This window comes from Cryptomeria japonica, chromosome 1 (assembly GCF_030272615.1).
Source record: "Cryptomeria japonica chromosome 1, Sugi_1.0, whole genome shotgun sequence".
In the NCBI taxonomy this organism is placed as follows: Eukaryota; Viridiplantae; Streptophyta; class Pinopsida; order Cupressales; family Cupressaceae; genus Cryptomeria; species Cryptomeria japonica.
The window spans coordinates 612,048,355-612,192,533 of record NC_081405.1 but is presented as its reverse complement, the minus strand read 5'-3'; the positions used below and the strand labels follow the sequence as shown (position 1 = coordinate 612,192,533).

At 38.2% G+C, this 144,179-nt stretch overlaps 1 protein-coding gene across 5 annotated transcripts; it reads right to left on the bottom strand.

The window, feature by feature from the left end:
* Nucleotides 1-38,075: 38,075 nt before the first annotated feature.
* On the bottom strand, nt 38,076-133,225 carry LOC131049405 (uncharacterized). 5 transcript variants are annotated; one of them, XM_057983451.2, is made up of 7 exons: nt 132,366-133,223; nt 130,378-130,457; nt 129,882-129,942; nt 63,545-63,602; nt 59,211-59,268; nt 41,121-41,193; nt 40,016-40,972 (listed from the first exon to the last, which is right to left on the bottom strand). In XM_057983451.2, exons 1-7 carry the CDS (start codon nt 132,930-132,932, stop codon nt 40,898-40,900), a joined length of 972 nt encoding a protein of 323 aa, XP_057839434.2. In that variant the 5' UTR covers nt 132,933-133,223; the 3' UTR covers nt 40,016-40,897. The 5 variants fall into 5 exon arrangements, with proteins under 5 accessions (XP_059076171.1, XP_057839434.2, XP_057839433.2 ...); XM_057983450.2 differs by having other exon boundaries at nt 40,016-40,994; nt 132,366-133,222; XM_059220188.1 differs by lacking the exons at nt 40,016-40,972; nt 41,121-41,193 and adding an exon at nt 38,076-38,193 and having other exon boundaries at nt 132,366-133,225.
* Between the last annotated feature and the right edge of the window lie 10,954 nt (nt 133,226-144,179).

Below are 144,179 nucleotides of genomic sequence, written 5' to 3'. Positions count from 1 at the left end.
GTAGGACCTCTTCCTTAATGTTGGAAGTTTATAATCATTCATCAAATTCTTTGCTTCATTGAGTTGTATCTTTTATAATGAACCCTTCTATGTTGTGGAGGTGCTTATTCCTAATGAGGATCTCTTTCCTTCTTTTAGAATAGTGTTTTTATAAATGATCCCTCTTTGATGTCTTTGCCTCTATGCTTGGGGGGGCAAGGGTGATATTTCTATCTTCTATCTCTTTTTCCAATAATTCACCTTTCCTTTGTTGAGTTGCATTTTTCATTTGATGTCATTTCTTGCGTAGAATATGTGTTCCTTGTTAGGAACTATTCTTTGTTTGAAATAATACATCTTTCATGAATAATCCCTCCTTAGTGAAAGTGTGCAATCCTTCATTAAGAATCCCCTTTTCCTAGATATTGGAGAAGGCGTGCATTCTTCTTTTCCTTCTCCTCTTACTAAAGATATTATCTTTATCAAAGATTCCTTCTATTCTCAAAGGTGGATGTTATCTTTGATCTTGTGTTAGAGAGCTCCAATTCTCACACTCTTGGTTGTGTTGGAATTGTGGCTTAGTTCTCTTTCTTACCAAATGATTCTCCATTGGTTTTGATCTTGTATCAAACCTTGTTGTGAGCATTTGTCATCAATTTTACTTCACAATTTGATGCGGTAAACATGATACCTTGTTTCAACTCACTACTTAGCAAGCCGAAATAGAGGGGGCATATAGCTACCCACAAATTTCATAATTTCCTTAGTAAGAATTTAGGTGACTTTGTGATTTCATCTAACAATGTGGTTTTGTAGGATGCGGTTCCTAATAGTGTATTGCAAATATCACTGGGGGCTTCGTTTGACACCTTATGGATATATCTTTTTTCATGAAATGTTTACTTTTCTATACTTTAACCTGCATATGCACGTAGTGTCATATGACCGCTAAAGTGGGGGCTCAATGTAGCGTCGTAAATTGTACACCCTTAATTGAGTGGTACAATTCCACGCTTAGGTTAGCACTCGCCTTAGTGTGTTGCATTTTGCATTTTAATCCCTTTAAGCATTTAATTAATTAATTTAATTAAATCTAAAGTCCTTTTTCATCCCTCTACATATCATAAAAATGGGCCCTTAATCCTAAGTGTGCTACTTTTTATTTTATTCTTTCAATTAATTAGTTCATCAAAAGCCCTAATTATGTCCTATTTGGACCTTCAAGGCCCGATTTCGCATATCTAAACATCTTAAATCATCACATCCACTTGGGGATCACCTTATAATCATGACACCTTGCATCCCTAAAAAATTGGAAAAAATTTGGTCGAATCGATGTGATTCACATCGGTCCCTACATTTTATCCCCGAATTTTGAGATCATGTTTTGGAGGTATTATAATGTTTAAACCCGACTTGGTGTGAAATTATATCATTTCTAGGTCGGCCTATAATCAAAAACAATGTTAGGGTTTCATACATATAGCCTTTTCTTTCCTCATTTGAAGGATCCATCTACAAGCAATTGAAGGAGCCTCTTATGAAGTGAAAGTGCAGGTTATGTGGAGTCTTCAATCAACAAATCAAGCATTTTATCAAGCCTTCATCAACCATTTTCATCATCAATTGAAGCTTTGGATATATTGAAGAATAATAGGAGATCACCAATTGTTGATTGGCTTGTACCTCTCCCTTAGGGTTTGGTATGGTTTCATGTTATTTTCATGTCTCTATGTCAGTTTCCCAACACTTGGTTTCAAAATTATATTCATGCTTTAGATCCATTATTGCATTTGTGATTTGAAGCATTTACATTTACATTTACATTCATTTAGGGTTTACCCTCCAAGCATAGGGTAGATCTCTAGATTTACATTTAGGATCTTGCATACACACAAGGTTCTAGCACACACACATTTCAACTTTACATTGGCTATTTGTGGAGGTGGAAATCACCAAAACAAGGAGTTTGACTAAGGCAAAACCCTATATAGCCACCCAGACACCATTTTTCAAGTTGCAGGTGTAGGTACAGAAATCCGACAGACGCACAATCTTCAGAACCAACTAAACACATGGGTGCAAACTCAAGGCTAGAGGTAGGTCTCAGTTTTCTGGGACCAAGGCATGGTGCCTTGGTCGTCTAGGTTTTTCTACTTCTTGTGGTAGTTTAGCAGTGTAGGATCACAAATTTGTAGATTCCAAACTTGCAACTCAATTCAATCTCAAGGACAAAGGCACCCAGCGCCCTGGTCTAGTCCAGTTAGGCTCAAATTGTAGTGACAGGTGCACATTAGAATTTCCCCTTCAGTTCTGTACTTTGTGTCTTAGTTTCAAATCTACATTTTTCAGTTCATATTAGCACTTTTAGTTGTCCCCTTAACCTAGCTGATCATATCATCATATTTTGCACACTTACTCTTATTGCAACAAAGGAATAGAAACCCTAAAGATATTCCTTGACTCTCTTTCACGAGAAGTAGTCAAAGTGAATTATCTACTTAGGCTCTTTCATATTCCAATGTGTGCATGAGTGGGATTAGGTCTTAGTTTACTTGATTCATTTTCCATCCTACACACAAGTATTTTTTAAAATAATATTTCTTTTTAAATGGACAATTATAGTTCATGGTGTAGACACATAAATCTGTCCACTAATTAAATAAATATTTAATATTTATTTGATGCATTAATATTCCTCTATTAATTAAATTTACATTTCATTCATTCATTCAACCCCTATTCTACTATTTTAATTAAATAAATTTCATAAATTTATTTATATTAAAATTGCTAACTATAGTCCAACTATTAAATAAATTTATCAATTTATTTAATCTCACCCTTTCCTCTCATATTAAATAAATTAAACATTTATTTAAAAACCCTCTTTCACATTTAATTAAATATCCTTCTCACATTTAAATAAATCAATATCTATTTAAATATCTATCCAAATGTAAGTTGCACACACATTTAAATAAATTTATATTTATTTAAAAATCCTATTTACCCTCACCTACTTGTATTCTCCTACAAAGCCCACTTGCTCACTAACCTTTCTTTAAGAACCTTCCAACCTCTTCTAATTAGTCTAAACCCACTTCTAATCATTTGCACACTCCTAAACTAAGGATTAGGAAGGGGTCGCTTCTCAAAAACATTTAAAGCCATTTTCTCTCCAACAAGTTAACCCTCAAAGTCTCCCAAAAACATTTAAGGCTCTTACAAAGCCTTAAAGGCCTTCCCTTCTTCAACACACTAACCCACATGGGTTTTGTCCCTTTGGTCAAAGCCTAACCATGGGTAAACCTTGCACAAGAGTTTACTTGTTGGACAATAACTTTACCATTGGATAATAGTTTTATCCAATAAACCCAACCACATAAGGTTACCCTCATGTCCTCTCAAGCATTTAATGCTTCTTCCATCTCCTCTCAAGCCCTCTCATATTGACACTTGTCAACATGGGATTGGTTTGAAAACTATCACATGGATTGAAGATCATGCAATCCTAGCCCCCCACAAGCCAAATCAATCTTGACCATTCATTCGACCATTTTGCCTATAAAAGGGACCCTCATCCTCAAGCAAGAGAGGAAGTATTTTAGCATTGTTATTATACTTGCATTCACACTTAAGATTTCTCATAGTAATTTTACTCTTTGCATTAGCATAGCAATAGGAGTTCATCATTTTCAACCATTTCAACACTTCATTTAACATCCATGGCTTCATGCTAAACCGAGAGCTACACTCAAGCAAGTAGTTGGATCTTGGAGAGGAGAAAAACAAGGGAGAGCTAACAAAGGGCATCAGTGGAGCATCTAAGGGAGTCTTTTCTCTCATCTTTTCTTGTGTTGCGCTTCATTCACATGCTTTTTAATCTCTTTTGGTATGCATTTGGAGGTTTTGGTTCATTTGGATTGTGTTTGTTTTGGTTGAAGCTAACATTCAAACATTTGAGCTCTTGGTTTTGATTGTCCCCTTTCATGTGCATCACATGGTATAACCCTTATTTATAATTTCAATAACTTGAAATCTACACTCTTTATATCATACATTTGATTTTAGTTATATTCTATTGGAAAGGAAAATAAAAATTCCTTATGTTTAGTTAGAGTAAATCTAGTAAAATGCATGCACAAGCATGATTAACCTATAGTAATTAATAATATAATTGAATTAACTTGAATATTGGGCTTGACCTAATTGAAATGTGTAGGAATGTAAACAAAAAAGTAGTGTACTTAGCTTAGTAATTGATTAATGAATTAATAGAGATCTAAATTTGATAAACCTCAAGATCAAGAACAATGAGTCATAGACTAGTAATCGCTTTGGAATCAAAATATCCTATTGTGACTATGTAAAAACAAATGTGGATGTCACAAAAAAACATGCAATTGCAAGCTTGTCATGTACCCACAATTTTTTTATGTGCAATATGTAGATTGTTCTTCATTGCTTTGTATGATGTATGCCAATCTACTCTACTCGAATATTCAAGGGCTTCGTGATATTTAAAATACATTATATGATTGCTAATGAGTCACAAAAAGCTTTCACCTAGATTGATCCCATAAAATTGAGCAATGTTCAAATACAACAATCATTAACCATGCAAATGCAACTATAATGAATATGCAAAAAAATATCTTTGAAGTGCACCTATTTTAGTGTGAAATGCAAATAATATCATAATGTAGCTCTCGGGTCATCAAATGATAAGAATGAATGCATTTAATGCCTTTAAATGCAAGGGTAAAGCAACATATCATACAACCATATGTTTAGTAAGCTCTTGACGTGACAGTTAAATGTTAGAAATTCATCATATTTCAATTTAAAATTTAAATCGAGGTGGGATGAGTCTATGTCCATGAACTAGTCCCAAGACAAAAAAGGAGGGCGCTAGGTCTCAATGAATGTCATGTGCATGAGATTAAGTATGTGCATAAGAGTGATAAATTAGTGGATTGGGAAAATATGTAGGGATTTGTGAACATGGTAAAGACCATAAGTGATAGGTGCATACAAAGATGTGTAATAGGTAAGGTGTATAGCAAAGAAGGGACCCAAGTTTTCACAAGATTATACCAATTACCAATATGTCTATGTATTAAAGCACCCCCCTCAGAATATGCACAAACCTAAATAGGAAATGTCATGGGCATGGAAATTTCACCATTGCACATTAAGAAAACCAAGTCAACTACACTGCCATTTTCACTAAAGAAATTAATCAATTTTTAATTGTCTACAAAGTGTCATGTTGTGCCTTGCACACATGCCCTATGTTTCTTGGGCAAAATGGGGAAACCATATTTTGATCTGAGTGACTGAAATAGGTTCCTAACCCTTCTTGGTCTTTCAACTTATCTACTAAGCATGGGTCATGGTTGGTCAATTTGACTTGGCTATGAGAAGTGTTGATTGCATTGTATACTTTGAATGCATTTGTTTGTCATGGCATATCCTTCTAAGTCAAATTGATTTACTTGTCCTTTTGATGGTAGGTTTCTTTGGTAGTTTTCACTAGATTGGTGTGATGTGACCCTCATCTTTTCTTGGTGTATTGGTGTAATCACCATGATAGTCATATAGGCCTCTCAAATGATGATTTTTAGACTTATGATTTCACTATTGCAACTTTGTGTTATTTCAAGAATCCTAGTTAATTGTACCTCTCTATGCTAGTATGTTAGTTTCTTAGGTTATGCTTTGTGATTGCAAGATGGGTGCATGCATATAATTGTTGGTATTACATGTTCATGGTGTCGTATGCTTCATAGTAAAACTATACACCTTAATTGCTTTATAATGGTAAGTGTTTAAATTGTATCAAATACCATGAATATGTGTGGGTATATATATCTTATTAGGAGAATTGTTCAAAGTCAAAATTTAGGTTGTAAGTTGTAGAACTTGAACTATTTCTTCTTAGATTTCAAACCCACCTTCTAAAACCCTACAAGTCCTTTGCGCAAGCAATAAACCCTTTAGAATGAGTTTCGACACCAAATTTTCAAATGCTTAATGGAGGGGAAGGGGATTTAAGAATAATTTTTCATTATTTTCCAGCCTAAAATTGATAGCCTAGCCTTAAAAGCAAGTCCTTATTTAGCTATCATAGGCATTGCCAGTTGTCCTCATTCTTTATACCTTTTAAAAGTTGCAATGAGGAAATTTAGGCACATAACACCTTATGTCAAGGCCCCATACATGTGAATGTACAGCCATACCCTTTCTATTTCTTCTCTTAGCATTTCAAGTTTAACTTTTATCTCATCTTGCTGGAAAAAGGGTGAGGGTTTCTGACCTTGAGGCCTTTTTCAGCCTTGGGCCAAGAAATCCTTGATTTTCCATCGCCTAGGACATGGGATAAGGTCATATTTTCCTATTTGTATATAATTTCAAACCATTTATGAATTAAATTTTTGGTTTTATGCTAGGTTTCTCCTCCAAAATGAGGGTTTAAGATATGGATTTGATTGGCTTTGAATGAATAGTCTTGGATTTTATTGTTCATGAAATTAATGTTGCATCATCTTTGTGATTGCAAGGTTAAATATATAGGAGATCTTCATTCTAAACCTTGAAGTTGATGTGAGATGAATGCGTGAGGATTTCTAATGTTTGATGGTCAATGGTCACTCATCAAATCTATCAAGGGTTTCCTTGAGCAAACAAGTTATAAACCTTCTATTGGTCCAAACAGTTATATTGAGAGGGCCGAGGGGGTGTCAGTATAACACACTTTTTCAGAATTCAATTTCAACAATATAAGGCCAAATAACACAAATACACAAAACTGATATAAAAAACTTTAAATATATTATTATGTATATAAAGATATATGATTATTACAATTGGTAGATGCACCAACCCCTCATTCACTTTGTGAGCACCAACTCACTAGAGGCACCAACCTCTCATTCACTTATCAATCTGATATATTTTTCGTACCAATCTGCCAAAGGTCTAATCATCAATTTGTCTTCATGTATGTTACAGGCCTGATCATGAATCTGCCTTCATGTATGCTACAATATGATCAGACTACATGTATGCTATAGGTCTGATCATAAATCGGACAAGACAAATTTCTTTTTACATGCAAGATTTTTCCTTATTTCATATATTCCACATTTTTCTTCAACACTTGAAGAATGATTTCTAATTTCCTTATATAACTCTCCATAACTTTTCATACAAAGGTTGTATCCTTTCATCCACCGGTTGTGACCATAATCATTTTAATAACACCCCTTTTAATACAAAAGGATATATTTTATTTATTAATTACCATTTTATGAATAATCGACTTTGTTCAAGTGTGTTTGTTTTGACAAATCGTTAAGGCTTGCTTATAAACAAATTTTATTGTGTTGCTTTATTACAAAAGATGCATTCATTTATTGTATGATTGCGTTGCTTTGGTTGTGGGAATGAGTATGTTATTTCTCTCGATGTAGAAGTACTTGAAGGCTTTAAATATTGTTTAGTCATTCTCCCCGAGAAACGACTCCATAGAAAAAATGTTGCCATGTGTATTCATGCTGACTTCAAATAGTCTTTAGAAACTCATCCTTAATGATGAATTTATAGTATCGCTGTATAAAATAGACTTTTATTTTGTTGTGTGTTTTTGAAGTTAGGATCGGGGACAATGCACTTCTTAGAGTCGACATGTATTTGTTTTCAACATGTGTCTTTGAATTGAATTGTATCTTCATCATATAGATTGCAATTACAATCAACTACACATTGCCACCTTACTTGATGTGTTGTTATTATGGCTGCATAATAACTTGGTCTTCTAATTGTTGATATGGTCATAGGAATCTTCTCAAATCAATGTCATCAATGACATTAATGATAAAAATCTCAATTTTGCTATTGACATCAATGACAACATTCAACAATCTTCCCCTTTGTCATTAATGGCAACCTCAACTTGTAAATGATTGCTCCCCCTTAGTTCAATGCTTCTTCTTATTACTTCAATCCACCCTCTTACTAATCTCCCCCCTCTTTGACACCAATGACAAAGGGTATGAAGAAAGAAAAAACTCCCCCCTACTCATTAGGAGGATAGGGTAGTACTGCCAATGTTTGTCTAAGAAACTCAAAAGTTTCTCTTAGTAGAGGTTATGTAAATATTATCAACTATTTGTTCTTTGGTCGGCACACATTCCATCTTCACTTGTTGTTCAACAACTTGTTCTCTCAAGAAATGATATTTGATGGGAATGTGTTTTGTCCGTGAGTGCATCACCGGATTTTTGGGAGTGTTGGTGACACTTATGTTATCACACAATATAGATATTGGATGATCATATTCCACTTTGAGATCCTTAAAAGTTTGACGCATCCAAAGTACTTGAGTACAACATGAGGTTGTTGCTATGTACTCAACTTCATCAGTAGATAGGGATATATAAGCTTGTTTCTTACTCAACCATGAAACAAGACTATTGCCTATAAAGAAGGCATTGCCACTAGTACTCTTCTTGTCATCCACGTTGCTTGCCCAATCAACATCTATAATTCTCTTGGGGTGAAGTCTTTACTCTTTGGATACCATAAGCCATAGTCCAAAGTCCCTTTCAAGTATTTGAAGATTCTTTTCATTGTCTAAACATGTGTTTCCTTGGGGGTTGCTTGAAATCTTGCCACAATTCCAACTTCTTGCATAATATCTGGCCTTGGGGCTGTTAAATAGAGTAAAATTCCTATCATTGATTGGTAGAGAGTTTGATTTGCTTCAGGAGAGTCATAATTGTTACTTAATCTACACCTTGTAACCATGGGTGTACTTACCGGATTGCATTCTTCCATCCTAAACCTTTTCAACATTTCCTTAGCATATTTTGTTTGTGAAATAAAAATTCCATTTTTAAATTGATAAACTTGCAGCCCTAAGAAAAAAGATAATTCACCCAACAACGACATCTCAAACTCTTGTTGCATTCTTTGAGCAAAGTCTTGACACATTTCCTTTTTGCTCCCTCCAAAGATGATATCATCTACATATACCACTACAATTAATTGGCATTAATCTTCAATCTTGAAATAAAGATTGCTATTTGCTATGCCTCGCTTAAAACCTTGGTCTTGCAAATATTTGTCCAATATAGAGTACCAAGCTCTAGGGGCTTGTTTTAACCCGTAAAGAGCCTTCTTTACTTTACATACATAGTCTTTGTTTTTTGATAGATTGTATCCTTCTGACTGTTCAATATAAACCTCTTCTTCTAGGTGCCCATTCAGAAAAGTTGATTTAACATCCATTTGGTACACTTTGGAATTTTTGTAGCAAGCATATGCTAGAAACATCCTAATAGCCTCTAGTCATGCAACTCGGGCAAATGTTTCTTCAAAATCAACTCCTTCCACTTGTGCATATCCTTTACACACCAACCTTGCTTTATTTCTCATTACTTGACCATCTTCATTCAATTTGTTTTTTAAAATCCATTTGGTGCCTATCACGATCTTATCCTTGGGTTTTGGTACAAGTTCCCAAGTTTCTTTCTTCTCTATTTGGTTTAGTTCTTCTTCCATGGCATCTACCCAATGTGTGTCTTGGCTAGTTTCCTTAAAATCTTTAGGTTCAATCATGGAAAGTAAGGCCATGTGATTTGGTGTGGTTGCCAATCTTCTCCTTGTTTGAATCTCTATATTCATGTCACCAATAACTAACTAATTTGGATGGTTTCTTTGAAAAACTTTGAAGGGGTTTTGGGTGACTTCATTGGTGTAGAAGTCTTCCCACTTTCATCTTCCTCTTTGTTGCTTTCTTCCTCCTCATGATCAACTTCTTGGTCTAATTCAATATGATGGAAATTATCATCAACACGGACACTTCTGCTTCCAATTATCTTGTGTAGTCATCATCATGCTTTGATGTGCTAATTCAGTATGGAAGTTTTCTTCACATCATCATGCTTTGATGTGCTTGTGAAGATGGTTCAACAAAATCGTGTTGTGTCCAAAATTGTTACATCTATAACATTCAATATTATAAAGGAGAAAAAGAATTGTAATTTCTATCAACCTTCTTGGTGATGTACCTATTCTTGTTCCAATTGGAATTCAAGCTATTTACAAGTTTCTTCCTTTTCCTTCAATTTTGACCTCATCTCTTCTTCCATTTTCTTTACCTCATCAATTTGAATTTTCGATTTGCTGATCTCTTCTCTTGCTTCTTCAGAAGATTTGGTCTTCTTACACTCTTCTTGAAACAAACATTTATATTTTAGAACTTTCTTCCTTAGCCTTTCTATTTCATCTATATCTTGATAGAGCTCTTCTTCAAAGCTATCCTCACCATCACAATCTGAATCTGGTTTGATATTTTCTTCTTCATGAGAGGAATTCTCATTGTTATTAAGTTGTGGAGCTCCTTCTTCAATTTCAAAGGCCATGAACAACATTTCTTCCTTATAATTATCCCAATCACTCTCTTCGGATGAGCTATTGTCCCTATATGCATAAAGACTCTTTTTGTATCCTTTATTCCTTCTCTTGTTCTTATCAAGCTTGAACTTACCTTCTCTTTTTGGATGCAAGTCTTCTTTATAATTATTGTCACTTTCTTTTAGGTGTGGACAATTTTTCATTAAGTGTCCAACTTTTTGCTTGATGAAGGTTCCTCGTTTTTCGATTTCTTTGTTGCTTTGAATGTTGATTCCCCTATTGATGAATCTCCTTTTCTAGTTCTCATTTCATAGGCTGTAAGAGTTCCATGTAGCTCATCCAAAGATAGTTGATCCAAGTCCTTCATGTCTTCTATTGTTGATACTTTACTTTAGGATCAAATCTATCAGGGAGTGATCTTAGTATTTTTTGAATTACTACTTCATCTTCTATTTCCTCTCCTGGAGCTCGTATTGTATTGACTATTTCGTCAACCCGAAGAAAGAATGTTGCAATGTTCTCTTCATCCATTATTTTGAGACTTTCAAATTCTCTTCTATGACTTTGAAGTTTTGCCTTTTCCACCTTAATGTCTCCCTCATAGATGTTTTCCAATTTATCCCAAACATCCTTTGTTGATTGACAGTTCATTACTTTTACAAGTTTTGGTTCACTTAGTGCACACAAAATTGCATTTTTTTGCTTTTGCATTGTTCTCATATGCTTTCTTCCCTATTGCATCTAATGGGGGATTCGAAGCTTTATATCCATTCACCATTGCTTGCCAAACATCATACCCCAAGGAGCTTATAAAAGTTTCCATTCTCAAACTCCAAAATGCATAATTAGTTGCATCAAACAATGGAGCTTTACTTGAAAAAAGTCCATTAGATTTAGTCATGATCTTCCTTTAGATGGTTAGACTAGTTTGAAAAACCTAACTTTGATACCAATTGTTGGTCCCACAATTATACTAAGTGGGAGAGAGGTTGAATCAGTATAACACACTTTTTCAGAATTCGATTTCAATAATATAAGACCAAATAACACAAATACACAAAGCTGATATAAAAGTTTTAAATATATTATTATGTATATAAAGATATATATGATTATTATAATTGGTAGAGCCACCAACCTCTCATTCACTTCCTTATCAATCTGATATATTTTCTACACCAATCTTCCAAAGGTCTAATCATCAATCTACCTTCATGTATGCTACAGGTCTGATCATGAATCTGCGTTCATGTATGCTACTTGTCTAATCATAAATCTGACAAAACAAATTTCCTTTTATATGCAGCCTTTTTCCTTATTTAATTTATTCCACATATTTTCTCAACACTCAAAGAATGATTTCTAATTTCCTTATATAACTCTCCATAACTTTTCATAGAGGTTGTAACCCTTCATTCACCGGTTGTGACCATAATCATTTTAATAACACCCCTTTTAATACAAAAAGATAAATAAAATACCACTAGATGAATAATCGACCTTCTCTTATTAATCGCGCCCCTTGCTGACTTTGGTCAAGCGTGTTTGTTTTGACAAATCGTTAAGGTTTGCTTATAAACAAATTTTATTGCGTTGGTTTAATACAAAAGGTACATTCACTTGCTGTATGATTGCGTTGCTTTGGCCGTGGGGATGAGCATGTTATTTCTCCCGATGTAGAAGTGCTCAAAGGCTTTAGATAGTGTTTAGTCATTCTCCGTGAGCAACAACGACTCCATAAAAAAAAAGTTGCCATGTGTATTCATGCTGACTTCAAATAGTCTTTAGAAACTCATCCTCAATGAGTTTTCTGTCGTGAGGATTTATAATATCGCTGCATAGCATAGACTTTCATTTTGCTGTTGTGTTTCTGAAGTTAGGACCAAGGACAGTGCACTTCTTAGAGTCGACATATATTTGTTTTCAACATGTGTCTTTGAACTGAATTGTATCTTCATCATATAGATTGCAATTACAATCAACTGCACATTGCACCTTACTTCTGTGTTGTTATTATGGCTGCATAATAACCTGGTCTTCTAATTGCTGATATGGTCATAGGAATCTTCTCAAATCAATGTCATCAATGACATTAATGATAGGAGTCTAAATTTTGCTGTTGACATCAATGACAACATTCAACACCTTCAATCTTAACATCATATTTATGGGATCTGAACATGTAATCTTGTTAAGATTAAGACTGAGATGCCTAATTCTAAAACCCTAGGGTGTTAAACTTTATTGATTTTGTATTGATTGTGAGCAAGGGTTTCAATATTTATGGTTGTCTTAGTTATTAGGTTTGTTTCTTAGGACTGTTATGGGTTGATAATGAGGACTAGAGAGATGTCAAAATCACCTAAAAAGACTCTAAAGCGATGTCATTAATCATGTAGCAATAGGAAGGATTGTCAAGGTTTGGGAATGCTGTCAGTGGTTTAAGGATTGTCATATCGGCCTATTAGCTCATAGGATTGTCGTGCAACTAGAGTGTCTTGTTTTCCATATTAAGCCTTTGCCATACATTACAATGAGTTTCCTGGATGGTAATCATATTTTTGGAAGGTTGTATTCATGCCTTGAATGTCATTATTGGACTCCTTAAGATTGTTGTGAACCAGAAAGAGTCATGCAGAAAATACTGTTATGACAGTCATATTAGGGACTGTTGCACTGCATTGTAGGCATGGATCTTATTAAATGCCTTTGCAACATCATCAAACCTTAAGAAGGTATTGAAAGGTCATTGTTATAAGGTAGACTCCATATAGAAGCTATCATACTTCATGTAGCCTGTCACCAAATTGAAACGCAATCATGACAGTCATAAAGGATTGTCATATTCCTAAGGGACTGTCATGCAAAGACATGCCAGTGTACGACTGATATTATTCAGTCCTTCCACTCACATAAAAAATCTTTAGTATAAACAGAGTGTAGGGAAAGGATTAAGTCCAAGTATGAGAAAAATAGGACACCATAATACTGTCATAACTCTCCCTTTATGCCATGTTGGTATGGTTGTCCTCTAGAAAGAGAAATGCCTCACTTTGACAAAAAGAAGTACAATAATGAGATGAGAAAGACTATCATGCATAATATGCCTGTCAGGGTTTTGCAAATGTCATAAAGATAAGATGTCTACAAAACTTTTATGACAATTATGACAGTCCTAAACAGCCACAACTGTTGTCCTATGACTCCTATCATTTGGACTACAATTGCCCAATCTCCCTGAAACCTCTTAAGATCCATCGACCTCTCCAAACAGGGATATAGTCATAAGGGATCAAGGACTGTTATGAAATACAAGGATTTTTCTGCATGTTTGACGCAACATTATCACCTCATAAACAATCATGTTGTATATAATCCTACTGACCGCTATAGACCTTGCCCCATGATCATGAAGGTATGACAATGCTAGATGCATGGTTGTTCAAGACTCGAGACATACCGGACCTTAAGGGTAGTCAAGGGTTTGCGATTAGTCTTTCATGAAATGACCAGGGTATGTGGTGTTGTCTCAACAAGATAGTTATGGTAGTTACTGTAATGTCCGCTTTTCCGCTCTAGTTTGTTTTGGGGACCGTTAGCCTATTCTGGAGACCTATAGGCTAATCGGAAGCATAAATTAGGGTTTCCTACCTCTGGGAGGATGTTTCTGCATTTTCGAAGGTTTGCATGTTGGCATTTGTCAATTTGGGTTCTGGATTCCTTTTGGGTTTTCAGAAAGCTTCGCAATGAGGGTATATGCATAGCAAGTTATGGAGTTTGTTTGACTTACTATTTTTAGTAAGTGGAGGCAGAAATAGTTGAGTTCTTTGGGTTTTCTGTGAGCTCTGTGATGGTATAACATGCAAACCAATCTGAGGACCTTTTAGGGACTTACTATTTTTAGTAAGTTTGGTAGCTGCTCAGAATGTGGTAAAAATCACTTTGGAAACACTTAATATTTTTAGCAGTATGCTATTTATAGTAAGTACAATTTTTGACAAGGGTTCTGTAGCTCAGTTCAATGGCTATTTCTCGCAGTATTATTTTGCCAAGATCTTGTGTTCACTTAGATGACTATTTTTAGCAGTTCAATTCAAAGCTCCAACTCAGTTCAGTTTTGGTGATTTCCAACATTTCAGTCCCCGACTCAATTTGGCAATAATTAGTATTTGAGAAGGTATTTTTTATATACTAATACCTTAGGCATAAGGTTTTAATATTTGGTTATTTTATGGATGGACGACTTAGGAAAAAGGAGAAAATAATATTTTTATCCTAAGTCTATTTGGTGAAATATTTTACCTTTATAATGGGGTGCCAAAATGCAATTTAATTTTATAACTTATGGTTGGGCGCCTTTGGAGGAAATTCTCATTAAAAAAAGGTTTATACTTAGTGTTATTTTAGCATTGGCTAAAGTTGGCGTCCACTTGAGGGAATAATGTATTTGTTGCCAAATAAAATATTACTATTCCTTGGGCGATTTGTTGTTGAGGAAAAATATTTTATAAAGTGAAATATTAATAAGACAAGATGGATGCCTTATGGAGAAATAAGTTAATTTTATAATATATTTCACTTATCTACCTTGGATGCCACATTATGATTTTATTGTCATTTTTATAAAGTATATTTGCTCCTATGAAAAGGTCGATTTGGAGAAAGGAGAAATGAAATGTAATTTCAAAATAATGTGAAGCGAATGTGCATTTGGGTTTGACGTTCATTTGGAGGGAATGCTAATTTGAATTTGGAGACACAAAGTTTATAAATAAGAGTGTTGGGCTCTTGTTTTTGGTATTCATGAATATTTGTAACGAAGTGCTACCAAATTGGTGCCAGAGTTAAACTTCAATGTTGAGAGGTTCCTAGCAACCATCAGTTTTGTACTTGAAAGACAATGCTTAGTTGATTATTTGTGACTATCTTTTATCCAGAGAGATAGATTGTGCTAATTGAAATGATTGGGAGATTTTCAGTTTTTAGTGTGTTGGGTGTGTTTCCAGTTGCTGGTTTTTCGAGTGTGTTGAAGGTGTTTTTTGCTCGTGGCTCCTTGTGTGCTTGACGTGTGGTTCTGGGTACCAGCTCTTTTTCTTCCTATACCTTGGGCGATAAAGTTCACCATTTTGCGGATCTTGAAAAGCTGATTTGGATTTTATGTAACAAGTTGAACTTCCCAACAAGGTCGTCCCCTTTCCTTGGCTGCCTCGGGTCGCGTGCAGATTGTTTGTGGTGTTTGCGGTGTAGGTTTGAGGTTCTATTTGTGTTGTCAATGCTATATCTCTCATTTGCTTTTGTTTTTGTGTGATTCGGGGTTGATTTGGAGAAGTTATGAGCATTTTGGGGTGTCCGTAGCTTGCTAGTCTGTGTGTTTTCTGTGCATGTTATTGATTTTCAGTATTTCATAGTTGTTTGTTAGAAAAACTTTTTGGTGTGAGCAATCTAAGTTGGTTGGAGATTGATTATCTATTATTACTGCAACTGTTGAACTTGTTATCAACACTTGAATCTTCATTCTATATGATTTGTAATGCTGGTTAGTAGTACTAACAACAAAGTTTTGTTATTTCTTAGTCTCACTGCATAAGTGGAAGAGGCTGGCTATGCTGCCTATCTTTGGGATAGGGATATTTCATGTATTGATAATCTATAATGTGCATTGTAAAGCTAGTTAGTAGTACTAACAACAATCTTTTGGATTATTACTTGTAGTCCCACTACCTAAGTAGAAGAGGCTGACTTAGCCGCCTATTTTGAATATTTTGTAACATTGTCCTCCTGCTGCATAAGCGGTAGAGTGATTGTTCTTTAGTTTCTTGTATTATCCTTGGCTGGTTTACTACCAAGTGATCTCCAATATTCTCCATATCTCGCTGAAAAGTGGAAGGGGTTGGCTTGCCACCCAGATATTGTAAGCAGTTTTCAGTTATTGGCATCTAACGATCCTCTCAACATTGTATGCTCTCACACTCTCAGATTGGGCTCTCAGTGATCAAAAAGTGAAAGGGTTACTTTCAGCAGTATTGTGATTATCTTTCCTAACCTTAACAGGTGCATTGTAGTGTTTGATGTGTTTAAACAATCAAAAAAATTAAGGGGAATATTATAGTGGTATCAAAGTTGGTTTTCCTGTCAGCCTGTGCATTCAGTTGATCAAAGATCTCCATGACTGATAAAGAAGTCTGTTACTGCATCAGAGAATCAGTAGTTGACACTATGGCAGAGAGAATGACAGAACAAAATGAGTTCACATAAGCAAGAGTAGAAAGAAAATTTGACACCATGATGGACATGATGTCCCAATCAAAGATGGACTACTCGCCGAAAACTCAGCGAGTAGCAAAAACTCGCCGAGTTTTTGCCAGTTAAAACTCGCCCATCTACTTCCATGAAGCTGAAAACGGCAGAAAGAGAAATCATTTTTTGTTTTTTGATTGGGTTTTTGGCTGAGAAGGGGGAAGTTGACTTGGAGTGACTTGCAAGGTGATTTGGAGTGATTTTTGAGTGATTCCAAGTGGATTTGAAGGGAAAATCAGATTCCCGGGTTAGTTTTTTTATTTTTTTTCTATGTTTTTTTAAAACAATTTGTTTATTTTTTGTTGCATTTAGATGGATTAGAAATGATTCCTAGGTAGTCTAAATCCTTTCTAAGTTATTTGCACAAGATTTGACAAGTTTTGTTGAATTTTCACAATTTTTTTGAAGAATCTAGTTTTCAAAAAAAAATTTAAACCCTACTATTTTTTTTTTTTTAAAACTTTGAATGATGTCTAAATTTATTTAAACTAATGTAAATAGTTTGCTAAATTGTTTAACTAAAATGTTAATTTTTTTTTTCACTTTGTATGTGTAGGTTAAGTAAGCATTAATCATGGCAAGGGAGCAATGGCCACTAGATTCATGCCCACAAGGCAGTTACTAATTTCTAAAACCGTCATTGGCATAAATTGCTAAAGTTAATCATGAATATGCCTAGGGAAGCTTGGAAAACACCTATATCATAGTCACATTATTTGGAAAGAATTTTATATTGTTCAAATCACAGAAGCCTAGCACTGCTATAGCCAAAGGTAAAGGACTATCCAGTTTTTATGACTCTCTCCATAACAAATAGAGTTTATCCAGGCTATGTTACTTGCGTGAGGCCCCAACAAATCAAATGGGAGATCATATCTACGGAGACTCCGCATAGGGACCTAAAATTTGGTAAAGTTGCCCATTACCATCAATTGCTCTATCAGGACCTAAGACAACTGTCACTAGTGCAATCACTATCATATGGCTGAAACGCTATAATTGTCACGAACAAGGCAGTTACTAATTTCTAAAACTATCATTGGCATAAATTGCTAAAATTAATCATGAATATGCCTAGGGAAGCTTGGAAAACACCTATATCATAGTCACATTATTTGGAAAGAATTTTATATTGTTCAAATCACAGAAGCCTAGCACTATTATAGTCAAAGGTAAAGGACTATCCAGTTTTTATGACTGTCTCCATAACAAATAGAGTTTATCTAGGCTATGTTACTTTCGTGAGGCCCCAACAAATCAAATGGGAGATCATATCTACAAAGACTCCGCGTAGGGACCTAAAATTTGGTAAAGTTGCCCATTGCAACCAGATTTAACACCAATGTAGATAGATGCTGTCAATCGCAAATGACTGATTTGAATAAAAATTGTTGTTCTGATAATTTATTACTGAAAATGATATGCTTTTGAAAAGTTTAATGCTTGGTCTCTTGTATGCAGGTTATTTGTTGATGGAAACAAGTTGAAACATCATGACCTTGAAGATTCTTTGGCTGTACCTGCAAGACTGAAGCAAGAAATGGTCAACAAAGAAGGAAACAAAGTCCTGGAACTAAACGAGGATCAAAATGATGTTTCCATACCTGACTTTGGAGACTTGCTTGTTCTTATTATGCACTCTAGAGGTCCTGATTCGCTGGTCTAGGTTGGAAATCTCATAAAAAAATGCATCGATGAAAGTTGAATCATGACCGAAATGATGAGGAGGTGGAAAGTAGGAGGCTATTTATACAAGTTCCAGTTATGGAATCAGCTGCATCATGGTTGCATGTTGCTTGTTTGTGCCTGAAACTTTGAATAGGAGGCTCCAGATGATGGCTTACTTGCCTTATGACATAAATATTTCACAACTGAAATGTGAAAGAGGCTTACCCTAGGCGACTTGAAGGCTTTTTATCATAGCATATGTCTTCTACACATAACTTTGTTGCATTGAAATTTGTCATGAAAGAACTAGGTGTCGGAGAAGGGAGTTCTACAAAGAAGTTGGATTTGAGAAAGTGAAATTTGCTTGAGAAATAAACTTGCCACCATCAATTAATATCATGTAGACATGTGAACATGTCACAAGGTGTTCTTGTTGGATTTTGCCAAGATCAAGAGCTCAATGAAATGTACAAAATAGAGACACAATATAGGACAAGAATAAACTGTATTCTCATCAATAGAAAATGATCAATAACATCGCTACATACAATGTAGATGAGCCTACTTATATAGGCAAGGCTAGGGATATGTGAGCACACAAACATGACATGTGGCTCAATAAGAAACAAGGGTAGGTAGGAAATAGGTGTGGGTAGGTAGGAGAAATAATATAATATTCCACATGAGGTGGATCACCCACCGAAGGTGGAATTATCACTCCACAATAAGTGGATATGATAGTGTAATAACAAGATCAACACCATAAAAGGTGGAATTTCTCCTACACACACTATCCCAATGTGGCACAAACACCCAAGTGTCTCATATCCAAACTACTATGAAATGCATTATCCTAAGTAAACTTAAGTAAGTGTAATAATATCCATGATGAATAATTATTTACACCAACACCCCCCCTTAAGTGCAACTTAGGGGAATGCACTTAAGTCTACAATGCAACTAAGCAATGCAAGATGGGTCCCGGCTACGAGGCCATGTTAGGTACCCATGTACAAATGCAAATGCATGCAAACCAATGCAATGAAATCTCTCACAAAGTGGGGAAAGAGAGAAAAACCCAATGGGAAAAAACCCTCCCCCAAAAGAGAGATGAAAACATACAAAGAACTCTCATAGAAGAATGTGAGGAACAAAACCCCATGTGAGGAAAAAGTCCCCCCCATATGAGAGAAGAAGAGAAGTCAAACTGTGACCCCCCCTCAATGGAGAATCTGCACCAATGATATAAGCTCGATGTATGAAGAAACTGCTCCACGAACGTCGAACAACATTCCTCCCCTTAGGAAGAAACAAAACCAAAGGTGTATCCATGAAGTCTCCCCAATCATGAAGGGAACATGTATGAAGAAAACTCATGATGAAAGGAATCTCTGAAAACTGCTCAAGTGTCCCCATGTCGATGCTGAAAGATACCCCCTCCAAAGGTGGTAAACTGTGCCACACTGCTGAAAAAGGCACTCCAAGATCTAGTGGAGATGGATGTAGAACATGTTCCAAAGACTCACATGTCTCCTCAAAAAATAAAGAGACCTCCTCCAACTGCTGTACATAAGTATCCACAATCATGTCAACCTCGAAAGAATGATCATGTAGAGAATGAACAAGAGGGTCAGAGTGTGCCCTCGCAACAATCGAAGAAGGATCACCTTCATCAAAGAGAAGATGAATATCATCAATGATGTCTCCCAAATCTACAATGTAGGATTCCACAAACAAACCTGCAATATCTGTCAAGTAATCATCCCATGAATCTGAAGCTGGAAGACAATGAATATCCTGCTGCATTGAATCACATGATGGCAAAACTGTCGCACTATCTGCATCATCAGGTGCAATAGGTGATGTGATATCAATATGAGAAGATGAAATACAAGACTCAAGAATGGGGTCACATGTGAGAATCCCCATGTTCAAGTGTCCAAAGTTCTCAAAATTTGAACCATCACAAGAAATGTGATCATCATGTGTAGAATCATCAAATGTGAAATCATCATCATCAATAAAATCTGAAAAGGAGTATAACCGAGATGCATGATCAACCACCCCAGTTGCAATGATAGCTCTAGTCTCCATGTCTCTAATGAAAACTGAGTCAGGTGTGAACTCCACAACTCTCTTAGTTGCGCCATGTGTGATTTGATAGATAGAAAGGAGATTGTTTGTCAAGTGGGGTACACACAACACATCATTGAAGGAGTTATCCCCAATGTCCATAGATCCTTTCCCAATCACATCCATGTATGTATGATTGCCCATCAAAATCTGTGGCATGGTGCAAGGCTCAAATGTAAAGAACATAGACTGCGAAGATGCCATATGATGAGAAGCCCCTGAATCTAGAAGCCATCTCTCTGAATCATGACTGATAGTAGCACATAGAGCTTTTCCTTTTCTTGTTTCAAAAGAGTGAGTCTTTCCACTTGTAGAAGCCATGAGTGCTTGCCCTTTTCCTTTTGAATGTGAGGAAGTGGAAGTTGATGAATCATCCTTCTTGTAGACTTTAGGCAAATCAATGTTATGCTTTTTGATGATATGTGTGAGCTCATCAATCTTCTTAGAATAGAAACGATGCTCCTCATGACCAATCTTTTTACAATAAGCACAAGTAGGTCTCTCCCTCTTTGGTGAATTTTCTCTCTTAGAAGAGGATGAATCTCCTTGTTGTGGAGAAGATGGTGCTTTTTCTTTAGGCTTTGATTGCCATTTCTTCTTGTTTGAGTTGTCCTTTCCTTGATTTCCTTTGTTCCCTTGATTTGCCACTAATGCTTGAGACTTAGAAGCCTTAAGAATGCCCATGCTTATCAACTTAGTTTGTTCCATCATCAACATTTCATTGAAAGCATCAAAGGTAGGCATTGTGTAGCTTGAACCCATTGTCATCCTATGGGTTTGGAAACTAGAAACAAATGCTGCATATTTTTGTGGAAGCTTGCCTATCAAATTGAATATCAATTGAGTATCCTTTTTATCAATGCCACAATCTTTGAGTTGTGCCCTCAACTCATTTGCCTTAGTGACATAATCTTGTATAGTATCAAAGTTCTTGGGATCTAACATGGTGAGATCACTATCAATTTGATATCCCCTAATCTCATCAACTTGACCATACAAGTCTTGAAACTTTTGCCAAGCATCCTTGATTAGAGTACACTTCTCAATATAAAAAATGAGATCCTTTGATACATACTTTCTTAAGGTACCAATTGCCATGATATTTTTAGTGAGCCAATCTAAGTGACCAATTGGATCAGCCTTAGGATCAGCTGGAGCAACAATAGTTCCATCAATGTAATGAGTGAGTCCTTTTTCCATAAGTTTACTCCTTGCATCAATTTTCCAAGTAGCATAGTTATGTGGAGTTAAGAGAGGAAACTTAGAAGAACCCATAGCAGCAAAAAGGAAGGAACACAAGAACACAAAAGCACAAGAGACACCCCCCAAATTCACTCAATCAAAGTACCCCCCCTAAAGTGATGATTTTGGCACTTTATACTTAGTGTGATTACAATGAGCCACTTGCAAAACAAGGCAAAGTGGACTTATGATGCAAATTTTACAACTTCTCAAATGAGATACAAGAGACTTCAATCAATAGTGCAATGAATCTAACTGAGATTCAAGCAAATATACAAGTACCAAGAGAGCCAAAAATGGCCAAGATCTGAAAGTACAATTTCTACTTACAATGGAATCAATCTGATAGCATCATGTGAAATTAGACGAAAAAATACGCACTTTAAAAAAAAACGGCACCTAAAAAGGAGGTCGTATGACCCCAAACGAAGCCTCTGAAGTTGCAAAAACTGGGATTACTCAAGTACAATCACCAAAAACTGCATTTTCTGAAAAATCTGTGCATCAAAATCAAAAAATTTCTTCACCACTGCGGAGAGCATGAAATTTTAGCCCATTTCAAAAAAAATTGCACCAAAAAAGGAGCAAAAATGAGCAAGTTATGGCCATTTGAAGTTGAACTGCAAAATCAAAAAAGCCAATGAGAGGGGGTCAAAAAATTTTCAAACCCTGCTGATGTGGCACTGACGTCAGCAATTCACTGGGTTAAATTTGACGGTCGTATGACCGTCGCAAAACTTCGCCCCTGCTGACTGGACGTCCGTACTGTACAGGCGGATGACGTGGCCAGGTGACTGTGTATTCCGTACCGTACGGATTCGCTGACTGGATAAAACATGTGGCATATGACTGTGTACGGATCGCCTGCGTGTCACTGTACGGAAGGTACCTGCGGGCCAGTGGCCGCCTGCCACGTGGTGGACGTGGGTTCGCTGGTTTGGTTGACCTGTGTCCGCGTGGCCGGGTTCGCTGATGGTGGTCGGCGTTGCTGGAGGCGGGTGAAGCGGGTGCTGAAGGTGGTGTCGTGCAGAACGAACAGTGCCGGAGCGGGGCGGAGGGCGCCGGAGGCCGCGGTGCTGGCAGAACGAGGCGCGGGCTGCCGGCGGCGGACTGTGCGGTCGGCGACGACGGAAGATGGCGCCGGAGAGGAGGAGCAGGCTGAGGGACTTGTGGGAGGCGGCGGGAGGTGACGCGGCGGGCTGGCGTACAGGTACATGCAGCGGCGCGTGGACGCGGGCTGTCGGCTCGGACGACAGCGGGAGGTGACGCAGACCAGGTACGTGGCTGTCGGAGCTGTCAGGTGCGCCTGCAGACCTGCAGTACGACGGGTCACAGGGGGGGGGGTCTGCAGACCCCCCAAAAAGTTTGATTTTTTTTTTATTTTTCCCCCTTTTTTTTTTGATTCGCTTTTCAATTTTTTTGATTTTTTCGTATTTTTTTGATTTTTTCAATTTTTGAAAAATATTTTTCAAAAAATAATTTTTATTTGTTTTCGAAAAATATAATAATATTCCGAAAATCCGTACGATTATAGCAAAATTGGGGAAAAAAATTTTCTCACCAAAATAGGCCGAATTTATAACCAAAATTCATGGAAACGGCCTTCTGGACGCAATGGCGGGGTCGGATCTGGTCTAGGACGCCTCCAAAAGATGCTGCTTCTCAGATCTGCCTCTTGATGTTGCAATAATGCCTCTTCAAGACGAATCAATGAAGCCCCAATGGCTCTGATACCATGTTGGATTTTGCCAAGATCAAAAGCTCAATGAAATGTACAAAATAGAGACAATATAGGACAAAAATAAACTGTATTCTCATCAATAGAAAATGATCAATAACATCGCTACATACAATGTAGATGAGCCTGCTTATATAGGCAAGGCTAGGGATATGTGAGCACACAAACATGACATGTGGCTCAATAAGAAACAAGGGTAGGTAGGAAATAGGTGTGGGTAGGTAGGAGAAATAATATAATATTCCACATGAGGTGGATCACCCACCGAAGGTGGAATTATCACTCCACAATAAGTGGATATGATAATGTAATAACAAGATCAACACCATAAAAGGTGGAATTTCTCCTACACACACTATCCCAATGTGGCACAAACACCCAAGTGTCTCATATCCAAACTACTATGAAATGTATTATCCTAAGTAAACTTAAGTGTAATAATATCCATGATGAATAATTATTTACACCAACAGTTCTTTTGCCAAAAAGAAAACTTGTTACCAAAATCAAATGTGAAGGTAAGGATGAAAAGTTACCTTTAATTACAAAGGGAACTCTGTTGAGGAAACTACAAGGATAAGGACAATTTGTCTTGGAAATTGTGTCTGCCACCAAGTTGGAGCATTGATTTTGAGCCATTGGATCTTTTTGATCTTGGGCATTGATTGTACAAGTGAAAACTTAATACGTTAATGCATAGCTGAAATTCATCACAAGTGTTGACAAAATTCATTGGGAACTTATTTTGTACTTGAACTTGAGAACAATGAAGTATATTTTCAGAAGTTATTCTATTTTATCATGATTTTCTCCAACCCCAAGTTCTTTTGCATTTCCAGCACATAATTGATGGATATCTGATGAGGTTGTGGTATGTTTAATGTTTATTGATTGTAGACTGTGTGGGCAACCTGAACACACAAACCAATTGTGTGAGCTCTCTCAATTGATGCTGAAGATCAAGTCTTTGTTGTGGCAGCTTACATGGATGGTACCCTCACAAGATTGCACTTCTTGAAGCTTGATTGCTGATTTTCATGATCATATCAAGAATGGCCACATTTGCAGACCTGTCTGTTCATTGTTGATGTTCAAATGTGGATAAAAGCTTGGATTTTTCAGTTCGTTCTCTTTCTTCACTACCTTTTGCATTTTATTTTCAGATCTGCATAGTTTAGGATTTCCAAATGTAAATATTTTGTTGTAAGGTTAAAATTTCAAGAATGCAAGTTCATATACTGCTGGTTCTAAGCTGAAAAGTTACATGTTAATGACAATATATGCTTGGATGATTTTGTATATGCATTGTTAAATCTAAATAATTAATTTTTTATGTGCAATTTAACCCTTGAATGTTGAAAATTTTGGCAAGTACTGCAAATCCTTGATTGGAACAACAATACATGGGTCACTGAGTTATCATGCAAATGGCCATGACTTGGGTTACAAAGACCTTGGGGATAGTCAATTTCCATCTGGGAATTGATTCCTTTCGGAAGAGGTGGAGGTTCATCTTGGATTTTCACCTGATTTGAAAAGTGTGTCAAAACACACCCATAAACATGTCAATGCTATTAAGCGAGTAATTGGTAAAAAATTGAATGTATATTAAGAATGAGCAAACGCTCAATAAATAGGATTACAAAGAATTACAAGAGGGCAAGTTTCTAAAAAGAAACTGCCAATAAGATCGAGCAAGATCTTATTAAGATATTTACACTAAGTTTACAATATTGAGCATTAATAATAAAATAATAAAGTATTATTCTACTACCCTCCCTTAATGCTCAATCTATTAACTATAACAATAGACCCCCTGAATTTTACAAACTTATCTGGATTGAGGGGTTTGGTGAAAATATTTGCTGACTGCTCCGAGGTAGGAACATACAGCAACTGAATGGATCCGTCTTCAACCAACTGCCAAATGTAGTGACAATGAAATTCTATATGTTTGGTTCTCTCATGGAAGACTGGATTCTTGGCAAGTTTGAGAACTCCTTGATTGTTCGAAAACAAGGGAGTCAAACCTGCTTGAGATATTTGCATATCTCCAAGCATTCGGCAAAGCCAAACTGCCTCACAAGCTGCCTTAACAGCTCCTCTATACTCTGCTTCTGTCGAAGAGAGAGCCATTGCCTGCTGCTTCTTACTAGTCCAGGTGACTGCACCAGATCCCAAACTGAACACATATCCAGAGGTTGATTTCCTGTCATCAACTGAGCCTGCCCAATCTGAATCTGTGAACCCACTGAGTCTAGGATCATCAATCCTAGTGTAAAGAAGTCCATAATCCGAGGTGCCTTTCACATAGCGCAGGACACGCTTCGCTGCTACCCAATGATCAGCCCTGGGGGCCGTCATGAAGCGTGAGATGTAGCTCACTGCAAAATTGAGGTCAGGTCTAGTAGCAGTGAGATAGATGAGACTGCCCACTAGTTGCCTGAATTGTGTTTCATCTACAAGAGGAGAATCAGACTTGGCTGACAATTTCAGACCAAGCTCCATAGGTGTGGAAGCAAGTTTGCAATCTTGCATTTGAAACCTGTCAAGCAAGCTTCTGGCATACTTAGACTGAGAAAGGAAGAAGATGCTATCAGTCTGCCAAACCTCAACACCCAAACAATAATGAAGAAGTCCTAAATCTGTCATATCAAAAGTGCTGCACAAATCCTGTTTGATTTCTGAAATCAAATGTGTTGAATTCCCAGTAATGATCAAGTCATCCACATAGACAACAAGAAAGAGAATATCATTACCACAGTGTTTGATATATATATTACTGTCTGAAGGACTATGCTGAAAGCCATGAGCAACCAAGTACTGATCATTTTTATGTACCATGCTTGAGGAGCCTATTTAAGTCCATAGAGTGTTTTCCGAAGTCTACACACTTGCGGTTCTGAACCGGCAACCTTGAAACCAAGAGGTTGCGTCATGTAGACTTCTTCCTGCAATTGACCATTGAGGAAGGCACTCTTCACGTCCATCTGATGGACTGTCCAACCATACTGAGTTGCAATGGCAAGAAGAAGACGAATAGTACTCATCTTGGCAGTAGGAGCAAAAGTCTCCTCATAGTCAATGCCTTCTCGCTATGTGAATCCTCGAGCAACTAATCTGGCCTTATATTTATCTAAGGTACCATATGCATGATACTTGACTTTATATACCCATTTACAGCTAATGGGTTTCTTCCCTGGAGGAAGATCTAAAAGAACCCAGATGTGATTCTTCTGAAGACTTTGTAACTCAGCATCCATTGCCTGTTCCCACTTTGGAATCCCTTTGGCCTTTGCATATGTTTGAGGCTCATAGATACTGTGGATGTTAGCCATAAGAGCAAAATTAACTGTGTTTTGTTGTTTGTCCTTATTTCTAGAAGCTCTACCCTCAATGAGCTCATCAGGACGAAGATCGCTTATGGTCTTAGCCCACCATTTAGGCCGAAGAGTAGATGTGCCAACATCAGGAGTAGGAGGAATAACTAGAAGAGGAAGCAGATCAGGAGGAGGAGGAAGATGAGCATCTTCCGGAGGAAACTCAGGTAGTGCATCATCAAATATAGAATCTGCATCATCCCTCCCATCAGGTGAACTGAATGGAAGACAGATACCTAAGTCAAAAGCCTTCAAAGGTTGATCCTCAGAATGCTGCTGAGACGAGGAAAGCTGAAATGGTCCTCGTTCTTCATCAAAGACAACATCACGACTAAAGATAAGACGATCATAATCTACATCAATCAGTCGGTAAGCCTTATGGTTGTCACTGTACCCTGTAAACATGAGCTTCTGACTCTTGGAATCTAACTTAGTGCGCTTGGCATTAGGAATCCACACATAAGCTAAAGAGCCAAAAACTTTCAAATGGTTGATCCTAGATTTGCGACCAGACCATGCTTCCTCAAGATTCTTATTTTTAACAGCATGAGTGGGTGACCTATTAAGAAGATAGACTGTTGTGAACACTGCTTCTGCCCAATACTTCTTAGGAACATTTCTATGTTCCATCATAGACCTAGCCATTTCTGTAATGGTGCGGTTATGACGTTCTACAACGTCGTTTTGCTGAGGGGTGTATGGTGTGGTTAACTAACGTTTTATGCCATGTGTATCACAGAAAGTAGAGAGAGCAGAAGAACAAAACTCCCCCCCCATTATCAGACCTAAGAGTAATAATAGAAGAACTAGACTCTTTTTCTACTAAGGCCTTAAATTTTTGAAATACAGTAAACACATCTGATTTTTGCTTAAGGAAATACACCCACATTTTACGACTGAAATCATCAACAAAAAGCAAGAAATACTTGCACCTAGTAACAGAAGTAGTATTCATAGGACCACATACATCAGCGTGGACTAGCTGCAGTACCTTAGAGGCTCGCCATGAGTCACCATCCTTGAATGGTGTCCGGTGCTGCTTCCCAGCCGGCAAGCTTCACAAATACGATGATTCTAAGTCTGAATATCAGGTAGACCATGTACTAAGTCTTCCTGAACAAGCTGTGCAAGATAATGAATGTTTAGGTGACCATATTGCCGATGCCAGAGACTGCTAATAGATGAAGATTTAGCTGCGAAGGCATGTTCAAGAGAATCGCCTGTATCCACAAGTCTATATAGACCATGATCCTTAATGCCCACAGCTACAGTAGTGCTAGAAGCATGATCAACAATCGAGCACTTGTGTACTGAAAATGACATCCAGTTGAGGAGAATGTCGCATAATCTGACTGACAGAAAGGATGTTAAGTTCCATACCAGGAACATAGTACACATTGAGGAATATGAGATTCCTCCCTCCAGACTGTATCTGAACACTGCCCTTGCCGACAACAATGTACTCTTCACCACCTCCAAAAATAACTGAATCAGTGTAGGGGGAGAACTCAACAAACCAGTCACGCCTGTGAGTGAAATGACGAGAAGCACCAGAATCAATGTACCAGGCAGAAGACTTCACATGATTTGCAAGTCTTTTGGCCATGAAGGCATAAAAGGCAGATTCTTTCTGCTCTGTGTGCTCAACAACATTGGCTTTAGGCTGAGATCCTCCCTGCTTCCATTGCTTGGAAGCCAATCTGGTACGACAATCTTTGATCATATGACCAAATTTATGACAGTAATTGCATTGCACCTTCTTTTTCTTGAAACCATCCTGAGACTAAGAAGAGCCCTTCTGCTGAAAGGATTGGGATGACTGGGATTTGCCTTTATCCTTGTAAAAGGATTTGGCAGCAAAGACATGTTCCGAGGAGGCTGAAGTAGCACCGCTACCAAACTGTTGTTTCCAACGATCCTGCTGCAGAAGTTTGGTGCATAACTCTGGAAATTTCAGATCAACATTAGTAGAAGTAATGTTGAGAGTCTCTATAAAGTGCTCATACGGTTTTGGTAGACTTTTCAGAGTAATGACTACCATATCCTCTTCCTCCATGTGCCGACCAATAGCTTTGAGCTGATCTCGAATGTCCTTAATCTTTGTAAGATGCTCCTGTAAGGACATGCGTTCATCCATCATAATGAAGAACAACTGATTCTTCAGAAAAAAGGCTCGACTCTTGTCGGATGTCTCATGCAACTTCTTCAGATGCTTCCAAATTTCTGCAGCTGACTTGCCGGAAGGAATCTGAGGTAGCTGGTCATCTATAACAAAGAGCTTGAGAAGCATAACAGCTTCTCGATTGTGGTCATCAAACTTGTCCTGGTTAGCTCCAGGTGTTTAAGGACGAGACTCCGTGCTCAAAACAAGATTATCCAGGTGGCGATATTCAAAAATAGTCAACATGCGCTCCTTCCAGGTGTTATAAATTTTCCCATTAAATCGCTGACTGCCTTCCAACATCAAGTTGGTCAATGACGCCATCTTGCACATTTCCCAATGCACGGAAAACGAAAAAAATTGAGAAGAGACGTTGGCACAAAATTCAAAAAATTTGAATCCCAATGCAGAAACGGAGGCAAATGCAGGTACAGAGGCAAATGCAGGTACAAACTTCAAAAAATAAAGTACGGTGACACAAATTTCAAGAAAAAAATTCCGGCTAACCCAAAAAAATCTGAAGACAACCCAGAAATCCTTGCGAAAAACCCAGAAAGAATCTGCTGTCGGAATCTGGATCCATTGGCTCAAAAATCGAGGCACCCAAAAAATTCTGACGACAACCCAGTTGAGATCTTGAAAAACCCACCAACAATTTGCAATCGGAAAAAAATTTCGACTTGATCTGAAGGGTAAAAACTGTTAATGCATTAGTAGCTTATGCAAGATAAGACTCTCCTAACCTATTAATCTCCTTTGTTCTGTTTTGATTATGCTATCTGATTTATGCTTTCCGAACTGAATATGTTTATCAGATTACAACATTGATCATGATTATGACATTGACATTGATAAAAGGAGGATTAGATCGACGACTTGCTTAACATAGTTAAGCATCAATCTAATGCTATCGGGCTAGTAACCCGATAGCACATTAATGTCGATCCATAAATGGATCGGCATTAATATGCTATCGGGGTATTAACCCGATAGCATATAGAATGCTGTTGTTATCGAGTTTAGTTCATAAACCTGTTCGGGCCATTAACAAAGCATCTTAACTAGACACCGGTTCAAACAAGAGTTTAATTATTAATGTTAGTTACCAAACATAACATAGATCGGGATGTGCACTATGAAGAGGCACCGATCAATGAGTGCCTTGATCGGTCATGTCTAAATGACATGACCGGTCAAGACATCCATTGACCGGTCCTCTAAACATATAAAGCCCGATATGAATCATTTGGAGAAGACATAGAAAACGTAAATGATCTCTCTCCTTCAACGTGCAAACGAAACAATAAAATATTAGACAATATTATCACATATATATAATAATTCTTTTATTACAATTGAATATAACTTTACATGGTATCAGAGCCAAGTTGATCGAACTTGAGGCTATTCAATTTTGTGAATAATTTAAGATCAAGGTTATATACTACATCACATTCTCCAATGGCCAGCGCAATCAGATTCGAAGACAGACTCGGAGGTGGCAATGATTTTTCAGCCTGGAAGTTTAGAATCCAAATGATCTTAAAGGAGAACAAAGTGGATTCATTTGTTCAAACTAAAAATGATCAACCTGAAAATGAACCTGACAAAACTGCATGGATTGAAGGAAATGAAAAAGCAATCAAAATAATAGTTGATGGGGTGAGAAACAACATAATGCCCATCATAAGAAAACATCAGACAGCCTATAAAATGTTCAAAGCACTTGAAAGCACATTTGAGATATCAAATGCAAGTCGAACTCTGACATTAAAACGAGAAATAAATCATATCACCATGAACAAGAGGGAGACAATCAACGCCTACTTTATGCGGATATCAATTCTAGGAGATGAACTAGCAACTCTGGATTACGAGATCCAAAGAAAAAGAGTTAACACTCATTGCTCTAGATGGGTTGCCTAGTGGATGGAGTACATTCGTCCAAGGCATCAGTGCGAGGTCCAAGTATCCTAAGTTTGAAAGATTAAGGGACGATTGTCTTCAAGAAGAATCAAGATTGAACAAGATGGGAATAAAACAAAAGAACATAGATGAAGACCTTCAAGTACTAAATACTAGTACAAATAAGACAACCAAGAAGAAGCAATTTAGGAAAAGGAAGGGTCATCAAGGCAAGAACACTTCAAAGAAAGACCTATCACATATTCAATGCTATAGGTGTGATAAGTTCGGACACTTTGTTGCAAAATGTCCAGAGAGAGCCAAACAAGCCACATTTGCCAGAGCAGGAAAATCTAAAAGAGAAGATGACTCCCAAAACTATGTCCTCTACTCAGCACTTACAAGCCATGCATCAAATAAATCTAACTCCTGGGTGATCGACAGTGGTTCATCCAGACACATTACAGGGTTTAGAGAAGTGCTAGACTCCATGACAGAGGATAATGAAGAGGAAGTAACCATTGGAGATGATTCCTCACATCCAGTTAGAGGAATTAGTTCCTGCACCTTCAAACTGAAGACAGGCATATCATTGCAACTCGAAGGAGTACTGTATGTCCCCGGCATCAAGAGAAATCTAGTCTCCATATCAGCCCTAGAAGATAACAGATACAGAGTAACCTTCATGGAGAACAAGGTGTTGGCTTGGCCGAGAAACTCTTCTATCAAGAAAGCTAAAGTCATTGGTCAAAGACGAGGCTATTTGTATAAGCTATGCAAAGAGCCCAACCTAGCCCTAATTCATGAAGCAACAAATGCAAATGAGGTCTGACATAGAAGACTAGGCCACTTGAATTATAGAGCTTTGTCATCTATGGGAAACCTTGTCACAGGTTTACCTAAGTTGCAGCAATATCATTCAGAGACATGCAAGGGATGTGCCCTAGGTAAAAAATATCAAGGGTGCCTTCCATAATAGTACTAGGAAAACAAGCAAAGTATTAGAGTTAGTTCATTATGATGTATGTGGACCCATGTCCACTCCCTCTCTAGGAGAATGTTTATATTATGTAATTTTTGTTGATGACTACTCTAGGAAAACTTGGATCTACTTTCTGAAGTGTAAAGAATCAGAAGAGATCCTTAGTAGGTTTAAAGAGTTTAAATCACTGACAGAGAACTACATAGGTTACAAAATCAAAACCCTAAGGACTGATAATGGGGGGGAATACACATCAGAATTATTTAGAGATTTTTGTAAAAACTTAGGGATTAAGAGGGAGTTAACAATACCTTATAATCCTCAACAAAATGGGGTAGCTGAGAGGAAAAATAGGAAAATTGTAGAAGTTGCCAAAGCCATGATTCTTGATCAAAATCTAAATATCAATCTTTGGGCAGAAGCAACTAACACTGTTGTGTATATACAAAACAGATGTCCTCACTATCATCTTGAAGATAAAACTCTTGAGGAAGTATTTACCAAACTAAAACCAGATATCAGCCACCTTAGGATATTTGGGTGTCCTGTTTATATACATGTACCTAAAGAGAAAAGACTAAAACTAGAACCTTCTGGAAAAAGGGGAATACTTGTAGGATATAGTGAAACATCCAAGGCCTATAGAATATATATACATGGTTAGAAAAATATTGAACTTAGTAGGGATGTAATCTTCGAAGAAGACTTAGCCTTCAAAAGAGCCTTAAGTACAATAGAGCCTGAAATCTATATCCCCACTCCTAACATAGAAGAAGACCCTACTCCTGAGCTTCAGAGGGAGAATCTTGAGGAAACTATAGGTGAAATTCCAATCTCACCTAGAGAAAACCTCAAGAAAAGACCTCTATGGGCCACCAAGACTGTAGCAGAACCTCAGAAGTTTGCTGCTCCTTCAGGAACCTTCAGGGAAAGCAAAAAACCTAATAAATTCACTAGCTATGTTGCTCTCATGAATGATCTCTCTAAAAATGAACCAAACAATGTATCAGATGCACTTAAACATCAAGTATGGAAGGATGCCATCTCTGAAGAGTATCAATCCATTATGAAAAATGATGTTTGGGAAATTGTTCCTAGGCCAACCAAGAAATTTGTGGTTTCATCTAAATGGTTATTTAAAATCAAACATGCTGCAGACGGTAGTATTGAGAAACACAAGGCCAGATTTGTGGCCAGAGGCTTCTCACAAAGGGAGGGAATAGACTATGAAGAAACTTTTGCACCTGTTGCCAAATATACATCAGTAAGAGCTGTATTAGCCATTGCAGCAGCAAAAGGATGGAAGGTACACCAAATGGATGTTAAGACAACATTTCTAAATGGTGAAATCTCAGAAGAAGTCTACCTAGAGCAACTTGAAGGGTTTGAAATTTATGATGTAGAGTCTCATGTGTGCAGACTCAAAAAAGCTCTCAATGGGCTTAAACAGGCCCCCAGGGCCTGGTATGAAAGAATTGACACCTATCTCTTAAGACTAGGTTTCTATAAAAATGATGCAGATCCTAATCTCTACTACAAAAGAAATAAAGGTGATATGCTAATGTTGATTTTATATGTTGATGACTTATTAATCACAGGAAATGATCATCTTATAGATCAATGCAAGAATAATCTATCCAAAGAATTTGATATGAAGGACTTAGGACTCCTTCATTATTTCCTAGGATTGGAAGTATGGCAAAATTCTAACAATATTGTACTAAACCAAGGAAAGTATACCTTGGACATCTTGAAGAGATTCGGAATGCATAATTGCAGACCTATGACCTCTCCCATGGAAACAAATTTACATAAACTTAGAGAAGCAGCAACAGAGTCACAATCCACTGATCCTACACTCTACAGACAAATGATTGGGTCCCTGATGTATCTGGTAAATACAAGGCCAGATATCTATTATGTTGTCAATGCCTTAAGTCAGTTTATGTGTGAGCCTAAGGAAATTCACTTGATTGCAGTGAAACACATTATGAGATACTTACAAGGTACTCTAAACCTTGGTCTCAAATATGAGAAAGTCAATTTAGACCTACACGGATTTACAGACTCAGATTGGGCTAGGAGTGTGACTGACAGGAAAAGCACTTCAGGGTGTTGCTTCAGTTTGGGATCAGCCATGATATCTTGCATCAGCAGAAAACAATCTTTTGTAGCTCAGAGTTCCACCGAGGCCGAGTACATTGCAGCTTCCATGGCTACTTGAGAAGCAGTATGGCTTAGGAAGTTGCTTGTGGGACTATTTGGTGAACCTATGAAACCCACTGTCATCCATTGTGACAACCAGAGTTGCATAAAGCTTTCTATAAATCCAGTATTTCATGACAGATCCAAGCATATTGAGATTCCATACCATTATGTGCGAGACATGGTAGACAAAAATGTGATCAAATTGGAATATGTTAGCACAGGAGATCAGACTGCAGATATTCTGACCAAACCACTTTCCAGAGTGAAGGTTGATTACTTCAGAAAAGGTTTAAGTATGATAGAAAGGTAATTTGCTTTGTAAATAAGATGTTTAATGTGTAAACTTCTTTTGTCATGTTGAGACATTCTGGGTTTCACCCCCTGTGTTCATATCTAAGAGGTGATGATCTCTTAGATAATGAACACTTGTATATAGAAATCATAAGGTGACGATCTTATGATTCTTTAACCAGTTATCATATTGGATCTCTGGTATGTCATGGATGTGCCATGATGGTGTTGTGATAAAACATTTGTATAAAATGCTTGTGCACATATCACAACCTGGATAAGATGAGAATTTAATCATCCTCATATATTTATCCTTAGTATTGCGTGTTTAGGCAATACTGATATCACATGTTCGGGTAATATCTTGTCATAATGAAGTAATGAATCTTTTATATCACATGGTTAGAGTGATGTTTTATATTTGTATCTTGTGTCTTGATTATACTTCATATCAGGTGTTTTGATGATATATATTTTGGAGACTGACATTATGAAAAAGAAATGTGATGCAGGTTACTTTATCTATCTTCCAAAGCTAAGAGGGAGTGTTAATGCATTAGTAGCTTCTGCAAGATAAGACTCTCCTAACCTATTAATCTCCTTTGTTCTGTTTTGATTATGCTATCTGATTTATGCTTTCCGAACTGAATATGTTTATCGGATTACAACATTGATCATGATTATGATATTGACAGTGATAAAAGAAGGATTAGATCGACGACTTGCTTAACATAGTTAAGCGTCAATCTAATGCTATCGGGCTAGTAACCCGATAGCACATTAATGTCGATCCATAAATGGATCGGCATTAATATGCTATCGGGGTATTAACCCGATAGCATATAGAATGTTGTTATCGAGTTTAGTTCATAAACATGTTCGGGCCATTAACAAAGCATCTTAACTAAACACCGCTTTGAACAAGAGTTTAATTATTAATGTTAGTTACCAAACATAACATAGATCGGGATGTGCACTATGAAGAGGCACCGATCAATGAGTGCCTTGATCGGTCATGTCTAAATGACATGACCGGTCAAGACATCCATTGACCGGTCCTTTAAACATATAAAGCTCGATGTCATAACCCCTCTTTGGACATTGGATTATTGTGATTAAATAAATACGATAATTAAAACATTTATTAATTAGCATTTAATAATATTGGAAAATCGTCTCATTTATGAGACTTCACGATTTTCCTCTAAAGTGAGAGGGTTGTCATAACGCCACATCCTAATGATGTAATTAATAATAGCTTTTGTGATTCTTCATCACAATAATAAATTATCATTTATTATGTAATTAAAAATTAATAAATATTTATTAAATCACCAAAACAAAGTATTTATTAATTAATTGATAACAATAAGTATTTATTAATTAAAAATTAATAAATGCGTAAATGATATATAAATCAAAAATAGGATTAATTATTTAGTATGGTAAGATAGCTAGTACTTGATAGACTAAAGAAAAGGTAGAACATCCTAGGTTGGATTCATGTTAAGATAGTTTTGTCTATTAATCGATTTAGTTAAGTTATAAATATATTGGAAATCGATTAATTACGGTTAAAACTGTCCTGAACCAAGTAGGGGACATTACAAATGGTATCAGAGCCATGATCTTGCCATCCTGTAGGGTAAGATTCAATCAACGACTTATTCTAGTCAATAAACAGAGGCAAATACCATGACGGATAAGCAACGAGGGTTCCATCTCGTAAGATGAATTTAAAATATATTATTATCAGCCAAATAGATATTGAATTGGTATGACTTCAGAGTAATTCAAATTAGAATAGTGGATAACTAGGCATATCCATGTGGCATTTAAAATACTCTATATATATATATATATATATATATATATATATATATATATATAATAATGACAAAAAAATAACAAATAACAAATAAGCTGGCATTTAAATTGAGAATAAATTAATCATAAATTCCATATGAACCATTAGTGAGGAAATGGGGTAGAGCAATGAGGTCAGCAGATGTTAGGCCTCTGTCAGGTACATCACCCGCTATGGCGACTGTAGGTCTGCCATTAGTGAGGCCAAGGGGGAGTAAACCACTCTTGGGCTTGATAAGTGCTATGGGCGTCTCATTGCGTATAAATCCTTTTGATCTCACTGAGGAAGTGAATACGAAGAAGGCTAATGCATACACAAATATTTATTGAAATTACAAGTCAATATTGAATTGCATTATTAATGTGATTTTAAGATCACAAGGATTAGTCCCATAAAGAAACCATGGATTAATTATTAAGTAATGATGAATGGATAAATTGCATACCCAAACCCAGTAAGATACAAGGGAATAGGGCCATGGGATAGCAGGAACTAGGCATCTGTCAAGTAGGCAACCCACTTTGGATGACCGAACATTTGCCACAAGTTGGGCCAAGGGGGAGTGTACCGCTCTTGGGCATGATAAGCGCTACGGGCATCCTATTGCACCTACTTCTCCTTGGTCTCACTAGGGAATGAGTATGGAATTATCTCATTGATAACAGCATAATCTTAAACAAATTGACTAATAATAGATGTATACTTCACATTCACCACTAGTGTGGGAGAGAGATAGAGCAATGAGGTCAGCAGAAACTAGGCCGAGGTCAGGTAGGCAACCCGATGTGGATGACTAAAAGTCTGCCATCAGTTGGGCCAAGGGGGAGTGTACCGCTCTTGGGCCTGATAAGCGCTACGGGCGTCTCGTTGTGTCTAAATCTTTTCTCTTTCATTAATGGCGAATAGGGGGTTAAGCACAATCCATTTAATTAATACTTGAGGCAAGTATCCAAACATTGTGCTACCTATCCTCTTTGTCGATATGGCTAATCAGACTCATTATATTTACTCCATTTGAAATTCTAAGTACTCTACCTGAGATCACAAACTAGATTGAGTGTTTATGTTTTTGCATCAAGCTGGTGTTGATTTGTGTTTCTACTCATAACAAGAAAGAAATTTCACAATGTGTGTATTCACATGTATGCTTTGTGTTTTCCATGTGTATGCTCTGTGTCTTCCATGTGTATGCTCTGTGTCTTCCATGTGTATGCTTCATGTTTCCCATGTATATGCTTTGTGTTGTTTAACTCATGTTGGTAGATGACTTAGTTGAGGAAATTAAAATAAACATTTGCTTGAGGACAAGCAAATTCGAGAAGGGCAGACTGTCATAACCCCTCTTTGGACATTGGATTATTGTGATTAAATAAATATGATAATTAAAACATTTATTAATTAACATTTAATAATATTGGAAAACCGTCTCATTTATGAGACTTAACGATTTTCCTCTAAAGTGAGAGGGTTGTCATAACCCCACATCCTGATGATATAATTAATAATAGATTTTGTGATTCTTCATCATAATAATAAATTATCATTTATTATGTAATTAAAAATTAATAAATATTTATTAAATCACCAAAACAAAGTATTTATTAATTAATTGATAACAATAAGTATTTATTAATTAAAAATTAATAAATGCGTAAATGATTTATAAATCAAAAATAGGATTAATTATTTAGTATGGTAAGATAGCTAGTACTTGATAGACTAAAGAAAAGATAGAACATCCTAGGTTGGATTCATGTTAAGATAGTTTTGTCTATTAATCGATTTAGTTAAGTTATAAATATATTGGAAATCGATTAATTACGGTTAAAACTGTCCTGAACCAAGTAGGGGGCATTACACCCGATATGAATCATTTGGAGAAGACATAGAAAACGTAAATGATCTCTCTCCTTCAGCCTACAAACGAAACAATAAAATATTAGACAATATTATCACATATATATAATAGTTCTTTTATTGCAATTGAATATAACTTTACAAAAACCCTAATCAAAAATGCAGATTTCCGTCCAAAAATGGCAGAAAAAAATTTGCACGAGGAAAAAATCATGTCAGAGAAAAAAAGCGGGCTGCTGAAGATGGCGACCAGAGGAAAAGTCGTCACGCAGAGGTTTGAAGACGCGAAATACGAGAATAAAGACCGCAGAAGGAGGGAAAGAACACCACGAAATTCGTCACAACACAGCAGGTTGTACAGACAGAAAAGAATATCGCGATTTTTCAAACACCCTCAATATTCCACAGATAAAAACTGATTTCTAGAAATCTAAAAAAAAATTCTTTCGAAATTCTTTACTGGAAACAAATCCCCCATAAAATTTTAAAATCCCGCTCTAATACCATATTACACAATTGGTAAAAAATTGAATGTATGTTAAGAATGAGCAAACGCTCAATAAATAGGATTACAAAGAATTACAAGAGGGCAAGTTTCTAAAAAGAAACTACCAATAAGATCGAGCAAGATCTTATTAAGATATTTACACTAAGTTTACAATATTGAGCATTAATAATAAAATAATAAAGTATCATTCTAATAAATGCATCAACACAAAGATCTTTCTAAGTGAGATATTTTGGAGTCGAATACTTCAGAATAGCATAGATATCACAATAAGAATTTCTATCATCTTTAATCAAGTTGGCATGTCACCTTATATATATTGCTTTATAAGTTAATGTGTTTTAAGTACAATTTTTTTCATCCACTTGTATCTTGTCAAGCTTTGCTACCAATTTGATCTAAAAATAAATGAATTGCCTACAAAAATAATTTTGCAACATACATCAGTTGGTATGAGTGCTTTACCTTTCCTTGTTGTTCCACCAATCTCATCAATTCATACAAGAACCTGATTCATTCCTCTATGGGTCTATGTCTTTGCACCTAGGCCTTAATGATCATTTATATACCTTGTAATCTGGTTCATTTTTCCTGACTGAAGAGTAGTCATTTTAGATGGTTTTCAACTATGAAAGTTCATTCTCTAATTCTTTTGCCCCAACAAACATGTCTATTCTTATCTCTATTCTTTATAACTCGAAACCATTAAGAGTGACATTGTGAATTTGTGATTCAGCTCTTAGATCTGGATGACATGCTTGGTTTCCATGATTCCTAAGTCTCAATTTCTCATCCAACTATGTCTCCTTTTCCTTGTTTACCATCGCCGATGCCATATCATAGCAACTTAAACAAAGCATTGCATATGGTCCTTTTGAAACTGATGTAGTGGAATGTTTGGTCAATTCATTGTAATAGTTAACCCTGGTCGCTACTTTATATCTCTTATCAATAAGAAGAAAGTTGCTGCATGTATTGTCAGCATGTTGAGCACTGTCATTGGTCTTATGCAAACAATTTACAAGTCGTCTTGTAGAATATTACCACAATAAATTTACAGGCAGTGATATCACAATTTGACATTCCTATAATTGCCATTGGCCCTAGCTATTTATTTAAACATTATGGTATATGCAATTCTCATATGATATTGATACATTAGATCCATCAAGTTATATGATGGCAGAGGGTCACACATATAATGATAACCCTATGTAACTTTATTTCTTTGTGAATTTATAAGGCTGACAATCTGTCTTGACAGAACCATCATATAATTTGACATATCCATCCAACAGAAACTTGATAGAAATGAACATATTTTAATACTGTTTAATCCTTCATCCAGATTACTTGTAACTGTACCAGAGTATATAATAGCATTTCAATAAGCTCTCTCGTTACAGCCTTTCAAGTTAATTTTTAATACAATATGAATGAAGTATGTGCATCTTTGGCATACGGAATGAATATAAAATTAGTGACTAAAGCTATGGGCTAACCCAGAATTATCCTATAACAAGCTTTTTGCAAGCAAATATGTTGAATGAGTTGCAATGCATTCATTAAAATTTTACAACGCTTCAATCTCTTTCTCTATTAGGTCACACTGCCAATAATTAATTCTACCTCATGGATTTTGTCATTTAAGTGACAAGTCTATGAGCAAACCACAGGCACTTGCCATACCAGAATATGGAGGCCTCCTGCAGCCTTCACATAAAATATATCCCTAATGTAGGTTCACAATAGCAAGTCTGCCTCAACCAAACGAATCTTCAGTACTCCATGGAATTCCTCAGAATCACAGGGTAGCCAAATAATAGAGAACATTATAAACAAATGTAGTAACTTTTCTCTTGGTTTGGTATTTCAACGTTATTCATGTCTGCACATGTACTGCAAACATTCAAATGACAACAAGGAGCTTTCCTTCACAAAATAATCTAGTGTGAAACTTTTGTTCTTCTCAAAGGGTATAGTTTCATTACTTGTTCGTAAATCAAATATTCTCCAAGCCTTCACTTCTAGTTACAGGGAAATTCACATCTGGAAAGACGGTACTTTACTAATCTCAACAGCCATATATCTCTCAAGTATATCACAATTTTACCTTGACAAGGAAGGGATTGAGACAGTATTCTGCCCAACAGAAATGACAAGGTCATACCTCTTGATGTTTTACAGTATACCTTCTCTCCTTGCTTTGTAGTTTCTGTAATGGAATGTATGGCATACCATGCAATGACCCAAAAGCTAGTTATACAAGGGTAAATGATACTGTAGCTGAACGCAGCTTATCACCAGCATCCTCCCACTGAGATCGAGGGGCTGTTGCTCCTACAACAAATACCTGTTAAGTGTAGAGATCAATAAATTGTAGCCAAGTAAATTAAAAACTTGCTCCTTGATAATGACCAGTATTTTTGGAGTTTGGACAACTCAATAAAAAAGTTAAACAATGAAAATGCAAGCTCACCTTCCCCTGAGAAACAGCAGCTTCTAACGTAACATGTCTATCTTGTGCAGAAAATTCATAAAAATAGTATGTCCTACATCCAGGAGTGCATATTGATAAGAATAACAAGTCAAAAGCCTCCAGTCCATACAATATAGTCTTAAAAAACTTGAAGAAGCTATACTGTGAATTCATTTCAACTTTGCTTTCAATTGTCACTGATTTTTTCTTGACTAAAATAAATCTTATCGTCATCAGGCTTCTACATGTTGACATTTTTGTTGTAGAGATTTTGTGAATACCTGTGTCTAGTCTATCAATAGTCCTGGCTTTCAAATTTTAATTTCTCAACCCATTAGCAGAGGTATGTAGAAAAGGTATGAATTTGCTCTGATAAATTGGCAAGTTTAAGAATAGTTACTTATTTATGTTGGTGGAGTCTTTATCAGAGAAAATTTACTTATAGTGGATCAAGAGGGTGCTTTATGGAAAGTTTATTTCCAAGAGTTCATAGGGAACTGGGAAGCGAAGACTGTTGTTACAATATATAAATCATAGGAAGTAAATACAGCCTATCCTCCAAAAATACAAATGGAATGGAAACACATTAACAATTACTGTTATTTTATTTATGGTGCCTTTGAAATAGAGAACTTGGCAGAGTGTTTCATAGTAGAAGTAGAGGTATTCTTCGAATTTAGGTTTTTTTTCTTAAAAGTTTCCTTAATTTACTTAACAGAATACACACTATTTTAGAAGACTTTTAGTAGATGGGGCTTCTCAGCTTCCAGATGTCCTTTGGCAATAATGCTTAAGGTCCTGGTCATTAGGGTGTTTAAGATTCCTTTTGAGAGGTCTTTTGATAGCTGTGTGAAAGGAATCCATCAAGATTCTTGATGCCAAGGAAATCTAACAAGGGAAGGCAATTGGACTCCTCGGTTTCCAGGGTCAATTTCATAAAATCAGATTGGTCCTTAAGATAATGCAGGAGTCCATTTCAGACTCCTTTATGAGAGAGAAGATGGTGGGAAAGAACAGGGAGATACTTATATGTATGTATTTTCTTTTGGTAAACTGTGTGGACGGAATCCATCAAGACACTAATGACAAGGAAAGCTAGAATGGGAAGGCAACTGGATTCCTCACTTTCCGTATTCAACCTTATACAGTCAGATTGGTTCTTTAAGATGAAACTGGAACCCATTTTACTCTTTGTAACACATACAAAGTCATCTCCAACTTTTTGGCAAATTGGGTTAAATCTGTTATGCTAAGATCATTTCCCAAGAACAAGGAAGTTTTGTTTGTGGAAGTCAGATCCTAGACAAGATAGTCATTCATGACTTCCTTCACTCATTCTCTGCTACTGGAATTAACAGTTAATTATGGAAATTGGATAGAGCAAAGGCCTTCAACAAAGTCAATTGTGATTCTTTGGACTGGTTTGGATTCTCCTAGGCCCACAGTATTCATAAATGGCTCTCCCCAAGGGATTTACCACTCCTCGAGGGACCTCCACCAAAGGGGACTCTCTCTCCCCCTACCTATATACTTCATTATGGTAGAGACCTTGGACTGTACCTTCTAGAAAGAAAACAAAATAAGTGTTTAGGAGATTGCCTCAACTTTGAGAGTCATTCTTAGTTTGTGGATGAAATGAAGCTAGTAGTTGAACCTTCTATAAGGGAATTTAATAAGATCAAGGAAATTTTGAGAAATTACGAGACTGCCTCAGGGTAGAGTATAAATAGAAGAAAATAAGAAACCTTCCTTTTATCAGCATCTCAGAATGGGAATAAACTTATTTGGCCAGATTACTTGACAATGAGAAGAACTCTCTATCTGATACTTCACCTTGGCAATCTAATAAGATCAAAGAAATTTTGAAAAGTATGAGACTACCCCTCAGGGTAGAGAATAAATAGAAGAAAATAAAAAACTTTTCTTTCATCAGTGTCTCAGTATGGAACAAACATCGCCAGATTACTCAACTGCGAGAGAAACCCTCTCGCTGATACTTCACCTTGGGATTCCCTTGGTTGATGGATAGTAAAAAGCTGTTTTGTGTGAAGGAATGATTGGTAAAATCCAGAACAAAATTGCTAGATGGAAAGTCAAAAGGCTCTCTTTGGTTAAGTGCCTTACTCTCATTCAATCTGTTCTCTAGTCGGTCCCTGTGTTCATATTCTCTATTCTACTGGTTCCTAAACAGATTACTAAGGAGATAGATGATATCATATGGGATTTTTTTAAGCAAAGATGGAAAGTCAAAAGGCTCTCTTTGGTTAAGTGCCTTACTCTCATTCAATCTGTTCTCTAGTCGGTCCCTGTGTTCATATTCTCTATTCTACTGGTTCCTAAACAGATTACTAAGGAGATAGATGATATCATATGGGATTTTTTTAAGCAAAGAAAGGATGACAAAAAGAAGCATCCACTGGCAACCTGGCAGAAGGCTTGCTTACCTAAAGATCTTGATAGAAATCCAGAACAAAATTGCTAGATGGAAAGTCAAAAGGCTCTCTTTGGTTAAGTGCCTTACTCTCATTCAATCTGTTCTCTAGTCGGTCCCTGTGTTCATATTCTCTATTCTACTGGTTCCTAAACAGATTACTAAGGAGATAGATGATATCATATGGGATTTTTTTAAGCAAAGAAAGGGTGACAAAAAGAAGCATCCACTGGCAACCTGGCAGAAGGCTTGCTTACCCAAAGATCTTGATAGAACAAGAGTAGAAAATAATTTGGCACAGCATTGCTTTAATTACAAAGCTGGCATGGAAGATGTACACCAACACTTTGTTGTTTGGAGAAAATAGTCTTCACGGAAAGTATTTGGATGACAAAGATTCTAAGCACATCATTACCATTCCCAGCCCTCTGAAAGGTTTGGTTTGTTGGGATAGCATGTGCCACTCTCATTCTTTTTTGCACAGTGCTTTGTTTTGACAAATTAGAAAGGGGGAAAAGACTCATTTTGGTATGAAGCTTGGTTAAGGAAATGGAGATGGAAGATTTCCTCGACACAACAATTAAGAACTAAGAATCATAGATAGGATGCCTGTTGTCAATGGGACTCTAAAATCAAAATCTATTGCGTGGAAAAAGAAAATGATGAAAACAAAATTAGAGAATGGAAAGAGTTTGGCTTTCTCCAGCATTCAGAGGGTTCGAAGGAAAGTAGGTTGATCAATGAGGTCAACAATTTCAGAAAAAATTGCTCCTCTGGATAGGAAAAACTTCTATAAAACTACTTAGGATTTGGTGAGCATTTTCATTCAACCAAGGTAAAGCTGTGGAAAAGGATCCAAAAGCTAAAGTCTTCTTGTGGATTGTCATGAAAGGAAAAAAATTTACAGGGGAAATTCTTAAATAAAAAGGCTTTCAAGGCTCCTCGAGAAGTAATCTATGTCAGGACAGCAGCAAAGAGTTCAATCATCTTCTAATAAATAGTCTCAATTCTTATGAAATATGAATAGGAGTGATCAAGACTTTGGCACTCAGTTGAGTCTTCCCTAATGGTACAGATAACGCTCTTACATTAAGATATCAGAAGCAATTCTAAATCCTTGAGAACTCTTTGGAATATGGTTCCAAAGACGATCTGTTAGGCCCTCTAAAAAGAAAGAAATAAAAGTTTTTTCATAATGTGAATTGGCTCACCAAAAAAGTCATGCAAGGCTTAAGCCAGATGCCAAACCATTTGGAAACTAAGAGAACTGACCTCAAGAGGTCACATGGCTCTCACAAGTTGGGAAGTGATTCAAAAACATACTCGTTTTCCATAATTTACGAAGTAAATATGTTTGCTTCCTATGGTGTCAGTTTGAATTACAAGCAACAGAGTGGAAATACACAGATAACATTTATAAGTAACTAACAGAACATACAAAATTCACATTGGCCAGAATGATATATCTTTTATTTCAACAGCAAAATGGATGTACAATTAACATTACTGCCCGGGCTCCTTACAACAATATATATACTACTTGGCGGTTGGCGGAGATCCCAATCGCCGCAACTACCAACTACCCCTACAGGAACCCCACATGGCCAGTTCATTACATGACAAAGTATTATTTTAACCATAACAAAAAGTATTATTCTATTTTATGCCTAACATCAGCACCCCCCCAAAAGTACTAATCTTCCAGACAACTGAAACAAAATGTGGCGGAACTGAAGACTAGGAAGTCCCGTGCGCTGCTGGAAGTGCTGGAGACACTAAGTGGCTGCCAATTCCTGTTCTCTCGCCATCTTGACCATGTGGGCAGCTTTAACCACTTTGGCGCGAGCTTTCTGAAGCTCCTCCCCGTGTCCCCACAACTGCTCCTCCCTTCGTGCCAAGTTAGCCTCTAACTCCGCCACCTTGGCTGTCGGCTCGGCCTTCTGCTTGCCGCTGTCATCCAACTCTTGAACATGTTTGGCCATCGTCTCCTCCAATGATGTCACTCGTGAATGCTCCTGGGTCAGTTGCTCCAGACTTTTTTGGATGTGGTTGGCCAATGTCTTCCTGGCAGCCTCGGCCTCCCATAAGGCTTGATCTCGCTATACGATCATGGATTCCACCTTGACCACTGTCATTCTGCGGTACTTCAAGACCAGATCCCGAAATGCAGTCTCAATCCCGTGCAAGAAGCAACACACACCATATCCTTCAGTCACTACCAGGTTGGCCCTCCATGTGTCAATCATCTCTGGAGTCTCAGACTTCGGCCATCCCTTGGCTGTGAAGCAACAAAAGAACTTTCCCTCATAGCCTTCATGAAGGATAAGAGTTGTTCTGCTACTTTGGCAACTCTGGGATCCTATACAACTTCAATATCCTTGACAATGTTCCCCACATCACTGAGAAATTTGGCCATTCCTTCCAGCTGGGATGCACACTGTTGCATTGGGCCGACCGGATCCTTCAGATTGGCTTCCCCAACCGAAGCACAAATTACTCTTCTTGAGGAGAGGAGGATTCCTCCCCACTTGCCTGCTCGCCCGGTACCTACAATGCCCCCTCTTCAAGCTGTTGAGGATCCCCTCCTGCAAACTCCATTCCGCCCGATGGCGGTTCCAACCTATCACTGCTGACTCCACCAGTACTACCAGGTGGAGATGGGAGCTCTAGCAAGTTCTCCACCCGTACACCCAGTGTCTCCAAAAGCCATGAGTCAATGGTTTCCTTATGGCGGTCCGTACCTTGGGTAGGGCTCAACTATGCAAATGTTGTGTCTGGGCAAGGGGTCACTTTAGGTGGCGATGATGCCTCCACATTGACCACATCAATTACCTACTGGGGAAATCTCCTCCGTAAACCCTCCCCTTACTGCACGTTGGATCTCGTCCATAGGTGGGCTGCCTTGGCCTCCGCCTGGTGATGTGGGAATGGTAGCCTCTGTTATTGCTTCCTAAGCGCTTTCCCCTACACCTTCTGCCAATGGTGTTTCTCCAATTACCTCAACTTCATCTTCTCCACGCACCGCGGTTGCGACCACACGAAAAGTTTCTTCTTTTGCATTCTCCCCCTTGGATGAGGACACCTCCAGAGCCTCCTCCTCACTCGCCTCGCTTTCCACGCTAGGAGACTACGCTACATCCTACCGCCTTTTATTTCTCTGAGGCTCCCCGCCAGCCGCCATGGTGTCCAAGTGAGCCTAGTAGAAAATAGGTGGATGACAAGGCTCCACTCTGGGAAGTGGTTGCAGATTGCCCCTCTTATCTGCCAGCATGCTTGTACGTATGGCTTCCAAGAACATGGCGATGGCATGATGGGACATTTAAAAGGCCTTGTGTTGTAACTTGTACCCCAAGCATTTTCAAATTCCCTCAACAAGAAAGACGCCCAATTATACGTTGTACCATTCTGCAGTCCATTCATCAAGTACAACATCCAACCCTCTACTTGCCCTTGCCAGCCTGCTCTTAATGATGTCCATAATGCAGCACCATTCTGAATTGGCCAAGAACGTCCTCTTCACCCCGCGACTGCTTCCTGACTTCCAAATGTTGTCACGTTCCTCTCGTGTTAAATCCCCACGACACATTAGACGGACCAATTGCTGTTTTTGCTCCAAAGACATCTTCCTTTTGGCCACTGGACTCCCCTGGTTGGGAATCCCAAACACCTTAGTGAACTCCATGGTGGAGAAGGAGATGGTAATGCAGCAACCGCCGTACTTCACCATGGTCCTGTGCGTGTGTCTATCATACCTTGCCACCATCGCCTTCAACATGGGCTCAAATTCCTTCATGTTGAACACATGCATGACTAGAATTTTGTTGACTCTCGCTTTCTTCAGGTTCATCTTGATAACATTGGAGTTGTTCGTTTCTTCCCACCATGTCTTGCAACCTACTCCATTCAATCCTTCCCATGCTAAGGAATGTACGATCACTGGTTCATCCCTCTATACTCATGCGTGAACTTTCTTGCCTTTGCTACTATTGGGTGTGGCCATGGTTCTTGCTTGTATCGACTTTGCTTTGCTCTCGTCCTAAGGGTTTCCAAAACTGATTTTTGGCATACTTATAAGTGACAGGGATTCTCCTCTGCAGTTGCACGGTTATCTTGCCAATTGTACAATTCCTTGGACAAAACCGTTACGGCAACCATTTCCCCAATCACCTGAATTCTGCCACCTATCCTCTTCGTACGAAAATCCCTCCACCTTTCGAGAGTGAAACCATGTCCCTTGGTTGTATGGTATTGCTTCCTCGTCCCAACCTGTTCGACTGTATGGAATCAATTATGTGATCTGGTCATTGTATGAACTTCGTCTTTGCTCGTCTTCTGATTGCTTGTTCGTACGCATTCCATACGGGTATCTACCTTTGTTTATCTTTGTACGGATTTCCTCCAATTGCGTACGGATTTTCCCAAACTTCCTCGCGCCTTGTACGGATTCCTTCACGTAACCCTGCACACCCCGTACGGACTTCTTCAGCCAATTCCATACAGATATTGTACGGATTTCCTTCTTCCGTCCTGAATCCTGCACACCCCATATGAACTTCTTCTTCAACCAATTCTGTATTGATATTGTATAGATTTCCTTCTTCCATCTTGAATCCTGCACCCTTTACCGTACAAACATATACAGGTGCCGCCTGCATACAGGATAGTGATTTTCTTGTATGTACGGGTTCGTACGATTGATTTCTCTCTATGCACGATCTAGCTCGTACGGATATGTACAGTTGCTGAAGCTAGTCATGTATGGATATGTACGGCCCACTTCTTTCCTACCATGTAGACGTGTACGAACTACCTTTTGTTGCTAGTGCATCTCTGTATGGACTACCTTCTCTCCTTCAATCGCCTTCTTTGCTTTGATTCTTTCCTACTTGGCTGTGTAATTTGCTTGGAATGGCCAAGTGAGGGCATTTATAAACTTTTCTCAATCTTAGGGTTAGGGCATATTTTATCAATTTTTTATTAAACATTCTCTTTTTAGCTAAGTATAATTTCTCTTTTCTTGATTTTATTATTTCCCCTATTTCTTTTAATTTTTTCATAACCTTTGACCCCCTTCTTTAATTATTACATCTTGTCTTAATTTTTCCAAAATCAGTATTCTCTTTTGTAATTACTTCAATTTTTTACCTTTGCAAGGAAGTTTAAATTTTATTCTCTATACCTTTAATGTCCGATGGTATTTTCCCACCTTTGGCTTCTCCTGCTTGCTTTTTGGGGTCCATTCTATCAGTTTTGGGTGTGTCACTTCTTTGCTACAGACACTTGATTTCCTCCTTGCTACGCGCAATTTGATCATTCTTGCTCTCCCTTTTTCCTTCTTCCCTTTCGCCTAGTAGTCAATTTCCATCTTTTGTTTCTTTGTCAGTATTTCCACATCGCCCTTGTCAGTATCTCCCATTCGCAATTTTACCCCTATAGGGTCTCCCTTACGTCTCATTTTGATCTCAGAGTCGTGTAACCATGAGCACATGTACAGTGGCCTTCTATAACATTCCTCTGAGCAACAAGTACCTACATATTCCCAATCAAAAAATTTGTCAAGTAGCGATGTCGGTGCCACTCCCTTATATCATCTGTCTATATACCTTCTTTCGTACTGTTGGTACCAGGTTACCTTTTCGCTGTCGACTTGAGGTGGGCCTGCAGGATTGGGAATTACCCGATAAAGCAAGTTGGGGCCTGCCTCCCACTCACTAGGATATACTGCTACTACGAAATAATCCTCGACCTTCAAAACCATCTTCAAGCATGGTCTGAGAGTTGCACCATACTCTTCTAGGTCTATCTCTTCCTCTAGGTCGAATGGCTCTTCCTCCTTTCCAACCAGTTCCTCCTTTCTTCGTGCCTCAGCTTCCTCATCAATGTTATGGGCAATGTATCCCTCACGAGGCCCTTCATACAAAGTCTTTTTCCTCCAGTGTCCGCCAATCTTTATCCACACAGTTGGGTCACCAAAGTATGCGTTAGTAAGGTGTTCATGGATCTGAGGCACTGCAATGCCTTCGACCTGCTTTGGCACCAATCTTTCTTCTATGAAGGTGATTGGTTTGGCCCAATCCTCATCTGGTCTGTAGGTTCTGCAACGACCACCAAATCTTCTACTTCCTTGCCCTTGTCGATGGTCCAATCTCCCTTAATTGCATAAACCAACATGTTGATTGCTATTACTAGTTTATCACGTTCTTGATAGATCTTCAATTTAGAGCTGTTTACAGGGTCACATATAGGGTTGTCATCCAAGGTAGAAAGTTTTATTGCTCCATTCTTCCCAACCTCCCTGATTTTATAGGGTCCCAACCAACGAACTTTGAACTTCCCAGGTCAAAGTTTGTTGCGACCGTTATACTTCAAAACCAACTGGTGGGGACGGAAGTTCATCCATTGAAGATGTTTGTCATGCCAATACTTTCGTCGCCCACTGTGCCATCATCCGTCGTTCATCCAACCGCATGAAGTTCATAAGACTGGTATTTAGGCTCTCCTCATCCCCGAGTTGATTGTCGACTACAATTCGTAGGCTTGGTACGGTGTATTCTGCCGACACCACGGCCTCTTGGCAGTACATAAGCCGGAATGGTGTGTGACCTGTCATCACCTTGTATGTAGTACGGTACGCCCACAGTCCCGCCGGAAGACGTTCCTCCCAATCCTCCTATTCAACTCCACGACTTATAAATGATGGATACCAGTACTTTATTCGTTGCTTTCGCCTGACCATTTGCTCGAGGGTAGTACGGTCTTGATTAATTGTGGAAAATTTTTAATTCTACTGTCATCGTACAGATGACCTGGTTGACAAAGTAGACCCCACGGTCACTCGTGATCTGGATGGGAATTCCAAACTTGGTTACAATCTGCTCGTACAGGAACCTTGCCATACTCACGACAATATTGTCCGAGCGAGCTCTAGCTTTCGCCCACTTCGTCAAGTACTCCGTGGCTACGACAACATACCAACATCTATGCATGTTGCTGGCTTTCAGAGGTCCCACAAAATCCGAACCCCATCTCTCGAATAATTCCTGCAACTAAGAAGAAAACAGAGGCATAAAATCCCGCTTAAGTGGTTTTCCCATACGTTGACATGTATCACACCCGACAACCTACTCACATGCATTGGTGTGCAGTGTCGGCCACCATAGTCTTGCCATTAGTACCTTCTGTGCAGTGGCGTTAGGTCCCATGTGGCCTCCGACAAGCCCATCATGTGCTTCTTTCAGTACACTCGGGATTTCCTCCTGCATCACACATCTCTGAAGGATTTGGTCGGGTCCCATTTTGTACAACAGGTCGTTGATCAGCTGGAATGTCTTTTGCTCTTCAGTGCCAACTTACATCGTTCCCCTGGTGGCATGTCTCGTGGGAATGTTGAAGTGGACAAATACTCGCCAATGTTCTTGTACTAGGGGAGTAATGCTGCTATTTGGGAAAAGTGGGCATCTAGGAAGTCTTCATTCATCCCTTTCAGGGGTTCTTTGGACTTGATCCTTGACAACTGGTTGGCGATTACATAGCTCTTCCCTGGCCGTATTATGATCGTGAAGGTGAACTCCTGGAGTAATAGCAACCATCGGTTTACTCGGCCTTGAATTATTGGCTTATTCACCAAGTACATTAAGGTCAGGTAATCCACATAAAAGGTGAGCGGTGTCGTGAGGTAATGGCAAAACTTCTGTATGGAGTACACCATTCCAAGTGCCTCCCTCTCCATCATGTTGTAGTTTCGTTCGGCCTTGGAGAGCAATCGACTTGCAAAGAAGATGGGATGATCCAATCCCTATATGCCTACCTGTGCCAGGGTGACACCGATGGCATAGTTGGAGGCGTCCACGTGAACGTGGAATTCTGTCCTAGTTAGGGTATGCTAGGATTGGTGCACTCACCAGTCGAGATTTTAGCTCCTTGAAGGCTTCTTGTTTCGTTCCTCACTGGAAGGGTTCACCTTTTCTCGTCAGCTTGTTTAGAGGGCAGGACACTTGTGCGAAACTTTTGATAAACCTTCGATAATAGCCTACATGTCTGAGAAAGGATTTCACCCCCATGACATCCACCAGACTTTCCATGTTCACGATAACCCCTACCTTGTCGGGATCCGTTTTCAACCCTTCCTTACACACATTGTGGCCCAGTAGCTTACCTTGTGGTACCATGAATTGACACTTCTTGGGATTGAGGGCTAGTTGGGCCCGCCGACACCTCTCCATGCACTCTCCAAGTGCCTTCAAGTGGTTTTCATGTTCACTGAAGACAGACCAATCATTGAGGAATGCTCTGAAGCTTCCGACAGACATTCTATCAAAAATGTGCAATATGATTCGCTGGAAGGTGGTTGGAGCATTACATAGGCCGAAGGGCATCCGATTGTATGCATATACTCCATCCTCCACTATGAATGTTGTTTTCATCTTATCCTCATCTGCAATGCTGATCTGATTATATCCGGAAAACCCGTCCAAAAACGAGTACATCTTGTGGCCCACCACCTCCTCCAAAATGCTATTTGTGAACAAGATTGGGAAGGGATCCTTGATGGTTACGGAATTTAGGCATCGAAAGTCCACACATTCCGATCTGATTTGCTTCTTTTTATAGGGAGATGACGATCGGTGAGACCCAATCGCTAGTTTCGACCTTAAAGATAATGCCAGCCTCCAACATTTTCTCAATTCCTTCATTTACCCTCATGGCATAATTCTTGTTCATTCTGTACAGCCTTCTCCATATGGACTGGGCACCGAGTACGAGGGGTATTCAAAGTGTGCACAACTCTAGGGGTGTTCCCTTCGAGTCCTTGTACGTCCATGCAAAGACGTCTTTGTATTCTAAGAATATTCTGAAGGTTGTTGCTTTTAATACAGGGTTGTAGTCATCCCCTACAAGTATCACCCTTAGATTGTCCTCATTTCCCAGGTTGACTTTCTTCACATTGGATTCCTCGTACTTTATGGTCTTCTCTCGTTCAAACCGGTGCGCAAGTGTATCATCCACCCGAGCTACGCCTTCACAATACTCCCCATACTCTGGAGGAAAGGTTGTACTCTTCGTCCCTTTGTCTAACTCCTCAATCTCACAAATCTGCAACATATGACAATTGGAATGAAACACTTCATAGTCTTCCATCTGCCATGGAAGAGCCCGTTGAGAGAGCTAGTTTCATCCTCCGAGCATCGCTCCAACTCTAATACCCCTTCGTCGTTGGGTTCCATCTTTTCCCTTCCATCTTGTGAACCCCATTCCCAATTATGCGAGTCATTCGAGCCAAAGTCAGATGATACCAATTCCTCGCTTACCGCTTGATTCCGCAGGTCAATCACATACTTGCGACCTTCACTCTCAATGGAGAGTGTATTTCTCTTCCAATTATGATTTGCCTTGGCCATGATCAACCAATCCCTCCCAAGGAGAGCGTCGTAGGCCTTTTTCTCCAGTGGGATGACGACGAAGTCAAGGAAAAAATGTTGGGTGCTGATAACAACCCTTTGTGCCATGAGTGTTCCCAAGGGCTTGATACCATGCTGGTCGGCACCGACAAGGTGGAATATTGGTGGCCAGAGAGTTGGTTTGCCCAGACCCCTCCATGTCTCCTCCGGCAATAAGTTCACACCAAAGCCGCCATCGACGATGGTGTTCGTCAACTTCTGTCCCATTATCTCCATTTCTACTACGGTCAGCTTCCGATCGATACTCACGGTGAGAAGCATGGGGTTTGTGACAGACGTGCCAGGTAGTTCTGTTGTCGTCATGGAGTCCATGCCAGATGGTTTTGTTGCCATCTGATGATGTTCCTGGTTGATGGTGTTGTCACCAACTACATTTGTAAGAGCCATTTTCAATTGTGGCATTGTCTGTAGAAGGTCAAATACCCGCACGGGTATAGTGGCTTGCAACATCTATTTGATTATAGTTTTTTCGGACTCTAACTGAAGTGGGGTACTGGCGACGTTATGTGAGGCCCTCCGTTCTTCCGCCATCGCCTGTTCAACATCAACTTTTGCTTCACGAAGTCTTTCCTTCTCCATATGGGGATCGGAATGCACTGCCTTTTTGCTCTGCAATCTTGTAATTGCCAGTACCTCCTCATCTGGCTTCTTGATATCCAACATATTTGCCCCTTTTTGCTTTGGGCAGTCAGTGTCCTCATGGTTCCCAAGACCACACCATTTACACAACAAACTTCCATTGTTGTTTCCACTCTGACACTCTTGAGCGAAGTGGTCCCACTCGTTACATTTACGGCATTGAATCATGGGTTGCCTCTTCGCATTGTATTGGATTTTACTTCTAGGCGTACTATTATTGCACCGATTGTTCCCCCGCCGATTATTGCGGTATCCCCCTGGTGAAGCATTAGAGTTTGCTGGTGGTTTAAGTGGTGTGGTTGGTGGGGTAGCTTGTTCCCCTTGTGCAAAGAGCACTTGTGTGCTCTGCATTTTTAGATTGTAGGGTCCCAATACCTAGCAAATGTCACAAAAAGATTTTCTTGGGCATGTTCCCTTTGTATGGCCTTCTGCCTTGCAGTCAGTGCACCAGAGTTCTTGACCCTCTTTGCCATTCTCCTTGTCAGCCTTCAATTCCTTCATCATCCGCATCATGTCCTTGCGAAGGGCTTGTACGGTATTGGACTCTCCATCGCTACTTCCATCCATACTGTCATCATCAATCGCCCTCCTCTTCCCTTTTGATGTTTTATTCTCGCTCTCAATATCCATCGCTCTGTTATAAGCTTCATCATATGATGGCGGAGAGACCACCTTCATCTTCCTTTTGAGGGAAAGTACAAGTCCTTCCACGAACCATCGTTTCTTCAACCCATCAGTTGGTTGGTTTTCCATCTTGTTAACAATTCCTTCAGTCGACAATTGTAAGCCTGCACACTTTCACTTTTGCCTTGCTTGGTATTGTAGATTTCAGCCACAATCTTGTTGTCATCCCTCAGGAATTTGAATTCTTCCTCGAAGGCCTTCTTCAGATTATTCCATCTTGTTTTGTACTGGGCGTCGAGGTCGGTATACCAATCAATTGCCATCCCCTGAAGGGTGGCCGGAAATGCCTTCAACCAATAATCCTGGTCGTCTTGGCCATTTGCCTCCCAAATGGTTTACATGTTTCGCAATGTCGTATGGGATCCTCCAACTCGTCCCCTGTGAATCTTGGAAGCTTTTGTTTGTTCAGGGTGTACTGATTGTGTACCATTGTTCTCGTCTGGAAGGTACCGTGTGCCTGGAAGGCATTGTGTGCAGCCGGGAGGGTACTAAGTGCATTCGACTAGATTGGACCATTCTGCTCTACGTGTTTCGGTGTTGCACCCTCGGCCACACGCGGGCTCTCTACATGTCCACCTTTTGCGTCTTTTGCACCTTGGTCTCCATTGTTTCTATATTCTCTCCTTCCTCGAGTCTTCGGCTTTGACCCTCCTATTTTTTATGGCTCCGCCAAAGACATATTCCCAATTCTATACAGGTTGGTTTCAAAAATTTCAACCTCACCCTCAAGATCTTGTACTACCTCTTCGTCACGTTCGGAGTGTTCCAACGGGCTATTCTAAGACTCGGTTTCGTACTCTTCACTCGATGCCAAGTGTGTGGCCTGGTCAACGAGATGCTCCTCCGCTACATCTGGAAGTGAAAGGTCCCTCACAACCTCTACCAACTGCTTCCACGTACACGGTTTCTGCCTCTCTCGACTATGGCTCCGACTTCGACTCACACTCCGACTCTTACTTTGCCTTTCCGGACTTGCTGAGCCTTCAACAATCTCCCTTAGCTGCCGCCTTTGTTCACTTTGTTCTCTGATACATAAGGATCTTTGTACCAATCCTTCCCCTACCTCTCGGGTGGTACTAGAATGCCATTGGTCCTTATTTGGCCGTAGGGGCATTAATTGCCAAGGGTACGACGTCTGCTCGTATCCCTCTTCCTCTTCCCTACGGTTTCGTTCTTCGTACCTCTGCAGTATTTGCTACCGACGACATTTGCGATCAGTTTCTTCCCTTCGATCTTGAAGTTCAATTGGGTTTCGTGCCAACAGTCTCGGAAGACTCTTGAGAAGATCAAATACAGCTGGGGTGATTGTGAGTTCACCACATAATGTGCCTTCAGGGACCGCTCTATCCTGAGCTTCCCTCTGCACGTACTGGGTGACCCAAACTTCCCACAAGTCCACCAAATCCTCCGTCAACTGATCCTCCTGCGCTTCCGCCTGCATGAGCTCCTTGTGTGTATCACTTTCAGTAACTATTAACTGCTGCTCGAATGGTCGGCCCATTAGTGTTTACCGCCTGCCACCATATTGATCTCCGGAATTTGAATCAACAACGATTCCAAAATGTTTGCTTCCTATGGTGTCAATTTGAATTACAAGCAATAGAGTGGAAATACACAAATAACATTTATAAGTAACTCACAGAACATACAGAATTCACATAGGCCAGAATGATATATCTTTTATTTCAACAGCAAAATGGATGTAAAAATCAACACTACTGTCGGGGTTCATTAAAACAATATATATACTACTTGGTGGTTGGCGGAGATCCCAACCACCCAACTGCCAACTACCCCTACGGGAAACCCACATGGCCAGTTTATTACATGACAAAGTATTATTTTAACCATAACAAAAAGTATTATTCTATTTTACGCCTAACAAAATACATGGAAAAGCACTCAACTTTGGTAGTGCTTCTAAGGGTAATACAAGCCTTGGCAAAGTTGGTGTGATATTAAGGAACTTGAAGCACAACATTTTTTTTGTGAAGCATGCAATGTTGTTTTGCAAGCTAATAATGTCATGGAGGAGAAAGGGTTAGTTACCAGTTTAAAACTTGCCATCGAATCTGGGGATTTAAGTCTTGCAATTGAAGGAGACTCTTAATTGATTGTCAACAAAACGAAAAAGGAGAGTGCCAAAAATGGAAACTCAAAAATTATATCAAGGAATACTTAGAATCTAAGGTATAATTGCAACACACAATCTTTTCTTCTTGTTGCTGAGAAGGTACCAAAGTTGCCAACTTAGCAGTTTTTATTTGGATCTGTAGTTTAACTGAATCTCAATCAATCAAGGAAGTTGAGTTGTTGAAAGCTCTTGAGAAAATAATCCATGATAAGATGGAAGAGTTGTAGAAAAGATGAAAAAGACTAGTCATTTTCAGTTGGTTGGGGAGGTGTCTAAATATAAATTCTCTTTCACCAGTAGTTTAATATTAGGAAGTTAACTTTATTTTCTCAAGTTTTTCCTTTTCCTTTCATCTCCTATCTTATCAGAGCCTAGCTCTCTCATATCCTCATCCTCCTCTTCTCCTACTGTCATCTTGCTTTGTCCTTTTCCAGCTTGACTTGTTTAACATTATCCTTGTTGCTTGTATTATCTTCAATTTGCCTTTTCCTTCTACCTCTTGGATGTTTCTATTACATGGTTGGCAGCTTTAGCAACTAACATCCTTTTCTCCTCCATTTCTGTTCCTTTTTGTCAATTCTTACAGCTGGCAAACATCTCCTCATCTTTCTTCTCTTGTGTCAATCATTTATATATTGTTCTTCTCTCTTCTTTTTACCTAATTTACCTCATTCTATTCTATTGTTATCTCCTAGTATGCACCTGACTTTCTTTTTTTGTCTCAATTGTGGTATCATAAGAACTTTTCTTTTCATTTTTGTTTGGCTCATAGTGCTCATTTTCAATAGAGCACAGGAACACATATCCTTCACTTTCTTAAGTGGAAACACATCAACAGCCACCAATTCAACTACCCACCCGATATAGTTGCCAACCACTAATACCTGTAATGGGTATGATAGCAGCATGGGTTTGATCATCATGAGAACTCTTCAATTGGCACTTCTCCATTTTTTATCTACAAAAGCTGTCATCCAATGTCAAGCATCTAAGGAGATTGTGTTACTATTGCTACCAGCAGACTTGCCAATCTCCCACATCTCTCCCTTGAGAATACTTAAAAGTCAAGCAACTTTAATAATCAAATCCCTCTCCATGATTATTATTGTCTCAAGTTAAAAACTCATCAAGGCAGTGATCTTGCTCCTCACAGCCAAATGCCACTAGAAGCAAAAGCTTCCATCTGAGTATGCTTTGTTGATAAAAAAATAGAGGTCTGGAAAATGGTTCACTATTGAGAATACTACTAAGAATGACAAGACCTCTTCTTTCAAATTTTAAAAGGCCTCATGAAAATGATCTCAATGGTAGCCAATCCCACAAGACAAGTCTTCTTTCATTTATCATAACTGTCATTATGGCAATGATGATGAGGACATTTGATCAACGATCCCCTCAGCATTATAAATTGTTGCTATAATTATCTAATATTTAAAGGGATAATTGATAATTTCATGAACATGAATAAGGATTTGTAAGTGATCTGAAACATTGATGCAAAAGATGTACATAATTATTTTTAGAAAAATGCTAACTCATCTGCATGGACTGTGGGAATATCATGTCTACTAAGGAATTCTACCTAAAGTTGTATGGGCACAGATATAGCTTTTCTTCAAGGCCCCCAACTATGGATATAGCTGGATTCAACAAGGGTACCTTGAACAATAGTTGCATTAACACTGGTGCGTGTGCATGTGCGTGTGTGTGCGTGTCTCAATAGGCAACACAAATACCTCATAATGGATCGGGATTGGGTATCCAGGGTGGAGGGGTCACCAAATATATTAAGAATAAATCATTTTTTAATGCATATGATAGCTTTTTCTTACAAGTGATAGGACAAGTGAGGGAATGGGCTTGCACAAGAGGGTGTGACTGAAAAGTGGCAGAGGTTGATGATGCAGGAGCATCTCAAGGTTTGAACAATAACATCAACCAAAAATAATATTGATTTGGTTTAGTATTTTGAAAAGTCTCACGTAAATGTAATTCAGATATCAAACTTGGACTTGAAAAAGGAATCTTGAATTTCTCTCCACTTGTAACTACTTGTAAGGGCTTCATTGACCACACAATAATGCTCCATGAAGAAAGGTGCATTGATTAAGCTATTTTTAGCTATTGTAAGAGAATATCTTACACAAAGATTCCATTTTTACCTGTGAGGTGTAAACATTGATTTCATGTTTTTTATTTGTAGTTAGTTTTGAAAATATAACTCTCTAATTTATTGGGAAAAGACAACAGTTATTGCCACATGTTTCCAAAGCTAGCAGAGGCTAAATTTCTTGACCTACTGGCATCAGAGCCAAACTTGTGAATATGAATTAAATCACTGTTTGTTATGAAACTATCTCTGACATTTGTAGACAAGTCCTGCCCACTAACAACTCAGTCAAACTCGGTTCATGTTACTTCTCGTAGTATGTATATGATACAGTAATCTTGTTTCGTTTTTTCCCTTGGATGAATAAGATCCTAAATTTTTATTCCATTCTATATCTGCCTATACAGAATCCCGTTTTTAGTAACTGTAAATATTTTTATCTTCATCCGCCATCTCTATTTCCTAAGTTTGCAACCATATTTTTCATTTTCATTGAAGGTACACATCAATAAAGAACTATTACACTTTCTGACAAATATTCCATTAAATAATCTGCTTCTCCTTCAACTATTGTAAAATTCCAAGTTCCTTCAAAGTAAAACAGCTTGCAAACAAATGCATTTAAATAGAGTACCTTGGAACATCAGATTCCTTAAATTTTATTGTGCGTGCAGCATACAATGTTGCTCCGCCTGCAGACATTCCATCAAAACAATTAACATAATTACAAACCATAATTGCAAATCCTAAACAGGGATATTCTGACATAGTAAACTCGAAAGGAGGAAAAGGACTATGCTTTAAACTTATTTCATACTTGACCTAAGTTATTCAGAATTCTGGAAATATAACAAACACTACAAATTCCTCATAAAGTATGCTTTTATTCACAAACCACATGGATTCTGCAATGTGATGTGGTGCCTTACCTACCACAGTGCCTTTTCCAAGTATAAGCAAATTTGCGAAAAAATATAAGCAGAAGAATTCATATTATTTAATTGAGAGATTTTTATTCAACATTCAGGATCTCATGAGTCACATGCATACAAGAGATAACCATAAACATCTATTGTGTGTACCCAAATAAAAATGCATGATTACTATCAAGATCAATCTTCAAAAACCCCAAACTGCAGCACAACAAAGTACCCATTACATGTAATGTTAGTGTTCAAATGCATCCCTGAAAATGACTGACTACTGATTGTTTATTGTCAAAGGCCGATTGAAGAAAATGAGATTTCTATCAAGGGGTGATTTTCACAAGGAAGTGCATGTGTACTGAGCATTTTGAAATCCTTTGCAATTGTTAAAAACATACAAATTGTATACTATTTTTTTGTGAAAAGTCTTGCCTTTGTCTAAATTTTTTTGGTATAGAAATTTTCTATAAACCCTAGGTTGCATTGTTATGGTCAATATATGAAATCTTGTTTTACCCAAATTCCAAAAATCAATGGACCAAAACTTCAATGTCTAGAGTCACAAAATACTCACCTTTGCTTAGTATGGGAATGGTGATAGGATCATCCTTAAAAAGAAAATCCAGAACAACTTTAAATCTTGGATATTTTGATAACCATCATAAAGAAACCTTTTTATTAAAGTTGCATGTTTCCGATGACTGGATGCTAGAAGTTTGAAATGCCACTTCCACTAGTGATCTTTAAAAGAGTTTGCAAAAGAATATCAAACTTCTGAAAAAGCTGGTCTTGTAATTGAAATATCTATTGTTTTGTAATGTCCCCCAAATTGGGATAGACATGTTTTTGCCCAAAATTAGCAATTCCAACAATATAGTTCATTTTTACCAATAGCATTCTAAAGTTAACTCATTTAAAGCAATTAAATTTGAGAGTTAATGAACAATTAACATTATATGAAATGATAAATAAATTTGCTACTATATCTTACACCATAGATTATTCCCTGGAGCCAATCATAGTAAGGGTTTGAGTGAAAATATGAAGGGACGCCTTGTGAATGTTCTGCCCAATTAAGCCCAAGAGCGCAGAGCATCCAACTAAGATAGCTCAAGCCCTTGGCCCACAAGTGATAGGAACATCCAACTAAGACAATTCCATCACTTGGGGTGACCTACTTAATTCAAGGAATCCGGGTAACTAAGGGGAAAGTATGAAAGGGCGCCTGAAGAATGTTCAACCCAATTAAGCCCAAGAGCACAAAGCATTCAACTAAGACAACTCAACCCATTGGCCCACAAGTGGCAAGAACATCCAACTAAGACAATTCCATCACTTGGGGTCGCCTACTTAATTCGAGAGAACCGGTGTACTGCCTCTCCCTAACATATTTCCTTCCATTCCACGTATGATTGTTGATTTAATACATTGATGCTTGATTGCTGAGTTGTTTTCTTCCTTGATCCCAAGATGAAGTGATGATTGATGTGGATTTGATAATTGTATGCTTGATCTTGTTGATTGATAGTTTGCTTGATTTCTCAAGGGATTGATGATTGATGGATGAAAGAAGGATTTTTTTTATGGGTTCATGAGTGATTATTCATAAATGATCCTTCAATGTTTGGAATGAATTCTCCTTTATACTTTCTTGGTGAAAGGGTCACCACCTTTCATAAGATTTGAGTCACCACTTTTCATTGTTGCCTTTGAGAATAATAAATTGTTCTCCAAATTAATCGCCCTTGTATGTCTATTCTTGTTTGCCCTTTGCAATGGTCACAACCTTTCACAATTACCACATTTCGAAAGAGAGTAGACGGCAAATATGTCATCGGGAATAAACAGAATGAAGTATACATATAACAAGAATATAAATTGCATAGCATATAAAACACAAAAACATGTGGCAGAAAGATCGGCTTTTATTTCCAACATGTAATAACAACAATACATCATGTCTTCCCTGGATACAATATATAGATAGATATTACCCAACGGATGGTTAAGGCCACCAACCATCAACAACTGCCAATTGACTCTCGGGAGGAAAAAGGTTATTACATTTGCCATTTATTGAACCTTATATCAAGTTTTATTTATTTAATTACAGATGATATATTTGTTGTCTACGAGAATTACAACCCTTCATCACTTCTGCCTTTTGCGAAAGTCACAACCTTTCATTATTTCCACCCTTTGAAAGAGTCACAACCCTTCATCAATTCTGCCCTCTAAAAGAGCCACAACCTTTCATAATTACCACCATTTGAAAGAGTCACAACCCTTCATCACTTATGCCCTTTGAAAGAGTCGCTTCCTTATTTTCTTCTTCCATTAATCCTTCCTTAATTCCTATGTTCCCATCTTTCTTCCTTCCTCCATTCCATATCCTTTTATACTTTCATATTTTGTTAAGGAGACGCATCTTTTTGGAAAGAGACATCCATTTAAAGGGTCATGTCTCCTCATTGTTGTCTTATTATTCAAATCAAATCTGCACTTCTTATTATAGATTAAAAATGCCCCTTCAAATGAAGTTCTCTTATCCCTTTTATACCTCATGTTTGAGGGAGTCACAACTTTTCATTTCATGCATTTGACCATTCATTAAACTTAACTAAATTTTAATTATTTTAATTTTATTCTTTTATATTTTTATTTTTATTCTTTTATATTTTTATTTTCTTATTAGTATTTATTAAATCCTATTTCAAAATGGGGACATTACATGTTTGCCACAAAATTGGGTGAGGGTGTATCATTGTAAGAACATCTACTTAGGATAAAAGACCTCAAGGATCAACTCTTTGTTGTTAATAATCTAGTAGCTGAAGATTATATGGTTGTCCTAACTATCAATAGCTTGCCAGTCATTTGAAACTTTATGTAATCTTCACATCTCCTGGCAGAGATTTATAACCTAAACTTTGAAATAATTAGTTCTTGTTTGTTGCAAAAAGAATTGACATGCAAATGGGCAAGTCCAGTTTTGGACAATTTGAAAGTGCAATTGTTGCACAATATAAAAGCAAAGCAAAGAAACCCTTGATTTCTGATCTGAAATCCTAACACAAAGTAAAGTGTTATTAGTGTCATAAGTTTGGGCATATTAAAAAAATGTCGAAACAACAATATAATATATCTTGAGAGGAGCACTCTCTCTCCATTAATCCTTGGTCAACCTCCTTTAACCCTCCCGAGCCACTAAATGTGCGTTTGGTGTGGGCAAGACTTCCAAACCTCCCCCTGCAATTTTGGGTGGTTTCAAGTTATGAGACCATAGGCAACTGTATTTGTCGCTTTTTGAAAGTTGACAATTCCACTTCCCACTTGGGGCACTCTACTTATGCTCACATTTTGGAGGATATTGACATCTTTAAGCCTCTTCATGAGGATGCAGTTTTGATGGTTGGGGATAGGCCTTGGACTCAACCTCTTCCTCTTGATTATGAGGGCCTCTCCTTTAGATGTCGTTGATGCTTCTCCATTGGTCACCTAGCTACGGATTGTCCTATCTCACGTTGTAAGGGCTTTGCTACATGGTGGAAGTATGCTAACAAAGATCACTTAACTACCTGGTGCAATTTAGGTATATATATTCTGAGAAAACTACCCAAGCTAATACTTACTCTCAGCAGATAGATGCTAATTGACTCCTCTATTCTCTTATGGTTTGAATATTTTTAAGGGAATCAATCACATTTGATTGATTAGCATCAATCTTGATCTGCAAAAATCACAAAAGGTTACAATCTTATAAATTTGATGTATGCAGTTGTCCTGCATCATGTGCATTTCTAGTCATGTATACAAAAATTTCATTGGTAATAAAGATTAATCATACAACAGATTACTACAAAAATCATTATGCGCATTTCTAGTCAGGCAGAAAATTTTTTTATTGACAAATAAAGATTAATCATGCAACAGATTAAGAAACAGATCATTGCAAATATGAACAAGCCTTTGCACACACCGATATGAATCATAAATTATAATCTTACATTTAGCCATATATTTGCATGAGAATTAGAAGTACCTGGAATAAACAGACCAGCAGCCTCTCTCAAAGAACCAAAATCTGAGATATCCTGAGCCTGTTTGAATTAAAAAAGTTCATGAGAAACCAGGAAGAGACTAATCTTTCTAATAATTTCCCAGTGTACTTATTGCTTCTTTGATACCAATGCGTGTTCTAAAGCAATCTTGTCCCTACAAATCGTCAACCAAGTACAACCCACAGATATTCTTTTCCACCTTTTCAGCTTTCTCTGTTTCTTCTTAGAGTTGTTTTGTTATATCTGTGATTTGGATATAAGGGTGAACTTGAACAACAAATAGTGGCAATGATGTACCTTGCACCTACCAAACATTAAATCAAAACTCTATTTTTTGGTCTCCATGAAAAATCATATTGAAGATTAAGGCCAAAATATGCAAAAACAGCATTAGTTCAATAAAGAAAAGTAAATATGCAAGGAATATATAAAATTGAACTATTAGGAAACTGTACGTCTATGAAATAGATTAGACAAAATATCATGTAAATTGTATGGCACAGTGGGTAAGTTTTAAGAATGAGGTACAAATTTCAAGTAGATACATGTTTGTGTACAAACGTCGTTCTTCATTAATGTATGGTAAGAAGATTGCCTATGATAGTCTTGAATATTGGCAGAAGGAACCTCTCTTTGAACCCTCTTCTTATGGAACATTGGACGTAAGGTTGAAAGAGAGTTTGGACTTAAGGAAAGGAGAACCCCACAAAGCAAGCCTATTAACACAAAGGAAGCTACCCAAAGACAAAACTTCCAAGAGCCCCTAAATAGACCCAATTAGGTTTAAGGGAATTAATTTGAAAATCAATTAGACAATGAAAGGGCCATGGAATAGGACATAGTGTATTTGACCAATCCTGAAAGTATGTTAAAGGATAACAGGTACACTCATGCATTATAAGCAATGTTATCAGATTTGTAGCTTATGCAGCCTAATCCAAATCCAGTTTGAACAGGATTTGGGATACAATTTGCTGCGGCAGGGAGCCACAAATTCTAATAGTAACTATTTATATATTATTGTATCTACATTATATAATTTATATTACAAAATTATGTTTATATATTTTAATATGTTAATATTTAATATAGTATCCTGGAGTGGTTAAGGTGAGAGCATACAGTACTTTGACAACACCATTGTCCGATTCTACAATATGAAATGCATGCAAATGATAACCCTTCGATAGTATTACCATCCAAAGTTTACAAAGTAGTTAGGAAATGCATTACAATATGACAAAGATAAAAAACTGCTGTAATCAACTATAACATTAGATCTGATCCAAAATAAACACTGCTGCAACACAATGAATTAGTTCATAAAACCATATAACAAAAGTATATTAGCTCACAATGGTCAAGGAACTCTGAAATGCCAAACAAGATGACGATGTGCTGATCTGAACACTCTTGTCAAAAAATTCAACTGATACACTGCTGATGACACACTAGAAACACCACCCACACAACTATAGCCACTACCAGATGCATATTAACACAACCAAACTAAATTAGTATTGAAAACATTCTCATTTCTCCTTAAAATTGATATAGATCAGACTAATAAGGCATAATATACTGTTGCAAGTCTGAAAACAAAGCGTACTGGTGGTTGGTACAATTTCATAGGAATCGTAGGCAAATCATCAAAGTTTGCCTTGAAGTGGAGTAGTCTAGTTTTTCAAGGCCTAAGCACCTCCAAATAGTCTGAGTTAAGCCCCCAAAGTGGAGCACTTTACTACCTAGCTCCCATGCCCCTTGTCACTTGGTACGGCCCCTAAATGGTACGGCTCACATGGAAGCCCCAATTCCTTTAAAAAAACTTGTTCAACCCTACGAGAGCTGCCAACAATAACAATGAACAATAGAATATTGAATGTTAAACCCTTAAAATAAATGAAACTCAAGCTGTACGGCTAGAAAGAAAGATCTGGCCAACAGAGTGGGCTATGGCGGCCTCTCCAGCACTCACAACTCTCCAAAATTCACTAAAAACTCGAACAAACTCAAAAAAATTTAGCATATCAAAATAAATCAAAAGTATCCATCTTCAGCACCAAACTGGAAAATCTTGTACCAACCCTTGTGGGTTATCTTAGGATTTTTACCTATTATTGGATAAGTTACGTTGTCAACTTGTTTGTATAAAGGGACCAATTGTGATTATTGTGTTAAGGCCTTGATTGGAACGATATAAGAGAATGAATGATATAATCTCTATGTAATATAAAAAATCACACCTTGTACAATTCAGCGCAACAAATGGTACCTTCCTCCACATCATCAGAGGTCGAGTACTGCCACCTTTGTCTTTTTGTCCACCTGGATCGCTTCGTCAGCTCCAAGCTCAAACTTTACCTACTCTGTCATCTTGTCATCTTCAGGACCCTAGCATGGCGCAAAGACGTCCGCGTAGTGTGCTAGCGTCCCGTGAATCTGATAGTCCGCAGGTGGTCATTTGAGCATTACGCTTGCACTTGGAAGGAATTGTAACGCCCCTACATGCACCCACCGATGTCAGTTTCTCTTCTAGAGCCTATATCTCTCTTGTTTGAAGGCATTTTGAGGATATTTTGGCATTTTTGATCAATTCTTGCAAGTTGAAGCTTTCGGTAATCTTCTAGAACGATATTGACAGGTTTTCAAAACACCACCATTGTTGCACTCTCTCGAACAAACTCACGATGTTATCTTCACAAGTCTTGGAAGGGGAGTTCACTTACCTTTCCTTGATATATTTGCATATTCATAATCTTTTGCTCTAATCAATCTATTATTCCAATTGCGTTTCTCTCATTTTTATCATTTTATTTTAGCGTTGCCATTATCTAGGTTGTCAATGGAGGTGGAAACACCAAAACGGGGGTCTGACTCAAGCAAACTCCAAAATACAACCCCCAACATTTTCCTTTCTCATTTGTGTGCAGGTTTGTAGTGGTGAGAAAGTTATCGTCTAGCATGAGGCTTCAATCGTGGACCGGTTGTGAGTTTCTCTTACTCTTTCCTTTTACTTAGTGCTAGCATTTCGTACTTCGTGCCACTAGATTAGTTTTTGCCATTTTCCGAACTTATTTGATAATATAGTTGCGTCTATGACTTTTCGTATGGTCTTTGTACCTTGTTCGTATAGGATGACAACGTGTTGCGCTGGTGTCCCAGATCTACGCACTTGTCCTCGGGACAAAGGCTTAGCAGAGTTGTCCAGGAGTCTCAATTGTAGTCTATTAGTTTAGTTTCACATTTTCATCCCCTGGATCATCACCCTTAGCGCTAGTTTAAGTGAGGTAGCGGTGGATAAATTTGTTCTCTAGGATTTGTCATCCTAGAGGTAACAAATTTCCTCCTCTACACTCTATAATTCTTTTAGGTAGCCCCGAGTAACTTTAATTAGATTAGCAATAATACTTGTTAGGGAGCAATCTTAGATGAAAGTATCAATAACCTCCATGCACTCTTGCTTTGCATTATCATACACTGACTTTCGCATGGCCAAAGAACAATACCAACCATGGAAACCATAAACATTGCCTTCCTAAACAACTCCCTCCTAGATCAATGTGGACATAGGAATTCGCTTCAACACATTGAGGCAAGGAATAATCTTTTCTTGCACTGGTTGGAAATCTTCCCAAACTCCTTCCAAGTACTGCATCCTGAATATGAGCATCATTGTCTTATCAAATGCTTGGACAAACTAAGCTAGGAAATCATCCGCTTGTTTCAAAACATCCTCTATCCATTTTCCAACTTCCTAATATGTATTCCTCATTGCCTCATGATCAAAGTGGGATTTATGAGCAATAGCAATGGGTGAGACAAAGGTAGGATCCTCACGCCTTAGGGAATTCATCCCTTCAATATACTCCTTGAGTCTCCTATTCTCACTCTCAAGCATCTCTTTCTTCTCAATAGTCTTGTCTAATCGCGCCTCAATTGCCCTGACCATATCATCAAGCTCTTGGAATTCTTACTTCTTTGTAGTAAGTCCAAGGTCAACTGTGTAACCTGATAATCCATAGGAGTGACCACATCTCTGGTCTTATCACTTGTCGGGACAGCCACTTGTGCAATATGTGCTCCTATATCATTTCTAGTAATCCTAGAGAACATCTAAACCTTCTTCTTTTCCTTTTCCTTGCCAACCCTAGCTAGGAAATCATCAATATTTTTTGCGGGTTGCCCCTCTATCACTTTCTTCTTTTCCATGTTGCTTAGCAACCAATCGAGAATAGTAGAGAATTCCATGCCATCTTCAGGGTGTAGATCTTGATCAAGTCCTCTCAAGGCTGAAATAACATCATCATTTGTTCCTTTATCCTTAGTCAAATCTACCACATTGTTGCCCAAATAAACCTCCAATTGAATTGTGGAAGATCCTGGCTGCTCTTCATGTGGTGTTGATTGTGCTGTAGCATGTAAATTTGGATCATTCTCTAGTAGGATTTCCGTATCGAAACCTTGTTCAAACTCATTGTCCTTCTCTGCCATATCATTTTCCTTCACGGATGAGGAACTCACGGTAGATTGAGGAGTGTTAGACTTATGTTTTTTGTGCCTTGACTCCTGGCTAACAATCTCCTTGTCTTTTGCTTGTGATCCTCCAAGCATACCTTTCCTTCTTTTGGGAGCCTGACTCTCCTCATCATTGTGTTCTAATATTGCTTATTGTCCTTTCATCATCATTGAGAGAGGAATCCTCATTTCTCATCTTCTCATAGGTGAAGGTGACCTTTAGCTTTCTCAACTCATTGATGTACTTGTCTACCCATTCCTTGGAATAATCATTCACCTCTCATCAAAACATTTAAATCTACCAACTCAAGTTGCATCCAGCTAGGCAACGGGATAGGCTTGTCTTTCTCCTTTGCATACTGCAGATGGATGTGATCCCCATCATCTTGCACCTGATCTGGAATGGACAAGTTACACCTCCTCATGATGTCCACTGACATACAAGACCACATCTTCCTTCTAACTCCAAACTCATCCATGTGTGTAAACTTCCCTCCCTTAATCGTCACAATTCTCTGAAATGGATCAATTGATCCCTACTTCTATAGATTCCAAGATGATAGAATTCCAATTCCTCATTAACTGTCTCTGTTGCGGTTGCGGTGTGGCATACCTCCATCATCTTCCCAAGCTTGATGAGAAAAGTTATCTACGTTCGCCTTTTGGATGAAATCATACTCTAAAAGTTGTCTCACTACCTCAAGTAAAACCATCTTATCTGTCGGATACCTAGGAAGCTTGTATGGTTCTAAAGTGAATCCCTAAATCCTTAGGTACGTGAAGGTAGGAAACTGGATATACCACGATCAATACTTCTCAATAAGTGTCGTTGCCTCCTTAGACAACCATTTATGTATTCCGCCTTGCAGCAACCTTGTGATATACATGGTGAAAGCATCGTGCACCCTTCTGTAATGTTCAATTTCATGTAGGTGGAGTTGCAGATAGCACTCATAAACTCTATATTGTCCAAACCTGTTCCCAACTTTGCCTTTGCATATCAATCCTTTGTACACAATATGTTTGGCAAGCATGTAGACTAGGTAGGAGGTCATATTGAATATCCTTGTTTTCTCCATACTTCTCAACTAGATGTCACGGTTGTCACTTATTATCTTTGTCTAGTACATCCATGTCTCAAATAGCGCCCCTTGAGGTGCTCCCATGACTCTGTTGAGTAGAAATATCAAATCATTGTACTCCTCCTTGAAGTCTAAGCATAAGAGTCTCTTGGGTAACCTAGAGTGGTGACACCTTGTCTCAAGAACCCACTCGTTGTTGATAACTGTAATACATGACTCAGATCTTCTTTCACATTTTGCTTGCGCTTCTTCCTTGGTTCTCTCTTGCATGTTTGTACACCTAGGGATTCTGAATACCTCCCCAATTGACTCCTCAGCCAAGTCTGCAAGCACTATCCCCTTAGGTGATTTGATCATTCGGGTTTGTGGATCATAATGCTTCACACACTCAACTACTAGCTAGTTGCACTGAATGGATAGTGGAAAACCAACTGAGTGGTAGATTCCACTCTTCATGATATTAGCCGCCAAAGTGGATGGAAAATAATTCTTCATTCCAAACATTCTTCGCCTCATCCTCTTCATGTCCAAGTACTCCATGTTGGTATTTCTGACCAGTTGTGACGTTTTCACACATCGCCCCATTGCAAATGGGGACCCCCTACTTTTTTAGACCCTCCCAGTCTTTTGGCTTTGTTTTTGGGTCTTTTTGAACCAATCTCTCCAGTCCCTCTTCTTTGCAAGTGTTTGGAGGTCATTTTGATCAGGTCTACTTTTTGTTTGAGCGAATTTGGTTAAGTCTAGTGCTCGTTTTGCCAATTTTAGGGTTTATGTCTTTAGTCCTAGATTTTAGGGGTTTTTGTTAGAATTTTGGAAAAACTGAATGCAGAACTGGAGTCAGGACCCTTTGAGGAACCTCCCAGTAAAATTTGAGCGAAAACGGAGCATTTTTAGAAAGTTCCTATTTTTTCGGGATTTTACTGCCTCTTGGAATGTCTTCATTTTGCCGAAAATCAGACTTACTATTTTTAGTAAGTTTCTATTTATAGTAAGTCATCCTGCGTCCTATTTTGGGCTCTAACTCTGACATTTTGAAAAGTTTCTATTTTTGGAAAGTTCATTTGTGACAAGTCCCCACAGGCAGACGATGAAGACTGAACGTTCCTGAAGAATCTGTCTAAATCTAGAAGGTCAGAAAGCAGACAAGATCAATCAAAGATGGCTAAGTGTGGGAATCAGTCCAGGAATGGAAAGCTTGAAAATAGTCTAAGTCTGGAAATCCGCCTTTATCCCTATAATGGCATCCTGAGTCGGAAAGTATTTAAAATTGGTAAGTTCGAGGTGAAAAGGTCATGAAATTCCTTGACACATGCGAAATTCCGCCCAAGGATGGAGTAGGGCGCTAAAATGCCCATGTCATGGAAAATGTGAAAGAGTCAAATTCCTTGCTCAGTGTAACATTCCACCCAAGCATGAGTTAGGACGCTAAAAGGGAGGTGTCTTGGAAAACTTCAAATAAGGTAAATTCCCCCTCCGAGTCAAAATTTTGCCCATGCTAGAAGAAGGTTTCCAAAATCAAATGGGCATGGAAAATGAATAAAATGAAGAATTCCATCACCAAGTGAAACCACGCCCAACTCAAGAATGAAGAAAATTTTCCAAGGCAAAGGGGAAATTGAGGGCTAGGAATGGAATGAAAAAGCAGGAATTCCCCTAGGTAAAAATTTTTTAAAATTCCATTTTTAGACACCAAATCTCGTCATAATTTGAAAATTTTACAAATTTCAACACGTGAGAGAATTCTCTCTCTCCTGGACCTGGGTCCTAAATTTTAAGAAAGTTCCTTAAAAATAGGAAATGTGAAAAATTGGTTGAAAAGCTCCCTGCGAACATGATGAATTCAAAGAGCACAAAAATTTCCTTCCTCAAGGAACAAATTTCCAAAATTTCTTCTCATGTTCCAAAATGTGCCCAAGGTTGGAAGCAAGACGTAAAAATCAAGGTTTAGGAAGAAAGGTTCAAAATTCAAAAAATTCCTTCCTCAGGGAATAATTGCGCCCAAGAAGAAGAAATTCCAAGAAGATGATAATTTGGCTAAGTGTTGGAAATTCCTTCCTTCAAGACAAAATTCCAAGAAAGCTAAAAATTGACAAGTGTTGGAAATTCCTTCCGTTGAGACAAAATTATTGGAAAAGGTGAAAATTTGGCTAAGTGATGGGAATTCCTTCCTTCAAGCCAAAATTCCAATAAAGCTAAAAATTGACAAGTGTTGGAAATTCCTTCCGTTAAGACAAAATTCTTGGAAAAGGTGAAAATTTGGCTAAGTGATGGGAATTCCTTCCTTCCAGACGAAATTCCAATAGAGCTAAAAATTGACAAGTGTTGGAAATTCCTTCCGTTAAGACAAAATTCTTAGAAAAGGTGAAAATTTGGCTAAGTGATGGGAATTCCTTCCTTCAGGGTAGAATTCTTGGAAAAAGTGAAAAATTGACTGAGTGTTGGAAATTCCTTCCTTCAGAAAAGAATTCTTGGAAAAAGTAAAAAATTGACTAAGTGTTGGAAATTCCTTCCTTCAGGAGTAAAGTAGAATCAAGGTCAAGAATGGGCACCAAATGAAGGGTATGGAGGATTTTTCTTCGTCAAGCAAAATTCCTTCACCATGTGTTTTTAGCACCCGAGTTGGAGATGAAGTGTCGGACAGGGGTAAGGAAGAAATTTCTTTACAAAAGAGAATTCCTCCACAACGTGAATTCTATGCCAGGACGAATTGAAGGTAAAACAAATAAAATTCTAAGGCAAGGAAGGAATCAAGGATGAACTAAACAAGAAAATTCCCCCCCCCCCGGGAAAATTTTGAAAAATCCATTTTCGGGCATAAAAAATCATCCAAGTTTCTAAATGATGATATATTTGGAATTGTGAGAAGATTTTCTCTCCCCTGAACCCCGGAACTCAAATTTGAAAAAAATTCCTAACAAATAGGAGTTGTGAAAAATCAATGGAAAAGCTTCCCTGGATCAAGGAAAAGTCAAAGTTTCAAGAAAATTCTTCATGAATCAAAAAGTCTCTCCTGAAGTTTTCTCTCTCCAAGGGTTTCTCGCCAAGTGGCAGCCAGGCCGTCGCATTTATGGCATTGTGGCAGAATCCTTTTTTCATGTAGCCGTCACACTTAAGGCATTATAGCAGATTCCTTTTGCATGCAGTCGTCACATGTGGAGATGATGGTGCATTATGGCATGATGGGGTGATTTGTGCATGGAGATATATTCATTGTATGTTGGGCGAATTTGATGAAACTGGCGCATTTTATGCACGAATGGATGTCGTTTTGGGCATATTTGAATTAATTGTACATGAGCTTAATGGGTATTAATTGTTGATTCCCACCTTGTTGCATTATGAGTGGGGAATCTATTGGGGAAAACCATAATTAGGGTTTCACATGTAATCATGGCTTGAGGCCTATATAAAGGGGTAATCCCTTCATTTGTAAAGGTAGAAGGAGATTTGTATGAAATTGTTGTGATAAATTTTTGAGATAATAACAGTGAAACATTGTTCTATGATGGTGTCCACTTAAGTTATTTTTTCAAAACTTGTATGGTTTCACCTTCCTCACTTAGAGTAGAATTTTATTTTCTCAGTTGTTAGATAAAGTGCTTTGATTTCAATGGAGAATGTAATGGTGTTTGATGCAGGAGCATCCCCGGTTCACAGCAATCTTGCATCAACCAAAAACATTTTCCTTTCTATTTGTTTTCTGTTGCAGTTTCAATTTTCCTTTTTGTGTGTCCCGGTTTTGGCTCACCAGATCCTGTGGAGTTGGATTATACTTGAAGACTTGATCATCTTTCTTGCTTCCAGACCGCATCGCACTTGGATCATTTTCCGACAAGATATCGCTACCAGTTTCCATGACAGTTTCTTGTTACCAGTTGCCTGAGACCTATTCTGGTGATCTATCGGAACCTATTCCGAAGCTTGCGAAGCCTTGGGCGTTGATTCCGATGTTCCTTGGCATGTGGCCGACCTTTTCCAACGATCTACTATGTTTCATCCTTTGGATTTTTCGGAGGAATCTCTTGGCGGAGGCCGACCTTGTTTATTTTGCACGTTAGGTCTTGTTCTTAGAGTTTTGAACCTTTTTTGGGCCGACTGGATCCTTTGGATCAATATATATATTTGTAATTACGCATTAGAATGGGGTTCAATAAGAGAATCAGGTAGCTAGACTGTGCGTAGAAGATAGATTATAAGATTCAAGGTCCCGATTGTGACCTATTCTACTAGGCTTGTGAGCCGGTATGTTGTAACCCGGTTGTTACCGGTTGGATGTAATCGAATTTCATGCAATAAATCAATCTGTTCTGCATTGCCTCCATATCTTTGTGTTTCCGTTGTGTTTACTCTTGCTGACCAGTCCGGATTGATCTCTTTGAGGTCCCTCCTCACCGGTGACTGCTTCAAGTGGCATCAGAGTGAAGTTTCGTTCCAGAGGTTGCATGTCATGAAATTTTGTTGTAGGGTGGTGGATTGCGGATCCGACCTGCAATTGCAGAGGACTAGCCTGAATGATGGTGGGAAGAGGAACTAGGAATGGTGGAGCATGTGGGAATGCAGACCTTGTTGTGATGGAGATGTTGCGAGGAATAGCAGCCCGGTTAGAAGCCGTGGAGATAGCCCAGAGAAGAGGCCAGAGAAGAGGCCGAAACATTGAAGATGTAAGTGAAGATGAAGGAGAAGAAGCCCCAGTAGAACAAGCAAACCTACCAGCAGTTGATCCAGATGAGGAAAGGTTTTTAAGGGTTTTGAGTAGGGCAAATACTAAACCTCATTTTACCCCACCGGAATATGATGGGAAGTTGGATTCAGATGAATTGATGGATTGGATCTCGGAGATGGAGAAGTATTTCGATTTTGAAAACACTGCAGAAGAGAGGAAGGTAAAATATGCTTGTACCCGGTTGAAAGGTCATGCATCTCTTTGGTGGGAGCATTTGCAAGTTGATAGACAGAGAAGAGGTAAAGAGAAGATTAGGACATGGGATCAGATGATTGCTAAGTTGAAGTCAAAGTTTGTGTCGGTGAATTATCAAGTGGATCTATTCCGAAAGTTGCAGAATTTGAGACAGAAGGAATCTAGTGTGAAGGAATACACCGAAGCATTTTACAAGTTGAATATCAGATCCGGAAATGTTGATGATGAAGTTGAACAAGTTGCAAGATATTTGAATGGATTGCAGATGTCTATACAAGATGAATTGAGTATGATCAAATTAGAGAATGTTGAAGAGGCTTACCAATATGCATTAAAGGTGGAAGAGAAGTTAAACAAAAGACATGAGCAGAGACAGAGAGGTAGAGGTGGAAGGTTTACCGGAGGAAGATTTCAAGGAGGAAGAGGATATACCGGAGGAAGAGGAACTAGTACAGATCAGAACAAGGACAAGGAAGTGAGCAAAGAGGGTAATTCATACTGGAAGGGTGATAGAAATTTCTACCGGAGGAGAGAATTGGATGGTTACCAGAATGAGAACTTTGGAAGACAAGACAAGAGGACATTTAGAGGAACCTACTTAAGTGTGGAGGAGAAGGACATCGTGCATTCAAGTGTAAGAAGACAAAAACTATCGAAAGAGCGGCAGTGGTGGAAGAAAACTCCACCGGATCAAACAATAATAGGGAAGATGGAGAACTGTTGGTGATGAGGAGAGCTTTGTGTCATACCGGCGGAGATGAAGAGCCCTTGCAGAGGAAGAATTTGTTCAAGACCAGATGTAAGGTATCCAGTAAGTGTTGTAAAATTGTTATAGTTAGTGGTAGTTCAGGTAATCTTGTTTCAAAAGAGATGGTGAATAAGTTGAAATTGGAGAGATTGAAACACCCTAAGCCTTATCAGATAGCATGGATTTAGGATGAACATAAGTTGTTAGTAAGTGAACAATGTTTGGTAAAATTGAAAATTGGGAATTATCATGATGAAGTCTTGTGTGATATTATGCCTATGGATATTTGTCATCTTTGTTGGGTAGACCTTGGCAATTTGATAGACAGGCAATACATGATGGGAGGAAAAATACATATACTATTGTGGCCAATGGGATGAAGCAAACCTTGTTGCCTTTGGAGGAACCTTTAAAGAATGAAGTTTGTACGAATGCTAGAATCCGTTTAGTAGATGGAAGGAAATTCATGGATGGACTGAGACATGAGAATGTGTGCTTTGCCTTAATTCCTAGGAAGACTGAGAGACCGGAACCCAAAGGAGAACACTCGGAAGAGATAAGAGATTTGCTGACAGAATATGAGGACATCATCTCAAATAATGTACCTGATGGATTGCCACCTGTGAGAAGTATTAGTCATTGCATGGACTTGGTTCCCGGAGCTAGTTTGCCTAACAAAGTTGCACACCGGTTGACACTGACAGAGAATGAAAAACTGAATAGACAAGTGCAGGAGCTGTTGAAGAAAGGTTTGATCAAGGAAAGTCTGAGCCCTTGTGCAGTACCAGCAGTATTAGCACCTAAGAAGAATGGAGAATGGAGAATGTGTACCGATTCAAGAGCAATAAACAAGATCACAGTGAAATACCGGTTTCCTTTGCCTAGGATGGATGACATAATGGACTGTTTGAGTGGAGCAAAATACTTTACAAATATAGGTTTGAAGAGTGGATATCATCAAGATCAAAGAAGGTGATGAGTGGAAGACAACATTTAAGACAAATGAAGAACTGTATGAATGGTTGGTGATGCCTTTTGGATTGACTAATGCATCGAGTACTTTCATGAGGCTGATGAATGAGGTATTGAAGAAATTCTTGGGTAAGTTTGTTATTGTGTATTTGGATGACATTCTTATTTTCAGTAAGACAAGAGAGGAACATTTGTTGCAATTAAGACAAGTTTTGCAGAGATTGAGAGAAAAGTTGTTGATCAATATCAAGAAGTGTACTTTCATGAAGGATGAGTTAGTCTATTTGGGATTTGTGATATTTGAGGATGGTTTGAAGATGGACCCTAAGAAGGTGAAAGCAATTGTTGAATGGCCTACACCAGAAAGCATTGGAGAGGTAAGATCATTTCATGTATTGGCTAGTTTTTACCGGAAGTTTATCAGAAATTTTAGTTCAGTTTGTAACCCTATGACTGAGACCATGAGATGAGATCGGAAGGAATTCAAGTGGACCACCGGAGCAAACAAAAGTTTTGAACTGTTGAAGTAGAAAGTGACTGAGCAGCCTGTGTTAGCTTTACCAGGTTTCAATAAAGTATTTCAAGTGGATTGTGATGCAAGTGGAACAGCAATAGGAGCAATCTTGAGTCAAGAAGGAAGAGCAGCAGCCTATTTCAGTGAGAAATTGAATGATGCCCGGAGGAGATATTCAGTGTATGATCAGGAATTTTATGCCATAGTTCAAGCATTGAAGAAGTGGAGACATTACTTGTTGCCTAAGGAGTTTGTGTTGTATACAGATCATCAAGTTTTGCAGTATTTGAATAGTCAGAGTAAGTTGAATCAAAGACATATGAGATGGGTAGAATTCTTGTAGAGTTACACCTTTGTGTTGAAGCATAGAAGTGGGAAATCTAACAAAGTTGTTGATGCATTGAGTAGGAGAAGGAATTTGCTGACAAAGATGAGAGTGATAGTATTAGGATTTGAAGATTTGAAGACCTTGTATGATGAAAACCCAGATTTTGCAGAACCTTGGAAAGCATGTAGAGAACCGGTTATGGTAGACAAAAGCAAATGGTTGGATTATTTCATTCAGGATGGGATGTTATTCAGAGGAGTTCAGTTGTGCATACCTAAGAGTTCTATTAGGGAGAATCTGATAAAGGAGAAACACAGTGGAGGTTTAGCTAGACATTTTGGCACTGACAAAACAATAGCATTGGTGAGTGAGCAATACTTTTGGTCCCAGATTCATAAAGATGTTAAGAGATGTGAAAAGTTGTAGAGTTTGTCAAGTTGCAAAAGGTAGTAGTCAGAATGTGGGATTGTAAAAACCTTTGACAGTACCGGTAAGACCTTGGGAGGATATAAGCATGGATTTTGTACTTGGATTGCCTAAGACCCCAAGAGGGAGTGATTCTATATTTGTGGTAGTGGAAAGATTCTCAAAGATGGCTCATTTCATACCTTGTAAGAAGACATCAGATGCATTGGATGTAGAAGACCTATTTTTCAAAGAAGTGAGATTGCATGGATTACCTAAGACCATAGTTTCAGACAAAGATACTAAGTTTGTTGGCTATTTATGGAAAACACTTTGGAAGAAGATGAAGACAAATTTGAAGTTTAGTTCTACTTTTCATCCACAGACTGATGGACAGACTGAAGTTGTTAACCGCAGTTTGGAAAATTTGTTGAGATGTTTAGTGGGAGATAAAACCAGAAGTTGGGATTTAATCCTTGCACAAGCAGAGTTTGCCTACAACAATTCAGTGAATAGAAGTACCGAAAGAACACCTTTTGAGATTGTTACCGGAGTGCATCCTAGAGGGATATGAGAATTGAGAGACATTAGTAGTGAAGACCGGAGGAGTTCAGAAGCAGAAGACTTTGCAGATCACATGGCAGCATTGCATATTCAGGTTAAGCAACAATTGGAAGACATGAACAACAAGTATAAAGAGAAGGCAGATGAGAAGAGGAGACATAAGGATTTGAAGTTGGCAATGAAGTGATGGTATATCTAAGAAAAGAGAGATTCCCGGTTGGAACTTATAATAAGTTGCAAATGAAGAAGTTTGGACCTTACAGGATTTTGAAGAAGTCCAGTTCTGGAAATGCATATGAAGTGGAGTTACCAGATAGTCTGAGTATTTCACCTATATTCAACATTGCAGATCTTCATGAGTACCGTGAACCAGAATTCAGTGAGAACAGTGTTGTAGACTTGGAGAACTAGTTACCCCAGAAGGAACTAGATCAAATTGAAGAGATTTTGGACAATAGGATTGGGCGTAGTACCCAAAGCAGTGAGTATAAGGAATATCTTGTGAAGTGGAAGGACAGACCAGTTGAAGATTCATCTTGGATTTCTCAGGCAGAGGTAGACCGCCTTGGTTTCCCTCTAACCCCAGCAAAGTGAGAGGCTCACTTTTTCAATAACCCCGGATGTCTGATGCAGGAGCATCCCCGATTCACAGCAATCTTGCATCAACCAAAAATATTTTCCTTTCTGTTTGTTTTATGTTGTAGTTTCAGTTTTCTTTTCTGTGTGTCCTGATTTTGGCTCATCGGATCCTGTGGAGTTGGATTCTACTTGAAGACCTGATCATCTTTCTTGCTTCCAGACCGCATCGCACTTGGATAATTTTCCGGCAAGATATCGTTGTTGATTTCCATGACAATTTCTTGTTACCGGTTGCCTGAGACCTATTCTAGTGATCTACCGGAACCTACTCCGAAGCTTGCAGAGCTTTCGACGTTGATTTCGATGTTCCTTGGCATGTGGCCAACCTTTTCCCGCGATCTACGTTTCATCCTTTGGATTTTTAGGAGGAATCTCTTGGCGAAGGCCGGCCATGTTTATTTTGCACGTTAGGTCTTGCTCTTCGGGTTTTAATCCCTTTTGGGCTGACTGGATCCTTTGGATCGATATATATATTTGTAATTATCCATTAGAATGGGGATCAATAAGAGAATCAGGTAGCTAGACTGTGCGTAGAAGATAGATTATAAGATTCAAGGTCCCGGTTGTGACCTATTCTACCAAGCCTGTGAGCCGGTATATTGTAACTCAGTTGTTACAGGTTGGATGCAATTGAATTTCATGCAATAAATCAATCTGTTTTGCATTGCCTCCATCATATCTTTGTGTTTCTGTTGTGTTTACTCTTGCTGACTGGTCTGGATTGATCTCTTTGAGGTCCCTCCTCACTTGTAACTGCTTCAGTGTTTGATGAATTTCCATGGTTCATACTTTTTGCATCTTGCTAATTGTAAGTTGTAGTGTAAAGCTAGCCTGAAGCCCCAAATTTATGCTAAATTTGATTGTGAATAGTCGTTTGGATTGCGCCATGTTGGGTATTCAAATGCACTTTCTCAATATGAAAATCCACCCTCATTTGGACAAGTTATTTTCATCAGTTAATTCATTTTCATCCCCAAATCCAATCTAGGGCAAAATCGATGGCCATCTAGACAAATAAATTTGATCATTTCAAGTCAAAGTACCCCCTAGTGGAAAATCAAACCTCAACTAGACAAGTTATTCCCATCAAAATCCCTCAAAACGCCTCCAGGGGAAATTTGAACTCCATTTGGACAAGTAAACCTAGTCGTAATTCATTTATCCCCAGTGGAAAAATGCACCTCATCGGGACAACATAAATTCACCTACACCTCACTTTGTTTCACTCATTTTCCTTTCTGGTGGAGATTCAAACTTCATCTAGTCACTCAAATTCACTCCACTTAGTCATTTTACCTCCTGGTGGAAAAACATGGGTCATCGGGACACACTTTCCTTGTTCATTTTCGCTTTTGAAGGCTTGGTGGAAAAACGACCTCCATCGGGACAACCTCAGTGGAGATTCTAGATGCATCGGGATTTTCCCCAAAACCACTTGCAACTTTAGTCCATGAGGAGAAAAATGCACCTCTTCGGGACTGAGACCATTTTCATCATTAAAATCACTTCTTTTGCTCAAAAATGGAATGGAAAATGATGCTCCATCGAGACAAAATCCATTTTCACCTTTATTACTAAGTGGAAAAACGCCTCCCATTGGGTCAGCTCATTTTTATGCCTTAATTTCATGGGGGAAAAACATCTTCCATCGGGACTATGATGATTTTCACATTGAAAAAGCCCAAACTTATCAAATTTTGCTATTTCGCTCAATAAAAATTCTATTTCCATCAGGACTTTTAACATTTTAACTGAATTTGAAGGGTGGAAAACCAGGGTCCATCGAGACTTTGTGCGTGTTTGACCTATTTGCCTCCTAGGAGTGGAAAAATGACTCCTATAGGGACTTTTGACGCTCTAGCACAAAATTCAAAAACACATTTTACACTCACATTTAAAGCAAGTTGCAACCTCAACGCTTAGAAAAACCTTGACATTTTAACTATTTTTTAACACTTTGATCCTATGGACTGCAAAACTCAAAAATTTAACATTACTAGCACATTTAAGACCTCTAGGCATGATCATATCAAAAATGAGACTTGGGCACTAAAAGGCTCAAAATTGCCACCTGACTGCCAAAAAACCTAAACTAAAAAAAACAGAAAGCAGGAAAGAGGGGGTCCCCATTTGCAATGGGGCAATGTGTGAAAAGGTCACAACAAGTCCTTCTGGGCCTGCGAGTCTATGACTTTTTAACTAAAGGTTTGGCATCCCTAGCACCTGCAATATGCTTCCCTTCGATTTTTGTAAACACATCCCACGGCTACAGCTGTTGTAAATACATCATGCACCCAATATTAATAGATTTTTGTCACGTTTTATAGGTTTTGCAGGGAAAAGGCACGCCATTTTCCTGAGTTTTAATCGCAATTTTTTATGCAAGTTAAATGTGTTTTTTATGGCAAATATTGGCAAGAACATGTTGATCACAAGTCAACAATTTAATCCAATTTTCAAGGAAAAGGTCGGCAATCTGGGCAATTTTTTTAGAACTGAGATTTTGCCAAATTTTTTATGATTTCTGCTTCTTTGGTTTACAAAAAATTAATAATAATGTTTTTTAAATAATGAATATTGAAAACTAAAAAGTTATATAGAAGCTTACGTGCCAAAGGTGGACAGGTTGTGGGCAAAAGAGAAGCAACAACATTTTGATCTGATTCAAAATCACATACATGAAGGGTTTCCAATTTCCAACTTCAATTTTTAACTTTTTTTGTTCAATGTTCATTTTCAATCTATGTGTTCTATTATCAGCCACGAAGGAGCAATGAAATGTCAAATGAAAACTATAAACATTTTAAAACAATGACGGCTAGGGTTTTCAATTTTATCCGTCAGGAAAAGTTGAAAAAAAACCACAAAAATTGTGCCCAACTTCTGAATCACATCAAAATCTTGTTGGAATCACCACATCAGCATTAGATAAGGCCAGAAGTTTTAAAAACATTTTGAGTTCTAAAATGATGAGCCATGTTCGATTCCACATTGATTCTAAGAGTACCTATTTCCAAGGTGTTCCATACACAATTTTAAAAAGGAAATTACTCAATTAGACAACTTAGCATAAAACTAAAAAACTTAAAATATGCACATTGTAAAATATTTCGATGGGATTTTTGCATCAAATAAAAATTACTATGATGGCTATGTTTTTGCTTCAAATGTAGCACTAGGCCGACAACAATCAAGCCCTACAGTGATATTTTCAAACCTAGGGAAGACTAACTACCCAAGAACGAATAAACATGGTTTGTTTAAATCTATGGTCCCCAAATTTTCCCAAATGATGACAGCAAGAAATGAGGGGATGCATTATTTAGACAATTTTTTCAAAGGCCATGTTTTAGGGGATGACAAGGGAAATCTCTATTAAAAATAAGGAAATTTTTAAAACATGAGGTCATTCAAATATTCATATCATATCATTGTATTAAAATAATATTGTTGTTTAGTTTTAATGGTCACCTAAGTCATTAGGATAGACTTTAGGAATATTCTTTATTCTTTTAGTTGTCATCTTCTTTTATTAGTTGACAATCTTATCGAATATATAGTTTGTAACTCTTATTTAGAGATGCCTTAGCTCCTTTGTTAATATCAAATATACAATATACAATATCTTGGCAATCATTCTTTCTGTAATTACTTTTTGTAATATGGTATCAAAGCTCAAGTTTTAAAAGAATCTCAACATCAGTGACAAAGAAATTATCAAATGATGCTATACAACTTCGTACAAAGGTTTTTGACGAATTTTTTTCAACATAATTTGTAGGTATATTTTACTAGAAAATTTCACAGAGGGTTTTTTCAAATGTTTTTGGACAATTTTTTAATAAAATCGTGGGCTTTTTGTTCTACAAATTCATAGTGCCATTTTCAGTCAAAAATGCATTGGCTTTTTTTATGAATCCTGCCATCTTTCATTTGTTAAACGTGGGCTTTTCATCTGAACAAAAGACGTGCAGATTTCTATAGGCCATGTGTTGGTGTTGGAAATAAGCCACACCCGGACCGACGATGGACTGGTCCAAGAGGGGCCAGTAGCTCAGTGGTAGAGCACTCCAGCAGCGTATGGAAGGTCCTAGGTTCGAGTCCTAGCTGGTCCATGTCTCAACATGGTATCAGAGCCAAGTCCAGGCTAGGAGCCCCAAGCACACGAGAGGTGTGGCTTAACGGGGGGTGTTGGTGTTGGAAATAAGCCACACCTGGACCGATGATGGACTGGTCCAAGAGGGGCCAGTAGCTCAGTGGTAGAGAACTCCAACAGCATATGGAAGGTCCTAGGTTCGAGTCCTAGCTGGTCCATGTCTCAACACCATGTGACTAGATATTAGAAAAAATCGTAGGATTTTTTTGACATTTTTTTAGTCGCAATGGGATTTTTTTGGTCGTGAAGGGGTTTTTTGAACAAACCACACCCTTTTCCACTTATTGAAGCCACAACGAGAAGGTTTTCTTGTGGATGCCCACATTTCAATAAATTCCTTGCCCATTTTTAACAAAATTGAGGGTTTCAACTTTCTCTACATGATTTTTGTGCAGCAATGGCTAGGATATTAGTTGCACTTTTCCAGAAGTTTCTTGTAGTTTTTTTTAATTATTTTTTGACAAACCGTGGTGTTTTCTAGGCAACTATAGTTTTCTACAATTTTCTTGCAATTTCCAAAAAATGTTGCAATTTTTATTTTATATTTATATAAAAAATGTGGATTTTGGTTGCTTTCAAGTTTTGCAAACTTTTCTTTGAAAATCTCAGTGACTTTTCCAAACATCAACAAAGTTTCTTGTTTTCCATAAATTACAGTTACATGAGGGATGGCTTCATTGACCAAGATCATGTTGGAAGGCAGCAAGAGGTTCACTAGCAAAAAATATAATATTTAGAAATAGAGGATGCCCACCATTTTCGAGTATCGATGCCTTGACTGAATTGTCCTCGGCATAGCAGCAAAAATCATTTGGGGAAAAAATCAGCAAACCAAAAGTATAAGATTTTTTGAAAATATAGGCAAAAGTCAGGAAAAAATCAGATTTGAAAAAAAAAAAATTGGAAAAAAAGCGACAAAACAATTTAAAAAAAAACTTTAAGGGCATTTCTATAGCATAGAAATATAGAGAGCAAATAAAATAGAGTTTAACCCATGAATTGTAGAAAATAACTTTTTGTTGTTTATATTCATATTGCTGATTACATAGGCAAATATTCAGATAACTTTTTAAGAGCACAGTCACAAATCTTTGTCTTAAGTCTAAGCTCAAATATTAGCTAAGTCTATGAAGTAACTGAGATCAAAACTTAACAGACAACAATCCAGCTACCATTAGGAATTTAGTAAAAGTGGAAGTCATTTTGAAGTGATCCAAGAAATTCATTGTGATTGAGACAAGGAGTTTTGTAGGGTTAATTCAATATTTTAGAAAGCTTATCAAATCATATTCTACAATTGCAATGCTTTATATCATAGCAGCAAAAATCATTTGGGAAAAAAAATGGCAAACCAAAAGTATAAGATTTTTCTTTAAATTGGGTAAAAAATTGGATTTTAAGAAAATTATAAAAAATTGTAAAACAATAGACACAAACTACTTTTTTTAGAACTTAAGGGCATTTCCATAGCATAGAGGTATAGAGAGTATATAAAATAGAGTTTAACCCATGAATTGTAGAAAATAGATTTTTGTTGTTTATATTCATATTGCTGATTACATAGGCAAATATTCGGTTAACTTTTTATAAGGCAGTCACCAAATACACCCAATAGTTGTCTAAATCTGAGATCAAAGATTAGCTAAGTCTATGAAGTCGCTAAGGTCAAAATTTATCAGACAGTGATCCAGCTATTGTTAAGAATTTAGTAAAAGTGGAAGCCATTTTGAAGTGATCCAAGACTTTCATTGTGATTGAGGCAATGAGTTTTCTAGGGGTAGTTCAATATTTGAGAAAGCTTAACAGCTCATATTCCACAATTGCAATGCTTTGTATTCCCTGATGGGAATTGGTAAGTCTTTTATTTGGGGTAGAATTCAACAAAAGGCATTTGTTTAGTTGAAGTAAAAGATTAGCAAGCCACTGGTTTTGGCAATACCTAGCTTGCAACTGCTATTTTAGGTAGAGACAAATTTTAATGATTATGTGTCGGAGGCTGTTTTATTACAAGTACATAAGCTTGTTTGTTGTCATTCAGATTTATTTCATGGAGCGCTTTCAATATATTGCTCACATAATGAATTGTATCTCATTGTTTGCACAAAAATTAATTATACCAATCATAAATTAAAAATCACATATCTATATCTATATATATTATATGTCTTTAGACATTTAGTGTCATGGTAGAAACACTCTGTTGGTGAGGCAGCCACCAAGGTTCAAACCCCCGCTGAGCCATTGATCTCATGGGCCTTCTGCCTTCGTTGGTCTATTGAGCTTGTGGATTTGAACAAGCGTGGGGAATGATGAACCCCAGAAATGGCCTCGTGGGAAGAGATCCTCTGTAACTGGTCTCTCTGGGATCAGACCAAGCTAAAAACCCGAGTTTCCTCCATCAAAAAAATGTATATATTATATATTATATTAAAAATTAAATATGTACGTACTTTTGTAGTTAAAACACTTCGTTGGTGAAGCAGCCACCAAGGTTCAAATCCCTACTTGGCCACAGAGCTCGCAAGCCTTGTGCCTTTGTTGGGCCATTGAGCTCGCGGGTTTGATCAAGTGAAGTGTTTGGATGAGGTTGCCCATTTGTGGCCTCACCGGTTCATAGTTCCGAGTCAAAAGCGTTTCACATGGAGTCGGAGGGCGTGTCATGCCAACGTCACCGGTCACGTTACAAAGTTTACCGGGCATAACAAAAATAAATAAATAAATAAATATGTACATTATAAATTTTACATTATTTTTAATTTATAGTTTGTTATATAACTATTAATATATATTCATAGTCTATTATAGTTTAAATTTTAAAACTAGTTTATAGTATTAATTATAAACTATAGGGGTTCATTCCTTCCCCGTCAAAGTGCCATCTTTAAAAGTGCATAATACTATTTACTTTAAAGCTAGTGTACAATATTAATTATATACTTGCTCGTGTTAGAATCCATGGGGCGGGGTGTGCAGAGAGCTTGAGACATATGAATGCTGCGATTTAGAGCACATGTTTGCCAACTACTTCGACAATATCTCATATGCCCCTCACAATTTAGGATGATTGAGGCCCTTTCAAATTTGGTTGATGACCGCCATTGCTCCTTCCACTCCTTTATTTAGGGATTTTCTAAGGTTGAAAGAAAACTAAGGGGCAAAATAACAAATTGTTTCAACGTTGATTCCACATTGACTCTGATTTCGTCTCAAATTGGCCTTGTTTCTAAGCAATTCAATAATTTCACTAGTTTTCTAGGGTTTGCATGTTTTTATAACGATTTTTTTCACTTTTTTTTGCCATTTTTGGGGATTCTTAACATGATTTTATCGTGATTTAAATGCAAAAAATCATTGAAAATTGGGTCAACAATTTTTTCATGAATCGAGATTTTTTCTAGGAATAAATCGGTTGGCTCCAGAATTCAAGATTAATTAGGTATGGTCGCAATGTTTTACAACAATTTTTTTAACTTTTCTTGCCATTTTTGGGGATTTTTAACATGATTTTATCACGATTTAAATGCAAAACATCATTGAAAATTGGATCAACAATTTTTTTGTGAATCGGGATTTTTTCAGGGAATAAATTGGCTGGCTCTAGATTTCAGAATTAATCAGGTATGATCACAATTTTTTGCAGACTATTGTTTCTTTGGTCCTCAGTACTAACACCCGGCCAATAGTTGTAGGTAAAGACTAGGATAAGTTCAATGATCATAATCATGAAGTAGTTGTTCTCAATAGATTATCCATCATAGATGACATGCTTCCAAAGATTCCTTCAAGTAAATCTTCTACAAAGATATGGACACACCTTGGAGATTTGCATGAGACATCATATAGAGGCAAGGCCTTCTTCCTTGAAAATATGTTGTTCTCAATCATGATGGAAGAGAGGGTGTCTTTGCAAGACCATTTGATGAAGATCAAAGACATTTGTGATAAGTTAGCTACTACCGGTCACATGATGAAAGAAGAAGACATGGTGGCCACAATCCTATGAGCATTTTATAAAAACACTCAACATCACATCTACCAATGTTGACTTGAAGTTGGATGACTTGCACAAAAAACTCTTGCAGCAAGAGATGGAAGAAGCAATTTGATAGTAGCGGTGATTCACCAATTGTAGAACAAGCCTTTGCAGCCAAGGATAAAGGCAAAGCCAAGTGGCCTCAGAAGAAGGTTAAGGAGAGACTGAAGACAATTTGAAGTATCTAAAGACTATCACATGTCATTATTGTGGTAAACTTGGTCACATGAAGAAGCATTGCAGAAAGAGGTCAGCTGACCAAAAATCCAACCAAGGAGGGCCTCCACCAAAGGCTCATGTTTGAGAGCATTTTGAGCAAGAGTTAGCCTTCTACGCTTTTATGGTGAAATGACCAACAAATCATTCCAAGACATCTGCATACTACATTAATTTTGGAGCATCTAGTCATTTTACACACAAGAAGAGTTGGTTCACTAAGTATACGACTTGCTCAAATTCAATAATCTTCGATAGTGATGAAAAGTATAAAGTTGTTAACGAAGGCAATGTTCAATTTCATCTAAAGGGAAAACTCTTATTTTCCTCAATGTATACTATGTTCTAGGCATGGAGCTCAATCTACTCTTAGTGAGTCAAATTATGCATCACTATCCCAAGTTGGATGTCATTTTCAGCACACACAAGTGCCATACTATTGATAAGGAGTCCAAGAAAACCATCGCAATTGGTATAGAAGATCATGGTTTGTATCGGCTTGTTGACACTAGAGAGGTTCAAGACCATACATTGGCTACAAAGAGTTCATCTTCTATCAATACTCTTTGGCATCAACGTTATGGGCATCTCAACCTATCTTATCTCTCTCAATTGTCTCTAGAGAATATGGTTGAAGATTTACCTAAGATCCAACAAGATATACAGGGTGTTTTTAGAGCTTTGGATCTTGCCAAGCAAGGAAGCAACTAAGAAATCCATGTTCAAAAGGACAAGCTTGGAGAGCACAAAAGGTATGTGGACCAATTGTAGTGCCTCTCCCTGAGCCATCTTGCTCTTCTAAACAACAATAGATCTCTTTGATATAGCTTAGTCTACTTAATGATGATTTGATGGCATTTTATTATGTACTAACCCTATCTATGATAATGTTTGTTGATTGCGAGTGTCTTCTACTGCATTTGTGATAAGGGACGATGTCATACCACTCATTTGTGAGCACGATATGACGTTGCGATTTCCTTTCACTTGTCTTCCTATCTCACGATATATTATGGTATATTCACGTGTTGGTGATGACAGGTTTGCAGGTACCAAACATCGACTCCACCTGGCTTCACAGGTCTAAGTGTGTCTTATCCCAATGGCAAGTTGATCGGAGATGACATGAAAACCCACTCTATACTCTAGGTTTAAGTTGATTGCCTTGTCAGTTTAGAGTCTTGGTGCGAGTTGTTGTTTAGCGTCTAGTGATTCCTTGGGTTATTCTCGTGGTGCAGAGTTGTGTTTATTGATTGGTTTAATCATTATTAATTAATTGATTAATTGATTTATATAGTTTAATAATGTTAAATTAATTAATGGATTAATATAGTTTAAAATAATAAATTAAATAAATAGTTGATATAAATATTTAAATATCATTGTGTGATTATTATTATTTAACCTTTGGTATTATATTAAGAATATGGTTTATGAAGGATTAATTAATTAATTAATTATTATTAATTTGATTAATTGAGGTTATTTATTTATATTCTTTTGATTATTTAATTAACGGGCTTTATTTAGTTAATTGTGCCCATGGTTTTTATTAATATTGGATAATCATATTGTTTTAATTCCTATTTTCTCTCTTGGTTATTTAATTTTATTGTTTATCCTACCTACCCAGTTTTACTCTTGGTCGATAGCTTGGTAAGTTAGATAAATATTATTTTATATTATTTATGCATTGATTTTTGGTATGGTTGGTATAATATATGATTTTCTCGAATTTTTTGATTGGTCGGATTTTCCCTAGAGTTTGAGTTTAATTTTTATTTATTTGGGTTTCTAAAAATGTTGTCGGGCTACTGTTGTGACATTTTCACACATTGCCCCATTGCAAATGGGGACCCCCTACTTTTTAGGCCCTCCCGGTCTTTTGGCTTTAGTTTTTGGGTCTTTTGTAGCAGTCTCTCCAATCTCTCGTCTCGGCCTTTGCCAGTAAGTGGGGTCATTTGATCAAGTCTACTTTTTGTTTGAGCTAATTTGGTTAAGTCTAGGGCTTGTTTTGGTCATTTTAGGGTTTTGTCCTTTGGTCCTAGATTTTAGGGGTTTTTGAAAAACTGAACTTAGAACTGGAATCAAGACCCTTCAAGGAACCTCCCAGTAAAATTTGAGTGAAATCGGAGTAACTTTCTATTTTTAGAAAGTTCCTATTTTTTAGGGATTTTACTACATCCCGGAATGTCTTCATTTTGCCAAAAAACAAACTTACTATTTTTAGTAAGTGCTTTCCTGACCTATTTAGTCCAAACCCTAACATTTTGAAACACTTACTATTTGGGAAAATCTATTTTTGGCAGGTTTATCCGTGAAGGCGATGAAGATTGAACAATCACGACTATTTCTAAATCAGAAAAGTCAGAAAGCAGACTCAAAATTTGGCTAAGTGTTGGCATCCATTCCTGAAGTGGAAAGTTTAAAAATCACGTCTAAGAAATCCACTTCAAAACCCGAAATAAAATTTCAGTCCGGAGGAGATCAAAGTTGGCCTAGAATGGAAGGAATAGGTGAAATTCCTTTACTGAGTAAAATCCGCCCCGAGCCAAGGTAGGGCGCCAAATGCAAGGGATGAAGGAAATCATAAATTCCTCCTTCATAGCAAAATCTACCCCAAGCCAAGGTAGGGCGCTAAAATGAGGTATTCATGGAGAGATGAAAAAGTGAGAAAGTCCAAGGCAGTGTAAGTTTAGCGCCCATGCTAGGTTGAGGGCACCTAAGTGGATGATGCACGGAAAAAATTCATTTCTCCTTGGCAAAGCCAAAAATCCACCCAAGAAAGTCTAAGGCACCGAAATGGGGTATCTTTGGAATTCATAAAATTTAGTGAATCCTCAGCCTAGGCAAAAATCCACCCCAAGTGCTAGTCAAGGCACCAAACTGATGAACTCAAGGAAAATGAACAAGGCCCGAAATTCCTCCTTCAATGAAGAATAGCGCTCATGTATTGGGAAGGGCACCAAAAGTGATGCATCATGGAATCCATGGCAAAGGTAAAGAATCCCTCCCTAAGTCAAAACAGCGCCCATAAATGGAGTTGGGCGCTAAAAGCCCATGCTCTTGGAAAAGCAAGAACAAATGTGAATTCCTTAGCCAAGGCAAAATTGTGCCCAACATGGAGGAAGGGCACCAAATAGAGGTATGCAAGGAAAACTTGAAAAATGTGGAATTCCTCAACACCTTCAAAAATCCGCCCAAGACATTTGCATGACGCCAAGGCGAGGTCAACATGGAAAGTTGAAGGAATTGTGAATTCCAAGCTCAAGTTGAAATAGCGCCCTAACACTAGGAGGGTTGTCAAATTCATTACATCATGGAGAATGAGAAAATCTAAGATTTCCCTCTCCAAGGCAATTGGAAGCTCATAACACGTGGGAAAAGCGAAGAAATGATGAATTTCCACCATGCAAAGAGAATTCCACACCCAAGTCGGATGAATTGAAGATATAATTTCTAAGGCAAGGAAGGAATCAAGGATGAATTGAACAAGAAATTTTCCCTCGGGAAAATTTCAAAATTCTTTTAGATTTGGATTCTTGAGAGAATTTCTCTCTCCTGGAACCTGGAACCTTATTTTTGGAAAGATCCTAAAAAATAGGAGATGGTGGAAAATCATTAAAAATCTCTTACAGAGCAAGGAAAGTTCGAAAAACTTGAAGAAAATTCTTCATGGATCAAATTTGTCTCTCTCCAGGGGTTTCTCGCCAAGTGGTAGTCAGGTCAGCGCATGTTGAGTCAATGGAGCATCTTTTTGCATGCAACTGTCGCATGAAGGCATAGTGGCGCATTCATTGTTGGAATATTTGACCATGGTGGCGGCTAATTCATTGCATGGCAGCCATCATACTTAATGCAGTGGTGGAGCATCTTTCGCATGTAACCATCGTATTCAGGAGATGATGAAGAGGTTGCTGCACAAAGGAGATTTGAGGGAGCAAATGAAAAGTCTACACTTGTCTGGAGAGAGAAGAAGTGTGGAAGGTAAAAAGACAGGAATAAAGAAAGTATTAAAAAAAGAGGGGGTGCAGCAGTTAAGACAAAAATAGAGAGCCAAAATTGAAGAGAAGACATACAGCACAGTGAAAGAGAGGGATGCACAAGGTAAATGAGAAGGAAGAGGGCAGCATTTGATGGAGAGTGAAGGAGATGTATGCCTTGTGACATACCACATACTACACAGGGAATCAAAAAATGTTTAATTTCAGTTTAAAATAAAACAAAGAAAAGAGGAGTGGGGGCATTGGGAAGGAAAAAAGCAGCCAGTGAAGTGCAGCAGCACTAGTATAAGGGGAGGTGAAGATCCAGTTCTTAGTGGAAGGGGAAAATCCTATAAAAAAATTAAGATGTGGTGCAGATTTTGGAAGTAAGCAGATTTTGAAGAGGTGTAGCAAGAAGGAATGCTCGCAATGTAGTATGCATGGCATAAAGAAAAGAGCCTGTAAAAAATTTGCAGGAAAGCGAGATAAAAGATGGGGAAAAAGTGTTAAACAAAATGAAAATGCAGATTGAAGTAATAAAAATAGATTGGCATGAAGGAGAATGAATGAACAACAAAGGGGAGTGCTAAAAGAGAGAGAGTTGAGCAGCAGAGTGAAGAAAGGAAAGAGTGCATAGCATGAAATAGAAGATTAGCATTTCTACTAAGTTTTCTTTAAGCAAGCAGAAGTATAAAGATTTGACATAAGTTGCTAAGAGTATGTGTAGCAAATTTAAAAAGGCATAACTCTTTGTATAAGAGTTTTAATTTTAAGAAGCATAGCAGATTTTGTATAAGAGTTTTTGAAATAAAACAGAACAAGGCATAGCTCTTTGTAATAGTGAGTTTTTGGCAAATAAGAGTAGAGCATATTTGTAAGCTGTGATTTTCTTGGAATATAAATGCAACATATTTCTGTGTAAATTCTTTTTTTGGCTGCAATCAATAACAATCTGATAAGACTCTCATTGATTGATCTGCATTATTTGGTATCAGAGCTGGTTATTGTGTGTTAAGAAGAAAGGTAGAGCCATGTCCTAATTTACTTATAGCCCTACCCTTTTCCAATTGGCAAATTCACTTAAGTGTGTTCTCTTCATGCTATTCATGCATTTTATCGACTTCTCCACTCAAAATGCAGTTTTGCACTAGTAATGCCTACATAAGAGTGTGATTTTCTTTGTCATTTATATTCTCCTTGGTGATGGAATTCCAACCACTTAGCCACTCAAGTCACCTTTTTTCATTGGCATTGCCTCTAAACAAATGCAACTTTCATACTTAGTAAAAATTCTCTTTGCTCTTGTAGTATACCACCCTAATTTTTATTTTAAATATTAAAATTGGAAATGAAATACAAATCAACTTTCCTTCCACTTTCTGATCACCCAAATTTTAGAGTGGGCAAGGTGAGAGCATGCAGTGTTCAAGATTACAATTAATTGAAAAGCAGCAACTAAAAAGGAACGCACCAGGCAGAAAAGCCAACCAATACCACTTATTCAATGGAGTGCATCTGCACTACAAGAAATGAAAATCCGCATCTTCTACCTAATTCAGTGGTAAGCGAAATGAGGATATCCACTTATTCAATGGGAAAGCTTAATGGGCACTTCCACTTGTTCACTGGAAAAGCTTATACAATACTGAAATGACACACAGTTTTGTTCACTTATCAAATGGTAAGCGACTACTATAATATCTCTTATTCAGTGGGGTAAGTATCAACAATAAACCAAGACAAATCCCGTTGGTGGTACTTGTTGTGACCATTTCACACATCGCCCCATTAAAATGGGGACCCCCTCTTTTTGCTCGGTTTTGCCTGTTTCTCTCTCTGCTTTTAGGATTTTGAGTAGGTGAGTCAGTCGTCTAGATTAGGGTTAAGCCTTAGGGTTTCCGTTTTAATGTTTTCAAGCTAGAATCCAGTCCGATTTTTTGAGAGACTATTGAGCTTCCTCTCGTAGGATGCAATTTTGAAGTAAGGTGAATTGTCAAGGGGTCAAGTAAGTCTGTCTAGGTTCAGTCGGAATTTTGAATGCCAGTCCGAATTTTTGCCTAAGTGTTGATGATGGAATTTTAAAATTTTGTTTGAGTGATTTTGGCCAAATTTTGGAAATTTTGATAATTGATCCCAGGCATTGGAAATAACCTAATTTTGCCTTGTGAAGTGACTGAGGTCCTAAAAACTTGATATTTTGGCCTGTGGAAGCAAGTTCACTCCTGTCCCTCAGTCAGGGACCAGGGCGAAAATGATATTTTATGCATCCTGGTTATTAATTTATTTCATTTGTCTTGTGCAGGGTCGCCAGGAGATGCAGTTGAACGCGAATTCGAGGTTTTGAAAGATTTTGAGATTCGAAAATGGCAAATTTTTGGAGTTTTAGGCCAAATCGCTCCTGTCCTTCAGTCAAGGACCAGGGCGAAATGACTTACTTAGACCATTTTGACCTCATTTTGATCAGATTGAAGCGTCAAGGACGTAATGGAAGGTGAAATCAACATGATAGAGCGCCAGGATTGAGTCGTTTGCAATAAAAGGTTAAACTTTTGCCCTGAAGGACAAAAATCGCTCTTGTCCCTCACTGAAGGACCGGAGCTTGAAATCCAAAATTGCCTTGTCCTTGAAAGATTTGAACGATTTCGCGATTTGAGAAGAACAAAGGAAGTACATCTTATCAGTTGAATATAACTTGAAAGTACCATAATGAGGAAAATTGGCCCTAGAAGCAAAATCGCTCCTGTCCCTCTGCCAGGGACCAGGGCGAATTTTAGTGATAGCTCCCGTCCCTCTCCCAGGGACTAGAGCGATTTTCCTTATAAAACAAGTTTTGGGTAAAGATCAAGTGAGTGTTAAGTTTGAGGCAAGCAAAGGAAGCGTAACGAATCCATTGAATATAATTTTGAAGAGTGCAAGACGCCAATGAAGCCTATTTTGTCCTAGGCGCTCCTGTCCCTCTCCCAGGGACCAGAGCGATTTCTTCCTTAGACAAGTTTCTCGCCAAGATGAAGCAAATTCCATGTCAAGGATGAGTGAAGGGGAGCATGGCGGATCCGTTGAAGATAGTTTTAAGTATTGGCAAAGAATGATTGAGCCTACAAATGCAAGTTCGCTCCTGTCCTTCAGTCAAGGACCAGGGCGAAATCTTAGTTATTTTGCCTTCCCTTCCGATTTTTGATGAATCCAGACCAAGGTACAAGGGGGCAATGATGTTTGGAACGCCTCGAAGAGAAAGTAAAGTGTTAAAGACCGCAAAAGTGATGGAAATGCCCAAGTTCGCTCCTGTCCCTCTCCAAGGGACCAGAGCGATTTCTTCCTTAGGCAAATTTCCCACGAAGTTAAAGTGAGTTTCATGTCGAAGATGAATGAAGGGGAGCATAATGAGTCCGTTGAAAACAAGTTTGAAGGTTGGCAAAGCACGAACAAGCCTACAAGTGAAAGTTCGCTCCTGTCCCTCTCCTAGGGACCAGAGCGAAATAGTCAAATATGCTTAAACTTTGAAGGCCACGTTCGTTTCAAATGTTCAAGAAGGAATAAAGAACATCATTTTACGCCTTGAAGACAATTTGATATCAATATGATGAAGGATTTGCACCATAGACTAAAGTTCGCTCCTATCCTCCAGTCAAGGACCGGGGCGATATTCACTAGACTGGTCATTTCTTTCAGAAACCACGTCAAGGCAAGATCGCACAAGGTCAAAAATGTCTTTGGGAAGATGATGAGCAAGGAACCAAACGTCAAAAAGTGACTAACTTGAGCAAAGAAGCAAAATCGCTCCTGTCCTTCAGTCAAGGACCAGGGCGATATTCATAAAATCAATCATTTTTCCTCCTAGATCACATCAAAGCGAGGTTACACAAGATCCGAAATGTCATTTGAAAGGTGATGAACAAGGAGTTAATGTTAAAAGATGACAAATTTGAGCTAGAATTCAAAGTTCGCTCCTGTCCCTCACCAAGGGACCAGGGCGATATTCACTTGAATATCAAATTTGCCTTGTAAAGGACAAGTAAGTATGCGTGGAATGAAAGAATAAAGTTGTTACTTGCCTTATGATATAAATTAGTGATTAAGGAGGCGAAGACCAAGGAGTAAATGCAAGATCGCTCCTGTCCCTCACCAAGGGACCAGGGCGATAATGATCTTAAGAGGCATTCATCTACAACATTGAATCGATCAAATTCAAGATTCCCAATGAAGATGCCAGTTTCAACGTAGAGGAAGTGGTTTTGAACGTAAAAGGCGAGAAATTCAAGAGCAAAATGCTAGATCACTCCTGTCCCTCTCCCAGGGACCAGAGCGATATGGTTTGTTTCCTTTTCATCTCTCACGTGTTTGGCGCCAATCATTTTCAAATTGCATTAAATGCTAAATTTCGATAAACCTTGATATTTTTAATTAAAATTGGCATTTAATAAGTGCGCACAAGACATTTAATTAATTAATTTTGCCTTTAAAAATCGAAACTATTAAATACGAAGGCATTAAATTAATTAATTATTATTTTAAATAAATAAATTGGGGCGCTTGGGTTTTATTTTCCATATTTTAAAAAGTCGGCCTTGATTTTTATTTAAAATTTGTTTTTATTTTGCCTTATTTCCAAAAGTCGGCCTTGAGGTAATTAAGGAGGTAAGCGCTTATATAAAGGGGGTGTGATATGGCATTTTAAAACATCATTCAATCATCCTTTGCATGCGATTTGGAGAAGACAATTACAAGGTGCGAACTTGGTTTGTGTTCAAGTGGAGCGAATTTGCCATCAAGACGTTGAAGACCCCAAAAGTTGGCGAAGTTGACAAGGAAGGCGCCTTTGCTAGAGGAGGATCGCATTGATACTTCAAATTTCGATTTTTTTGCCTAAGCGATTTCCTTATTTTGCTTTTTTAGAGTTAGCTCTCAAGTGAGGTATGGCGAAGTCTTCCCTTGTCTAAATTTTGAATTTTGATCGTCATATCTTAAATTTTGAATTTTGAAATTTTGAATTTCCTGTAGCTCAATCGAATTTAGGAAATGATAACTCAAAGACTTATCATGAAGTTTCCTAAATTCAATCTCTAATCTAATCTATGTTTATACATTGCAAAATCTATTACTTATTATGGAATGTTGTGTAGGTGTTACAATGGCGACCCCAAAGGCGGGAGCATCCACCAGTCGTCCAGCTCTCATGAAGGAAGATCAGAAGAACGAAGAATTGGAGACAAAGATCGTGTCGAAGTGGAGCAACATTGGAGATACCAACTTGGGAAACTTCAGTGTGAAGAAGTTTCGAGAGGTCCCTTACATTGGCAAGCCATCACCTGTCGCAAGGAGAATAATTGAAAGTGGCATTATCAAGGCGGCCGGCTTCCCTCCAGCAATCCAGTGCCATGAGTTGATGATCGAGTGTGCTCGCCATTATGATCCACAGTCCAGATCGATAGTGTCCAAGGAAGGAGACACTTTTGCTTATCTTTCAGAGGAGGCTATAAGTGAAGCTCTTCACTTGCCAGAACATAAAGATATGATTTATAAAAGCATAGAAGGAGCCAGGTCCATGTATGAAGATGATCCAGACACTTGCTTGAGCATCATCAACAAGAATTGGTTACTCAAGAGTCGTCCTCGCCTGAGCAAGATTCCGAACACACCACATAGGATCGACTTCTAGGAGGAGTACAGAGATTTGATAACATTACTCAACCGAGTTACAGGGGCTCCTCAAGCCTTCTATTTTGAGAAATGGATGTTCTACTTCATCCAAGTGATAGTTCAAGGAAAAGGAACAATCCATTGGGCTAGAATGATTAGCCATTGCTTGGACGTACAGTTAAGGAGATTGAAGGCTACCAAGTCTTTCCACATGAGTTCATACATCATATATGCCTTGATCAGGAGCTTTGAGTATGCAGGACTACCTCACAGAGGAGTGATTGGAAGAGGACCTGGCAAGGTCAGAGTTTGTGATTCCTATGTTCACTTGCATCATCCGCCAGGGAGTAACTACAAGTTAGTCAATGATACATTCACGATGAACATCACCAGGACGTTGCAAGGCGGGATTCACAACCGGCTATCTCAGGACGCACAAGAGCTTGAGAAGAGGTACGGTGCTTGGTTCATCCAATTCTAGAAGTTTACATATATTAGAGTTCATGGATCTCCTTCACCCCCCTACATGTTGCCAAGATATCCGACAGACAGAATTGTGTTACTTGAGGTAACAAGACAGTTGGCAGCTTATGTGAAAGCATTCAGACACAGACACGGAAATGGAGTTCCTGTGCCTATCATATTAGGGAATTCAGTTGAGGTATGTCCTAATGCTCTAGCCATGGATGATGCAGAGAAAGAGTTAGTTTTATATTCATTTTCATTCTTTGCCTTGAGAGAGAGCTTTGATCCATATGGGTATATAGAGGAGACAGTCGGAAGAAAATATAAGCATGAGTTTCAGATAGAGGACTTTGTGATGAATCTCTTGGATGACCTTGAAGTGAAAAGAAAGATGCATTCTAGATTGCCTTTAGACTTCATCAGGAAATGCAAGATTTACAGAGTGGCCGACCAAGCTCAGGACAATGGCAGACATCTCCAATCATCTTATGATCGAGAAAGCAAATCAGTGAGGCTAGATTGGAATGAACCCGAGGTTGTGGATCTAGATGCTTTGATGGCTCCAGTCTTGTCTTGTACTCGCAGATGGGTTGATGTGCAGCATCAGAAGTTGAGAGAGCAAGGCATATCTATGACTTTCACTTTGGAAGAGAGACCAGTTGAAGGGGGAGCAAGTGTAAGTGAGGGTAATCCTAATCCCAGAAATGCAAGCGAAGGCAACCTTCGAAGTGTAAGTGAGGGCAATCCCCATCCAAGAGGCTCGAAGAGGAAAGAGAGACCTGAGAAAAGAGAATCTTCCAAGAAGAAGCAAGAGGCCAACCGAGATCGTTCATCTGGCACATCTTCTCGACCTGAGAAGAGGACACTTGAGATAGAGGAGTCTATGGAATCAATGGTACAGAACGATAAAGAAGGAAAGGCACCTCGAAGGTCACCAAGTGGGTTTCTCCAAGTTAATGAGATACATGAAGATAAGGAAGATAATGAAGTAACGTCTCCTCTCAGAGAAGAAGAAACATTGCCCAATGAGATACAGGTTAGAGAAACAAGATCGGCCATCCCAGATTGGTTAAAGGAAAGACTTACAAGGGTGATTGTGATCGAAGATGAGGACAGTGTGATTGATTTAGAGAGCCTTGTTGGAAATTCTCGAGAAATGACAGAGAAGAGGAAGGCTACTAAGATGTCCAAGATGATCAGAGATGAGACAGGATCCAGGAAATTGCAGATAGCTACACCGGCAGTGGACAAGTATGAAGGTGAGATCCTCGCACAGGAATATGATGTAGAGACATTTGAGCTTGGTCCACCCACAGCCGAGCAGACGTTAGATGATGCCACTGATTCATTTGAGGCACTTAAGGACAAGCTTAGGGAGGAAATGGAAAAGAATAGGAAGCTTGAGCGAGAGGTCAGTGCTTGGAGAGGCTACTTTAGCCATCTCAATCAGCCTTTGAGACGTCAGGATCCAGCAGTATCTCCTACACAGGCACTTCCCCTTGAATCAGTTGGCGAGGCAGAGAGAGTAAGGAGTTTGGTTCAGCTTATGAGCTCATGGATTGACAAATCCCATACAGTTGCTATTGAATTTGCAACAAGGATGATGCAGACCATTCACCGAGCTATTCAAGTTCTTGAGGTCATCCACAACTTGATGATAACTGTAGCTGCTTTTGCTCATACTAAGGATGTTATCATTCCTGTCTTGCAAGTAATCAGACAAACATCAAGGAAGGTCCTAGTACAGGAAAAGATAATGGATGGAGGACCTCATAGTTTACTTCAGTGGTCGACTTTACTCCAGATGAAGGAAGTTCTCTTCGAGGACATCAGTACTAGATGCAATCATGTTGAGGAGGTTATCCACCCGATCCAGGACAGAGTGTTTGAGGTACTACGTACTATTCTTGGCAGGAGGATCGAAGTTGAGACAGATGTGGATTTGCAAGAATTAGAAGATAGAGTCAAGGTCATCTTTTGCAAAGAGGAGAATGTTATTACAAATGAGCAACGAGATCAGATGTTTGCCACCATGCTCTTGATTGAGAAGACCAAGGAACTTGAACCTGAATGGGACGCTGCTCTTCTCAAGGCATTTGATCAGGTCATCCACTTAGAAGAACGAATGAAGAATCTTCCCGAGATTCCAATTGCTGAGATCGAAGGAATCGTGTCTAGATTCATTGCATATGCTAAGGAGGAGCATTGGAAAGGGAATAAGATTTTAGATGAGAGGTTGTTATAGATGATGTGGCACCTTAATTGTCATTGGTCTATGTCTCCTAGATTTTTGTGCCAAATTTAATATTTGGTTATGCATTTAATGTTGTGCAATAAAAGGGGAACTTTTGTAATAAAACCCTAATTAGGGTTTAGGTGTCATAATCTTGGCCATTGATCTTCTTCTGATCTGGACCGTTCATTGTAATTGAGGATGCTATATATACCCTCATTTCTTTTCATTTTGTAACTAAAAAAACTAGAGATTAAGGAGAAATTAGAGAATTAGAGAGATACTAGAAATTAGCAATTTGATTTGTAGCAAGATTGAGCTTTGAGGAAGGAATTTCAAACAATTGTTGTTCATGATGGCTTTGAGATCAATAGAATATTGAAGTTATGGTGTTTTATTGCAATTCTTATGGTTATCTTCATGGTTGTTCACTTTCTTGAATCATTCTCAATCAAAATAGTATTTTAGTTTGAAGGACAAAGTGTTGGACTTGATCGTCGGTGAGATTCACTCTCCAAACCACTAGCTTCTTGCTGATTGTAGGAACGCCTTGCGTGGTCAACTGGATCAACTTGAATCACTTAAACTTTCAATCATTGTTGTATCTTGGATATGTGCCTTCGTGGTAGTGTCTATGATCCTTGATGAATTGAAAAATCATTTGTTACCTTAGAAGATCGCATCAATTTCAATTGAGTTGTTACTTTATGGCAATATTGAAGTTGGTAGAATCTTGCCAAGTCTCGTCCACATTGAGTCATTCTTAGGATTAGATTATACTTTATCTCTTGCAAGCCCCACTCTTTTGATCTTTTTTGAGAGCTTGTTAGTATTAGGAAACCCTGTTCCTGCAGTTCGGATTTGGCGTAAGACCCCTTGATGAAACAGCAATCACAACGTCCACTGGTGCTTATCCACACGTAGAGACCCTACTTAAAAGAACATTGAAGTCACCCTAACTGATCCTTCTTGCGATATCTTCAGCAGTTAGAGATTTTATTCAAGAGAGGATAAGGTACCCTTGGGTATTTTATTCTGTGTATGATTGTGTACAAAATACACGTCAACAGTACTATCATCAAGTGTCACAATGTTAGCTCACATATAATCATGCCCAAAGAAGTATATCATTGTTACAATATGCTGATAAAGTACTGCTCATATAAGTGCTGATGTAAAATAGAACTTCTGAAACACCCCTATTAGTGCCCAAAAACATGAACAAATCCACCCAGCTTGCAACATCAACAATATACCTTAAAGTAAATGATGAGGAATATGCTGGTATAATCCAGTAATGCTTTGTTGGCAAGCTACGATAGGCTTGAAGCCTTGAACAGCAAGCAAACATGCCAAAAAGCTCACCAGCACTTGGTCAATACACCCAATATGAAAATAAGTAGAAATATCTCTTCAAAACATGCCCAAACTTCACCAAATCACACTGCAAAGAGAATATAATAGACAAATAATAATTTTCAACCTAGTACAGTGTTGTCGGCTGATTGGAGTTCCCGTACAGGATGCAACCATTGTCATACGATGAAAAAGAAATGCTCTAGCCGTACGGTATCGACAATAGGCTTTGTCCGTATGAAATGAAGTATCCTCTGTACGGTGTGGACAATATGATCTGTCCGTACGTGGCGGAATTGACGTACGGCAATAACTCCTTGGAACTTCGAAATGTGCATTGGCAGTAAGGAACGATGCACTAGGTGTCGTACGGAATGAATGTACCTGTGATACCGTACGAGATGAATGAACTTGCCATGTCGTACGGAATGGGCTGAAAGTCGTACAATACAAAGCAATGACCATCATGAAGTCGTACGATTATTCCACAATTATGTCATACAGTTGGACGTACGGTTTTGAGGTGATGTATGTGGCAAGGAGAAGGTGGTCGTACGGTGGTGATTCCCTCATGGCGGTTTGATGTTCGTACGGTGGTGATTCCCTCATGGCGGTTTGATGTCCGTACAGTGATTCCCTCCTGGCAGTTTGATGTCTGTACGGTGGTAATTTCCTCCTGGCAGTTTGATGTGATGTCGTCTTGGTCTTTACTTGCCTTTGTGTCTCCTTCGTACGGGTTGAGCCTTATTCCCTTCGTACAACCCCAGACCCTGCCAATGTACGGTTTGTCTGTGTGGCTTTTTGTGAATTTCACCTCTGTACGGATTTTGCAGATTTGTGGTACGGAACTCTTCTAACCCCAAGTCTTTACTCCTTGTTTGGGTAGTATTCCGCAGGGCGTACGGATCCTTTTGAGGTAAATGGTGTGCTTCCAAATTCTGTACTGATTTGTTGTACGGATGATGTGCTTTCAACTTGTACAGCCTTCTCTCATACAACCCCCCTATAGCATACAGATGACGTGCTTCATTATTCCTGCAACTTTTTTTCTCCTTCTCATACGGCCTAACCCCATACAATTCCTTCGAGCCTATTGGACTTTGCACTTCCTCAATTTCACCAATCTATAGCATGTTACAGTCGGGGTGGAAGACTTCATAATCCTCCATCTGCCAGTGAAATAAACCATTTAGAGAACTCGTCCCATCCTCAAAGCAATCTTCCAATTCGAGCACCACTTCATCGTTGGGTTTCATGCCTTTCCTCCCTCTGTCCATACCTAGCTCTCCACCCTCAGACTCAGAGTTTGAGAGTGCCAGTTCTTCACTCACCACCTGGTTCCTCAAGTCAATGACTTGCTTCCTCCCGTCACTCTCGATCGAGAGTGTGTTTCACTTCCAGTTATGATTCGCCTTGGCAATAAGCAACCATCCCCTCCCGAGGAATGCATCGTACGCCTTCTTCTGTAACCGGATGACTACAAAGTCCAAGAAAAATTGTTGTGTCCCAATCATTACTTTTTGTGCCATCAATGTTCTCAACGGCTGGATGGCGTGCTGGTCGGCACCTACCAAGTGGAAGGTTGGCGGCCAAAGATTCGGCTTCCCCAGACATTTCCACGTGTCTTTTGGTAGTACGTTTACTCCCGAGCCTTCATCGACAATGGTGTTTGTCAACTTCTTCCCCATTATTTCCATCTCAACGACCGTCGGCTTCCTCTCGATGCTCACCGTCAGCAACATTGGATCACTAGACTCATCCCCTTCCGGTGATGGTTTTCCCATTAGTTCCTCCTCGTGTGGCTTACATTGTTTCTGGATGACTGTGTTGACAATTGCCATTCTCAGTTGCGGCATAGTTTGAAGAAGGTCTGCCACCTTGATGGGTACGGTTGTTTATAGCACCTATCAGACTATGTTCTTCTCTAACTCCCGCAATGACATACTTGCAGTTCCATTGGAAGTTACTCGTTCCTTCGCCAACACTTGTTCTACTTCGGCTTGTTCCTTTTCCGTACCAGAGTTTGAATACATCGCTTTCTTTGTTTGTGCTCTCGTGATTGCAAAAACTGCGTCATCTTGTTCCTCCACATCCAGCATATTAATACCCTTCTGATTCAGGCAGTTGGTGTCTTCATGGTCACCTAGTCCACACCATTTGCACAATAATTGTATGTTGTCTTTCTTGTTATGGCAATGTCTCGCAAAGTGTCCCCATTCACTACATTGTCGACACTGTATGATAGGACGTCCTCTGGGGTCGTACTATATTTAGTTCCGCCCTCGTTGATTTTCATAACCGCTTAGCGATACATTTTGTGATTTCGATGGGCTGGACTCTCCCTGTGTGAAGAGTACTTGTGTACTTCTCATCTTCAAATTGTACAGGCACTCCTTGATTGAATGTCCTAGCACTTGGCAAATCTCACAAAACTTATTTCTAGGACAATTATCTTTCGTGTGCCCCTCACTTTTGCACTCAGTACACCATAGTTCATTACCTTCTCTGTTGGTTCCTTTCTCAGCCTTCAATTCTTTCAGCATTCTCAACATATCCCGTTGAAGGGCTCGTACAGTTTTGGATTCTTCGTCATTGCTGCCTTCGGTGCTCTCATCATCGTCGGTCTTCCTCTTCTCTCGAGAGGAGGTTTTGATTTCACTCTCAATGTCCATTGCCTGATTGTAAGCATCGGCGTACGTGGATGGAGGCACTACTTTCATCTTCTTGCGCAATGAGGGTATCAATCCCTCCGTGAACCACCTCTTCTTTAACCCATCAGCTGGCTGGTTCTCCATCTTGTTCAATAGTTCTTTGAGCCTACGGTTGTAAGCACGTACACTCTCATTTTTGCCTTGCTTGGTATTGTAGATCTCGGCCACGATCTCATTATCATTCCTCAAGAGTTTGAATTCCTCCTGGAACGCCCTCTTCAGATCACTCCGTCTCATCTTGTGCTCGACATCGAGGTCTGTGTACCAATCAATGGCGATCCCCCAAAGGGTGACGGGAAATGCCTTCAACCAGTAGTCCCTGTCATCTTGGTCATTTGCCTCCCAAATGGTTATGCATGTTTTGCAATGTCGTACCAGGTCCTCCGACCCGTCTCCCGTGAACTTCGATAGTTTCTGCTTCTCCTAGGTATTCAACATTGTTTTCACTCAGAAGGTACGTGTGTATTCGCCGTGAGTCCCGGACTTGGGTGGACTATTTTGACCGCTACGTTTCGATGCTTTCCTTGCACTCTCGGCCACACAGGCGTCCTCTACACGTCCACCTTCAACGTCCCCAACACTTTGAGTACTTCCAAGTGTGTCGGACCTGAGTGAACTGTTCCGCCTGCTACGTTGCGGTGCTTTCCTTGCACTCTCAGACACGCGCACGTCCTCTACATGTCCACCTCCAGCGTCCCAACACTCTGAGTACTTTCAGGCTTCGACTCGTCTTTGTGCTCCCTCCGGCCGAGGGTCGACAAATCACCTAATTGCTTGGTCTTGACCACCATGTGGCCTCTTCTCACCATTGATGGGATATACGGACATGAATCACTCAAGGCTGACCCGATTTCTTTTAAGGCAACGGCACCAAAATGTTTGCTGGTACAATTGGTAAATTAAATATAGAAAATAACAATGTACATGACAATGCATACCAGACACGACAATAAAATATATCTTTATTCGCACATGCAATCATTACAGAGAAGACCATAGATGGTCGACCAAGGATTACAAAGATCCAACAATACCGTCCCCCTTCCTTGACAGTACACTACATATTTAAAGGACCCGACGGTTGCCGGGAGGTACACAACCGTCAACCAACCGGCACATAAGTACCCGAGACAGACAACCCACTCAATACAATTAATTAATACCTTGTCGGATAACAAATATTATCAAACATAACAATAGGCGATTTATGCTGACAACATACAGATCTGAAAGTGACATTGATACAGTAGGTACAACCACATTAATGTATTATAACCTCACCAAAATGCAAGATTATCATGCCTAAGATGTTTGGAGAAGATAAGTGAGGTCTTGGCACCTCCCAAACAACAAACTGACTGCCCAATAGCTAGGCATTTCACCCTCGCATTTCCCACTTCTATAGCATTGTATGGCTTGTACTATGCTGTATGACCAGCATCTTTAGGATATTTCACTTCAGACCTCAACATGGCCTATAAGGGAGCATTATGGTGTCCTAATAAATGGTAAATATTATTCTAACAAACCCTTATACCTGCAATAGATTTATACAGCAAATTTTCAAGGGTATGGCCAACCAAATCACCTCAAACACACTAGGCTCACCAAAGCTAACTGAGCTCACTTCAGCACTTGAAAAACTTGGAAATTAGGCGAATTGTTCACAAATCACTTTTGCTAAAAATTGTTGGAGCATATTTAGCTATTAGTTGCTTTTTTGCTTAAAGTCAAAAACTAGAGTTGAGCTTTATTTAGCCCCTCATGCTTGCACTTTAGTTCTCCTAAATTTAACTCTACGCTTTCTTTATAAGCAGCCCATTGTACAATTGTAAGTCATTTTGTATTCTTTGCTTTTGAGTAATACAACATTCATGTGTGCAGCTCTCCTTTGTGGAAGGTGTTCTTGTTTGTTGTTTGATCTTGCAAGTGCTTGTGTTGCAAAATCAACATGGCATCAAAGCATGGATACAACAAGCCCCTTCTCAGGCTTTGAAAGTTTTCTTTGCTCAAAAGCATTGCAGGGTCACAAATTTGTTCTTTTGTGGATCTAGTGGTGGGTGAATTTTTTATTACTTTTGGAGCACAACAAGCATCACCATCGCATCCACATTGTCAAAAAACCCTAATATCGACTATTGTTTTGTCAAAATCCAAGCAATTGAAATTTTGGGTCAAATTGGTTTGAGGTCACATTTTTCGAGGCGAGTTTTGGAGGTAGTTGAAAAATCTAGTCAGTTTGGGGTGAAACGAACGTCAACATTGTTGACGTGTTTTTTATGACTACGTCTAACACAAAATTAAGTTACCAATGGTCACTTCACTCTCTCTTGATCAAAGTTTAACCATATGCTAAGATTGCGGAAAGTTCAAATGGCTAACTCCAAGGTTCCTTCATGCAACGGACGTGACTCAGTTGGCGGATGTGATTGCTGGTAATCCAAGGGGCCTTACGTTTGGATCATTCTTTCACTTCTTCACTGTGGCTTGGAACTTCATCATCGGATATGGCGATTCTATGATGTTTCTGCTTCAAAATCAACTAAAACTAAAGGGGAAAGGGTTAGAGGATCTACATCTACTCCTAAGGGCAATGATATCAATGAATTATGCTCTGGTGGACAAATTCCAAATAAACCAAGCTCTACTTTGCCAATATCAACTACAACTCCACAAGAACCGGTGCAATCTTCTGGGGATGTTAGAGGATTTTCAAATCGAGAAAGTGCATTTGAATACCCAAAATGGCGCAATCCAAACGACTATCCACAATCGAACTTAGCAAAAATTTAGGGGCTCAGACTAACTTTACGCTGCAACTTACAATCAGCAAGATGCAAAAAGTATGAACCATGGAAATTCATCGAACACCATTACATTTTCCATTGAAATCAAAACACTATACTACTACAAGCAAGCTTTGAAAAAAAACTTAAGTGGACACCATCAAAGAACAATGTTTCACTGTTATTATCTCAAAACTTATCGCAACAATTTCATACAAGTCTCCCCCTTTTACAAATGAGGGGGGTCACCCCCTTATATAGGCTTCTGGCCTTGGCTACATGCAAAACCCTAATTGGGGTTTTCCGCAAAAGATTCTCCACTCGATGCAACAAGGTGGGAATCAACAATCAATACCCATGAAACCCATATATAATCAATTCAGATAAGCCCAAAAATGGCATCCATTTGTGCATTAAATGCACACCCCATTACATCAAATTTGCCCAACATACAATGAATATTCCCCATGCAGAAATAAATGCCCATCATTCCTTCATGTGACGACGACATGTGGAAGGAATCTGTCATAAAACCATAAATATGGCGATTGCATGCAAAAGATTCTTCATGCACTCAACATGCACTGATCGGGCCACCGCTTAGTCAAAATATTCCAACAATAAATACGTCGCCACTATGCCTTCACGTGACGGCTGCATGCAGAAGATGCTCCATTGACTCAACATGCGTTGACCCAACTACCACTTAGCGAGAAACCCCTGGAGAGAGAAAACTTCAAGAGAGAAGAATTTGATCCATGAAGAATTTTCATTAATTTTTTCGAAGTTTCCTTGCTTTGGAGGAGATTTTCAACAATTTTCCACCATCTCCTATTTTTTAGGGATCTTCCACAAAATTGGGTTTTGGTTGAGGAGATAGAAAATTCTCCTACGAATCCAAATTTGCAAAAATTTTGAAATTCAGACGAGATTTGGTGTCTTAAAATGGATTTTTCTAAAAAACTCCCGAGGGGATTTTTGCTTTTCCATTCCTCCTTGACCCTTGGATTTTCATGCCTTAGACAATTTCTCTTCATTCTTTGACTTGAACGTGGAATCCAGCTTGGTGAAGGAATTTCATTATTTCCATGCCTTAGAAAAATTTTCTTCAACTTCCTAACTGGGCATGGAATTTTGACTTTGATGGAGGAAATTCATCCTTTCCATCCTCTTCCTTGATACCTTGACTTGGGCACTTGCCTTTGGACTTGGGTAACGATTCTACATTGGTAAGGAATTTTGTGATTTTGAAGTTTTCCATGACCATCAAGTTTTGGTGCCCTAGTACCTTCCTTAGGCGCAATTCTCCCCAAGGCAAGGAATTCCTAACTTCAACATTTTTCCATGCAACATCAATTTTGGCACCCTTCCTTGTCTTAGGGCGGAATTTTACTAGGAGGAAGGAATTTGAGGTTTTTGGCATTCTCTATGGGATTGTGGTTTTGGCGCCTAAGTCTCTCCATGGGCACCATTTTGCATTGGAGATGGAATTCCATCCATTTCTTGAATTCCAAGAACCCCCCATTTTGACACCCTATCTCTTCCTAAGGCGCAATTTCAACTTTGTGGTGGAATTTCTTTCATCTCGTATTTTCCTTGATGCCCCTTATTTAGCGCCTTGATCAAAGACATGGGCGCAATTTTTCATAAGGCATGGAATTCATGACCTTCACCATTTTCCATGCATCACCAATTTTGGCGCCCTATCCAAGACTAGGGCACCTTTTTGCCTTTGGGAGGGATTTTCATACTTTTGAAAAATTCCATGATGGGTTGATTTTGGCGCCCACCTGGCTACCCTGGGCGCTGAATTGGCTCAGGGAAGGATTTTCATATTTTTTTCAAGTCGGTCTCATTCTCCTCATCAGAATATATACATTAATATATTGGCATTTCAATATGTCTTTTTTCTTTCTTATACTTTAAGTTATATTTCATGTATATATTGGCAGGATGTTTGACAGTGGTTTCGGATCTCTAGGAATTATAATGCAGATTCTAGGTTTTCGAAGATCTTTTAAATTTTCAGACAGTCAAATTTCAGGCCATTTCCGGATCAGGATGACATTTACAGATTGATGTGAATTTCCAAACTTAGATGATTTTGCATGCTTTCCACTTCTAGAATAGGAGTTCCATACTTAACCAATTTTTTGATCCAACTTGTCTGCCTTCTGACTCTTCCAGATTTAGAAATGATCTTCAGGAACGTTCAGTCTTCAACGTCTTCAAGGATGAACCTGCCAAAATAGATTTTCCCAAATAGTAAGTGTTTCAAAATGTTAGGGTTTGGACAAAACATGTCAAGAAAGCACTTACTAAAAATAGAAACTTACTAAAAATAGTAAGTTTGATTTTTGGCAAAAGTAGCTCAATCCGGGAAGCAGTGAAACTTACTAAAAATAGACATACTAAAAATAGTAAGTGCTCAGAATTCGCTCAAATTTTACTGGAAGGTTCCTTGAAGGGTCCCGACTCCAGTTCTACATTCAATTTTTGAAAACCCTTAAAGGAAACCCCTAAAATCTAGGACTGAAGGCAGAAACCCTAAACTCTCGAAACAAGCCCTAGACTTAGCCAAAATTGCTCAAACAAAAAGCAGACTAGATCACATTGGACCCACTCACTTGCAGACTTGGAGCACTAACGAGATTGCCGTGGAAAGAAACCAAAACCAAAAGACCAAGAGGGCCTAAAAAGTAGGGGGTCCCCATTTGCAATGGGGCGATGTGTGAAAATGTCACAACAAGCATCATGCTCAAAAGGCCCAAAAACCCTAAAATCGCTTGTCAAATTGTAAAAATCAATCGAAATTTGTTTTTACTATTTTTTGGAGGGTTGACTTTTTGTACAAAAATTCGTACGAGTCACATGCAGCATTAGAAAATCACAGCGTAGGTCAAACATTTTCCGATTCGTGCCTTGTGTTCAAAAATTTTTCATTAAATTTTCATGAGGGTGTGTTTATTTTTTAAGAGGTCAAAAGTGCTTTTTAAAACAATCAAATAAAGTGGGCCAAATAATTTTTTTACAAACACAAGGTGCAAAAAGTACCTACGTAGGCTGTCCTTAGCTGCAAATTTTGACTATGGGAGAATATTCCATTGGAATATTTCAAGATTCCTTCTATAAATTTTTAATTAAAAAATCGAGAATATTTTTAGCAAAGCATCTCTAGGGGAATCTCTTGCCACATCTATAGAATCTTACCACATCAACAAAATCTTGACCCAATCAGCAAAATTTTGCCACGTCGTCACCCCACCTCAGCACCCGATCAACAGGGAATCTTGCCAATGTCATCATTTGGTTGACTAGTTCGACCCCCAAACCATAAAAAGTTGCCTTCATTTTTTTTCTCATAACTTGGTCATATGGGCTTCATTTTTTGACTTCTGCATATCGTCGAAAAGCTGGTTTCAATGTCGATCTATACATTGTGGTAGTTTTGTCAGATTCTGCTCTAGGTGTTTAATACAAGCCTCCAAAGTCAGACTTGTTTTTTGCACTTTCGGGGCCTTAACTTGGGCAAACAAACTTCGTTTTCAACTTCTGCACATCATCAAAAAACTCTCAGAGACACCTATTCAAATCTGCAAGTATATTTTCAAGATTTTTTCTCAAGTTCTCGGTATTTTTAGAAAATGTGATTTCTTGATTTCAGCCTTTATCTTCATTCCAGATGCACTAGGGTTTGTGGTTTCTTGTTGTGGGGGGGGTCAATTTGTCTTTTTCAAATTCTCTTCACACCTCAGCCTTATGGCAGACTTTGTTGTTTGTCTTATGCCCCATAACTATCACACCTGGAAGGATCATATGACTAAATTGTTTATATCCAAGGGTTTGTGGTCAACTTTGGATGAGACCCAGCCCACCTTGGATTGTCCATTTGAGGTTTTTCAGCACAGAAACAAGATGGATGAGGCTATGGGATTGATTGTCATACATGTTTCTAATAGTCTCCTGTTTCACCTTGAGTAGTGCACTACTCTGCGAACCATGTGGACTAAGTTCAAGGATCTTTTTGGGAAAGTTAATGAGTTGCGAGCAATGCGACTAGAGATGGAGTTGACCACGTTGGTGCCTGATTCATTTCCCACTATTGAGGACTTTCTGGAGAAGTTCAAATCTCTCAGATCTTTGTTGAAAGGTTGTGGTAAGGAGAAATCTGACAAAGAGTGTCTACTTGATCTTGGCTAAGCTTTGAGGGCCTTTCCAGGTCTTCGATTCTACATTTTATGCCTCCATGGATGCTTTGGGTACAACCTTCACTTTTCCCTCTTTTGAGGTCTTTTGTGAGCAGTTGTCATGGGGAAGACTTTGTTGACTCACATGATTCACTTTCAGGTTCCTCCCAAGCCTTGGTTGCTCAACCCTCTAAGGGCAAACAGAAGAAGTCAAAGCCTAAGACACAACCATCATCAGGCAAAGAGAGTCCCTCCAAGCCCCCTCAACAATCAAATCAAAAGTCTAAATCCATTCCACCACCTGCTAATTCTTCTAAGTCTGGAGAGTCTTCCTCCAAGATGAAGAAGAAGTCTGATGAACCTTGTAGTTTTTATGGCACAAAGGGACATCCTATTACTAGATGTTGGAAGAGACTAGAGGCTTTAGAGGAGGCCATGCAACAACACCACATTTCAACCCCTCAATCTTCTTCCTCAAATAAAGACGACGGTTAAGCTCTTTCTGCACAGGCCTTATCTACAAATTCTAGTTGGATACTTGACTCTGGTGCTTCTCACCATATGACACACTCTCAGTATCTAGTTGATTCTCTTTCAGATTGTAGCACTACACAGATTGCAGTGGGGGATTCTACTCAGCTTTCATTTGTTGGTTTGGGCCTTATTCAACTTGAGAATGGCTTTCTCCAAGATGTTCTTGTTGTGCCTAAGATCTCCAACAGCCTTTTGTCAGTGTATCAGATTTGTCATTCTAGGATGGGGAAGACAGTTGGGTTCACACCACATGATGTGATTATCAACGACCTTCATGATCCAAAAGTTGTTGTGGCTACTGGGAGTGTTCATCTTGCATCCCAGTTATACCACTTTGATTGTTTTGAGAGTCCAACTCCTGTTGGTTCTTCCTTCATAGCTCATGCAAACTTGGTGAGTAAGCTTTGGCATGAACGTTTTGGTCATGTCAACTACACGTATCTACAATAGATGAGCACCCAGCCATTGGTGTTTGGCCTACCTCAAATTTCTTGCACTAATGGTGTTTGTCGAGGTTAGCGATCTCATGTCCTTTCCGACTCCATCTTTTTTGGGGGCCAAGTATGTGCTCACATTCATTGAGGACTTCTGCAGGCGTACATGAGTGTACTTTTTGAAGCATAGTTGGACTACTCACGACTCGGCTCGACTTGCCAAGCCCCTGAGAAAAAAACTCGGGAAAAATTGGGGAAAAACTCAGAAAAACTCAGCAACGTAAAAACACACTTAATTTTAATAAAAAATAATATTTTTTTTGCAAAATTTAATGAGAAGATGCATCCAATGAGTCAATAAATGATAACACAAAAGAAACAAGCTGATTCTAGATATATTTAAATGCAAAGTGTCTACAAAATCACATCCTCATGAGGAATGCTGATGGCTGGAAGCAAAATAGTAAATAGTTTTTGTAAAACCAAAAGTAAATACATCATTACAAATTACAATTACAACTTCCTCTTCCCAGCTCTAGCTAAAACTATTTACTATTCCTCTTCCTCTTCCCAGTGGAGATCTTCCCAGTTCTGAGGGTGAGAAAAAGAGGGGTAGAGAGATAGGTCTAGATCTTGGTGGAGATCTACAAACGCGCAATATTTGAAATTTCATCATTCATACTGATAGTTTCAAACTTTCAACTCTAAAATGTATAACACCAAGATTTCTTCAATGCTAATTATGTTGTTATATGGAGCCTAATCAGACTTGGAGGTTAAATTTTCCCTACTTCCATCAGTGTAGTTTCCCCCTATATTTTTCGACGGGGGTTTGGGGGCAGGGCCCCCAAGTTGGGGTCAAGGGGCATCACTAATCCCCAAGTTTGTAATTTGCAAGAATGGCTCCATCCTTAATACCCTTCTATCTTTCTTCAACCTAAGCTTTTCCAATAGATTTATTTTTTATATTGCTAATCGCTTAAAAATAATCTGCTCATATGAGCATCAACATGGGACCATTACAAGCTCTTGCAAGCACAACAATGAGACTAACATCAGCTCCTTTCGTTCAGCTACAGTAGAAACCATCTATGGAAGACCAAGAGTCACAACTTAGAAATCCACTTATTTAGAAACCGCTTCCACATTAGAGCCAACTATAAAAGACCAAGAGTCACACAACTTAGAATTCCATAGTAGATATCCCTGAATCATTTTGGGATTTGAACTTGAGTCTCCACAATGAGAACTCAATGCTTTAACCAATAAAGATCAACCCCTTGGACTTCATTAGCATTTGCCATTTTTCAATTAAGTTGTGTGTGCTATCAATTCTTGTTAAAGTTTACACAACATTTTCTTCACTGACCATCAATTGGTTCTTCACTACTTAGAATTTTCCAGGCCTTCGATCAAACTCAACATTGCACAATAAAATTTCTGATTTGTTTTCAAAAGGAGCTACCACAACATTCCCTTCAGTAATTTTGTGAGTTGACAGCACTATGCTCAAGAAAAGAATCATCAAGTTCTTGCTCATCTGAATTTTGGTGACATAACACTGGATCCCATGGTCTTATGAATTGACCATTTTAATCTGGAAATATAGACCCATTATGCTCTTAATGAATGGCTGATTTCTTTAATATATCACTTTCAAACTGTTCTGAATCAAACAAACTTGAGCTATGACAATAATTAGCTATTTCTTCAAGAACGGTCCTCTCCATTGATTCTGTTTGGAAGTCATTCTGGCATACATCTAGCATAGGAAATTTCCACTCAATTTCTAAACTTTCATCATTAAAGAGATGTCTGTGCTCGTTACTAATTGCTGATTTGAAAGCAACATCCTCAAAATCAATATACTCTTCTTCTGAAACCTCTGAAGGGGCAATCTGCCAATCTTCTTGTTTAGGAACATTCTCGTCATCATCAAAATATTCATGCCTTCATCTATCTTTATTGTTTCTTTAAATAAATCAGCACCTTCTTTTGACAGCTCAAATATTCATGCTCTTCTTGTACCATCTTCTTGTGGGCCTTCCCTTCTGTGGCTTCTAATTCATCCTTAAACAATTTAACTTCTTTATTCTGATGTTGGTGGCTAGACTCCCAAGACTCCTTGCATGAGAAACAGATTATGTCTTCTAAGATCATTACTAATTTACTGCTACTTATTTCTTTTCAAGCAAGTGCTTATCGTATTTCTTCTTCAATTATTCCTTCAATTGAGAAGTATGGTTTCAACTTCTGTTCACATTGTTTAACAACCATTTTAAACCAACCCATGTGCACCTATAGAAGTATTTTGTTTTTGCCACTATACAGGCAACAAAGTAGATAAGAGTGGTTGGGAGATTTCATCACTCTCATTCACAATCAAATTCATAATGTTTGCATGGAAGATATAACATTTTTTGCATAATTATAGTTAACAACGCCAAGAAACGTTGAAACATTTCAACAATAAGACCTTCATGATTATCATTAACAATGCCAAGAAATGTTGAAACATTTCAAGAATAAGACCTTCACAACTAAGATCTAACATAACACAAAACCTGATTTTGCAACAGTTTCCAAAAATTTTACCCTCTTAGCAAAAGAAGGGTTTCTCATATCATCCAAACTTCAGAAACTTTCTACAATCAACTGAAATACCTCCTTCATAATACTGATATTATAAGGATCCTGAGGAGCTGTTATTTTCATAATTTTATTAACAAAGGGAAGTAACTGCAAGTTTTACCTCCTCATCTAGATGTCTCAAAAACCCTATCTTAACCAAAGAATTCACTCCAACAACCACAACAATTTGCATCTCCATAGAATCAAGCTGATGTAGTTTAGATAAACAACTCTCCATTGTATCTAGAATGTTTAGTATTTCATCCTTTGATAGAGACAAGTGTTCAAGTCTTTTTCCTGCACTAAAAGGCTTCTCTCCCAATTCTAAAGTCATGATTCATGGGAAGGTAAATACCAAGTTTTCTATTAAAAAAAATCACAATTGGATGGAGAGATGAACTCAACAAAAACAATTGTTGAGATATGCAACTAAAGAATCTACAAGGGTTAGCTTCCCAACAGACTAGCAAGATCACTAGCTCTAACATTACTATAATATACACCCCTATTTTTTTTTGAAAATATTGCAACTAAAAATAAGATACAAATCAACTTCCCTTCCACTTTCTAATCACCCAAATCTCAAAGTGGGCAAGTTGAGAGCATATGATGTTCAAGATTACAATTAACTGAAAAGTGAGAACTGAAAGGAGAGCACCAAAGGGCAAAGCCAACCAATACCATTTATTTAGTGGAATGCATATGCATTATAGAAAATGAAAATAAGAATCTTCCACTTAATTCACATAATTCAGTGGTGAGTGAAATAGACATATCCACTTATTCAATGGGAAAGCTTAATGGGCACTTCCAGTTGTTCAATGGGAAAGCTTATACAATACTGAAATGGAACACCACTTATTCAACTTATCTAGTGGTGAGTGATTACAATAATACCACTTATTCAATGGGGTAAGTATCAACAATAAACAGATAAATCCCACTAACACTGCTACAATCCAATGTTACAATGTTAGCTCACATATAATCATGCCCAAAGAAGTATATTTGTTGATACAAAATGTTGATGAAGGAAAGCATTGCTCATATAAGTGCTGATGTAAAACAGAAATGTTGAAACACCCCTATTAGTGCCCAAAATCATGAACAAACCCAACCAACTTGCAACAACAACAATATAGCTTAGTAAATGATGAGGAATCACTGGTACAAGTCTGGTAATGCTCTATTGGCACACTACAACAGGCTTGAACAGCAAGCAAACACTCCAAAAGATTCACCAACACTCAACCAATACACCCAATACAAACATAAGCAGAAATATATCTTCGAAACACACCCAAACTTCACCAAATCATGCTGAAAAGAGAATATATCAAACTGAAAATAATTTTCAGTCAAGTACAAATTTGAAAGTGATGCTGGTTACAACCCCATTAATGCATTATAACCCAGAGAAACGGGACTCGTCCGGACTTGCCCAGACTCGGCAAGTCCGGGTCCGAGTCGTGGCCCCCGAGTTTGGCGAGCTCGAACTCGGACTCGGCCGAGTCCAAGAGGCAAAGTCGCCAGACTTGCTGAGTGGGCAAGTTTGGCATAAACTCGCCAAACTCGGCAAGTCCGGTGCTTGGGACTCGGCCGGCCGGCTGGGCTTTAAAAAAGCCAAAAAAAAACATTTTCTAAAGTTTTTTGAACTTCTTTTTTTTATGTTATTTATCCTCCAACCCTAAAAGTGAACTTCATTTCATTCATTTGGCAAAATAGGAGAAAAGTGAGTTGTGAAGAAAAACAAGGGTGCATTAAAGAAAAACCAGCAAGGAGGAACCTCAAGATTTCTTCCATTTATCACATTGGGGCTGCATTGTGTTTGGATTTGGAGCATCAAAAGTTGGATAGGAAGAGTTTGCAACTCATTTCCAGCTTGATGTAGGAGGTAAGATTGTTTTTTTTTGAGATTTTTTTGTTTCTTGTATGCAAAAATTTCATTTTCTATTCATTTCTTTTGAAAGTTTTACTTTTTTTTCCAAAATCTTATGTATGTTACTATGTAGGGTTGTATGTAGAGTTTGTAAAAAAAAAATTTAAAAAGTAGGGTTTGAAATTTTGATCAAACCCTACATTTTAAAAAAAAAAAAAATTACAAACCCTACCTTAGTTTTTTTGAAAAAAATGTACAATGAGAATGAATTCACAACAAAGAATGAATGTATTAATTTTTTTTTGTATTTGTAATGTCTTATGACTTATAATTTATTGCAGCAGCCTTCACTTTCTTATTTGCCTCAAGTTTCACAAAACTATCATACAACGTCTTCTTCATCTTCTAGACCCCCAATTAGAAAGGACCGATTGTGACGTATTCACACATCGCCCCATTGCAAATGGGGGCCCCTACTTTTTTGCTTTATGGGGTTTGTTTCTAGGTCTTTTAAGATTTTGTCTATTAGCCTTTGCATGCTGAGTGTTGCCAGAGGGATCACTAAGATAGCAAGCTCTGTTTTAACTAAAGGTGAGTCAGTGGATGCTCCGGGTTAGGGTCATCTTTGAAAGTCTTCCTTAGGACAAGGTTTTGCTCTTGTTGCTAATTGTGTCTTGTTTGAGTTTGAGGAGGTCAATGAAGCTTGGTGAGTGAATATCATCTTTGAAGATCTGAGTTAGGTCAAATTAGTGAGTGATTAAGTCTGGAATGTCATCCTAATCTTCAAATGTCCTGAAATTTGGCTAAGTCTGCAATGTCATCCTGATCCTGAAATTTGACTAAGTCTGGAAAATTGAAGAATCCTCCAAAAACTAGATTTTGCATTATAACTCCTGGAGGTCCGAAACCACTCTCAAACATCCTGACAGTATATATGGAATATAACTTGAAGTATAAGAATGTCACTTATACTTAAATGTTATATTCCATATATGAATCTTGACAGAGAGACCAAAATGTCAAATTTCGCTCTTGACCCTTCCAAAGGGTCCAAAGCGAATTTCAATTTCACTACTGACCCTTCCAAAGGGTCCAGAGCGAAATTCTCCATAAGACATTCTACTTTGACCCAAACTTAGAACTAAGTCATTCCCAGGCATTATTGAGGGCAAAACACTTGTTTGGATGAAGAAATGTGAGAAATGAAGTCGAGATTTGAGCCTAAATGTGAATTTCGTTCCTGACCCTTCCAAAGGGTCCAGAGCGAAATTCCAAGAAGACACCTTTTTTCTCCTTGTTTGCACTAAAAGTCTTGTTCCTTAGACATGTTGTGAAGGTTTTGATATGTTCTTGCCTTGAGAAGTGATTGAAAGCATTAAAAGATGAAGATTTGGACCTAAAACTAGGATTTCGCTCCTGACCCTTCCAAAGGGTCCAGAGCGAAATCCACTTTTCCTCCACTTTGCTCTTGGATATGACCAAGTTTGTTGACTTCTAAGGCGTGATGGGAAGGTTTTGATGCATATTTGTCTTTGAGACGAGGTTTGATGTGATGAAGTGGTGGAAATTAACCTAGAAGGAGAATTTCACTCCTGACCCTTCCAAAGGGTATAGAGCGAAATCCTCAGTTTGACCCCCTATCTTGCCTAAAATGATGAAAATGACCTTGTCTTGAGCTAACTTGATGGTAGATTCACTTAAGTGAGAAGAAAGGAGCTTGAATTCGATCAAGCTTGAAGTAGAATTGGATGAAGGAAGTGGGAAACCAACCAAGAACGTGGATTTCGCTCCTGACCCTTTCAAAGGGTCCAGAGCGAAAATCCCCATAGACCTCAATTTCTTCCTTGTTCAAACCAACTTCTTAGTTTCTAAGGCATGTTGGGAAGTGTTTGACATGTTTTTTGCCTTAGGGAGTGACTAAAGGTGGAGGAGATGAAGGATTTTAGCCTAAAAAATTGAATTTCACTCCTAACCCTTCCAAAGAGTCCAGAGCGAAATTCTTGAAAACACCCATTTTCTCCTTAGATGAGGTCAAGACCTTGGTTCCTATGGCATGGATGCAAGTGGAGTGGTGTATATTTGCCTTGCAAAGAAGATTGGAGTTGAAAAGATGAAATATCAAGCCTAGAGTGTGAATTTCGCTCCTGACCCTTCCAAAGGGTCCAGAGCGAAATTCCACAAAACCACTCTTTTTTCCCAATTTTGTGCCAAGTCAAGTGTGGGTCAGGGTGAGATAGGATTGGATTTGTCCTTAGGAATGACTTTGAGTTGCTAGTGATCAATAAATGTGAAGGAATTGAGCAAAAAACTAGAATTTCGCTCCTGACCCTTCCAAAGGGTCCAGAGCGAAATTCCTAAGAACATCTATTTCCCCTTTAAAACAAGTCAAACTTTTGGTTTTTATGGCCTAGAGAGGAATGGAGTAACGTTTCCTTGACGTTTGAGGTGAATTGAAGTGGGAGAATGAAGGAATAAGCTCAAGGACAAGGATTTCGCTCCTAACCCTTCCAAAGGGTCCAAAGCGAAAATCCTAAAACTTATTCTATCTTCCAAAACCTGTGCCAAGGCAAGCCTAGACCAAGATGAGAGAAGTTGGGAGGTACCCCTAGGATTGCCCTTGGATGGATTTTGGCCACCAGAAATGAAGATTTAAGGCTAAATCAAGAATTTCGCTCCTGACCCTTCCAAAGGGTCCAGAGCGAAATTCCTTAAAGAACCTATTTTCTCCTTGTGTGAAGCCAAAACGTTGATTCCTATGGCATGCTTGAAGGAGGAGTAAGGTGTTCTTGTCTTTTGAAGTAAATTGGAATGAAGAAAATGAAGGATCGAGTCAAAATCAGGAATTTCGTTCTTGACCCTTCCAAAGGGTCCAAAGTGAAAATCTAATAGGGCATGTCCTTGGAGAGGATATTGAGCGAAACTTCATTTTAATGTCTTCTTGTTGATGATTTCAGGTAGGAAATGCTATGTTAGAATGAATCCATTATGTGTCCTTAATCACCTTTTGGTTGGTTTTGTAGATGGAAGAAGACCAGGGCAAGGATGGCCTCTTCCAGTCCATCATCAGCAAGGACGTTCCACATGCAAAAAGGGAGGACTCAAGGTGCTTTGAAGCATTGGAAGACTAGGGGTGTTCAAGGAGTTCAAGTTAGCCTCAAGACCTCATTCTACCACAAGATAACAAAGAAAGGCTTTGCCAGCACTTCAAGGCGAGATATGCTACTGGAGAAGGAAGACTTGACAATAAGGAAGCCTGGTCAAGCAAAGGAAGTACATCATTCATCATATCAAAGACAGGGGAGGATCAACCAAATCACAAGCATTAGGCAAGGTGGCATCCTAGTCATCATTCCTTCGGTCGGATTGGTCCACCTTAGCATGACCAGATTCAATGTACCTAATTCATTGGAGGCCGCACAAACTTCGGTGTACCTACCCCTGCTTCCTATTGGTCCTCACTCTTGGAATGTAATTTTCTCATTGGCTAGAGGAAGTTTGTTGTAACAAACCCTAATTAGGGTTTCTATCTTGTAATCCTAGCCATTGGTTCTAAGTCAATCAGAGTCGTCTGTTTGTAAAGGGTTCTCTATATAAAGCCCTGGCTCCTCATTTGTAAAGGTTAATAGTTAATAGTTAGTTAATGGTTAATAGTCAAAGAATAGGAAATAGTTAGAGAGAATAGTCAACAATTAGTAGCATTTTAGAGTAGAGTAGAAAGAGAAGGCAAAGATTGTTGCCAAGAGATTGTTGCAAAAGACATGTAAACTTCATTGAAGGAATGGTGAATTCTATGTGTCGATTCTACAATTTGCATGGTCTCTACTTCTCAAATTTAATTTCATGTTATTAGATGAATGGAAGAAATTTGTATGATCAATGGTGAAATTCGTATATCCATACTACTAGCGGTTTGTTGATTACAAACTTGCCTTGCGTAGTCAACTGAAATCATTCAGCTTAAGCCTAACTTCAATTATCGCTTCTTCATTGATATGCATCAACCTGACAGTGTCCATGCTTGTAGCGGTGATCTAAACATCATAAAGCTTTCCTCAAAAGATCGCACTAATCTTGTGGAGATGATCCTAGGATGTCAAAGCAAGACTTAGTTAGAATTTCATCAAAGGTCATTCATTGCTTTTACGTTCTTAGTGTTAGAAATAGATCTCGTTCCAACCCTTATCCTTTTTTCCTTTTTTCAAAATCAAGGGCCAGTGAAATTCCATGTTCCAGTGATATCCAAAGCAAATCAGACATTCAAGTCGTCGAAAGTAAGTCCCCTTGTGATTCCAGCATAATCGCATCATACCATAAGAGTTTATCCACAAGTAGAGAACCTACATACAAGAACCTTGGAGTTGCCTCGATTGATCCTTCGGCGAAATCTTCAACATTCGGGGAAACTTTGTTCAAGAGAGGATAAGGTACCTTTAGGTATTTTATTCTGTGTTTGCATGTGCATAAAAAACACATCAACAGGACCTCGCTTGGAAATTTCACGAAGATTTTCCTGGACAAAGAAAGGGGTAGACAAAATGTATGTTTTGCAAAACAATATTCCATGGAGGCATTTATAGATTGAAATACCATATTGCTTGTGTGCGTGGCCATGATGTCGACCCATGCATTGAAACAACAACTGAGGCCATACGCGAGTGCTATGTAATGGTTGAAGAAATTGAAAACAAAAAGAAGCAAAAGGAGGATCGTGCGGCCATTGGAAGTGCAACTATTGAACACAAGATGCCACTGAGAGGGGGGGTGAATCAATGGTTTCCAAATCTTTTCCCTTTTCTATCCTATGTGTATATACTGGTTAATGGATCTAACATAAAGCAGACATACCGGTTAGATGGGAGAATGACACAAATGCAACCACATAAAAGGGACATCTCATAACACCAGATGTACGAGGAAAACCCAAGATGGGAAAAACCTCAATGAGAAATGCTGCTAGAGACTACTGCTCCAATCCAGCCTCACAATGAAACACTTGGTTACAACATTTAGGGCACCAACCCAAGGAGCACCGAGCTCCAACTCAGTGATTACAAGATCATATAATAAATACAAAAGTAATCTCCTTGTTACAAAAGAACTTTGTAACTCTCATGCAAGTCTCTCCACCAGTTCTCCTCTATCCAATTCTCTGCCAGTTCTCTGCTCACCTCTCTATTGCAACCTTACCGGTTCAGCCTCTTCTTCTTCTTTACCGGTACTCTTCTTCTTGTCAGTTCTCTTCTATCACACTATTGCCAACCACCACCGGTCTTCTTCACTTTGTGAGTCTTTTGCTATCTGATCGCTACTGCTTCTTAGCTTACTGGTTCTTTATAGATTCTGACTCTACTCTTCTTTTCTCTGCAATCTTCTCTGCAGGATCAATCACTACCTGTGTACTTCACTGTCTGACTCAATGATAGTTTACCGGTCCCCTCACCCTCGCCAGTTGAACTCTTCTTATCGGTTTCTCTCTCAAGCACACAATCTCCTCTGTGATTGTCGATGGATTCTCTTCTGCTCTTTCACTCTCTATCTTTCATCACCCGGCCTACAGCATCATCAATCGTCTTCAATCATAAGTCGGCATATTTATCCTTGAGTTTTCTCGCAATGACCGACATTCAAACTTTTGGCTCGCTAGGGTTTCTTCATCGACCCCGAGGCAAATCAAATCCAATCAGATCTTCACCAGAGATCGGCCACCTGCAACAGATCAATCAGACTCCGCCAATCCTACTGCGTTTAGAACACGTTTGCCCTATTTGGCAAACACGGCACCTCCTTCGGTTGCACTTGTCAAACACCTATGAAGCGATCACGCAGATAGCTTCACCTACCCTGATCAACACCTAGACACTCGACCTCGATCATGAAGTCATCAAATCAGATCACTATCCTCTGATCAGTCTCAAGCCACACCCTTCTGCTCTCGACCCATGAAACACGCTATCGACATTAATGTCGGCCAGTCACCACCTACCTCACCGACAACACTTCACCGACCACCATATACATGACACCTATCTCCTACGTGTCATCATAGTCGGCATCCACCTCTGCTAAGTCTTTTGTGTCGGTCCAGACAAGATCACCGACCAACCACACAACCGGGTTCATCTACCGGTTCACAAACCCTGTCAGTTATACCCTAACCGGCCTGTCTTCAACCTTGCATTTTGCTTCTCTTCCGGTGGAACACCTAAACCGGTCAGCACACTTGCCAACCTACCTCATGCACATCTTCAATAGATGGGAGCCTTTACTTCTACACCTTGTCAGCTTTACCAGTAGCCACCTTGATGACACCATGTCATCAACCTTCAACAATCTCCATCTGTCTGTATCTGTGGCAAAACCTTTCTCCATCTTCAATCCGGTTGCACTCTTTGTCTGCAACTGCTCAACCTTGCCTTCTTCATCATTTGACCGGTTCTCCTATCAACTGGTTTGTCAAAGTGACAAACATATCCTTCCTTCTCTGTACCGGCAACTCATCATGTCTACCCAGCTGATCCGGTGCATATCTCTAATCTCATACACCTAAGGCAACTTAGTGTTTCACCAGTTGATTCAATGTGAGCCTTCAATCACCTACCATCTACTCTTTTGTCTTATCTCAAAGGACTATGATGCATTCCATGCATAATAGGAGATAAGCTCCACTTACCGGTGGGAATCAATCCTTGTCATCTGCATCCGGCATTGCACCGATATGGCTTCCATGTTTGAGCAGACACATCTTCAAACAGGCACATATGATCCGGTTGGGCACACTCTTTGTGAGTCTTCTCATCAACCTGTGATATCTTCTTCATTCGGTGACTGCATCTTTATCCGGTGGGAGTCCTGTTGTTTCACATCCAAACATCATATCGGTAGGAACTTCTGCATTAGCTCACCCTGCAGATCCACTTGTCGATTGGCAACAATGCACTGCCAACAAAACACACATACCGGTCTCCAGTCCATGTCTTCAACACAAGTCAACACTAACTTGTGTACCGGTGACTCCAATGATCATTATGCTGGATGACACTCTCTACCTTACCGGTGGCCTGCTAAGCTAGGTGACATCAAAGACACCACATCCGGTATGCCTTAATGACAACACTGCACATACATCTCCTATATCGGTTGCCATCCTCTACCGGTTGACATCAATGACAACACAATGCCAACAGGGACGGCTTTAGGTTGTGTTGGAGGGCCTTCTTCCATGCCTCCACATCGTCCCACTCACCATGCTACTGCTAGTGGTAGTGCTTCTTCTTTTGTAGGTGCTACTACTCATGTTCCTAGCACTGCCAGTGGTAGTGGGATTGGGAATGTTAGTGTTGGACCTAGAATTCGTAAATCTAGGTTGGATACCTTCTTTGTGCCTCGCACTACTCCTGGGTCCCAACAGTCGCTTGAGAGCATGGGTTGGAACAAGGAGGTCCATGATGCCGCTAAAATGGCAGATGGCAAGTTTTGGGTCTACGGCAGTGTTCCATTCTTTACAGCCAGGTGAATGTTTTATGTTTGATTGTTTTAATTTTTATACCTTGATTCTTCGTTTTATTTTTTCTTGTACATACTACATAGTACATACTTAACTTATCTCATTTAATTTATTTGTGACAGGTCTCCTTATTGGCAAGAAATGGTTGATGCCCTTACCATATGCGAGGCGGGGTTCAAAGCCCCTTCTGAGTCTGATTTGAGGGGACCCATTTTGACTCAATTGGTGAATGATGTGAAGAAGGAATTAGGTGAACAACGCTAGATATGGAGCACTAAAGGTTGCACCATCATGACTGATGGTTGGACGGATAGGAGAAATAGAACTCTCCTTAATTTTCTTCTTTCTTCCGTAGGTGATTGATTAATTTTAGTTTCATTTAGTCATTAACTTTTTATTTTTCATTTAATGATTTATTGAATGATCATTGATCTTGCTTTATTTTTTTATTTCAGGGGGCACCGTTTTCATCAAGTCCATGGATGCCTCCGCCCATCGCAAGAATGCCACCTACCTATGTGAGCAGATAGAGGAGGTGATTGATGACGTGGGTGAGGAGAATGTAGTACAGGTGGTGACTGACAACGCAGCAAATTATGTTGTTATAGGTAAACTTTTGATTACAAATTCAAACTAATTTTGTTTGCAAATTAATTACTATTTTGTAACTTCATTAATTACAATGCAACAAATTATGTTGCTGCAGGTAGACTATTGATGGAGAGGCACCCATCTATAGTTTGGACTCCATGTGCCGCCCATTGCATTGACCTCATGTTGGAGGATATTGGAAAACTCCTATGGGTCAAGAGATGTGTAGAAAGGGCGAGAAATGTGTGCAAATTTGTATATAATCATTCATGGGTGTTGGCTCTTATGAGACAATACACAGAGCAGAAGGAGTTAGCTCGTCCAGGAATCACAAGATTTGCCACAAACTTCATCACATTGCAGTCCATGCTTCGCTGTAAGTCAGCCTTGAGACGTATGATTGTTGGTGAGTAGTGGTCTTCCTCATCCTATGCTGCCACCCCTGCAGGGAAAGATATGGCAGACTGCATTTTTGATGAGCGAGACTTCTGGATCCCTTGTGATGAGATAATGAAGGTGATTTTTTTATAAATTCTACAATTTAACTTTTTGTTTTATAACTTATTCATCAAATTCTCTTATTTGCTCATTTTTCTAAATTACACAATATTTTCAATTTTACAGTTTGTTAAGCCCTTGGTGGTTTTGTTGCGAGTTGCGGATGGAGAAAGCCCACAATGGGCTAAATATATGAGGGCATGGATAGGGCGAAGGAGGGCATCAAATCCGTCTATGAAGGAGATGAGCGCAAGTATGGTCCCATTTGGGAGATCATTGATAGTGGCACCATCAGCTTCATAGGCCCATCCATGTAGTAGCCTATTATCTGAATCCAGCATTCCATTTTATCCCTACTTTCAAGGTTGATGTGGAGGTCCTTAATGGGCTATACTCAATCATGGAGAAGATGTCACCTGCTGGTTCTACTCAGACAGAGCTTATTCGAGAGCCATAGTTGTTCTCAAATGCACAAGGGGAGACCTTCTCTTGTCCTATCGCCATAGAAAGTAGGACAACTATGATGCCAAGTAAAAATAAATTGTAAGGCTTAATTTTAGTTTTATTGTATATTGTTAAATGAGTTTATGAGTGAGACTAATTTTATTGATTTTTCTCATTTCAAACTCAGATAATTGGTGAAGCTTTTTTGGCCCAATGACACCAAATATTCAGAAGTTGGCCATTCGCATCTTGAGCCAACCATGCAGTGCATCTAGTTGTGAGCGCAATTGGAGTATGTTTGAGCACATACACTCCAAGAGGCGCAATAGATTATCCATGGAGAAGATGAATGATCTCGTCTTTGTTCACTACAACCTCCGCCTGAGAATGAGAAAGAATGCATTAGCTGACATCTCTCCTATCATTCTAGATGAGGTTGATCCTGATGCAGAGTGGACCACTGAGATAGATCCTACTGCTATCTTTAGTGATGATGACACCGATTGGATCGACCAGGTAGATATAGAGGCTAAGGCTGTAGCCATGGCAGAAGAGCGGAGAGCACGAGCAGAGACAGGAGATTCAGAGGCACATACTGATAGTGACATAGATGTTCCTGATGTTGGTGAGCATGGCATGGTGTCACGGCTGCCGAATCATCCAAGACCTACCTTAGACGCCTTCGCAGGGGACCGGGGCCAGAGGGTGCACGCTCCTCTGAGCCATAGGCTTGTAGTTGTATTTACCTTTGGTATTTGTATGGAACATTTGATGATGATCATATGATGACATGGATTTTTTATTTCATGAGTTTTGTACTATTGTATACATTTGACAATATTTATATATCTATGTTTGTTATTTCCTTCAGCTACAATTTGTGTTTATGCTTATGTGATTGATGTATACTTGTGTATGTAATCAAATGAGCCGAGTTTGATGATGTTATTGTGTCCTTAAGGTGTATTCAATAAAGGGTGCATGAAACAAGTTTTAAATCTTTAAAAATCTCTAAATTTCTTGAGTTTTTCACTTTCCCGAGTCCAGCCGAGTCTGACACCGAGTCCCGAGTCCGAGTCCGAGTCCGAGTCCAAGTCCGAGCCGAGTTCGAGTCCCGTTTCTTTGATAACCTCATCAAAATGCAAGATTCCGATGGCTAAAATGTTTGGAGAAGATTAGTGAGGTCTTGGCACTTCCCAAACAGCAAACAAACTGCCCAACAGCTAGGTGTTTCACCCTATCATTTCTTACGCCTCTTCTGCAACATTATACTCCTATACTATGTTCAATGTTGTATGGACAGTATAAATAGGATATTTCACTTCAGCACTCAGCACGGCCTGCAATGGAGTATTAAGGCCACCAAATAAACAGTAAATATTACTCTAACAAAATGGATTTGTACAGCCAGGTCTCAAGGGTATACCCAGCCAAATCTCCTCCTCAAATTGCCTCAAACACACATAAATAAAAACTCTAGTAACTAAAAAGCATTTGCACCATAAATTTGCAATTCAAAACACTGCAAAAATCTTCATCTCACCAACCCAAAATATAAAACTTCGATTTGAAGCACAATGGTGATATTTGCATGAAATCACTCAGCTAGCTAAGAGGATTTTCATCCCCAAAACCAGTAAATCTATGAGATTTTTCATCTTCAAGAAGATTTGGAAGAACTTTGGTTCATTCTAGTAGCATAGCAATATCATTCACAAGTCTAAACTCTCAAATGAGCCCTCAACCTCCTTTTATAACTTTTTTGGAGGGAAATAACCAATTTTTAAATATAATTTGTTTTTCCTTCACAAAGACCTTTTAAGAGAATTAATATAATTTTTCATGTGCAAAGTCCCCCAAGCCTAGGCATCCAACTTAAACACATCTTAACACCTTTTTAATGAACTATTACACTAAATTGTCCCTTTATTATTTTTAACATTAGACAGCTTAAACGAATAATTAATTAATAACTCAACAATTAACCCAAGTTGCGGAAAGCATAAAATGACATAGAAATCAAAATCTGATCATACCAATATGATACTGAAGACTCAAGACGATGATCAAAGGTAACTGAGTGACTTATTAGAAATAGCCTGCTACTCGAAGAAGTTTAAAGAGCCCCCAAAAGATTGGAAATGGATTCCAAAAACATCACTAGGCTCACCAAGGCCAACTAGTTCACTGTCAACAACAACTTTGCAATACTGAACCTGTGCTCTCCAAGAACTTTGGAGACCCCCCTTGTTCACCAGTTAGCTTCCAAAAGAACTTAAAAACTAGGCTTATTGTTCACAAATCACTTTTGCTGAAAAAAGTGTCATTACAATTCTTGTTGTACTTTTCCTCTCTAAGCAACTTAAATCACACTGGACTGGCTAAGCCATTGGAAAAGTACAGGAACTTTAGCCTTGGAATACATTTTCTACTCATTGCCATCTTTGCTTTAAGTAGCCATTCGAATTTCTTTCCTTTGTAGCATTGTCACTCTCATTTGTTTTGCTTACATGGAGAGATGAAGAGACTTTGTAAACTGTCAAATCCCCTTGTTCTCACCTTCCAGCCTTCATTGATTGATCATCCTCTATTCCACTCTAGGGCCTTCAACACCAAAATCTTGATTCATCATATTTTGCCATTCTTTATACATGCTCCTTTAATGCTAACACTTAAAGAGCTTGATTGCCTTTATTCATCCACTTGAAATATCCCAAACACAGATATTGCTTCAAATCTGATATGGGTTTTCGTTTTTACTCATATTTTTGTTTCATCATAATATAATATTGTGACATGCAAACATGCAAGATCAACAATATAGATTTTCAAGGAAATCAATCAATGTAATACAGAGAATCTAAATAAGCCAATAATATTCTTTGATATAAAAAAGTATTATTGTTTACAAACACATGCTGCTGTTACAAATCAAAAGATGCCTAATGCCATCAAGTAACACATACTCGGAATGCCTCCATACATAAAATAACAAACCCTCTGAAAATCTGCAAGATAGATCATCAAATCTCCATGAAAACTGATCAATGATGTACAACTATGAATCCTAAGATGAATTCACCAAGTGGGCTGATCTGGGTTTCCGTCCAAATAGCCAAAACCTCTAGGGTTTTCATCCTAGGGTTTACTGAACCTGCAAGCTAAAGCTCTCAAGCTCTCAAGAAAGTTTCTTTGAAAATAACAACTCAAGAATGAATCCTCATTGCACTTTTTCCTCCTTTAATAATATTTTTCCCTTTCGAGAGTAATAATTTATTTTATTTCTCTTTTAATTTACTTTTCCCCTCAAAAGTGTCTTTACTTTATAATTTGTCATTGACATTATTATAAAGTCACTTTATAAAATAAAGTATGTCCAACCGCTAATTAATTAAATTTAAATAATCCCATAGGACTTAGGACTATTTAACATTTAAATAATTAATTATCACTTGAAGAAAAGGGGACATTACACATTTCCCCTCTGTTGAGCTATCCCCAAACACTGTTAGCTTAGACCAAGACTTGACAACTTGGCAATTCGACAAGAAGGACAGCAAGAGTGACATAATTATTGACTACAATGTTGACTGAAGGCGAAGTTCTATAGCAGTGCTAATTTTGGCACAAACAAGATTCAGAATAGCATTGGGTCACTTAATATTGTTCACTTTCCATATCTACAAGTAGAATGGCCTGCCCTTATGGGGATACCAATGACACCTCAGTTCCTCATCCATAGGGACTATCTAACCACGTATGTGTCAAAACTCTTCTACCTTCTGCTCTATATAATAATAAAAATATTTGAGATCAGTTTCAAATTTATGTAAAAATTCATTTCAAAGTCTGAACATTGCAAATAAATAAATGTACAGGGTAAATTTATTATCATAAAATGCTCTGAATGTTTATAGCTTTATCACTTCATTAATTGAATGTCATCCATACATGAACCCTACAATGAATGGAGTTGAAATGGTACATCCAAATCAATGCCGGTAATATGTGTATATATAATTCAAAATATTTGGGGAAACCACACATTAGCAATTCCCCCATATGATAGATCTAGATATATCCTTGAAATGAGTTCATTCGTAGTCTTGGTGGCTGTCTAGTGCCCCCTAGAAACTTGCGTTTGCTATCAGTCTTGGTGATCACTTAATGCCCTACAAAGAATCCACCAGCCTTGATGATTGCCCAGCATCCTACAAGGAGTGCAACCTATGGTTTGAACTCCATACAGGTTAAAAAGCTTTCTTGATTAGAAAATAATTCATAATACAAGTAGGATGGATATGAAAGAGTTGATTAGGGAGATGAATTAATGTGCACAATTCCCATAAATTGTCAGTGACAAATATCAAACGGTGCTTATCCATGATAAGTTTCATATTGGTCATAACCCAGTCCTTAACTTGGTAGTTCAATAAGACATTTGTGTATTTTATCCTAAGGCTAAGGTAACATACATCACAAGCAAAATATTATTTACGTTTGTCCACCATGAATTTGTAAACACTTGATTTGATTGAAAATCATATTTGCACTATATTCAAGTTGCAGCCTCTTTAGAACAAGGAAAGAAAATGTGTATTGATATATAAATTAAAGGGTGACTAGGATGGTCTTGATTCTTCTTTCTGACACTGAAGCCTTCTAATGGTGCATTGCAAGAGAATCCAGGTTACAAAAAACTCAAGAGGCCATCTCAACAATCACAGATGAACTTTGGTAATTTCAGTATTCTTGAAATATTTCAGTTGTCTCCAACAAGGAGGTGAAATTCAGTCTCCAAACAAGAAGTTCAAGGATAGTTGTAAATAAAAATGTCTATGGTTAAATCACAAAAGGAGATTTAAGGTTGGCAAGGAAATTGGTCCTATGAAATGATTGAGTATAGCATTCAGGGATGCATGCTCTTTTCTCGCCAAAGCTAAGTACTCATAAGAATCATTCAACATATATTCAAGGCAAAAAAACATTCAATGGTATACTAGCATTAAGGTAGCGTCCACCTTTTGTCAGATCCATTGTAAAACAAGGATGGCTGAGGTTTAGCCTTTTTTTGTAATAATTCTCCATATAACATTTAGATATATATAAAATTATGGTTCTTTTATCTTTCTGCAGATTGTAAATACAATCAGTTAAATGTAAATCTTGGAGTAGGCAAAATTATTGTAGAGGCATAATGATTCTTTTTTGTTATCACAGATGTTAACATGTTAATTAGAGACTGATGTAGCCATGCTAAAAACCAGATTTTGACATATATGAAACTTTGGTTGAGAATTAACAATATTGGAATTCCTTTTTTTCAAGCATGTAGAAGTATAGATCTTTCCAAACCTCTAAGAAAGAAAGCTTGAGTTCATTTGAAGGTTTGATCACCACGCTTAATACTTCTGATCTGGATTCAACCAGCAGATGACAGAAATATGATTGTAAGAGATAGTCTCCAAAAATAAGATACTCTAAGCTTGAATCAAGCATATAAAACCTGCCTTTTATGTTAAAATAATTGTCCGTTCTTAATACTATTCTTAAATTCCTGTGAAATAAAAAGTACGTTTTAATGCCCATTCAGGCCTTGGCAAAAACAATAGCTGAAAGAGGAATAAAAATAAATAATATAGACATCTTAAACAACTTTTAATAGCATTTCCACAACGTTTACATGAATTAAATGCATCAATCAAAGAAGAAATCATTACAAACAAAAAATACCAAATGAACATTGTATATTAGTAAAGTTCAACCCAGCGGCAATTAATTGTTGGAAAGAGTTAAAAAACTTAAGCATTTAACTTTAAGTAATGATCATTTTACAGAATATTAAGGTTACCTATCAGGTGACGCAAACCGAGCAGCAAAAGTCTTGGGCTTTGCCCTTTCACCATATAAGGATGAGCCTGCAGAGTAATCCTGGCAGTATAATTATAGATAAGCCCATCTTGTTTTAAAACTACTAAAATTGTTCAAATGTATCTTGCATTAGTGGTCTATCGTTTATTATTTTTGTTTGCACTGAAGGCATTGCTGCTGAAAGTAGTGAAGGATTACCAATCACTATGGCAAAGCCAAATATATCCCAGTATCCTAGATTGTGATCAAGATCAAGCTTTCACACAGCCTACATTACTGAAGAAGCACATCATAACAACATAATGAATTAAAATGGTAATACCCTGGGAATTGAATCAATAAGCAACATGAGGCGATTTGTGGTAAACTAGTAGTGCATGAACTCTGTGCCTGTTCTAGTTGTGAGCATACTTCATTTCCTGTGAATTTGAGATAAAACTGACCAACCAATCAAATCCAGAGTAATATCATCCAACCACAAGGAAGTTAATTGCAAACCAAAATCTGGTCAAACTAGATGGTGGGCAAAGAATTTTCTTGTATTTAGAATGAAACATAATTATGGGATTTACAGAGCTTATTCAAAGATAATTATATCCATCAAAGACAGATTTACAGCAAGAAATGAATGAATCTGATATTCTTTGAAGTTAATATGTTGCGTCCTTTATCAATAAAGAAAACAAATGAAGCTGAAACGACACATGAAATTCTCCACTGAAGCTCTAACCCTGCATTTTTTGTAATGTGGAGGAAATGCACTCATGGCACATGCACTTACGTCATTTTTAAAAATTTATGTTACCAAATTCATTGAATAACAAAGTTGCTCTAAGCAGTGCTAGGATATGTAATGACACCATGCAGATGGAACATGGGCTAAGCCCAATAAGGCAGATATATTTTGTTTTCCACCAGATTAAGCCCACTTTATCTATTAATCTATTTCAGATTTTGATGTTGTTAGGAAGAGAAGCAACAACATTATCTATTATATTTCATTATAACATTTTGGTTAAGAAAAATTCAACGTAGGAGTGTACGAACAGGATCGCTCAGAGGTAACACCCTACTTAATTTCTCTGTTTTTCATTAAGTAGAATTTGACAAGTATTTCCATTTACAGCATAACTTCAATATGATATGGCATAATGCACCTGTAATTAGGTTCTGGTTAAGATGTGGCACTGATTAGCAACGACCACAGTTCAAAAATCAAGAGGTGTCCCCCTGGTGTCAAGTGATCTCTGTGTGAATGTGGCTTGGTTGATGTGTCTGAGGAGTTGGCTTGTGATGAATCCTTAATCTGAGGAGTGACTGTATTCTCGTCTAAAAAAAGAATTCTGTACCATGATGAAGATTTTTAAAAGTATAACGGGATGTAGCCTTTTATATGTTAAAAAACAGGGCTGTGGTATAGTGGTTGGGACTGCGTTCAAACCTAAGCGGGCATAGCGTCCCATGTCTGTGGGTGTGAGGGAAGGAGTTAGACCCTAACAGTTAGCAAAAAGTCATCCAACCCAGAAAACCCCTTGATCTACAGTTCACATTAGAAAAGGTGAAAAACATTACTGAGCAGATGAGCATTAAATTTTGACTCTGAAGCTCCCAAAAGTATTAATTAAACACGCATCTCAGATTCTACCTTTTAGTATAGATACATACACAGAGCTAAAAGTTCAAGGAATGTAAACACAAAACATGACAATTTAAAGCCAACGGATTGTGGTTAACCGTAACAGGGCATATTTGAAAGAGTGTCATTTAGCTAAAAATCCCCTGCCTCAATATGATGGGCCACAAGTCCACAGGTTAGTTGTCTGACAAATATAGAGTAGGGTGACCTAAGTTCAAAAATTCCACGAATGTTGTCTTAGTTCACAGTTCACACCACATTAAGGCATAACACCCAAGAATAACAACTAGAAGGAAAAAATGGCAATTTAGGATCGGTACAGATGCTTTTACCTCGGGCTCCATGATATCATCAAAATCAGGAGGAACGCGCAAAGAAAAGCCATTTCCTCTGAACCGATACCATGACTGTGTATTGAGAAGCCCAGAAAAAATGCTTTTCTTGGGCACAGATTTCTTTGTAGAATCCACAGTACTAGATTTTTCAGGCTCCTTCTGTGATAAATTGGCGTTTCTCTTTTCTGCAGTTTCAACAGCAATTGAATGCTTGCTTGTTAAAAACAGTGCAAGAATTACAGCCACTGTTAGCAACCGTCTCTTTGAGCACAAGAAACTACACATGCCCTCAAGCTCAGGGGATTTAGCTAGCAATGATTGATTTATTACTATTTCATCCCATTCATCTACACGGCCTTTGTTTTGCAATGCTTTTATGATAGGGTATTTAGCAGTTCGTGGTCTACTTCGTTTTGTATTCCCCATTACGCTTAATTTGGAGGTGTTGTATACCCAAATAGAAAACCCATTTCTGTATTTCCCAATAAGGTTGTTGATGAGTGGAATTGGAGAATTTAAGCTCAGTGCCAATGTGGGTGGGCTTAAAATTAATGCAGCCGCCATTTTGTTTTCTTTAACTCTACAAATAAAAGAAAGAGATAAGGGCACGCCGTCGAGCCTCTTCCCCAGGATTATTGTTGAATGGAAGTTGCATATTCTGCTGCGAAAGCCGAGAGTATCATAGTTGGCCTCCTTTAACTTGCCCTGAGTGTCAGATACGGCTTATTGGAGAGGATTGGAAATCAAAGAAACTGAGTTTCCATTCCACTTGTGCTGATAAAAAATTTGTGAGCTTAATTTTGAAGTTGCAATCGTTGTGCTGCCTATTAATTATATTTTTTATTAAACATTTTTTTTTTAAATTGAAGGGGAGATATGATAGAAGATATACTACGAGCGGGAGAGAGAGGGAGAGAGATGGATGGATGGACAGAGATATTTCTAGAGATAGAGGCATAGAAACAAAGATAGAGGTAGAGATATCTAGGAAGAGAAAGAGAGATAGAAATATATGGGAAGATAAAGGGGAAGAGATGAAGATAGAGGGATAGATAAGGGGATACAGAGGGAGCAAGGGAAGGAAATATGGTAGAGATAACGTAGAGGTGGGGAGAGAGGGACTCTTACCTACATCCTATTAATCAGCTTAAAAATATAGAAGAAAAGATAATAAAATTTTAAACAATGTAGATTCAACAAAATTTGTGTTCATTTATATTGTAAATAAAATTATTGTAATGTCCATTAATGGGTCCCGGAGGGCTAATCCCCTTTCAGAATCAGCGAAAGAAGAGACCAAATGGGAACCACCTACTAAGGACTGGATTAAAATAAACTTTGATGGGGCTTCTAGGGGAAACCCGGGAATCTCAGGAGTGGGAGTAGTCGCAAGAAATGATAAAGGGGTTATCCTATTCAAGGGGGCTCGACGACTTCAGAATGGGACAAATAATGAAGCTGAAGCACAAGCGGCACTAATGGCCGCGGAATTAGCCATAAACATGAAAGTACCAAAAGTGCACCTGGAAGGGGATTCCCAAGTGGTGATCAACGCAATAGCGAAGGGTACCACCCCCTCGTGGAAACTATCTCATTGGGTGGAGATAATTCAAGAAAAACTCACTTCTTTTGAGGATTTTCGGGTCTCCCATGTCAGGAGAGGTGCCAATGCAGTGGCGGACCTCCTCTCCAATATTGGATGTGACATGACATGTCAAGTGGCAAAGTGGTGGTCGAGAAATGGCAGAGTATGGAAGTGGATTTAATGCAGTCCGAGAAGCACAAACCAGTAAGCTCGCAAGATAGCTAGAAAGGACGAGTAATCACTATCACAGGCATCGTAATTAATGTGGCAGTTCAAAAGCACGAAGTAGTTGTTCGAGACAATGGCGGTGGGCAGTAAATCTGCCATGAAATATCTTTCCATTAATATCACAGATTATGCATTGATGTCTCGTCGCAAACGACGACGGAGTTATAAATATTTTGAATTTTGAGTAATGTATTAGTTAAAAACTGGATTAATGAAGGTTTGTTATGTCTCTGCAGTTTATTTTTTGTATCAACAGGGTTTGAGCAGGTCCGATGGAGGCTAATTTCATTCTCAGAACAGAGAAGAAATTGGTTCCTTTTTCTGGGAACGATGTCAGATAAACGAATGCAAGGTCTTTTTAAATATAAGGAAGAAAAGTTGTGGAGTGCGGCTCGGCTAATGCTGGGGGAGGAATTGGTGCATATCCATTTTAGGTACAGGACAAACATGGAGGTCTATTCTTTGATAATGGCCTGGGCTTGCAAATTTGAACCCGAAGTGGAGAAAGTCAAGCTTACAATGAAAAAGCTTGTTGACGAGGACTACTTGATTAATCTTGATTCCATCTTGGAATGGGTAATCCCTCAGACCGGAATTCGTATCCGAGAAGGAGAGGCAATGGAGGAGATACTACTGTTTGTTAGAGGACCATGAATTCCGGGAAGCCATGAAGCTCTATGTCAAGTTGATACAAACAGACGAGGTCCTAAAGGCACTCAAGGTGGTGGCGCGCATGGAGGTGGGAAGAGAGCTTCGTGACCGTTTCGAGGAGGGGAGAGCGGTTCAGTTCCTAGCTAGCCTCGAAGGTGACCCAGATTTTGGGAACCTGGACTGCATTCCGAAGATGAAGACTGAAGCAGCCAAAGGGAAAGCTTTGGCAGAGATTGTGGATGAGGAGGTGAAGAAGTCGAACCAGAGCGATTTGGACTGAGAGATCACGATGCCAAAAATTATTTTTTTTTGCTTTATGCTTATATGGTTTTTTTTTTTTAAAACAATATTTCTGGATGACTGTAATATTTTGTGCATGACTGCACAGTACTGTTTTTACTTCTATTTCCGGTTGGAACTCTGCACAATAGGTTTGGAATGGCCCTGGTTGAATGTAGCTATTTTTGAAAATCAATATAACAAAATTACCGATCAAAAAAAAAAAATTATTATAATGTAAAATGAAATAAAATAGCTTTGAACTAATATATTTGGACCTTTTTAGACCTTTTTAGATATATGTATTTAAGCTATCTATGCTAGTTATTGTTATATTTTTTTATATATTTAATATAAATTATAAGTATATTTTTAATAGAATTTCATATCACAAAACTATATATCTATATTGAATATGGTGTATATTTAATATTTATATATTTTTATTAGATAAAAGAAATCAAGAGTCAATACCACACCTGGTAACAGTTGTAATAATTAACCAAATTTCATAATAGTAACCACCTAGAGTTAACAAACTCAACAAAAGTAACATAAATATTCTTTTGAAAATTGAATTGTGTCTTTAACATAAAAGTAATTTAATAGTTTAATTTAACCTATTAATTATTTCACTAAATCATTTGCATCTTATTATAATGCAATGGAAAATATATATATATCATAATTAAAAAATATTTAATTTCAAAGGGTAGTAGCTCAATGATTTGAGAATAATTGATAAACATGATGGTATGTTCTTTGATTATGTGATCCACTAATATTTAAACCAACACATATGCAATTGGGTCAAGCTAGACCCTTAAGTGACTTTAATGGACACAATCTCTTGCTCATGACTACTTAATTGAAAGACAACTTTTAAGTTTTAAAATGTATGCTTACTTATTATATTATAATCTATTTTTTTTTTTTTTAAATCTATAATTATTAATTTTTTTACATTTAAAAAAAAATATTTTTTATTAAAATTATTTAAATAATATACATTAATAACTCAATCAATGTTTATAAGTATGATTGATACAAAGTCCTTATCCATTTGGAAAAGAATAAGATATTTATGTAGTGTAAGTGTCTAAATGGGAGCTTTCATAGTATAAAATTTAAAGCAATATTTACACAATTTAATCTTTAACAAAATATCATATTATCTAATATAAGAAAACATCAACTATTGTAAAATATTTTTATGTGTGAGATTAATAAAAGGGCGAGGGGTTGTTGGTTAACTTTTTCTAATTTTCTCACTAGGTGGGAATACAGAGTGGGTAATTGAAAGCCAAAGACAATAACATATGAAAATACAGTAAACATGAATCATATCAAGATGAGATGTAATACACCTACAAGAGACGATAAATGCAATGCATTCCATTGACACAATGTAATCAAAGCTTATATATATATATATATATATATATATATATATATATATATATATATATATATTGTATTTATATTAAAATTATATAACATATAATTAATGCGGTAATATAGTTTGTATATATACATAAATTATTTATATTAGATATTATTTACAACAACATAATATTATATTAGACATTATACCATTTTTTATATGTATATTATTTTTTAAGCAAAAAGTGGCGAGCACTTGATATATTAATATTTATAAAACCTAGTTCGAGAGCTCATTGGAGAAAGAACTAGGAAGAAAACTCTGAATCCTGGCTCGAGTACAAATGCAAAAAACCAAACCTACACTATATATAGGGTTTATTCACCCAATTTTACAAAAAAAGTTTCATCAAAATATACATGTTTCTGATATATATAATTTGATATAATATATCAAAATAACAAAATTATCAAAAAATAGTCAAAATTAGCAAGCCATATCAGCTGCCAACGAATTTCCTTTTACATCAAATCTAAGACATATTCTTGGCAACAAAAAATAAAGAGCCAGAGCTATCTTTTTACTCTTATATAGCTGAATCACCCAGGATTTGAATTTTGAGGGCATTGAAGGCTGAAGTATCATCCTCCCATCGCACCGGCCCTCCTTCTTCTTGAGGGCGATGAATGACCTCCCAGATATTTACCTATGTGGGTTGTCGAGACCTTACTTCCCTCGTTGAAGTCGATGCAATATTCTCCCACTCATCTGCCACTTCAGGCTGTGAGAAACTATTTGTCTATCCCGAGGCCACATCATGCAAAGGTGCATTAAGGTCTGGCACCTTTTCTGGAGTCCATCCCCTTTCCTCTAGTTGTGAAATTGCCGGTCTGGGATCAACATTTTCTCGCTCCAAAATCACCATAAGATCCCCGACTTTAATCCTGACTTTGTGCACAATGTGCTCATCCAATTGTCTACCAAATTGTTGCAGGTTCACATGGCGGAAGTTTTGCCTTTCAAGGGCATGCTTGATTCAGTCATAAAGCACCATGTATGCATGACTAGTTTGGATGAAATATCGTGGAAACAAACCCCCTAAGAGAGTCGACCCCTACCACAGATTATAACTAGCCAAAGCTTCATAGAACTTGTTAGGTTCAAGCACATCCTGCCTTACCAACTTAAAAAACACTATTTCGAATAGAGGAATTGATTGCAAAAGATCAAAAGCATTGGACAGAAAAGAACTGAGAATTTGATAGGGAAATAAAATTATTTTGGCTTGAGGCGACAATATCTCCTCACCAATGAAATCTTTAACTGCTCTCCTTAGTTGCCGGTTTTGCAGATGGAACAGTTGGTCAAAGTCTGCATCATCAATGTGGCCATGGAATGCTGTAGAGGGCTCTTTAATACGCACTGGAACTCGGTCATTCCATGGCATGTACTCCCAGTGCAATTGCCTGCAACCTTCGCAAGAAAAAATCTCCATTTTGCCACTCACTGAATTGCTTCAAACTTCAAACACTTTGGCTGATAATTGTGAATTAAAGTAGGCAAGTTTCCTTTTATAAACAAAAACTAGCTTGCCATGCAAAAATAGTTTTCGGAAGGATTGCATTAATGCAATCTTTGTATTGGAATAATTAGTCGGTCTATAAAAAATCACACTCGAGATTTCTTGCATTAACATGTGACAGTAGCGCAACCGAGGGAATGTGTGAGAAGCCAAAAATCTCCTTCCCCCATTTGAAATGACATCATCAAAATCTCAGAGTACTCGCACTGACCTTTCATTCATACCATCTACAGGCTACATTTAAATGCATACATGCGAGTGTCCTATCAGTCATACAATCCGCAGGCTTCAATTTAAGTGCATACATGCGAGTACTCATTGAGCTATAATTTGGAATTAAAGTGCTATAATTTCCTTTTGTACCAATTCAAGCAATTCGCGGTATGAAGACAATTTGATGGGAGATGTAATAGACTCAACTAAAATGCCATCACAACCCATATTTGCTAATTTATCAACTACGAAATTGCCTTCCCTTAATGTGTGGCTAACAATGTAATCTGTAAATGTCTCAAGTAAATCCCAAATACGCTTTAAAACATACAATAAGTGCCATGTCTTAGACGTTTTCGATGTAATTGCATTGATGAGAACTAATGAATCCCCTTCTCAATGTATGTTGGAGACCACATTTCCTTGCTAACACTAGGCCGGCTAGTAAGGCATTTGCCTCTGCCAAATTGTTGGTACCCGAGGGGATGGGAGATGCTTGGAAAGCATGCATTTTGCCGTAATGATCTCGAATGCAAACTCCAATTCTCGACTTCCCTGGATTTCCACGGGAAGAGCCATCGAAGTTGATCTTAAATAAATTAGGTGCAGGGGGTAACCATTTTATGGAAGACCGATCTTTAACATGAGTTGAAGACCAATTCAGAGGAATCCCAATTGGTATAATAATACCATTCCATAGTTTTGCAATTACCTTATCCCACTTGGTAAATGACTGAATGTCCTTGGAATTAGAGAGAGAATAATTTATGATTTCTGCAATTGAATTTTCCAACTTGGCCAAAACTCGATCCAGGGAAGAGGATTCTTTTCTGAAAATTCTTTTATTTCTCTCCCACCAGATGGCCTAAATGATGAGAGCAGGAGCACATTTCCAAATGCCTGAGAAAGTTGAAGATAAAAATAGAAGATGTCAAGAGTTAAACATATCCCAAAGTGATTTCGGGAAGGGCATAAGAACTTGGAGTTTATTCATGATGAAGAACCAACATTGAGAGGCAAAAGTGCAGTGTAAAAATAATTGATCAACTGATTCTTCTTCTAAGCCACAAAACACACAATTAAAAACTTGTGAAATGCCCAATTTTACTAGTCTATATGTTGTTAGGATTCTTTTGTTCAATGTTAACCATGCAAAACAACCTGCTTCTGGCAGAACAATATCATTCCAACAGAATGAGTATGCTTGACTACTCACCTTACTGCGACAACCTTGTTTTGTGGCTTTGTAGCCTTCTTTAAGCTGCCCAAATTATCACATCTTCCCTATTAGACATGAGAAATGTCCTATTCAAGAAGATATCTGCCAAGGAAGAAGATTGTTGATTGGATATTGGAAGAAGAGCTAGGTCTTTCCATATTGTTTTACCTTAAAACATTTCTACAACAAACACATAGTCACTCAATTTTATACCCCAGTGAGCTATAGCTATATTCATAATATCTTCCATATTATCTATTTGAGCAATTGGAGGATGCCCACACCATGAGTCTGTCCAAAAGTTAACACTGAAACCATTATTGACTTCCCATGTAATATACTTAGTTACTAGATTTCTTGAATCCATCATAAAATTCCAAATAGCTGACCCTTTTGGAGGATCTAAAATTGTCAAAACTCTAGATGGTTGATTGTTGTCCAAATATTTAGCTTGCATGATCTGACACCATTTGGAAGCGGGATTAGTATACAATTTCCAAATCAATTTTCCTCCAAAAGCCTTGTTGCGATGTTTTAGATTATGAAGACCTACTCCTCCTTGGGACTTTTGAAATGACATATTTTCTAGAGAGACTAAGGGGATTTTCCTTTCATTTGTCATATTACTATTCCATAGAAAATCTCTTACAAGTTTCTCTAACTGTTGAATGACAGATGAAGGTGCTTTGAGAATAGATATGTAGTAGTTCAGTATTGTTGTTAACATTGTCTTTATAAAAATAATTCTACCAGATAATGATAGCCACCTTACTTTGCATGCTGAGATTTGTGCCTTGATTCTTCGAATAACAACAGACCAATAAGAAGATGTGTTTGTCCTCATAAAGAAAGGAATACCAAGGTAAGAAGATGGCAATTGATCCATTGGGAAGTCCAAAATCTTGGATATTTTTAGTGACAAAATTGGATTTGTATTGAAAATGAAAATCTTAGACTTAGCAGCATTAATTTTCTGACCCGAAGCTAATGAATAGACTTCCAAAGTTTGCTTAATATGCCTAGCTTCTTTTAGAGAAGACTTACCAAATAACAATGTGTCATTAGCAAAAAGAGAGTGAGTAACTGCTATTAAAGTACCTGGGAGACTAGCTCCATGCCAAAGCCCTTTTGATGACTAAAGATTAATGCTTCTGCTAAAGGCATCTGCCATAAGAATGAAAAGAAAAGGTGATAAAGGGTCACTTTCTCTTACTCCCTGTGTACCCTGAAAAAGCCTTGAGGGATGTCCATTTATTAGAATCGAAAAGTGAGCACCTGAGACACAAATTTTGATCCATTTGCACCATTTGTCTGAGAAACCAAATTTAGATAATACCTTAAAGAGAAACTCCCACTTAACCCTGTCATAAGCTTTCATCATATCAAGTTTGACAACAAAATTTGCTTGCTGATTTCCATGGATAGAATGTAAAAACTCATCTGCTACTAAAGCCCCTTCCATAGTCTCCCTTCCTAGAACAAAGCCCCCTTGTTCTTGCGAGATGATCTTAGGTATGAGATAATGCAGTCTGAGGTAAATTGCCTTAGTTACTATCTTATAGATCATGTTACAGAGTGAAATAGGTCTGAACTCTGCAAATGTTGATGGAGAGGTTGTTTTTGGAATAAGAGCAATATTTGTTGCATTGAAACTTTTTAACATTGCACCCCTTTTCTTGGATTCTTCCATTACCACCAAAAGGTCTATCCCTATCACATCCCAACACTTTTGGAAGAAGAGAGCAGTGAACCCATCCGGACCTGGAGCTTTATCCCCAGGGAAAGAGAGAATACCACTTTGTGGACTTCCCCTAAAGTGAAAGGGGCCAACAAGACTCTATTATCTAGGTCAATGATTAGAGGAGGGATAGACTGCAGTAACTGCTCAACTTTATCATTCCAAGAAGAATCTAAAATAGAAGGTACATGGGCTAAAAGATTCTTAAAAAACCTAACTCCTTCATCTTGAATATCTGCCAAATTTTCAATCAATACCCCTGTGTCTGCATGCTTGACTAAGAATATAACATTTGATGCTTTTCTTTGTTTTGTGGACGCATGAAATTTTTTTGTGTTCTTGTCTCCCTGCTTCAGCCAAAGCTCTCTAGACTTTTGTCTCCAATATTATTCTTCTCTCTTACAAACCTCTTCCCACTCACTTTGAAGACCCTTCTGTGTAGAATGCAAAAGCTGATCCAATCCCTTGGAAATTATATTTTGGTTAACTTCTTCCAACTGTTGTGCAATGATTTTTTTTGTTCAAATACATTCTTGAAGACCTTTCCATTCCACTCTTTTGCTTTAACCTTAATAAAATGAATTTTCTTAAAGAATTGGTGCATCTTTGTTCATCTGCATGTAGGGGTAGATACCCACCACTGCCTTAATAATGCCTGAAAGTGTGGATGTCTAAACCACATACGTTCGAATTTAGAAGAAGAACCAAAACAAGGCATCAGATTCTGATTTTGCCATTCAAGTGCAATTTGAAGTGGAAAATGGTCTGATTCTGAAATAGGAAGAATTTTTGAGCAATAACTGAACTGTTTGAGTCACCATTCCAAAGGTATAAAAAACCTATCAAGTCTCTTTGCAATCTGAAGAAAACCCAATCTCCTATTAGTCCAAGTGAAGAGTTCATTATTGGGAATCACATCTAATAAGTTGTTTTCTGTGGTGAAGTTTAGAAAATCCTGCATAGTTCGTGGAGGTAGACAGATTCCTCCTTGCTTCTCCTTATGAGACAAAATTGCATTAAAGTTTCCCCCTATGATAAAATTATGTTCTTCTTCTTGTTGGAGCAATTGAGTTAGTTTATCCCATTGATCTTTCTTTTCCTGAGAGGGGGTAGGACCATACACATTGAATAACATAAAGGTCATATCATAACATACTGCTTTCAGCATTTGCCAATTATGATCTTGATCTAATAGGTGAACTTGAACTCTTTTAGGGTTCCATAATGTAAGCAATCCTCCCGAGGCCCCAACACCTTGCAGACGGGCAGATCCAAATTGTGTCCATTTAGCCATTGTTTTGTGATACATTTCCTCTGATAACTTCGTTTCTTGAAATATGTAGATGTCAGCCTTTGTAGAATCAAGATGAAGATTAATTCTACCTATTTTGTCAGGAGCATTAATGCCCATGACATTCCATAAAATCACTTTCATTGCGAACAAGGAGTGCCTTTCGCACTCCTTGTAACTCTTTTTGACACCTTAAATTTTTCGTCTAATGTACTCTGAACACCTGCCTCTATTTCCTCTTGAATCTTGACAGAGTTCAGTTTTCTACCTCTCTTCTTAGGAGTTCTAAACACTTTTGTCTTCATACTGGGACTTTGCTCGACCGATGACATTCCATAAAATCACTTTCATTGTGAACAAGGAGTGCCTTTCGCACTCCTTGTAACTCTTTTTGATACCTTAAATTTTTCGTCTAATGTACTCTGAACACCTGCCTCTATTTCCTCTTGAATCTTGATAGAGTTCGGTTTTCTACCTCTTCTTAGGAGTTCTAAACACTTTTGTCTTCATACTTGGACTTTGCTCGACCAATAACGAATTTTTTATATGTATATTATATAATAACTAAATAATATATTATGTAATATTGTTAATCCCTGCTTATATAGGCGAAGACTAATGTTTTTCCCTCAATAAAAACTATTAATGATGCTTTTATAATGGTGTAGGAGAGAAAAATATAAGCTTATGCTAAAGTTTGTTTTCAAAAAAAAAATTATAGTTTAAAATTGCACAATTATTTCACTTGTCATTGGTTATTGTTATTTTGTTTGTTGGAATTATGTTTTAAGTTTTGAATAACAAGGCATCATGTTGCTTCGAATAAAGTATGTCACTTCCTATCCCAAAGTGTTGGCTAAAAGAAAATTATATCATTGTGCTATCCTAAATTTTTTGCCTCACTAAATTACATATTAATTGTCCAAACTATATGGACAATTTTTTAGCTTGCAGAAAATCTAGTTGTCCTAATTATGCATCCAAATTTTACCAAATAGTCTACATGCCTAGTTTATGATTCCACATTTCCACAAAAAATAATTTAGCTATCTTGATTATGCTTCCATGTTCTACCAAACAGTCTACGTGACTAGTCTAAGCTGAGACATTTTGCATACATGCGAAACAAGGAGACAAAATTTAAAAGAAAATCTTAACTGGCATTCAATATTTTTTAATGAAGGAGGCTACAAAAAAAATGGGGTCTAGAGCTCTAAAATCCAGTAACTCTGTAAGCCAACATTTTTTAAATGTATTATATGTTTTATTATATTGTGAATAGATTGAAGTAGAAGAAGAAAGATTGGTTTTGGTTGATCTCATATTAAAAAGAATTCCTCTTTGACAAGGTTATGTAATATTTTTACTGCAAACTTTGCCCTTAATTTTAATTTCCCATTGACATTGTTGACAAACTGACACAATTGTACATGAACTTGAGATAAATTGGTCATCACGCTTTTAGGCATATTTTTTTTTGTTGTGCTCTATTTCTTTTTAAAATATTTCTTTGATATCTTCTAATTAAGGTATTGGTTCTATGGTTTTATCTATGACTATTTTTGTATATCGTTGTGGTTTTATCTATATCTTTATGGTGGAGACAAATTGAAGAAATTTTAAAATATAATGTTCTATTGC

Coding starts and splice junctions, on each gene's coding strand:
- LOC131049405 (XM_057983450.2), bottom strand. CDS start 132,932: ATGGCGGCTGCATTAATTTTAAGCCCACCCACATTGGCACTGAGCTTA. Junction 130,458..132,365: donor ATGATATCATGGAGCCCGAG/GTAAAAGCATCT, acceptor TTATACTGCCAG/GATTACTCTGCAGGCTCATC. Junction 59,269..63,544: donor TGCTGGTCTGTTTATTCCAG/GTACTTCTAATT, acceptor GAATGTCTGCAG/GCGGAGCAACATTGTATGCT.